Source organism: Mchenga conophoros, linkage group LG13 (genome assembly GCF_057382185.1).
Source record: "Mchenga conophoros isolate Kocher_MC1m ecotype Shallow Benthic linkage group LG13, M_conophoros_male_GT1.1, whole genome shotgun sequence".
In the NCBI taxonomy this organism is placed as follows: domain Eukaryota; kingdom Metazoa; phylum Chordata; class Actinopteri; order Cichliformes; family Cichlidae; genus Mchenga; species Mchenga conophoros.
Genome location: NC_140538.1, coordinates 6,127,040 through 6,269,695, shown reverse-complemented (window position 1 = coordinate 6,269,695; position 142,656 = coordinate 6,127,040). Strand labels below are relative to the sequence as shown.

Sequence of the window (142,656 nt, the reverse complement as noted above, 5' to 3'; positions counted from 1 at the left end):
AGTAACGTGATTTCTCAAGTATAAAGGTAAAAAGGTTTCCAAACCATTTTGGTTTAGCTTCAGTAGTTTTAAGATTCCACAACTAAATGAGAACATTTTTTCTCAAACACCCAGAGCAATCTGTGGAAAGAATAGTCCCATTCCTGCCATGCAGGGACCATTTATTGGCCCATGACCCATTTTGTTTACTGATCCATAGCATAAGAACCATTTTAGTAGAGAATAGAAAAAGCAGGGAGGACCTTGGACTGTGGGAACACAATGATGGCTTGAAACCAGGAGTGAAGGCTTCACTTGAAGTCACTTTAATCTACAATTTTTATTACTCAAGCTGTCTGCTGTGCTTATAAAAGGAGCCAGTACTCAGAGCCTTTCAGGTTTCTACAAGGCCTGCAGAACTTTATCCATTTGACTTTTATTTAAGTACAAAGAGATAGCATCTGCAAGTATAAATCCACCAGTAAAAGGGGGGAGAACTCAAACGTCTTGCAGGACAGAGGCAGACAGAAAATTGTCTTCAAGCAGAAGTGCATTAAAGAATCTATAATGGCTTTCTCTGAATGCTGACATTTTATCATAGAAAGTAGATAAAAATGAAAAAAGTTAAAGACACTTGTTCTCTTGAATCATTTATAAGGATGTGTTTGCTTGTTTTGAATTCCTGTGACATCAGTGCTTTAATTCACTTTCAACAACCATTTTTTAATGTATTTAATTTTTTAATGTGAGTGTTTAAATGGTGAAATGGAGTGTGTAATTAGTAAATAAAGTCAAAGTCAAAACCGTAAATGTGAATACAGTGTTAGACTTTAGAAGCAAAATGGGTACAAATAAATTCTTAGACAAAACTCTCCTTGAAAGCAGTTTGGAAATGTAAGTAAATCGATGATTTTTATATGACAAATGGAACTATTTCATGATAATAGATTTTTGTCAAATAGAAAAAAATACTTTTTTGTATTGGACAACAGAGGTAAACTCCACTAACTGCATAAAACATGGGAATGAAAGAAGGAAGAAGATTATATTAAAGTGTGAAAACATTACCTTACTTCTTACTTGATCAGTTACCTTGATCAGTTACCTTGATCAGTTATCTCAGTTTACTAGTGAGTTTATGGCTTCTACAACATTTACTAAATGTGTTTTAGGTCGTTGAGACCTGAACAATCTTTTTGGTGAGTCTATGTAGGGTCTGAAGTTTCATGATTCTGCTCATAAACTGAAATTTGATTTAAATTTAGCCACCAAGACCATGAATGTTTTATTTGCTGTCTTCGACAACTTTTACTATGAACCTCAGATTTGCATATAGATCAAGCACCAACTTCTAGCTTTTATTTCCAGGATTATCACTGTGCATAAAATCTGAGGCACTGGATAGGATCCAGAGACCAAACTAAGCCCAAAGGCTTGGATAAGGATAAGGAATAGCACTGAAAACCATACAATACAGTGTAAACATAGTGGCTCTGTCTTTGGGGACTGATAAACAAAAGATGCTCACCCATCCTTGGTCTCTAGATTTTGATCCCTGTGACTTTTTTTTTATCCTCATACAACCGTTGCAACAGCTTGGTCCGCATAGCCAGCAATAAATTGGACTTGTTCCCAGTGGGCGTTGGACTCTGCCAGGGCTGCCCTTTGTCACTGATTCTATTCATAATTTTTATGGACAGGATTTCTAGGCATAGCCAAGCTGCCGAAGGCTTCCACCTGGGCGATCTCAGAATCTCGTGTCTGCTTTTCACGGATGATGTGGTTCTGTTGGCTTTCTCATGCGGTGGCTTCCAACTAGCACTGGAGTGGTTTGCATCTGAGTGTGAAGCAGGAGAGGAATCAGCACCTCCAATACTGAAGCCATGATCCTCAGCCGGAAAAGGGTGGAGTGTCCCCTCCAGGTCAGGGACGAGTTACTTCCCCAAGTGGAGGAGTTTAAGTATCTTGGGTCTTGTTCACGAGTGAGGGGAGAGGGGATCGGGAGATCGACAGACGGATTGTTGCTGCAGTGATGTGGATGCTGTACCGGTCCGGTGTAGAGAAGAGAGAGCTGAGTGTAAAAGCGAAGCTCTCGATTTACCAGTCGATCTACGTCCTCACCCTTACATATGGTCACAAGCTTTGGGTATGACCAAAAGAACAAGATGACGGATACAAGTGGCAGAAATGAGCTTTCTCTGAAGGCTAGCTGGCCTCTCCCTTAGAGATTTGATGGCCATCGGGGAGGGTCTCAGAGTAGAGTCGCTGCTCCTCCACAACAAGGAGCCAGTTGAGGTGGTTTGGGCATCTGACAAGGATGCCTACTGGGCGTCTCCGGGTTCGATGTTCCAGACGTGTCCCACCGGGAGGCCCTGGGGCAGCCCCAGGACATGCTGGAGAGATTATTTCTTTCGACTGGTGTAGGAACGCCTCAGTGTCTGGTCTGGGCTTCTCTGCTTAGACTGTTGATGAGTGGAAGAAGATGGATATATATATATATATATATATATATATATATATATATATATATATATATATATATATATATATATAGCTGATGCAATTGCAGACATCATTTAACTCAAACAACACAGAGACATTGTGACTTTGTGTGAATATTGTAATGTGATAGTCATTAAAATTCTGATTTTACCACTAGGAGTCCAGAGAACAGTTTAATTGGCAGTCAAGTTTTATAGATGAGGTACCGGAGATGCTCCACACGAGGTAACCTTGCAGCAGGTTTCATCAGAAAAATCAGAAGCAGTGTCACCACCTTCACTTTATGTTTGAGGATTCAGATGTGCAGGAGGAAGGGGGTTCTTTTTAAAGTGCAGATATCATCAGGTGTTGCAGAACTCATTTAGCTGCATGTAAGCTTGTGGTTCATGAAGATTTACCATTAAAAATCTATACAGTCACTTCATACTTTACTGATTTCAGTCTGAGAGGTGGGATACAGGAAGATATGTGCAGCTGAACAAAAACAGTAACACTGATAAATATATCTTATCTTATGAAGTTATCTTTTGAAGTTTTTATACCTTTTTACCTTTGTTTCTTTTTTAAGCTAAATTTTAATTATTCCAATATCTACTATCCTGTAGGGCAGGGGTGCCCAATCCCGGTCCTCGAGAGCTACCGTCCTGCAGCTTTTAGATGCATCCCTACTCCAACACAGCTGAATCAAATGGTTTGATTACCTCTTCAGCATGCCATCGTGTTTGGCAAAGGCCTGATAACAAGCCATTCATTTGATTCAGCTGTGTTGGAGTAGGGATGCATCTAAAAGCTGCAGGACGGTAGCTCTCGAGGACCGGGATTGGGCAGCCCTGCTGTAGGGTATGTAACTTGTAAACTTTCTTGTGGTGTTGCTTGTTTTATTCCTGTTTAGTTTAACTTGCTTTCATGCTAACATAAACAGATAAATAAATGACTACATTTACAGAGGGGCAAAGCTGTGTGGCCTCGGAGAAGAGGAAATGCAAACACTCAGCTGCTTTTCTTAATGCGCATCCTGCAGCAAAGTTGACTGCTGTGTCCATTAAAAGCACATAACATGAATCCCTTTCTGTCATCCAATAAAAGGCTTTAAAGAGAAGAGCATTCCTTTATTCATTATGGAGAAAAGTTAGTCAGCATTGTGTATATAACAGAGGTTTCACCGACTATGTATACACTCATAGTCAAAGGTTTGGACACATCTCATTTAATGGTTTTTGTTTATTTTTACTACTTTCTACATTGTACATACAAACTGAAGACATCAAATATATGAAGCAAGATATATGGAATTATGTAGCAAAGAAAAAATGATAAATAACTCTAAATGTATCTTATATTTTAGATTCCTCAAAGTAGCCAACCTTTGCTTTGTTGACAGTGCTGTAAACCCTTGGCCTTCTCTCAATGAGCTTCATGATGTCATCACCTGAAATGGTTTGAGAGAGAGAGAGAGCGAGATAGATAGATAGATAGATAGATAGATAGAATGTGAGAGTGAATGAATAGTGCTATTGTAAAGCGTTTTGAGGGGTCACGAAAAGCGCTATATAAATGCAATCCATTATTATTATTATTAATAAGTCACAGACTAACAAATCCAAGAATTTCACTCCTGAAATACCAGCTTTCACTATATTACAATAATTCTGTTAAAATGCTCCCAAAGGTACCATAATGAAAATATAAGTATTCTAATTATTGACCACATAACATTTTCACTAGTACAATATTCACTTTATCTTCTAGCTATACTTTGATAAAACATCCAATGCATTTAATGATAATTGCATTTGATTGTTTTGGTTTACAGCAGTTTTACTGTGCTGTTTATAGCCCCAATGCTCTCATAAACCTTATTTCCAGCATCAGAAGAGCAATCAGTGATTTGTATAAGAAATAAAGAACCGCACAGAGTCAGGCATGTTTGATGGCCTTATTTGACCCAAGTACTTGAAACACAAGTACTTGGGTCAAACACATGTTTAGCAAAGCTTGCTGCTGTAACACAGCATAACAGAACACAGGTAGACAAGTAGTGTCGGTTAAGAAAAATCAAGACGCTGAATGTATGCATTTCATCCATACACCCCAGCAGGCGATTTCATGGTTTACTTCCTTTTGCAGGTGAATGTCCACTGATCAAGGGAACAAGCTGCTGTAGTTACCGATTTGAATAAAAACCAGTGTACTCCTGAATTCGGATGACATGTTGAATGCACATCCACAAATAAACCCACAAAAGCCCATTTTTGTAGAGAATGGTCTTCTTTTTATTATTTTTTTTCGGCCGAGCAGAAAAAGCTGACGATAACACAAGAGAACAAAGTGGTTGTATTTGAGCCCAGTAGCCTGTTCTGCTCTGTGATTCACTGCATGATTTGACAAATGTCCCATTATAGACACTAGTGAAACTGAGAGTGAGGATAGAGCAGGGTTTGCTGTCATCCTGGAATAAAAACAGAAGAGAGCAGAAAAGAGCAACTGAAAAAGGAGAAAATGCAACTTCCAGGAAAAAGCCCATCGCCATCCCAGGAAAGTCTGCCTGGAGCGCAGAAATGCAAAAGCCTGCAAATGCTGCCCTGCAGCGCAGCTCTCCAAATGCCAGCTAGTAGTGTGCCACCTGTTTAAAGCTTCGAATTCGACATCCACGGGCAGAGCGCTGTGCTTCTCTGCTCAAGCCAAAGCTTTCATCCACAGGAAAGCACTAGCTCACTGGAAAAAGACTGACCACCAAGGATGAGCTCTCATTTCTCATACTTCTCTTCCTCTCCTTCATCTTCCTGTGCCTGCTAACTGCCACTGTGTTTTTTTATTTTCTTTTTTTATTATTTTTTTTTAATTTTATTTTAGATCTGCTCTTTGATTACCAGCTGTGCACTGGCTTGTGCACAGCTGGTTTGTTGGGATTTAAGAAATTACCCATGTCACCTTGGCAGGTGGAGTCCAGCTTGCTGCGAGGAGAGAGCTGTTACATCTTCATCCCCATGTTTCAGTGTCTCTCTAAATCTCACTGTCAGTTTAACTTACATCATCTATCTCTGTTATCTCCAGAAATAACACTGTTTCTGTGTTTCGCTCCATCACACTCACAAAATGACAATAAAACACTCAATTCCCTTTAAACTGTTGCAGTTTTTCTGTTGTGCTCCCTTGTTGTCCTCTCCTCCCTCCCTTAGTTTTTTTTCTCTTCTTTATCTGTCAAATTCAATGGGCGTGATTGCGATATGACTGCAACAAATAAACAAACACTAATACAACATTGTAAAATATGACATGGAAATGCTATCAAAGGCATAACTGCTTCTTCTTTATTTTCCTCTTGCTCTAATCACTCTAATTTCACTCAACCTTTATCTCATCTTTTCTTCTTTCCCTTCCTCCTCTATTCTCAGCAAGATGACTATTGGCAAATCGAGTGAGGCAGAATTAATTGTAATTCAATGTCTATTACTGTCAGTGCTGCTTAGTTCAAGCCAGCACTGTAGGCGAGAAAGCGAAAGATAGAGGAATAGAGAGGGAAGCAAAAAGAATGAAGGAGACAGAGATTTAATATGAAAGTTAAAGATATAAGATGGAAGCGAGGAGAGGAAAGGAGAAAGAGGAAAATGAGAAGGGATATGACGGGTAGCAAAAACAGACTGCGCCCTGCTGTCAGCCAGAATGTCCAGACTGTCCATGCCCCTGACATTTCCCCCTTGTCTCAGCACAATCTCAGGCTTCCTGCTGAACAACACCTTCTGACCATCACAAGAACATGAAGGGAGTTATATGCCAGGGATGAAACATCCAAACAACCAAGACCTCTTCAGAGAGAAGTCATCATCTGCTTAAAACACCTAAACTGAACCATATGCATGTGTGTGTGAAGTAATTTAAAAAGCCAAAGAAATTGACAACAACTGCTCTGGTCAAGTTCTACATAGTTTGTTTTTGAGCTACGCATCTTTGAATAGAAGACATCAAGAGTGCTTGGCAAACTGCCAGTCAAGCCATGTTGCAGTAGGGAAACATGCAATAAGCCCTACCTGATACCTACTGTTTTTCTGCACTATCAGGTGCACTTAGAATCGTTTAATTTTCTCAAAAATCGACAGTGCGCCTTATAATCCGTTGCACCTTATGTATGAATTCGGGTTGTGCTTACTGACCTCGAACAGATTTTATGTGATACACAGCGCTCAAAAATGTGTCAAAAAATGTTTTAGTACGACTTTGGTAAGCTACAAAGCCGCACTGCTTGATAGATTGTTGGAACATTACGCTTACCGTAGTCAGGAGCCTCGCGGAGTAACCTGGGTACTCCGTCCACTTCAGGCCTCAAAGTCAAACGAACACTACAGCATCACTGAGAGTTAAAAACTGTCTAAATTCTTTCATCTAATAAAGTGATCAGCGTTGCTACTTTACCAAGCGTAACAATGAAGTGTAACATCCAGGCATCCATGAAAACAAAATTTATTAAATGTAACAGTTAGCAGGAAGTTAGCTCGCTAGTTTCCACCTAAACATGATATACCATGTTCTGACTGAGATTTCTGAAAAAATTAAAACGTACAGCTCAACTATCACTTCCAACATGAATGAAGACAGAAAACTAAACAGCAGTGATGTCTGTAGGGTTACTGAAGTTGGACTAGCTGGTATAAAACGATGTGCTACATGATCGCTAGCGACACAGATATGTTAGCTTAACATAAACAGTGAAGCTGGAAGATGAACGCTAACTTTTTTCCACTTGATAAAAGTTAATGTGAGGGTTCCCGATGGTTATGGACAAAAAAAATCGCATGGCAGGATGCTGCAAACGGACCAAACTTCAGTCAGGAGAACAACTGAGATAATCCATCCACAATATGAGGTTAGTCATTAATATACTGCAACAACACAGGAATAGAGCAGCTGCGAGAGAATTCAGCATTAATGAATCAATGGTATTGAAGTGGAGGAAGCAAGAAGAATGATTTGAGTAAAGTTTGACTTATCTGATTTTGTTTCACTTAATGCGCCTTATAATCCAGTGCTGTTTATAATATGGTACTGTTTTCTGCACAAAGAGCACATTGCAAACTTAGAGGCATCTCTAAGTAATAACCTGGCTCATTTTAAGTGTTTCCACTGAGAAGAGTTTAACATTGTGTGTTGCCAGCACTAATTTGAAGTCGCTAAATATCATTTACTTTCTTCTTAGCTCAAGTTGTTTCCCATGTGGGTGGAGCCATCACCAAGTTGTTGTTTTTTTGGAGCCAGAAGTGGCCACAGTGGAGCGGTAAGTTATCTGATAGTCAGTGTTAAGTAAGACACTAATAAGATTCAAACGTTTCACTCACCAAAACTAAAACACAAACTTTGATGGTGGTGTATAATGCACAGCAGGAGATTTTAGGTGTCAGATCATTGAATTTGACTACTTCTGAGTTTTTCTATCAAAAAAAGAGGTTTGGATAAAAGATAACAGGTTTGTCATCTAATTTCATTTTTAATTTGCATTTAGCTGGTATGATTCTGCAATGCTTCTACAATGGCAATGAGCAGTTGGCTGACAAGTTGACACCCTGCTACAACTCCAGAGCAGAGCCAGCTCTACAACCTGGGGTGGTTCAACAAATAGTTAAATCTTCCCAAGATGAAAGTAATTAAACAATCTACTGCAAAATTTAGGATTTTTTTAATATTCTACCATTCACTGGCCTTAAGTGATGAAATAGTACAAAATGTCAACAGTAGCCAAGTATTTTATGATGCACACTTATCCAGACATATATTAATTTCAACACTTCAACACTTTTTCCCTTGTTCCAGCAGGTGTGGCCGTCCCCCAGGTGCCCCAAATGGCTTGTCACCGCTCACTGTGATCACGAAAAGATTTGCTGGTTGTGGTGTCACCCAACGCTATCAGGAACAAAATGTTCGCAGCACAGAGCACTGCTGAGTAATGACTGGTACCCAAAGAGTCACCCCAACAATTGGATCCCTTTAAGATTAATGTGAACTTAAACTGCACCCAAAGCTATAAGAAAATGGGTAAAAAGTTGGAAATAAAACAAAAAGTCTGCAGGAGGGCATGCTGCACAATCTTCTACAGCCAGAAATATTTCAGAGAAGTTGGGAAATGCTACTGAAATTAAGGTTTTGATGGAAGAAAATGATTCCTCTTTACATCTCATGTTTTATGATTTTCTGTCATTTCTCTTCATTTGATAAGTGACATGGAAAGTGTATTGCTGACCAGATTGACCAGCTGATTCTGGCCACCTTTGTAACCTCTTGAGTGAGAAAAATGGATTCGAAAACAAACGACAGAAGCGCCTGAGGCTCATACTGCTGGCTGCATGTTAGCACCATGCAGCTTCAGTAAGAGAAAAAGCAGAGCTCACATGTCAAGAAAAAAAATAAATCAACAAATACAATGAAGAAAAAAAAAATATATATATATACATGCAGTTAGTTTTTGTTTTGTTTTTTTAATCTGTGAACTTTATATTTCATTTTTTTAAACTGGAAAAAGTGTTGTGGATTTTATATATATATATATATATATATATATATATATATATATATATATATATATATATATATATATATATATATATATATATATACACACATAAAACCCAATCTAGGGGCGGTTGGTGGAAGATGAATTGGAGACACAGGGGGAAAACAGTTTGTTCCTTTAAGGCAGTAGTTGTCAAACCTTTTCTCTCATGCACCTCTTCTGCTGCCAAGAAGCATTTAGTACCCAAGCCCAACAATTTGTACCAAGCATTAACAATAAAAAGTATCCAAGTTTAAAATTAGTGACAAAAAGGGTTAGCGTATTAGGATCAGCAAACTCTTGTTTGTATTTTATTCTTATTTTGCCCAAATAAATCATATTCATCCTATGAAGTGTGTTTTCACTCCATGTTTTCCACTGGTCATTCAGGCCAGCAGAATGAGAACCATAATATTGTACTATTACTATAAAATCATTATATTATATTGTTTTATACTAATGTTTTATTTTTAAAGCATCTTTTCTCTAATCAATATGTTTTTAATCCTTTATTGTGTTTTTCAGGAGTCTCTGTACCTGTCTGTTGTCGGTGTCTGTGTGTGTGTGTGTGTGTGTGTGTGTGTGTGTGTGTGTGTGTGTGTGTGTGTGCGCTTTTAACAAACAGAGACATTCATCCTGACTTCAGTGACTAAAAGAAAGAGAGATAATGATCAGCCAGGCCAACATGACCTGGCTGCCTTGAGAGTCAAACTGCGGCACCATTTAATTGTGCTTCCAGGTGAATGTTGGCACAGGACAGGGTTGCCAGGTCCACGGTTTTCATGTGAAATTGGGCCACAGTCTGTGGCTGGATGGGTTGACATTTTGTGCCCATGGGCTGGGTAGACCGACTTGACATGAAAATTAAATGAATATGTAAAAATAAAAATATTATTTTCATAAAAGTAATTTATTTTTACAAGAATCCTACTATAGTGAAGCCAAAGCACAGACTATATATAAAAGAGAAACCCCTTATTGTCAGGTTGCTAATTAGTCCTAAGTAATTAACAATAAAATACTCGCTTCACTCATCAAAAATGTCACAAAAACCTTTTGTCACACAGACTTCTTGTCTAGATTACACAGTAGGTCAGAGCTTTCATCAAGTAATCCAATTTAAAAGTAAATATAAATTACAAGCACTGTAATGAATTAGGAAAATGTCCATTTGCCCCAAACCTGGTTTTTATTCCATATTTTTTTAATGCTGTTAAAAATATGGAACATGGGAAACTATGGATGCCATCCTCAAAAGGCCACTCCAGGAACTGCAGGTTTTCAGTCATGCTGAAAAGCCATGAAGTAGGCTAGCCCTGGGTTAGGGTAAGTGTTGCATGTGCCAGACGTGTCAAAGAATGCAACATACACCTTATATTTGACACATAAAAGGTGGATCTGTAGCTGAATTGAGGCAGCCAGACTCCTCATGACTCAAGGCTCTCAATGAAGTCCAGATGTTGCCCATAGAAAAACTCAGAAATGGGCCAAACATTCAGTGGAATATGGGACAGCCACCCATGTACACACACAGCTTGTTGTAGTGCTGTACGTGATATTTAATGGTTAACATCTCCTGGTCATTGGGCCATTTTTATGGTGTTTGGATATCCTCTCTGTGTCTACATGGGTGCTCTGGTTTCCTTCCACAAAAAGTACAAAAACCATACCATACCATGATTTATTTATATAGCACTTTAAAAACAACACATGGCCGACCAAAGTGCTGTACAGCAGAAATATAAAAATACAATAAGAATAATAGATACAATAAATAAATAACAATAAAATAACACTTTCAGTTACGAATAAAAATCAGTTTTTAATCTGGATTTAAAAGCCACCACTGATGTAGATTGCCTAATGTGAAGAGGAAGATCATTCCAAAGCTTCGGGTCCACTTTAGAGAACGCTCGGTCTCCTCTAAGTTTCAGCCTTGATTTAGTGACTGAGAGCAACAGCTGCTCAGCTGACCAGAGTGAACTGGGGGGATGCAGGGCTTCAGTAAATTGGACAAATACACAGGTGCCAGAGCATTTAAGAATTTAAAAACCAGTAAAAGGATTTTAAAATAGATTCTAAATTCAATTAAAAGCCAGTGTAAGGAGGCCAGAACCAGAGTAATAGGTTCAAATGTTCTTTTTCCAGACATGCATATTCGGTAAATTGGTTATCTTAAATTGGCCATGTCTTACTGACCACCAGAGTGGTCAGTAAAGTTGTGTATATAAAGAGCTGCACCTTTGTTTTCAACTTGTGCATTCATATTAGTATCTATATATGACCACTAACAGAAAACTGGAGAACATAGGTTTCATTCCTCTCCAGATAACAGTTTCAAATTGAGTGAATCGACAGAGATGGAGTTACACAGGGGATGTGAAAAGAGAGACCAGAAAGAGATTAAGATCGAGGAGCAAAGGAAAGGAAAAAAAACACAGCAGGAGAAATCAAGAAACAAAGACAGAGTGAGAATACTAAGGAAAGGAGCACTGGGATGGAAACGATAGAAAAACGAGAGGCTGACAAATTTAAAGGCACTAAGAGGAAGAGGTGTGTGTGCTTGGGGAGGGGGAGGCGTGTGTGTAAAGGTATAGCGGGGGCATCGCAGGCACGGCTGCCCAGGTCTGCGGTTTGTTAAATAGCTTTTTGATGGAATTGGTAAAGCAGTGAAGCTTGTGACACTGTTAGCTGGCACACCAGAGAGGGAGGGAGAGAGAGCAATGCAGAGGTTAAAAGAAAGAAAGAAAGAAAGAAAGAAAGAAAGAAAGAAAGAAAGAAAGAAAGAAAGATGCCAGTTGAAGGCAGAGGGGTAAAAAAGAGAAGTGAGTTAGAAAGAGATTGAAATGTTGATTTTTCTCTTTTACTGTGGAGTTATTCTGCCCTCAAGAGGTCATAAATGTTGCAGCAGCTTAACCACAGTGTCTGCAAATGCCTGCTTATTGAGCTGACAAACATAAGCTGACTACCACAGGTTGTTAATGCTGCTGAGCATGTGGGATTGGGGATTTCTACACATTAGAAAGAGACATTTTCCACATTATACGCCGCAGCTTCTGTGGTATGTTGTTTTTTGTCACACAGGGAATTATGTGCATTATCTGTCACCAGTAGGTTCGAAATAAACTGAAGAACAAGCTTTCTGCATAGGGACCTAAGACCACTGTGGCTGAAGAGATGCTAGCAACATCTACATAAACAGTATGAAGAAAAACTTTTCAAACAGAAACAGTTTCTTTTGTGTGTGTGAGTGTACAAGTCTGCACAGAGAATACATTGCATGCACTGAAATGTGATGTAAAGTTTGACAGATGCAAAGATATTTTGCATCTGTCAATCATGTTTAAATCTACAGCACATGAATACATTTATTATGAGAAAACACTTTTAATTTCTTTTGCTGTTGGGTTAAACAGAGCAGCCTTGAACTTTAACTGTTCAGGAATTTGTTGCACAAGAAAAGGCACAACAAGACAAAACATACATCAGTGTTAATGTGCCAAAACTGGGCTAAACAGTATTAAATGTCCTTTCAGGCTGTTTCTAATGTCTCTAATATTTTGTTTACAGGTGACTGGATAAAATATTTCACAGCTTTTTTTTTTCCTTGATAGATTTTAAGCTTTGTGGAAGAACCCTGAATGCAGCACTGCTCCTGTAACTAATGGCTCCCTACTGCTGCTCACCCACCATGATACACACAGACACACACACACACACACACCAAGCCAACGTGACTCACTCATGCACACACACAGACTTAAAAATTCATACGTAAGCTTCTGCTTTTTTCTGCTCCGAAGGGTAAACTTTGATTCCACAATGCTCCCAACAAAATAACATATCACAGCATCAAAAGACTATAAAGAAAGTCTATTTTTGTGATTTTTCCCATTCCCCCTACTTCTCTGTTCCAGATCGATTTGTTTCTTTGAAGACGGATTGTGAGAAGAAAACAGAACGGCTCAATCCATCATTCTGTCTGCCTGAGGCCCTGTGCCATAAACAATACATTACTGGTGGTATCTGAAAGCGCCCATAGGAGACCGGCACAGTTCAAAGCTATAACCACAAACAAACAGAATGGAACCACACAACTTATTTCGGATAATTCATACTGCTATCCCCCCTCTGTTGCCAGTTCCTCTGCTTCGCACCACTTAGAATCACACTGAAGGAGCGTTTAGCGCATGCATTTATCAGACACTCTTAACGCAGAACAAGAAGAGACATAGTCAGCATTCATGATTCACTGCGCAACAGAAACAAGCTGCTGTGCCTGTGCTCCAGCACAAGAGGAGTGAGGGAATCCTGCAGAACAAAAGCCAGGAGAGATGAGGGGTGGAGGATTACAGCGCCGTGAATTTTAATGCTCTGATGTTAATACGGGGAAATGGGAATCCAAGTAGCGAGATGTCTGATGGCATTTTTCTGCTCACAGATGCTGCATGAAAATGAGTTTGAAATGTCTGCAGCTTCTTATTTATTGCACATATTTGTTTCAGTGATCAAAAATGTGGCTGCACAGTCTCTTACTGTCTTTTTTTGCTGTTGTTGTTTTGTTGATTTTGACTGGAAATAAACCAAATATCGATGTGAAGACACCTCGTCAGTGGAGTCACGGGATGAAACTGTTGATATTTGTTGTTTATACAAAAAGCCAATGGAAATGCTTGTGGCTATCAAAATAGCACCAGACAAAAGCAGAACAGAACAGATCTCCATTGTCCAACACAGTACCCTCCTCATAATTCCAAAGGACACGTTAAAACAGTTTATTTCGGTTGCTTAAATCTCATGAGAACTAGCCCACACATTCCTGCAGATTCAGTCATGCTTGCATTCTTTCTTGACTTGTGTGATGTCACTGAGTAAGAAGGCTCTAGCTAGGGATAGCCAGGAAATAAATGTAAACAGAAGTGGCGACTGCCATCTGTGACACTGGTTGGCAACTTCATTTCACACTTCTGTCTATAACTACACTGGCAACATTACTCCTCTTTTAATTTTGTTATGTTTACAGTAGTAGAGCAGTAGAAAAATCTGTAAACAGTTGGAGCAGCGCTCTTTTCTCACGTTGCTCTGCCTTACAGAAGTGGTAGAAGCAACATCGGAGCGTAAAAATAAATTCTAACATGTTATTCTTTCTGTTTGGACGTCATAAGAGCTCGTAGATGCAGTATTAATTTTATGACACCCAGTGCGGATAAGCCAATCAACTCTAGTGCAGACATCTATTTTCATTCCTGACCTGAAGCAAGGCTATACATTATCTGTGATGGGCCATAATCAGACATATCACGTAGTCTGAATGTGTCGTGAAATACATCAGCCATCGCCTCCCTAGAATCTGTTGAAACTCAGACTGGCAGTAGATAGATGTTGTCTGATTGGATTGGAAGGGTTTAATCAAGGAGTACCTGCCCATCCACTACCCTTACATTGCTGCATTTAATTTATTTTAATTGAGTGGAACATTTTAAAATATTTTATGAATCTACAGGTTTTTAGTTACATTTCCAGTTTTATTAATTATTTAAAAAAAACAAATGTTTTCCTGATATTTCACTCACTGAGTTTTGCTCTGTCACCATATAGCACCACCCAAATCCCAGCTGTCACGCAGAAATCACTCTTGGCATTTTAAAAACACAGCAGTGAGCTGGGAAAAAGGGGGGCTATAAAACAACTGATAAGACAAACAGAGCCGTGTCTTTAAGTGAGTGCTGTGATAAATATATTGATTGATTTTTTCTTTGTTTAAGGAAGTAACTGAGTCATTATCTACTAGACAAGGTTTTGTGTAGGGTTTAATTATGCAGAAACAACTGACAAATTGAGAGCTGTGGTTCTCTTTCATTAGCATAATCCAGATTTGATGAAGAGCATTATAAGTGTTGCTATTACTGCAGTAGATGTACAATTAACTTGTGCACTTTATCATCTACAAATATATCTGGCCACGACAGTGACCCAGTTAGTCACCCAGGGTGCATGTCTGAATCTTTTTTCATCATCAAAGATGATAAAAGAGCAAACTAGTTCAAGTTTTTATAATTAAAGCCAAAGGAGGTTGGCACTGGGTGAAAGCCAGACTCAAGGATAGAGGGAGTATAAACACAGAAATCAATACCAAATCTTTCCAACGCACAACAGAATTCAGAAAACAATGCATTTTGGAAATGTTTCAGCTCCTGGCCCTCGGCGATGTTTCTTCCAAACACAAAGGCCATGTCCTGATACAAATATTTATGTGACTCACTAGAAAAAAAAAAAAAAACATGTAAAGGAAATGTTTTTTAAGACCGTTGGCACAAACAGTCCTCGCCAGATAAAGAACTCAGCCTCACGACAGCAACACAAGGTCATCTCAAGTGTAAGTATTTAACGTGCTAGTATCGAGAGAAATAACATGAAATCATTTATATCTGAAGCTAAACGGTTTTGTATTAGTTGCAGTGCCTATTATTTTCCGACTTAAACTGAAAGTGAAAAGCACGCTTGCCCTCATTTTACCATCCACCATGAAACTTCACAACAGATGCATCAATTTATAGGATCATTGTCTCTTCACAGCATGTAACCAAACTAATGGCTTGTTGCTTTAAGTGAAATTTGCAGTAGAAGTGAAGTGAGCCACAGTGTCACTTTCCTCAACAGTTAGTATTGACGAAAACAAGGAAGTCTCTGGGTAAAGGCCGGGATCTGCGCCGGTCCACAGGCTCATTAACCAGCATCTATCCTGCCCTATTAGCTGTAATGGAAAGGGTCCCTTAAGGTGGCGGTCCTGTTACTTTCTAGTCCCAGAGACAAAAAGGCAACTATTTTCACACTTACACACATACTGATCCCTTGAGGGCTCCCTTTCCGGTTTAGCCTGCACAGATGGAGACTATTAGCCATTAGCGTTTTTAATGGAAACAGGTTATCAGAAACAGTCACAGAGTGTGACAATGCTCGTGCTTGCTGTTTCCCCAGACAAACAAACAAAGAAGATGTCTGCTTCTCTGTCACAAGGATAAAAAAAAAATACCCTGCTGTTTTCAAGACCCTGAGCAGAGAAATCTGCTATTTGTTCCTGGTACAAAACACCCACAATGTGTTTACATTCAAATAGAAGGCAGCATGGTTTCCAGAGGCAGGCATAGTTTGCAGTTGGTGTTTGTTTTAACAAAGGCTTTCATCGCAAAAGTGCAGAAGCTGACAAGTTTAACCCGTCAAGAGGGAGACAAGAGAGGGCCTCGAGAACAGAAACGCACTCACAGACAATGCATTCAGTGCTCGTTTAGACACGCAAACAGGTCCTTGGAAAGATGAGAGCTTTATCGGGACCTGTACAGCTTGTTTCTCTCACACGCTCAAAACAAAAACTATATGCACACAGTACACAGTTCATCACATGTCACCTGTGCACATTAAACTAACAGTCTATTGTAATGTTTTGGGCTCATGTGTGTGCAATGTATTACAGAGAGGGAAGCATAAACAAAACATAAATATGAAAACCATTCAAGACCATATGAAAATCATTCCTAAAGGATTTTTCTTAGAAAAGAAGATTATTTGGATATTTTGAGTCTTGCATCACCTGCAGAGGCACTGGGAGAAAAATCAGTCAGTGTGAAGTGGTGGTGGGTGTCAAAGAACAGTCTCCTGCTGTTCTCCCTAGAGCAGGACAGGGTATCAATTTAATGTACTTCTTTTTTTTCATGCTACTCCGTTATTGGCAAAAACATGTAAAATGATACTTCAGCGAAACACACACACACACACACACACACACACACACACACACACACACACACACACACACACACACACACACACACACACACAAAGGAGTACAGCTATGACATTTCTTTGATCCAAAGAAATAGCTGGATGCTCGCCTTAGTATCCCTGTAAGACTGTTAATGGAGAGAGTGGATTTGGATTTCAGGGAATGTGCCAGGTCGCTGTCAGTGAATGGATGACATTTGGCCTGGTGATGCAGCCTCAGAACCCTTAGATCAAGCAGTCATCTCCAAAAAAATGAAAATCAGAAATGAAACCAAAGTGTAAGTGACAAAAATTGAAATTCGAATGGTTACTTGAAGCTGCCTCCAAAAGTAAGTCAGTCCTCATAGAAGTCTGTGTGAGAATGCTCAGTTGTAAGTCAGTAGAAAAGTTTTTTTTATGGCTTCAACTTCATAGCATATATATATATATATATATATATATATATATATATATATATATATATATATATATATATATATAAAAAAAACACCCAGCACGCCCCTGCGGGCGGTTTATCCTTCAAGCTCGGGTCCTCTACCAGAGGCCTGGGAGCTTGAGGGTCCTGCGCAGTATCTTAGCTGTTCCCAGGACTGCGCTCTTCTGGACAGAGATCTCCGATGTTGTTCCCGGGATCTGCTGGAGCCACTCGCCTAGCTTGGGAGTCACCGCACCTAGTGCTCCGATTACCACAGGGACCACCGTTACCTTCACCCTCCACATCCTCTCGAGCTCTTCTCTGAGCCCTTGGTATTTCTCCAGCTTCTCGTGTTCCTTCTTCCTGATATTGCTGTCATTCGGAACCGCTACATCGATCACTACGGCCGTCTGCTTCTGTTTGTCTACCACCACTATGTCCGGTTGGTTAGCCACCACCATTTTGTCCGTCTGTATCTGGAAGTCCCACAGGATCTTAGCTCGGTCATTCTCCACCACCCTTGGGGGCATCTCCCATTTTGACCTCGGGACTTCCAGGTTATACTCGGCACAGATGTTCCTGTACACTATGCCGGCCACTTGGTTATGGCGTTCCATGTATGCCTTGCCTGCTAGCATCTTGCACCCTGCTGTTATGTGCTGGATTGTCTCTGGGGCATCTTTACACAGCCTGCACCTGGGGTCTTGCCTGGTGTGATAGACCCCAGCCTCTATGGATCTTGTGCTCAGAGCTTGTTCTTGTGCTGCCATGATTAGTGCCTCTGTGCTGTCTTTCAGTCCAGCTTTGTCCAGCCACTGGTAGGATTTCTGGATATCAGCCACCTATATATTTATTTATTTTTATTATTTTTTTAGTGCATGCAATTGAATGCTGTTAAGGCTAAAGTTAGTGTTGTGGTGATTTTGACAGATGTATGGACACAGAGAAGACTGCAAGCAAGAGAGGTGCTGTAGTAGAAAAACACTACATTTGTACAAAGGACAATACCTGTGAGGCAATATTCCCTCTAAGCTGCGCACGTGCGCAATTGCGCACTGCTGGCACGGTCTCTGCACACAGAAAATCTGCCTTGTGCACAGAAAAAATATCTAACCCTGAATTGAAATTAAAATGAAAACTTTAACAATTCTGTTTTGCAGTGTGAGTCAGTAAGTGACTGGCTGCTCCCGTATGGGATTAGAACGATGCCACCTTATCCCATATTCCAGCCAATAATGCAATTCACATTCATATATACGCAGCTAATCAACGTCGTTGACAGCGTTGACAGGCTATGACAGCGTCCTTACATGCCAACACCGGTGTTTTAGCGAGCAAAGCGGCGTGGCTGATGTGGAGCGAAGCCATGTTAATGACAATGTGTACAAAGTGTGGACTTTATACCAGTTTTTAAATTGTGTTGATAGGTCACGTAAAACCAGAGTTATGATAAAAAAATATATGCAATGTTTGTTTTTCTTCCTGAATACTGTCGTTGTTTATATTTACTGCAGGAAGAAACTGTAAAAACGGCCTTTTATAAGGAAAACGCTCGAAAGCGCTCTCCGCGTGTGAGCAAAAACAACACCAAAAAAAACCCCCCACCCTTTCCTATTGGTGGAAAAATGTACCATGTCGACCAATCAAAAAAATGATATGGCAACATGGCATTTAGTTGTTTAGGAAGGAGGGAAGTTTTAGGAGTGACAGCGGTGTTTTGAGAGCGCAAATCTTGTGTAGTTAGTGGGCAAAAATAATTTGTGTGGCATCAAATTTGATGCAGAACAGCTGATTGTTCTGTAAATAGTTTGAAATGTTTATTTAAAAAAACGCCTTGGCTGCATTTTTAGGTAAACAGCTGCAAAAAACTTTGCATAACTCAGTTAGTTACTTCTTCAAAAAAGTAACTATATAATTAATTGCCCAACATTGGTCATTATATACTGTATTTTGCAGACAGAGAGTTACAGGACTCTCTCCCAGACCACAGACTCACAATGCAAGTCAGAGCTTTATTACAAAAAAAAAAAGAAAGTTGTGTTTTCAAATTTGGAGTTCAAGTTATTTATACTTCCAATAGTGTTAACATACTACACAGGTCATGAACAAGATTTTTTAAATTTGCATTGTAAGTGGGCTAAAGCAGTTAATTAAAAGTAGTCTAACATAAATGTAAATGCTGTAATTTGATTATTTTAATAAACCATGTAACTTGGATGGATTCGATGCTGGCGTGACCACCGTTCACACGTTTGCTGTTGCTCACAGTGGTCCAAGGGACCGCTCAGGGAGTTTGTGTGTTCGCCCAGACACATGAAAAATTAGAGGGAACATTGGCTGCAAGGTTTCATGTTGGTGTCATTATACACATGACATCTCAGCTTTTTTCTCAGCATGGGCAATCAATGTAGGAAACCACACGCTGAACATCTTTGGTGAACAATAATTGTTTATTGACATGTTTTTTTCACATGTTGTGCAGTTTTTTCTGCAACCAATTAAAGTGTCTAAAGACATGGGAGATAAAAGAGGGCATTATATTTGGTTAGATATAAATGATAAATAATACCATTATCCCTTTTTGTATAATATCTATAATACATAGGGGTGTTTTTTTATTTATTCTTTATATTACTTTTAAATATATGTTGTGTCACTGACACAGTCAGAAATTTACTGTATAGATATTTCTGGCTGAGTCTGAAAAGATGATCGCTGTCACATACTGAGTGAAGAGACTCAACGGGTCATTTGGTAAAGAGTGAGAGGTTTGACTGATGGTCTGTACAGTGCAATGGACCCAGAGATTGGATGAACAGACAATTGACATTTTGTCCTCTTTAATTCACTTCTTTGGATCTATTTCTTCTACATTTTCACCATCGCTGCTGTTTGTTGCTTTAACACTGGAGCATAATTTCATTTATAATGTGAAGAAGTTCAAAAGTTTCAAATTGCCTCGGCTCAAAAATCCATCACAACAAACCTAATTTATTTTTTTAGCAAATTTCTTGGCAAATTCTCTCTTTTGTTCTTGTTTCTTTGTCCCAAACTGCACATTTTCATATCTATGTGTGGATTAATATGCAACACTTTGCTTAAAGTCAATCACTTGACACCCACAGGGAGAAATGAGAGGAAATAATCTCTCAAAATCATTCAAACCATGGCACATCCTCATCGCTCAGAGAGAAGGAGGGATGAGGATTTTCTTTTATTATTGAAAATAAGTATAAACTTGTTGGAACTATTGTGATTTTTCTTCACTCCTTACTAGCAGTTTTTTCATGTTTAGTACCTTTAAAGGTGTTTTCAGACAGTAAGTGGGTGCTATAGCCCATAACGTTCACAGTGCACGCACGACAGCTGTTGGCAGCTGATGTCTGAGGGAATCATGGAGAAACTTTTTTTGGATCTTAGAGACAAACAGAGAAAAAAATGAAAAGGCAGTACACACATCTCACTGATCATTAAGCAGGAGTTTCAAAGTTTTACTCTCAGTTAGGCTAATAAACAATATATATTGTTAAGGAACTTTCTTTGGGTGGTGTTTCAGAGGTCATTTGCACAATAAGTGCAGTCTCAATTTCAATTCAAGTGACCTCATTCACCGGTAGCTATGATTCATTGTCTGTCTCCAGCACCGAGGACACAGAGATACCTTAGACCTTCCCTGTAATGGCTTTGAGATAGAGGCTTTGCATATTCACCATGCTTCTGCTTCTACATGGACCAAGCAGCACTGTTTCCTTGTTTGAATATTCTTAGTTTGACATCCTTAGTTTGTTACCCTTGAAATAAAGACACTGAAACTTGAAGTTTTTGTCATAGTGATAATGTATTTAGGTTACAATAAGTGCTATTTTTTCACTATGTGATCATAAAAGTGATCAAAGATAGATGCAGCTTATGGGTTGGAAAAATTAAGCCAATACAGAAGTGCCTTAAACATGCTTTATATCTGAAGGCCACCAGAGGGCAATAACTTTGGTTGCAATAAGAAGTCTATGGGGAAACAGCTTTCTGACTTGATTGCGTGAAACACTTTCATGAGTGCGCAGTTACTCATTTTGTGTCATATTAAATAAAAATGCATATATAATTACTAAATAAAATATTATCTGCAGTATACTTATTGGTTAATGATTTATAAATGACAATTTAATTCGAATCAATTCAATTTTTATAGCACCATATCACAACAACAGCTATATAATGTAAGGTCAAACAGGTAAAACAGATGACCCCCCTATGAGCAAGCTGTTTGGTGACAGTGGGAAGGAAAAACCCTTTTAGTAGGAAGAAACCTCTGGCAGAGCGTGGGACAGGGAGGGGCAGCTGTCTATCCCCACCATTTGGGGACAAGGGGACGAAGACAGGACAAAGACACAATGTGGAAGAGAGCCAGAGATTTATAATAACTAATGATTAAATGCAGAGAGTTATATAACACCTAATGAGTGAAAAAGAAATACTTGACACATCATGAGAATCCCCCAGCAGCCTAGCTCTATTGCAGTGTAACTAAGAGAGGATTCAGGGTCCTTTTAGTTAGCATCAGTGCTAACTAAAAGGAAAGTTCTGAATCTAATCCTAAAAGTGGAGAGGGTGTCTGCCTCTGACACTGAATTCAAGTTGTTAGCCAATGAGCAGTGTGACATCAGTTTGGGTTTGTTTTGTTTTGTTTATTAAAATGGTGGATGTGAAAACACTAATCTCAAAGTTTCAACAAATTTTTCAATATAGTTGAGGCTAGTGCCTTGTGAAGGCCATACCAGAAGCTCTTAGCCTCCTTTATTTATTCCAAAACCAACTTTGATGTGTTTGGAACCCATCATTGCCCTGTTGCAATACCCAGTTGTGTCCAAGTTCCAACTATTTAGCTGTAGGTTTAAATTGAAAACTTTGGAAGCGGTCCTCCTTATTCATTAGTCCTTCCATTTTGTGCAATGTACCAGTATAAGGGCATGATGTTACCTGTATCATGTTGGAGAGCTGCTCGAGTGTTCTTTGAAAGAGACAAAGATTGAGGTATTTGGCTTTTTCTTGTTCTGGCCAAATACCTCAATCTTTGTCTCGTCAGAAAAAAATACCTCTCCAGAAAGCATTTGGTTTGTCCGCGTGGAAAGTTCCAAATTTCAGTTGAGCTTGAAAGTTTATATTTTAAAGCAGGGGCTTCTTTCTTACTTAGCATTAGTTGGTTGTTACTGGGTTGTTTCTCAGCAAAGTCCTTCTCATCTGAGGGTGACAGTCTGGGTTTTCTTTTGATGTGTACTTAACACACAATTGATTGTCTGTTTGTGATATTCCAATGCTAAATAATATTTAATATAGTGGGCTCTCCTGGATCACATATGCTTTTGTGACTGATGATACTAAATGTTTTAACTCATGTTAAAAAAAAAAAGTATGATCAACTGGAAGTGCTCTTGTTACATTTAGAAGCGACAGCAGCTCAGGCAGGAAATGCCAACATTCTCCTGACTCAGTAACTGCAGAGTTTCAAATCTCCTCTGGCATTAACATCAGCACAAAAACGATCTGCCAGGACTTTCATGACATGAGTTTCAATGGCAGTTCCTGTGTGTGATGTGTAGGGGCCCCAGTAAACTTATTCTTGCCTAACCACTTGGAGAAAAAGTGTCAGAGCCTTGTTATATTGTGTTTAAAAAAGCACCGTGCCAAGGCTTATGCAAACAAGAATACAAATACAATTCTTATGTTCTCTTCCTTGATCAAAAACCTTGCATTCCTGTAGTCTCATGACAGCGAATGTCTCTACAAAGCAAATAAGTCTCCTTAAACTAATGAGACACGTAAACCTTTGAACCGCAAATTGTATTTTTTCCATTACTGTTTGTACTTATTAAGCTCTTAATTAGTGACCATGAGAGGTAACGATTGGCATTGTTCAAACCTTGCAATGAAGTGAAATCATTACCAAATTTCAAACTTTTTAATAGACAACCATTACCATGAGTAACATGTTTACATTTCCCTATGAAATCAGTGCAGCGTAATGTTAATTGAACATTTAATTCCAGCTCCACAGTTGTAATCAGGGTCTTGTAAAGTGGCACTTTATTGTGAGCTAATTACTGTGTCTTGGGAAATGTAAAAATCTAATTGAATGAGATTAACAGAAGCAAGGTTCACGTATATAGTTAAATCCAATCCTCACTACTTGAAACTGATCATCTGAGAGAAACTCTCTTGCTAAGTTGGCACATGCAAACACACATCCTCTGAACCACCCACATATACGCACACTGCAACTGTATGCAGTTTATGTGTCTGCACTTCATAATAGTCCATTAGCCTCCACTAAAAACACAAATTAGTTGAGATGAAGAAACAGACCCAATGGGGTTTAGAGCTAATATGAAGCCATAAAACACACAGGCACACACAGTTTCACTGAGCTTGTCAATAAAGAGGTTTAACTGGAATATTACTGTCTTTTCATAGCCATGTTATGCATCCAATTGTCTTCAAAAGCGCTTCTTTTTCTGTTTATGCTTTTAGATGGGTGCCTTGTAGAGTATTTTATGCATGTGCATTGGTGTAAGCCTGCACATGCACAGTTTGTGTGTCTGAGAGTAATGAAATGGATGAATGGTAAAAGGAAAAATGCAAAGTAGGAGAGGCTGGAGAGAAGTGACATATATTCTTTGGCCTGTGAGAGACAAAAAGACAGACAGGAGTTGGAGCAAGGTCACTGAGGTCATTAATTGCTCTTTTTATTTTTTGCTCCTTAGAGTAAAAAGCAGCAATTATTATGTGCCTCTTTTTCAAACACAAGCATGGGAAGAAAAGTAGAGAGCAAAGAAGTGTCATCAGAGTAATTTTGTTTTCAAATTGCAGAGGTCTGTGGGGAAAGCAAAAAAAAAAAAAAAGCAGTTTGTGCAATCCTTGACATTCTCATCAGACCGAAGCTCAGAAAAGAGGTGTTGCTCTTTTCTCTGAAGAGACCTTGAGAGACAAATTTCATTTTCTGTGTTTCAGAGTCTCTGCTGGTGTCTTCATGAATATGTTACTCTCAGATAACAGCTGAAATGCCCGCCATCTGTAATTGTAGTCTGGTGGCCTGCAGAGAAGACAGAAGTGTCAGCAGGGCATGCCAGCAAATTGCCAGAGTGGCTTTTTCCAGACTTTTTGTGAGTGGGTTTCTGTTTTAGTGTGTGCTTGTGGATATGTGTTTGTTTGGTGGTTATTTGACATTTAATTGTAAATGTGTTTATTTTGGTGGCATGGAGTGATTTCTCTTCTTCTGTTTACTTGGGATAGCTCTTTGACTTGTCTTCAGTTTTGTTTTTGTGCAGTGTTCATGATGATTACCCATCATCCAAGTAACAGTTCAGAAAATTAATATTAGAACAGGAACGATTAAACTACTCACCAAGTTTAATTTTAAAAACAGAAAGAATATATGGAAAGGACACTCAACAACTTAAATGTGTCTTATTTACAAGTGTATTTTTTTCTATATGGATGCTAAAGCATAAATGAAAACTCGTGGAGCAGTAAAACATTTTCAGGTGCTGGACCACACCTTGAAAGACACCCCCCCACCCCCACCCCCTTTCTGGCTGCACATCTATGAATGGCTTCCTGCTGAACGTGTCAGATAATTGTCATCTCTGTGCCTCATCCTCCATCCCTATTTCTTAGTTCTCACCTCCTATTGGTAATACCAGAGGGCTCTGCCTGGCCCAGGAGTCATCGCTGATGCTCACAGTGCCCTATTAACACATTCAGCAAGCAGAGAGCAAGAAGAGTTTTTGCATAACTACCTGTATCTAGAAGTCTGCTTTTTGGGGGGCTTTTTATGCTCATAGCTGGCTCCTAATACAAGTAGGTTTTTTCTGTTTGCTAATCTTTTGTGCATATCATTTGGTGTGCTGGTATGGTCTGGTTTTTACCCCTTTTGTTCCATTTTGGAAACAACACTGATCAAATAAAACACTTAAGCTGTGGGCTGTAAAAACGCACTTAGACGAGAGGCTGCGGGAAACTGCAATAAGTGACAATTCTCTGTGGGTTCATCACTGCAAGGAAGCCCAGTAAACGCAGTCATTAAAATCTTGTGTATATGTCCTCACACTGCTCTGAACTCCAATTCTACTTTTGCACTGAGCTGATGTTACCTTGTCAGCTGGGTTTATGCTGCATTATAGACTTTGATTAGTGGGAATATACAGCCCTATGAAAAACCAAGTGCATCCCATCATAAACTTGTAGAAACAATTGTTTTGTATAAGACTTTAAAAGTCTCTCATACCTTTGTAGGGGAATTTTGACCCATCTTCTTTACAGCATTGCTGTAAGTCATTAAAATTTGTGTGTATTTGTTTATGCACAACACTCTTAAGGTCATCAGAGCATTTCAATCAGTTTCTTGATTCTGTTATAGATTTTCTAACATACCTGTCATGTTTGCCATGTGGAAGGCAAGAGATTGGATCCATATGCAGGACTTGCAGGACACAGGGGGAGGCACAGAGACATGACTGACAGGGAGACAGAAGGAACATGGAGAAAAGTTACTAGATGTGGAACATGTGGAAGACAAAGTAACAGAAACCTAAATTGTAGGAACTAAGAATATAACATAAGCAGAAAACAATAATGAGAATCAAAACCATGAATAACAATAATCAAGGAATATAAATTAATCCACAACCACAAAACACTGAGTCGCAGACCCAGTGCCATGACAGAACCTGGGATCATTGTCCTATTGCATGATCTAGTTTTGACAAACTTTAGCTTTCAGACTAATGTCCTTACAGTTGACTCTAATTAGTTTGCCATGCAGAGTTTATCATAAACTCAATAACTGCAACGTGCCCAGATCCCGTCGCTGCAAAAGAAGCTCAAAACATCACACCTCCACCACTTGGCAGCAGGTATGAGGTCTTTGTGCCATCAATATGATATGCATTATGAGAAACATCTCCACTTTGCTTTTGTTTTTTCAAAGTGCTTTTTTCCAGAAGTCTTGAGGTTTTATTCAGATTCAAATTTGCAAACCGAAGTCATGCTGCCATGTTCTTCTTAGAAAAAAGAATCTTTCTCCTGGAAACACTTTCACACAAGCCAATTTTGTTCAGTCTTTTTCCAGTTGTGCTGTCATGAGCTTTAGTGTTTAACATGCTAACTGAAGCCTGAGAGTGTGAGGTGTAGCTCTTGGGTATTTCCCTGAGCATTGCACGGTCTGACCTTGGGGTGAAATTGCTGGGACAGCCACAACTGGGAAGATTGTGACATTCGTTTAATACACAGCTGAATGCTCTAGACCAGTACACTCATAAAACTTCTGCATTTATTGATATGCTTGCATTTGCTCAATTTGCTCAATCAACCAAGTGAATGTGATTAGCAACACCTGGCTACTACTTACCCATTTTATTCCCATGGAAGCAGTAAGGGTGTGTTTAGGTTTTTCACTGGACTGCGTAGAGTCCTGTGAAAACTTTCTTTCTTTTCCACATGACTGTAATGCTTTCTCACTGTTTATGTGACAAATAGAAGTGTTAAAGTTTGGCTACCAAGACTAAAGCTCCAGCGTGGCACCGTGATAGGATGCTATCCAGTTGTGTAATTTCCTTGCTATTAAATAGAATAGAATAGAATAGAATAGAATAGAATTCAACTTTATTGTCATTGCACATGCACAGGTACAGGGCAACGAAATGCAGTTTGCATCCATCCAGAAGTGCTTTAGTGATATAGATATATTACAATATATATTAGCAATAATATAGATATGTGAGTATATTACAGAAATGGGTCTATTATGGTATGTTATAATGTACACGGTATGAAGTATGTTGTGAATATTCTATAACTATAAGTATGTACAGGCTGTAGTGAGTACAAGCTATGTACAGGATATGAACAGGATATAAATATGAAAAACTATACAGAATATGAAATAAATAACTTTACAAAATCTGGGATATACAGCTATACAGAAATGGGAACTATGCAAGTTGTAAACAGTTGTAGGATTAAAAATTATCGAATGTACAGAATGATTATTTACACAGAGCTATATTCCACAGTCAACTGTTAGTGGTATTATTAGTGGGTGCCCAGGGCCAAAGTGCACAGAGGTCATCAACTTTCTGCAGAATCAATCACTACAGACCTCCAAACTTCATGTGGCCTTCAGATTGGGTAAGATCTGAGCTTCATGGAATGGGTTTTCACAGTGGAGCAACCCCATCCAAGCCTTACATCACCAAGCACAATGCAAAGCATTGGATGCAGTGGTGTAAAGAATGCAGCCCTTGGACCCAAGAGCAGTGGATTCAGGTTCTCTGGAGTGATGAATCACAATTTTCTGTCTGGTGAGTTGGTTTGGAGGTTGCCAGGAGTAAGGTACTTATCTGACTGCTTTGTGCCAAGTGTAGTGGAGAGGGTGGAGAGGGGTGGAGGGGGTTGATATTCAGGAATTGGGCTCGGCTCCTTAGTTCCAGTGAAAAAAAACTCTTAATGCTCAAAGCTCAACCTGATAGAACACTTTGGGCTGAATTAGAACAGAGACTGCAAACCAGAATCTCTTGTCCAACATTAGTTTCTGACCTCCAAAATTCCCCAAAACACACTTAAACCTTGTGGAAAAGAGTTGATTCTGTACCTACAAGAGGTCATGGCTAAAGATGGGAGAAAATAAGGTCACTATATTTGCAAATATTTGCTGTGAGTTATAGGCTCAGACTTCAGACAGTGTTCTCAGCCTCAGGTTTTCATGCTCTTTGATATATCAATAAGAGCCACAGGAGTCCCATCAAACTTCGGTTCAAATCCTTTGATTATCGGTGGCATAATAATGTCCAATTAACATGCATACACTTTACTGACAGGGCCATGTAGACATTAAGAAAAACAAAAGTTGATGTGATTTACAGAGTAAAACTGTGTTGTGTAACGCATTAAGAAAATAATGAAGATGCTGTCAAACAAAAACATCCTACTCTGATCTTTGTTTTTGCCCAGTGCATGTGCTGCTCTCCTGCACTGTTGGCTAAACATATTTGGGGTACTTTTCCTCTGCAGGCTTCCACAACTCCTGCCAGTTCAAAGAAAGTTGCCTTTTACAAAGGTGGCCCTTAGAGAGCTGGAAGCTAATGCTGTCTATTTCAAGCAGGGGCTAAACTGAAGGGCTGTGGAGCTGATATAGTATGGCATGAATAAGGGTGATTTTTTAAAATCTTTTAATAATTTAATTTAAAGCCAAATTGAAGTCCTAATAAGCATAAAACTGGAAATAAGTCTGCTGTTTCAATGAAACCACTAACATCTCAGAATAATTTATGCCATGTGTGCCAGAGTTTTCAGGGTTTTTCTTTCGTTACTGCTCTGCTCTGCTAACTGCTAAGCTATATGCAAGTACTGAGGAATATTTCACAGGAACAGTAATGTTCTGTTTTCACTGCAGCACATCCTCATTTTAGAGCTAAAAGTTTAAGAACAAACTTTTCTTGGCTTTCACTATTTTAACAATACTACCGTTGTTTCACTAAAACCGTTACTTTTTTTTTTTATCAGTGTTAAACTATGTGCAACTGTCTTTTCTGTGAAACCTCCAACCATTTCTCCCAGTGAGTTTCTACACCCAGTACTTTCTGCAAAATAGGGAGCATGATGGTTTGACAGCCCAATTTTTCTTTGCAGCAAAAAGGTGATGGCCACCTGCCTGTACTCATTGAGTCATGCTGTTCTCCTAGAGCCACGATTGATCCGTGTGTAATACAGTCCTCGAGGGGAGCCATATTGCACCCACTGAACCTGGGATATTATACTTAGGAGAGTTTTCTCACCATAAAGTATGACTTATCGCCAAACATCAAAACGAGTGAAAGCCTTTTCTACTGTGAAAAAAAGCAGCAAAAACGAAAATTATATCATCTAAACATTTATAAGCAGCTAATATCAAGTGTCTTGTAAAGAAGACAAAGGAAAATGCATGTGTGATCCAAAAGGACAAAGCATCCAATGTTAACAAAGCATACATTTAATGTCTATTTCAATCTTTACACCTTTTTATTTGTCTTTCTCTGCTAGCTTGTGGCCACCAGAGATTAAGGTGCTTGTAAACCTGAACACTTTGGTGCTGATCTATTGCTGAGCTGATGGCTGCAGACGCAGCAAACAAGACATTTGGAACATAACAAAATTGTATATCTGATATAAATCATTGCCCTATATGTCAATGGGGACATTGTATTGGGGGGAAAAAATAAATTATGGTTACTCTGTGGGTTAGCACTGTGGCAAACTCAAACTCCAGGTGAGAAACGGATTGAATCATCGAGAGGAAGAGTCTGCAAATGGCTGAGCATAGCAGCAGAGCATCCAAATAGGGGATTGCTGCTGTGAAAATAACTCAGTTTGACTTTATGCCATCTTGTCCCGTCCCTAACACATCCATAAGTAATGAAATCTGTCTCTCCTGACACCCAGACTCATTTTAGACATAGGCTGTAGATATTGTTGTCATGTCACAACCCAGCGGGGGTGACTCATCGTCTACTTAACTCTAGAGTCTGGCTGAAAAACAAACTTTGCTGAAAAATGATTTCACCTTGTTTGCCAAATAGCTGTGAATTCGCACTGATTTGCTGTTGATTGATCAAGTAGAGATTAAATACCTTGCCGAGAGGCGCAGTCCACGCATTCATCTCTCTGAGGCGACTGCTGGTGGTTCAGCTCTCTCCCGGCACTTCAGTTTCTACATCTCTCTCCACAAAAGACCTGTTATCATCACAAAGGCACACACACGGAGGAAAAAGCCTTCTTTCATTTATCAGTGCCTTGAGGATAATGATAGGAGAGAATTAGAGGACATATCTCCCCCTCTGTCTTTATTTCTTTGTCTGCTTCCCTGACAAGAGTTGTTTCTGACCTTAGCAACAACCTGCAGCAACCTGTTTCACAATCTGTCTCCCTTTACTGTATGCGTGTGTGTTTGTGTGTGTGAGTGAGTGTGTGTCTCCATCCCTCTCAGCCCTCTGCTATTACCGCTAACTACTCCAGGCCACAGTACTTCAGGTATTGATTTTTCCCCTTGTTCATTCTATCTCTCTATCCCCTTAAAACCACTCCCTTGAGATGGTGTGTGTGTGTGAGAGAGAGAAAACGTGTGCTTTCAAACAGGTTTTGTTGTGTGGACCACTTTTAGTTTAAGAACACACTTTCTGGTCACTTTCTAAACTACATTTGGCTTCTTGTTTTTGGCCAAGCATCTGCCCCTCTTTTTGACATGGATGTTTGGATGGATGTGTATTTTTCTAGTTCAGCTGTGAAATCTCACTAATCTTGAATAAATTTGCATTCGCAGAGGTCCTCGCAGGTTTTGAAATGCAAATATGTGATTTTATGAAGGTACATGGAAAATCACATACATAAAAACATCTTTCTTTGGGTTAAATGGTACAATTATTCAAACCATCTGAGTTTGAATTTGCTGTGTATGTGTGAAGACACACTTAAAGCAAACATGTTTATTTTACTTTTGGTAAAAAAAAAATAAGTGTGCAAAAAGGCTTGAACCACTCTCATTTCTTTATATTTTTCTAGGAAAATAAGAGATGGATTCAGATGTTTACTGAAATATACAGCTGTAATCAGACATACAAATGCAGCATAAATGACAAAAACAAGCTTGGCAGTCAATATTTGGTATGTCCACCTTTATTCTTTAACACATTTGACACAGCCTGAACTCCTTTAAGCAAAGCTAATTTAAGTGGCTTCAGGAATAGTTCTCCAGACTTCGTGAAGGACATCACAAGGTTCTTCGGATGTTGGCTGATTTTTGTTGTCAGTTGTCAAGATGATTCCACACTGTTTTAATAATGTTGGCCAATCCATGACTGAGTGTTTTATTGTGTGTTTTTCTGTCCGAGTATGCTTGTAGTGCATTGGCAGTGTGTTTGGGATCATTGTAATGTTGAAAAACGTGGCCACTGGTAATCAGACACTTTCCAGATGGCATTGCATTGCGGATCAAAATCTGATGGTACTTTTCTGAACCACAACCATCAAAACCGAACCAAAAACCTGTTGCTGCTGATTTTCAGTTCAGTTCTTGTGTAATCCGGTATACTCTCTGGGGATCTTGCCCTTTGGCCGCGAGGGTTCTGACTGGGGCATCCCTCCTTCTTCTGGTGTGGGCACACAGTTGTCATTGAGATGTGTATCCTTGGGTCTTCAGTACTGTCTTGGGCTGCAGATGGCCTGAGCCCCCTGGGTCTTTCTCCATGTCTCTGGCTCCTGGTGGGCTTTGTTGCGCCTTCACACCCTTATTATCAAGTATTTCATCACAAACACACACACACAACACAGCAAGACTGTTGGTTAGTGCATGTATTTTTTTTTCACTTTTCAGGTGCTTTTCTTTTGATGTGTTTTCTTACAGGTCCTCTTGTTATTATATTTTTACCTATTTTACCCCTTTTTCCTTGCTATTTTTCTTCAACTCTGACATTGCCGTGTTACAAGTGCACTCATGTGAATAATAATAATAGAAATCAATAAAGAAAGAAAGAAAAGAAAAGGACAAACACAACAAGAGGAGCCTACAGAGAATCTATGGAGCTCATCTTTGAAGAGCAAATATGCTTAGCACAATGATGCATTCAAATCCTGATTCTGACTCTGCAAAATCTGCCGGTCTCGACCAATGACTGTACAGGTTACAAAAAGACTACAATATGTACAAGGAAGTCTGAATAAAAGGTGACTCAAGACTTTTTTTTCCAATTTTATAATAACTAGCTAAAATACGTATACATGGATTGTTTGTACAATAATGTTGAATTGAACTTGAAATGAGTTACTATTTCATGTAATGACATAAAATGTCCAGAAGATGGAGGCAGAGGGCTTTGTTTTGTGTTATGTGGTAGGCGTGAGTCATGGGTTGAAGGAGAGGGTGGGTTTACATCAAGGTTCTTATCTGCTCTCTTTTTTTTTTCATGGTGGTGATCGACAGGCTGAAAGTTGAGGTCAGGCAGGTCACAAACGACAATGTGATCTGTAATGAGAGTAGCGAGCAGGTTGAAGGGCCCTGGAGAGGTCGAGATGTGCTCAGGAGAGAAGGTGAATGAAAGCCAGTAGCAGCAACACAGAATACATGTGTATGAATGGTGAAAGGTAAAGCTACAAGTAGTAGAGACAATGAAGGTGGATGAGTTTAAAAACCTGGACTCAACCATCCAAAGCACCAGACAGTGCACCACAAGAAAGGTGAAGAAGAAGTGCAGGTGGAGTAGGTGGAGGTGAGTGTCAGGGCTCATTTGAGACAGAATGACTGCAAAAAAAGAGAAAGGGAAAGCCTGGAAGATGGTAGGGAGAGCTGCTAAGATGTATGGCTTGGATACAGCAGCATTAACCAAAATAAAAACAGGAAGCTAAGCTGGAGGTATCAAATCCCCAAAGCTGAAGATGTTTAGGTTTTCAGTGGAAATGAGCTCTATGGAAAAGATGAGAAATGAAAAATCTGGACATAGACCTCTGATGTTGGAGTCAGTCTTCCAGTTTTGAGGTTACAAGTTCTAATGCTTCTATTTATACTGAAATCAGTTTGCACTTTGCATCATCATTATCATCATCATCCTTACCTCGTAAATCTGCTCGTTTTAGCAGCAGGAAAGTGTCGGGGTAAAATCAAACATCTTTGGAGCAACTGACAGGGTTTGAATTCCTGCTCAGAGTATGCAGAGTATGGGGGCGGCAGGCGAATAAGAATTCTGTAGTAGTTTCTCTATCCTCTGGGGGGCAGTAAAGCGCTTTAAAGGCACATCTGACAAAATAACATTAAAAGAAGAAGCTTCTTCCTGGAGGGAATTTTTGTTTGGTAATATCAGTCTGCGTGAATTTTGAGACACCGAAACACGCAGTTTTGGTTTATGGAGTAATATATTGTGCACTTTCTTAAACTGTAAGATTTTTTACTCATTCTGTTCAAGAAAAGGCAGGCGGTGTGTTTTTACCTGTTGGCACTTTTTGAACGGAACATGTAGGGAAAAGTCGATGATTGTAGTTGTAAGTTGGCTAATAAGGATAACGTTACTAACTGTTGGAGAGAAAGAAATTAGACATGAAACATTAGCCCGCAGCTTTGTAACCTGAAATGTGTAGTTAGATCTGTAGGGATTTCACGGTTTTTAAAACGGAAGGGCAGTTAAGTTACCCAACAGTATTTTAAAATGTTAAAGTTGATCTTAAATCTGCAGTGTTGACTTGGAAAAGTAGAGCCAATCAACACAACATATATCAACATTTGCTGTAGTGCATATTTACAGTGTTTTGTGTTTCGTTAATACTGTCACTTATTTTTGTTCCTCCTTTCATTGTCTTAGGAAAGTAATGAGTGGACAGGATTCCAGGAGAGGCTCTTCTAGAGGAGGCAGGGGAGGATGGAGAGGAGGGAGTGGAAGTGGTGGTGGCGGCGGTGGATGGAGAGGAGGGAGTGGTGGCGGTGGATGGAGAGGAGGAGGTAGTGGTGGTGGTGGTGGTGGTGGATGGAGAGGACGAGGTAGTGGTGGAGGATGGAGAGGTAGACCATGGAGAGGAGGATCCGGAGGAGGTTGGAGAGGTGGAGCAGGAAACCATACCTACAGAGCGCAGAGAGGTGAGTTTCTGACAGTGTTTTTTTTTGTAAGAAACCATTAGTAGAACTATATTTTTCTTTTTCTATTGAAAAAAGACGAGGTGAATACATGCTACATATTAGAGTTACTGCTTTGTCTAAAAAAAAACCACACATTTGTGGTTGTGCAATGAATGAACAGCTGCAACAAAATAACCAACTGCTCAACTGTCTCTTCAGTCCTTTGTCAAACTACTCTTGATGCATTGTGTCCGTACAAAGGATGGACACTCTACTTCACAGATGGTATGTGTGCATTAATGGGTCCCTGTCACACTGTTACAATGGAAACTTTAGAAAGACGTCACATTTAATAGTCAGGATTATCTGTCTTTGTCTGTGCCCGTAATCTCCATGTCTTTTTATGTCCAGGATTTATAGAGAGTGGACCTAATGTGGAGAAAATCAAAGTGTTTGAGAAATATTTCACTTCCAGGATTCATCTGTTTGACAAGGTTCGTCAGATGAGCTCAGTGCACCACACACTGGCTCTTTAAGTTATCATTTGTCACAGCAATGGCACTACTTGGTGGCATCCTACTAAGAGACTTAATATGTTTTTGTTCCTTTAATTTCTCATCCATCTATATTATTTTCTTTGTCTGTTTCCATGTCACTTAAAGTGAACTTTGTTTTTGTGTACAGGATGAAATTGAGCGTCAGGGAAGTGTCCTGGTTGATTATGCTGACTTGATTGCAGACAAAACTGTGCGTCAGGCACTTCCTGACATAGTCACACAACTGAAACAACAACCAGAGGTGATGCTGAACTGTTTGGGACTGGCTATTCACCAGGTACACGCACAAAAGACCCTACCACACATTTTATGCTAGCGGGATGTTACAGTCTTAATGATGTTCATATTATAACAAATGCTCAAATTCTCAGTCTCTCTCAATCTAAAAACCCCAAACCCTGACTGAAAACTGTCTGCACATCATTCAGGTGTTGACTCTGGATTTGGAGAAGCAAGCTGCTGAGCTGCAAGAGGAAGAGTTTCCTGTTGCTACACCAGTCATCAATATTCCCCATATTAGTGCGAGGTATTTCATTCGGTGAAGAATGAGTTGTTTTCTTGACAGCCACTTTGAATGACAATAAATACGGATGACTGCATTTGTGTAAATTACCTGCAGGCTCTATAACTATGAGCCACTGACTCCACTGCGAATGTTACGTGCCAGTGTGTTTGGCCGGCTAGTTTGTGTGAAGGGAACAGTGGTGAGAGTGAGCAGTATTAGACCGCTATGCACCAGGTTGGCCTTCAGGTGTCGGACCTGCTCGACCACACTGTCTCTGGCTCTGCAGCATGGGAAATACACTACACCTACCAAAGTATGTACACGCACACTTATACGCTAACTTTTTTCTGCAACTTTCTTCCTGTACATAAAGGCTGTAAGTTAAATTGTATGCATGCATATGGCGTTCTTGTCAGCATTCACACATCTCTTGTTTGTGTTTTATCACCTAGTGCGGAAAGCCAGACTGTCGCAGTCATACCTTCATCCCCATCCGCAATTCTCCTCTTACACAGACTGTAGACTGGCAGATCATCAAGTGAGTATATCATGTACAGTGAAAAACTACAGTAAGACATAGCTAACAAAAATGGTTGTTGCAGTTGTTATTTGAGAGCGGGAAAGGATGCCATGTACTGATATCTACTGATATTTAACAAATTTCCCACCTGTGGGACTAATAAAGGTTATCTTATCTAAATGTACATGTAAAAATGCATGAAAGCTCCTCCAAAGAAAAGCCTTTCTGTTGCATGTATTTTTGAGGTATATACAGCATGTCCGTAAACTACTCTGTTGCCGGTCCATATTATAATCACCCTAACCCCAGGTCACTTACATTTAATTTTAAGTTGATTCATGAAGAATCTTTGTATGTAAGTTATCAGTCATTTATATTAAGGGACTTTACCTTTTGTTTTTTTGCTTGTATTATTTAGTGTGTACCATTTACTGTGCATATGTGTGTAGTTTTCATGTGTCACTCTGGACATTGTGCTTTATCAGCAGTTCACAGATATGAAGTATTGTCCTTAAAGGTCACATCTCGTGTAAATAACCTTTGTCATGAATCCCTGATCAATTGAATTTGAATTATTTTGTGCCACTTCAGGGTGCAGGAGTTGATAAGTGGAGAGCAGAGGGAGACTGGACGAATCCCACGGACAGTGGAGTGTCACCTGACCTCTGACCTCTGTGACAGCTGTGTACCTGGAGACACTGTTACTGTGACAGGGATAGTGAGAGTTAGCAATGATGGTACAAAAACACACATTCTGATCATTGTGAAAAGTTAAGCCAAAGAAATACCGGTGCAGTCTCTAATTCTAAATGTGTAGTGAATTATAAAAAATGTCTCAACTAAATCAAGCATTTATTCAACAAAAACTCTAAGCCTTTGAAGTTGGAGTTTGCTGGAAGAAGTGCCCTCCTACTTAGACATCAAACATAGTTTGACTGTGCTTTTTAGGTCCAGGCAGTTCTAGAGGAAATAAGGATCAGTGTATGTTCCTCCTCTACATTGAAGCTACTTCTGTCAGCAATACAAAAGGTATTCTCTTTGAGACCTTCACATTTATATTAATAGGCTTTAGTCTTAAGTATTTAATGAACTGGAACTTTTTCTAAATATTTAGGCAAGCAGTCCAAGATGGGAGGTCAAGGTTCAAGCGGGACAGTTGAAGATCGCTGTGGTGGGGAAGAGTTCAGTCTGAAGGAACTGTATGCTATTCAGGAGATCCAGTCACAGCCTGACTTGCTGCGACTTATAGTGCAGTAAGATGATTACTTACTGCATTTAATGCAGCTACCTAGTTTCATGTAGTATTGTTCTAAGAGTTATCGCAGCATCTATTTATTAAATTTTTGTCCAAACAATGGCGTTTGAATGGTATGGCGATGAGTCAATTTTAACAATTTAATCTCAAGTTATCTAGTTAGCTTGATTATTTATTTTATTTTTGTCAGGATTTAGAACTATAAAATTCTTCAGTCATCCAAAAATGTACTTTTTGATGATGATGGCATGCTACTACTGCACATCAACATATTTTAACTAATTGCGTCCACTTGTTTTTACAGCTCTTTGTGTCCTGTCATCTATGGCCATCTGGTGAGTTCCGCAAGACTGAGTACACTAACAAGCTTTTCATTAGAAATTACTACTTCTTTCCCGTCAGGGCTCACATCAGCGGATCGTCTAACTCCATCTCATCCTATCACTAATATCATCCTCTGTCATCCCATCTGTTTGTCCTCCTTTGCTATATTCATGATCTATCTCCATGATCTTCCTCCTTTGCTCCTGCCTGGCAGCTCCATATTCGGTATCCATCCAGTGTATCTACTCTCTCTTCCCTGTCCAAAAGATCTCAACCTTACCCCTCTAACTTTATCTCCAAAGTGTTTGACCTGAGATGTGTCACTGATATATTCATTTCTACTCCTGTCCATACTGATCACTCCCAATGAAAACCCAAACCCCTTTGGCTCTGCCTTTCTCTGTCATGGTCTCCAAACCATACATTATAGTTCAAAGTAGTTTTCACTACAACTTGTAAACCTTGCCTTTCACTCTTGCTGCTGTCCTTCTGTCACAAATCAGCCCTGACTCCATCCACTCCACCCTGCCTGCACTCTCTTCTTCACCTCTCTTGTACTCTGTCCATTGCTTCGGATAGTTGACCCGAGGTATTTAAACTCATCTGCTTTAACTACCTCTACTTTTATCAGTTTCACTGCTGCTAATGAGGTCTTACTTGCAATGCTAAAGTTTAGTCTAACATCTTATGTCTCGTGTAATTCTTGTGTCTTTGTGTATCTGCAGCTGGTGAAAGCTGCCCTTGCTTTGGTTTTGTTTGGAGGCAGACAGAAACAAACAGGCAAGAATAGCATTCCAGTGAGAGCAGACCCCCACATCCTAATAGTGGGAGACCCCGGACTGGGAAAGAGTCAGATGTTACAGGTAACTTAGAGGACTTTGCGTAGAGAAATGAATACTAATGTCATGTCAGCAGCGCTATGTTGATGACTCATAAGCTGAGACTGTGTATTGTGCTGTGTATTTCCTTTTTGAAACTTTGATATGTTCTTCTTCGACCTAGTACTATGCTCTACGTTTGTCTTTTACTCTGCATAGGCAGTGTGTAACGTGGCTCCCAGGGGTATCTATGTTTGTGGCAACAGTACCAGCACCACAGGTACAATGTGTTAAAGTAGAAAACTTCTTAACTAATTTGTTATACAGTAGTCATTAAGTATTTGGTTAAATATAGTCAAATTAGCAATGTGATCTTTACAGTTTTTCTGTTTTTCTTTAGGACTCACAGTAAGTTTATCTCGAGATGCAGGAACAGGGGATTATGCTCTGGAGGCCGGTGCTTTGGTTTTGGCAGACCAAGGTGGGAAATTTGTTTTTAAGCATATTTTAATGTGCTGTGAACATAAAACATTGCGACCTGTTCTAGTGGCTTTGAGGTAGTTGCACTTTGGTATCTAGCCATATTTCTTAAAAAAAACATGTATAAAGTATTATTTATATTTCTTTTAACTTCACAGCATCTTCCACAAAGTATTCCTCCACTGCTTTGACCACTTTCACTTAGTTTGCCAGGCTCAAATTATCAGACAAGCCTTTCAGCCTGCAGGGGAATCTTTTTGCTTCACATGTGTCACAGTTAGTTGCTTGCGTTTCTTTTTTACTTGTTTATTTAGGTCTTTGCTGCATTGATGAGTTTGACAAGATGGGCAACCAGCAGCAGGCTCTGCTAGAAGCAATGGAGCAACAATCTGTGAGTCTGGCGAAGGCTGGTATAGTTTCCTCTCTGCCTGCTAGAACCTCAGTTGTGGCTGCTGCAAACCCAGTTGGAGGACATTACAACAGAGGCAAAACAGTCTCTGAAAATCTGAAGTAAGTTAAAGATGGAGGATACAGCAGATTGTATAGTATGTGACTTGTATTTACATTTGTGTACTCTTTTTCTGTATAGAATGGGATCAGCTCTCCTCTCTCGTTTTGATGTTGTTTTCCTGCTCCTGGACATCCCAGACGAGTCACATGACCGCCAGCTGTCGGAGCATGTCATGGCGAATAGGTCCGGGAGAGGCAGAACCAGCAGTGCCACAGTTACCAGAAATAACACTGAATTACAGACCTCAATCCTATTAGAGCACTCTGACATGCCACTGTCCGAACGTTTGCAGGTAAAGATGCGCTGTCTGCTCTCAGCGCACACGGATCACAATGATATCACACAAAAGCAATTGTTTTCAGGCATTAAGTGTATATTTTTCTAGATCCCTGCAGGTGAAAGTATAGACCCCATTCCAACGTGCCTTTTAAGAAAGTACATCAGCTACGCTCGTCAGTATGTCCGTCCCAAACTCTCTCCTGAAGCAGCACAAATCCTTCAGGAGTTCTACCTGTCACTGAGAGCTCAGGCAAACCCTACTGATGCCACACCAATCACCACACGACAGCTGGAGTCATTAATTAGACTAACTGAGGTAGGTTTGGATAGCGGTGCATTCTCTCAACACACCTGGCAAAATGTGATGGATGAATACACAAAGTAAAAATACAGTTTTGGGGAACAGAAGGGATCAGTTTCCTGCTGGTGTCTCATGGTAGCTGTTTTTGTGTAGGCAAGAGTCAAGTTGGAGCTGAGAGAAACAGCCACTAAGAGTGATGCTGAGGATGTTGTTGAGATCATGAAACACAGGTAAGCCGAACAATCGATGCTCACAGCTTGTAGGCAATAGCATTTATAAATGTAGGAAAATGAAATGCGTTTTCTGTCCTTTCAGTTAGCTGCTGCCTTTGATGACACATTACCTCATTTGAAGTATTGATCAATTGCTCCAAGGTGCCAGGAGCAACACCATTATAGCGCAATAGTTGTGAGGGCTCTAAGCATAAAAGTAAAAATAAAAATCATTGCTCAACACTTGTACCTCTTATGTCGTGGTTTGTGCTTGTTAACTAGCTGATTAAAGCCAAGCCTTTCCACCATGTTACTGCATCAGTAATTTGCATCCACCATTTGCTTATTGTCATATGGACAATATTGGACTAATGTAACCCTCTCCATCCATAATAGTGTCATGTGGAGCGGAGCTAGCAATGCTCAGTTGAGTCATCTGTTTGCTCTTGAGTTCCACATCGCCAGCTGCTCCTCCTCCTTTGCAGTCTGGTTGTTCTCAATGGTGTTTTTGCCTCAAACACATTTGTTGTTTCCACCAGTTTTCTTGCATATTTTGCAAAGTACTGTGCTTTGTTGGAGGTTGTTGAAGTATCTCCCTTTCTAGGAACTAAATTGTAATAGAAGACTGAAACAGCTCTTACAGTCAGACATGCTTGGACTTGTTTCACTGGGGAACATAAATACATGGTGTTGCTATTGCAGGGATACGGTATACAACACTTTAATATCACAGAAAATACATACTAGTAATAATGTGCACAGTATGATAGGCCAAAGCCAACTCTAAGATGATAAGTGTTAATATTTTTGTTAAATAATATTCACAATATTAATACGTCTGAATTGCTCACACCTGCATGTAAATTTCTCTCTCCTTCGTTTTGTGGGTCTTGTTTTTCAGTCTGGCCAACACGTATTCAGATGGTCTCGGCAATCTGGACTTTGAGCGCTCTCAGCTCGGGTCTGGTATGAGTCAGCGCAGTGCTGCAAAACGACTGGTCAATGCACTGCACCAGCACGCTCAGAGGACCGGTCAGAAGCAGTTCGACGTACAGATGCTTCGATCCATTGCCGACAGAGTGAACGTTAAGGTGAAAGCACTGAAATATAAAATAATAAATAATAAAAATACTGTGTCTGATTTACAGTATAAAGCAAAGACACAAACATTAATAGTGTTCTCTCACCATTTGTGAGCAATTACTTTGGATGTCATCATGATACAAAAACTTTATTAAAGGAAAATAGGAAAAAGGTATCGACTTGTTTAAGCTCTTTGTGAATAAAAATGCAAAAACAAACATTAGAAAAGCATGTGGAAGATTTAAAGATATACAGACACTGCTTTAGCCAATATGTAGACCACATCAGCAAGGGTTAGAACTCTTGATTATCCCAAAATGAAATAAAACTCCAACTCTAAATGTTTTATCAAACACAGCACATCTTTAATGGTGCCTTACTGACTGAAATCGGTCAGATATTGTGTACAATACTTTTGATTTTTACACAAAGCTTTGTACCTAATATAGAGAAGATTTTCCAAAACCTTTATATTTTGCCTTTTGTAACTATACACAGGTTGGCTTCCCCCTCCTCACCACAAACCTTAGTGATTTCATACTTGAGCATATCGTTTTCATTCATGTTTAATTGCATTAAATGTATAATTCTTAATTATATTAAGTCAATCATTAATTCTTTCTAGGTGATGGATTTCGAAGGCCTCTTGAGTTCCCTGAATGAACAAGGTTTTCTGCTGAAGAAAGGGCCCAAGCTGTACCAACTGCAAACAATCTAACTTCTTACAGCTTTCACAGGCTCAAACCTGCAGACTTTATCAAAAGGTCGATCATTGGACCATGTTCTGTAAAAAGCAAAAGAAATGGAGACTGCAGTTTGACCATTAGAAGAGATAGAAAAAACCACGAACAACAAAAACAAGGCTGAAAAAAAAAAGGAAATACTGAAACTTGATCTTTACCGCTACCACAGCTTCTTGTAAAGACAATATCCCACTAACCAGAGAAATGTTAGACTTGAGATTGATATATTGTCTTAACATTTCATTCATAATCCAGATAAAGATAGATTTTCAGAACCGGGCAACCCTTAGTTTAAGCAAAGTTGCAAATTTTGCCTTTAAGTTACACAACTTTGTCTAAACTGAATATGAAAGAAAACTGATTACTTACCATTTTTTTCTACAAATACTTAAAGAATACTTCAGAAGAATGAACATAATATGTATATGATGTTTATGTAAGCTTGTCTGTGGTTATATTTTAGAGAAGGCACTAATATAACCCCGTCAACCCATAATAGTGTCATAATAAGCTGCCCTTGTATTATAAAATTTCTTATTTTTCTGAAAGATTGACTTCAGTATTGGGTGTCCTGTTGGATGTATAGTATTTGCTTTTCATTTTTGTCTTAAACATACGTTCATGGTTACGTTCTGTCTCTCTGCGGTGCACTTTATTAAATGATGTGGAACAATCAGCCTTTTGTTTGTTGTTGTTTTTTGTTTTGTTTTTACAAAAAGGGAGATAGTGAAAATGCTTTTAATTTGTAATTCAAAAGACTAATACGCTAAATATTTACTTATTATTTAAGAAATTGTTACAATTTATTAACGACAAGTCCGACTATTATCTGATTTTTCTATCTCTTGATACACCACTTATTTAAATAAGAGACTCTCTTTTTAAATTAAAAACGCTGAAGGAAAGTAAGTTTTACGACATCATGTACCGTATCGATTTACGGCAACATGGCAGCCTGCTGGCTCGATGAGGGTACCCGTCGGCTCTGACCATCAGGGTCTTTAACTTCACGATGAACTTGCGGGGAAACGGCACGAGGCCAGCAGGTCGGTAACGTAAGTCTCGTGAAGATGATGACGCTGTGTTTTCGGGGGATTTCTGCACCGCTGTGCCGCAACACAAACGTTCGTTGTCTGGTGTCCGCGCGGAGTGCGCCCGTGTGCCTACTGGAGCCCGTATCATGGCGGCTCAGATACACACCTGTCACGGAGTTCGCTAGGTTGAAACGACCTCAGGTGAGCGGCTCGTACCTCGCGAGACTCAAAGGGACAGACAGCCGTGTCGCGTGTTGGAGTGGGGTCCTCCAGCAGGGAAAGCAGACTCCATGGCACGTGCAAGGACCTATACCCATGACCCAGGGAGGTCACGAGCGGTATGCGGCCAGTTTCCGTTCTCTGCTGTCCCCGAGCGCTCGAGGACTGTGCAGTGGAAAGACCGACGAGAAGCCGGACAGTTCTACCGGAGAGGAGAGGGGTGACGCCGGCACGGTACCGGGACACGGACTGTTCAAGTTCAAAGAGCTGGTGAGTACAGAGGTGACAGGAGTATGAACTTCACAGAAGGGGGTAGGCACCGTAGATGCATGTTGTACAACAATTAATAAAGTGTAACTCATGTGTGTTCATCAGTTGCTGGCCAAAACGGTGCAATGGTTTATACTTTTAAAAGGAACAATGACCATAACATGACCAAAACATGAAGAAACACACAGTTGCTTAAGTAGAATTTACAATAGTGTAATCATTGGTCACACTAGAAGAGCTTTGTGGGTAATTTTCCACTGAAGAGGGAGCACTGGGCTTTGTTCCAGAAAAGAGAAACTGGATTTTTGTGTTTGTGAGCTATCCCAAACCCTGGGTCATTTACTGGCCCAATGGACTCTGTGAACCCAGAGGTTTAAATGTCAAGATTTTTTACAGTACGTTTCCTCGTAAAACAGCCTTATTAGGTTTAATGAATACAAGTCCACAAGTAAATAGTTTTTCCTGTACATAAAAATGGCATGTTTAAAATACCCATCAGTCCATTTTCTTCCACTTGTTGCGGTGGGCTGGAGCCCATGTCAGCGGTCATAGAGGTTTATGGTCACAAGATTGTTGCGGGGATAACACAAAAAGAATGTTAACCATTGATACTCACACCTAGAGCCAGTTTATAGAATCACCAATGAACAACGTTTTTGAAGCCAGAGTACCTGGAGAAATCCCATGCAGACAAACAACATGCAAACTCCACACATAAACTCTGCAGACTGGATTTAAACCCAGAACCTTCGTCCTATGACCCAGCTTAACATAAGCTTTTAATTACTAAATACCACTGTGACTTGAATGGTGTGGAAGGTTGTGGTGTAGGGATAAAAGGAGTTTTCAGTTATGAAGTAGATCTCCTGCAGTCTTAAATCGAGCTTTACTTGGTCACTATTGGGTTTTTTTGTCCTCTAGGAAAATTTAAGTTCTGTGACTGTAGAACAACAATATCACCAACTATTTTCTCCCCTACTGTTTTAGATGAATCGTAGTGATAAGTCACATTGGTACACGTTCATATTCCTTGGACCTGATAAAAAATGGAGTCTCTTATTTTTATTTAACTGTCACCATCTTGTATCCTGTTGTAGGTCCTCTACTCATAAGGGAAACAAATAAATCATTATTTAAAAAACTGTTTTAAAGCTAACTATTGCATTTGCCAACATAAAATTGATTTGAGTCATTAGAGAAAATATAAATTCCTGCCATTGGTAAATGTCATCTTATTTGTTTATAAGGCCAATGCAGAATCGATATATATTGCACACATTACTGAGAACAGCTGCTAGAAAAGATTTAGGCTGACTGATCTGAAGCAAGTTCTGTGATGATTTTTTTTTTTCTTAATAGCTCTAGCTGTAAACTCTGTCGTAATATTTACTTATTTTTTTTCTTCAGTATGAGAATCCATGGACAATCCCCAACCTGTTATGTGTGTGTCGGATTTTGCTGGCTCCATTCCTTGGTCATCTGATCATCCAGCAGAAATTTCACCTCAGTTTGGCTCTGTTTGCGCTGGCCGGAGCTACTGACCTGGTAATCTACACATAAACGGACATTTACACTAAAGCACTTCCTGCACAGGTGTGTGGTTCCAGTCTGGAGTTGCATACCTGTACAAGGAAATCTTGTAAACTCATTTTCAGCTTCTGAGGATTGCAAACAGTTTTGGACATTTAACACATGTCAATGATGCACCTGTAAAAATATTTTTAAAAACGTGGTAGTTGAAATATTTACTATTTGTGTATCAAGTCAAGATCAAGATGCATGAGATGCAAATAAAGTTAATTAGGCTTTTAAATTGGGACTCACTGCATTCTGATCTGCCCCGAACCTTTTAGTTGTCTTACTTAGCTCAGCTTAGAAACTTGTACCACAATGAATTTACATCTTTATTTATTCATTTTTCTGTCTCATTCTCTCTTACTCAGTTGGATGGTTACATTGCCAGAACGTGGCCCACTCAAAAGTCGGCACTGGGCAGTGCTCTCGACCCACTGGCTGACAAGATTCTCATCAGTATTTTATATGTCAGTCTCACCTATGCTGAACTTATACCAGGTATAATACTCAGTGTATTTCTGTGTTTTCTTCCTGTCTCAAACAAGGATATAAGATTTTTAACTGTGGACTTCTGTTTCAGCTCCACTGACAGCTCTAGTGATTTTCAGAGACATTGGTTTGATAGCTGCTGTCTTCTGGGTCAGATACAAGACGGTACCTCCACCGGTGAGACATATCATTCTAAAAAACTAAACTTTAACTGAGGATCTTCTATTTAAATGCCATGTAGACACTCAAATTTCAAGATATTTTCATGTGCACTGTACAGAAGTTTGCTGCAGCTAAACTGTGGGTGCAGCAGAGGGTGCTTGCAATGTAGTCCTCACTGCCAAAAATGGCACAGTTGATTTTAGTAATTATATTATTTATACCCATCCATCCCTGTATTTATAATGCATTTTAATTGAAAGGAAGCACTTCGAGAGTGCAACCCTCTGTCAAGGCAGCGCGCTTGCTGAGTATATTTACGTTCAAACAATAATATTTTATTTTGTATATATTTATTTTGGTTTCTTTGTTCTTTTTAAGCATACTTTAAGAGGTTTATAGTGCAGTAAACAGAGGTTTACTTTGATTACTCAGATATTATGTAAGAATAGAAAATATGTATTGATTTGTAAGTTGAAAAACATGAATAAATAAATCTATATAACAATTTATGTTGTCTTCTACCAAAAACGTGATGAATATTACTAAAGTAAATCTTAACTGCTCTTTACTATTTTGGGGCCACAGTGATTCTGGACTGCATTGTGAGTGTCTGTAATACTGAATCTACAGTTTCCTCCTCTTATTTCTGCAGGTGACCCTCACCAAGTTTTTTAACCCCTGCTATACTACTGCCCAGCTCAAGCCCACACTCATCAGCAAGGTGAGATGTACAACCATGCACTCTGCTCTTTACCGATTGGAAAAACTGTAGAAGACCTTTCACCATGAAGTGTTTGTAATGTAGTTTTACCTCTACACGTGTTAGGAGCACCGCTGATGTAGTTTTACAGAGTTTACTAATCTTTACACTCAATAAGCAAAAGTTACTAAACAATAAATGATTAATGCCTTTAGGCTACTCATCAGCACCTTTACACAGCCTGTTGTGCATCTTGCATCGGCACATTTCCTCATGCTTGGCGTCAAATTGGATGTCAGTTAAACTCTGTAAACATTGGATGTTTTTGAGGTAGACATTCAATGTGATGAGGATATGAACAAAGCTAGTTTGTGCCTGTTGTGTCCTCACCCTATCAACACCCAGATAATTAAAAAATTGTTTCATTTTTGTTTAAAAGACCTGTGCTTCAGTATTTCCCAATTTTGCACAGTTTATTTATCCAGGGTTTAATATTCATAACTTCAGCCAACATTCTCAAGTTATATGGTTTATTACTGCAGCCTATGTAAAATATGTAACTTCTCTTAAATACACCTGACACTGATTCATTCTATGTTTGAATCCACAAATAGCCTTTAAACAGTCTGAAATACTAGCATAATTTCATTTCAAATATGTGCAAAATTCTATCATGCCTTCATCTTTCTTTTCTGACTTTTATTTTATTCATGATTCATGTTCTTTTTCAATAGATTAACACGGCCATTCAGCTCTGTCTGGTTGCAGCTTCTTTGGCCGCTCCGGTCTTCCAGTATACAGACAGCATCCTGCTGCAGTGCTTATGGTAAACCACACGCTCCACATTATTTATGCAATTGCAGTTTCATCCACTTAGCTTTCATATCCAAAATGTCCTTTTCCTTTCAGTCTGGTGGTACAACCAAAAAAAAAAAATTGTACAATGGATGCAAATGGTCTCATCTCAGTCAAGCACATAAATGCTGTTTGTTGCAGCACGTTGTTCAGGTTAAGTGTACTGACTCATTTCAGTCCGCACCTCAGAGTGAGCTTGAGTAGAAATCAGACCAATGACAAACATGTTGTGCCATAGTAACCTACATTTTTACAAATCTACTTCAGTGGACTGTTGAACTGAGCATCGTAATTGATTTACAAGCCTTACAGTTTGGATTACTGATATGAAACTATGGGCTTTTATTTAGTTAGATTTTAGAGTTGTAAGACAAATCTTAAATGCTTTTGTTTGCTGTGGTTGATTAAACAGACTATATCGAATATCTAAAGATAGTATATACAGTTATAATAAATTTTTCCAATTAAATCGAGTTTTAAGTTAAACAACAGGTTAAGAAATGAATGAGGGTAAATTACAGTTAAAGCTCATCATACTCTTTCTTTAGCCAATGTGTCTTTCTTCATAAGACCACTGGGGGCAGCATAGTCACACTTTCAAATTCAACACATTTAATGTTTATAACAAACTGGAGATTAATTCATTCCTCACCACAATAAGATAACAAATTCTATTATTCTTTTAATATTAATATAAAAATGATTTACCTCTCCATCTTTTTTCTAACTTTGAAAGTATTTGGTCAAATTATTTTTAAGTGCAAAGTTTGGTGTGTATTACAGCACATGTCATTTATCATGTTGCAGGTATATTACAGCAGTGACTACAACTGCATCAGGTTATAGCTACTGGCACTACGGCCGCAAGACTGTTCAGGTGTTGAACACCAGATCACCGTCATAAACGCACCGAAAGCAGAACAAAAGCAGTCGCCCCAGAGACACTGAGCCCCAGTAAAAGGATGGACAGACGGATGGACGATCGCCAGGAGCTCTAAGACCAAGTGGATGTGACAACCATACACATGTCACCATGGAAATGACACATGGAAACCAACTGAGGCCGCAGATGGTTTACTGCAACACTACAGAAACGCCTAACAGCAGTGGAGCCTGCAGACAGCATTCAGAGACAGGATAAAAACAGCAAACGCAAATATAGACCGTCCACCCACAACACGAAACAAGAGCTTCTGTTTATTTTTTCTTAGGTTTTCAATCAAGGGGTTGCAATGTGAACCTAATTATTGTCACATGATTGTCATTTTTACACAACTGTGATTTATGATTAAAAAGGAAATCGCTTTCGTGTTTGTCCACGAGAATCTTTCGGATGCAGGGGATTTTTTTTTTCCTCAGGGAGGGGTAATCTTATGGGACACATGTGACAGCTGATCTATTTAAAACCAACAATCGGGGGATTAAAATTTGGGTGCGCGGTGAAATGACATCCTAGCTGGGCTCCACAGGCCCAGCAGATTCTCAGTCCTGATTCATTTAGTGCTGCTTTGAGCTTAAATTTGTCAAGGCCAATGCCAAGCTGCAGATTAGTATCCTTATTAAGGAATGTGGAGTCAATGATCCTATTATTACTTGAATAATTAATAAAAAGCATCAACTTTTAAATTGCTGCTATTAATCCAAACCTTCAAATTATCAGCTGTTGTGAGAACAAAACACCTCAGCTTTGGGAAAGGTGAGGATCCCATTTTATTATTTTCCTCATGTATTGTAGACAAGAAAATAAATAATAGGGACTGATTGCACACATTTCCTTTGCTTTTATGTATGTGTATCATTAAAAACCACAACAACTGCAGTGCTGTTTTCAAGTGCTTCCAGTCTTGGGATCAATATGCCTGATAAGCCAGAGGTTATGCAGAGGCCCGGGGAGAACGCGAGCCATTGCGGATGAACTCCTCAGGCGGTCGTATCTTACTCCACTGTGCATTTTTTTCCCTCAAGAAGAAAACTAGTGTGATGAGGGGAAACGAGAAAGCATAACCTTTTCATCTCCACCATTTATTTCCCAGCAATTTTCTGCACCACTTGGGTAATGCAGCTTCCTCGCCGAGCATGTGCTGATGACTGCCAGGCTTTTGCAAGTTGTTTTCATGGCCTTGAGTAGGATGTCTCCTCATTATATCTTCAGTGAATAAATTTAAACGATCCCATTTTAATATGAGACATCCGTCACCGAGAACAAATTGATACCTACGCTTATTAAAACACTGCTTAAAGAAGTTCTGCTGCTTTATATTTTTTTCCCCCAAAGTCTATATTTGATAAGACTAATTGAATGTGTACAGTATAATTTGGAAGTTGTTTGGTGCCCCACAGTCTTTTCATATAGTGTTTGGGAGAAGCTTTAATTAGTTATGCCTTTGAGATTAAAGATGGGGAAAACACACCTTCAAGCCCTCTGTGATGGACTTCAGTGAGATGCGTGTCATCGTGACTGACAGATATTGACAGCTGTTATTTACACGGTGATGGTTCTGTCAGTAAAGTGAGTCAGAATTTAGATTACAAAGAGCTAAAGATGAAAACTGTCTTCAGGATTTATTCTCAGTATAACAGCACCTCCGAGATGCCTTTAAAACATTTCTCAGGTTAAAAGGCAAAATCTTCCATCCAGCAATTATTTAGTGCTTTTACCCAAGGCTTGTCTGTCTGTCTTTCTTTCTTTCTCTTTTTCAAATATGATCTTCCCTTTGGAAATCCATCTCTTATCCCTTCAAATTCTTCCATCTCATTCATTCATGGTTACTGGAGTCTAAATGACTCCTGGTCTGTTGCAATTAATCTTCTTGTCTAGACACACTTACAAAGAAATCAGTGCTCTTGTCTCAGAAAATGACTTTCTCACTTATTAAAGTAGAATTCACGGATTTGTATTTTCTGGCTTTGAGTAAAGGATCTTCCATTTACATTTTATGCAAAAACAAGTTTTTAAATAAAGTGAAAATAATGAGATTATTTAAGAACTATCAGGAGGTCATCTTCTGCAAGAACACAAACCAAATTATATAAAGAAAACACACAGTGGGGATTATTTTTCTTTATATACAATGGCTGACACCACTAATAAACAAAACTTTAGTCTGGCTACTCAACTCATTCACCTTGAACGAGAATAGTTTAAGTAAGCCACTGTAAGGCCTTTCTCAGCCACTAGATGGAGAAATGGCAAAGAAACGCCGACGGTGATTTTACATTAGTGTCAGTAGAGGCCTTGTTTGTATCATTAATGTGCAGTCAATAAATATTTAAAGACCTCAGCAATCAACTGTACAGTGATGTGATTATTTGAACAGATAAGCATTTATAATTAAAGGATTTAAGATAAGGTTCAAAAATAAGTTGACAATTTAGGTGTTTATATGTTATATCTTTAACAATTCCTGTTTAAAGTCATATTCCTTAACTAGTGACTTTAAACAGGAATTGTTTAAAGTCACAGAAAGGATTTAAAAAATGGAAGGACAAAAAATAAACAATTTTTTTCTATAGCAAAAGTAGAAACTGGTGCACAGTTTGTTGCACTACAGCTATGAGCTCTAGTGTAACAGACAGACTTTTCCACTGTGAGACTCAAGAGAAAAGAGGGTCAGCTAAAAGTAGAAATATGTTAAATTATGTAAATTATGTTAGATTAACCAGATTACTCAGTTTTCTAAACAATAGAGCAGAACCTGACGGTGATTGCTAGTTAGGAATGGTGTGTTATTTTCTTTATTTTCTACCTGGTGCCACTCTCATTTTCTCCTTACTGCTCATCTTTTAGTTGATGCCAAAACAAACCTGTTCTTCAAAACTTAACAGGACACATTTGAGAAACTGTCACCTGGGACTATCCATGCTTAGTGAAGCCAGGTTCAAAACCTGCTGGAAAAACCAGTTAAAGAATCCCTCCAACACTCATACAGATGATTTAGTGATGGAGGCGAAAAAAGCCAAATGTGCCTTCACACTTCACAGCCCAGCTCTCCAAAACCCACAGACAGGCTGAATCACACTAACAAGGACAAACTTTGGATCTGTATGCTTGTGTCAGCACGGCCCTGCGGCTACCGCTCACTGTTTCAGTCAGCCCTGCATCAAGTGAGAAGTGAGAGGTATCCTCTGTCCTCCAGAGCTAAAGAAAGCTTTAGCTCTGCCCAACAACATCTCAACAGAGACTCCTTGTTTCCTGATGATTTTATTAGATTAGTTTCAAAACTGGTGAAATGGATGGATACATACATAAACCAAATCGTGCCGAGTCTAGGTATTTAAACCCAAGTGGAGGAGGGCCGGTGACCCACTATTAATCATCCCATCCCATGAGCCAAGCTGTGAAGAAAGGCATGAGTAATTACTACTAGAGGTTGTGGGTAAAACCACTGTGAGACTTTGCATGAGTTGAGTGGGGGTTGAGGTGCCTGCAAAGGGATCTCAGGACTGCTCTGTAGGTGGCTGACAGCTGCTGTCATAAGCCACCCTCTGTTCAATGACGGTCATTCACAGCCCCTCTTTTGCTGCTCTTTCAAACCATCTGTGCTCTCGATCCAAAATGTGAACACTGGCATCCTCAAAAGAGTGACCTTTATTTTTTTCAGTGTAAATGTAACATCTTTAGGAAATTTAAAGAAATCCAGTTGCTTTCTTTCCAAGCTCCTTAGACTACCATGACCTGGATGACTGAGAACTTATACAGACATATCCTATACAGACATGTCTTTGAAATCTTGTTTTGCCTGCTTTGCTTTTACATTTGTCTGTCAGGTAATGTTATAGTGGTGGATGCTCATATTAAACATGGCTAAAGTTTCACATGATCAGGTCAGTTTTTGTCCTCTGAGTCAAAAACATAGGATTCAGACTCCGCTAGATGCTGATTTTCTAGTATTTTTTCAACTATTGATATATGATATTAGCGAGAGAAAATATCCCTAATAGCTACATATTGGTCACACATCTGTGGTTGTGAGCATAGAAGCCCCAACCATTGCCTATCTGGTCATTTTGTTTTTAAGGTGAAGCCAATTAGAAACTAGTAGGCTTAAAGCACTGCTTTTCAAACTGTAGGACAGGGATGAAACTAGCTGAGTGAATAGGACTGTCAAAGAGAAAGCAAAGACAAGTTTATTGATGCTATCATGCTCACATTTATTAAAGTAAAATTCAACTTTAATCCTGTACTTGATTTTACTTAAAGAATTAAAATAATTTACACCATGCAAGGAAAAACTTGGGGGCATAAACAGAGGGCAGGGTGTTCCAGGGAGAGGAACTAAATAGCCTTGTTTTATTAAAGCAGCTCTAATAAAATCCAAGGACATGTGGTATGAAGATGTACTCTGAATTGAATAAGTCTCCTTTCAAATGGCTAACAGTAATTAAGTAGAAGATTGTATTTGACACCACTCCTCCCTGGTCACTGCTATTCCACTTCAGTGTTTTTTGACACAAGCCACCACCTGTGTGTACTATCTGGCCTTTGCTGTGTAGGTTATCAACAGCATCCTCTGAAGACTCTGACACCATGGTTGTTGCCATTCCTGAGCCTGTTTCTGTGCTTGTGTGAAATTTCATGCGAGTCCATGCAAAATCTGACAAGACATTTCAGTCTGGAGCAATGTGGTGGACTGAACTGCTGACATCACAGTCCGTCCCCGTAACCACTCTGCCAGCATGAACATATTTTCTCACGGTAGTCATATCGTTTCACTGGATCAGGTTCAGTTGAACTGCATTTAATTTGTGGCGCTCACGGCCATAAATAATTACAGTTACAAGACGGCAGCAATGTGTTTCCCGTTATTCTGTATAATCCACAGAACATGTTGCAGTCAGTTTTGCTGGCACTCTTTCTTAAGTACAAAGTTGTGAACAGACTCTTTTATAATCCTTTTTAGAGACTTGAGGCAATTTAGAGAGGATTTTCAGGGAGAAGACTGCAATTAAAAGGTTTTCAAAAGGCTCTTATCAGAGCTGCAAAGGCAAGGATGTGGCTGCCACAACATCCGGGTGCACTTGATTTGTCTGTGGCTACGACAAGTAAACAGGCATTTTCCAGTTGCACAGCTCCGTGGGAGTGCTGCCTTTCAAGTGTGTGTGTTCATGAAGCTCCGTGGTGTGACTGGACACGTCGTAGGCACAGAGACTTTGAGCTGTCAGAGGTTCTGAGCCAAACTTCACTTCAAACTTGACTGCTTATGAAACCCACTGAATCAGAGTCCTTATAGTGCTTACACCAGGCCTACACTCACAAAGCCGTACCAACACAAATCCATATGGGTACTATAGCTCCGCACACACACAAACACACATGCTCCTGCACACTTACATCTTTTCTGGTCCTGAAATAGCTCTCAGCCTCCCACTCTCCCTTATATAAGCTCCCAGCACGGAGATCTGCTGGTGAAGATTGGGGTGTGTGCAAATGTGTGTGTGTTAATGCATCTGTCTGTTGATGTGTGTGCACATGTGCACTTGTGTCTGTGTGAGTGCCAGTGTGTGGGCAGTAGGAGTGTCTTAAGTTGTGTGTTTTTGTACAGCGTTTATGATTTGAGATTCCTGTTGATAATGCGGTGCGCAGCAAAGTACAAGCAATTTCTTGAAGGAAAGAAATGTTCTTAAATTCATAATCGCTGCCTTTTTTCTGTAGTTTTTGGCCATCATTTGGTTATAAAAGATCTGGGCAAGGGCAAAGAACACATTTAGTAAGACAGCATAGTATACAAACTGTAGCATTTAGGATTCAAAAGGAAAGAATTTCAATACCGTAGCACTGTAATTGTCCTTCATAGTGGAAAATTTAATTTAAAAGTATTACTCTAAAATGTTATTTTAACAAAGGTTTTTATGTATACTTAATAATTTTTTAATAACCTGTGAGCCAGATACAGTAAAATGTGACTCAGTATTAGAAATCCAGACAACAACAAAAAAGTGTTTGCATCATTATTATCTGTTTGCTACTTTTGCTTCTGCAGAGGGATTCTGGTGCATAACAAGGAGTCCCATTACCAGAAACTCTGAGCAGTCTCTGTTTTGAAATGGCTTTGTATTCTGTAAGCAATGTTTCCTTCTATCTGGACACTGAGGCAGGACACATTTTGCACGAGTGGGTGACTGAGTGTAATACGCCGATCAGCCACGACATTATAACCATTGACAGGTGGCATGAGTAACATTGATTATCTTGTTACAAATAGCACCTAACAAATTTCCCACGTGTGGGACTAATAAAGGTTATCTTATCTTATCTTATCTTAAGGTTATCTTATGGCATGATGGACTGCATTTAGCACAGCAATTTGCTTCAGATTTGATGTGTTGGGATTAAGAAAAATGGGCAAAAGTAAGGCTGTGAGCAGCTGTGTTGTCTATTTTAGTGGCTTGGACATCTTCAGAATGTCAAGTCTTATCAGGTGTTCCTGGTATGCAGAAGTGATCCAATGAAGGGGGGGGGGGGCATGACTCACTGAAGCGCTTCTGCAGCACATATTACTGAAACTCTTGATGTTGCTTAAGATAAAAGTGTCACAACAAATTTGAACTGCAGCTTTCTGGAGCTGTAGCCATTGTAGATATACTATATAAGGTGGAGATATGAAAAGTAAAGAATCTAGAATAGAAATCTATGGGAAAATCAAGAGCCAGTCTGTGGCTAAAATGGGAACAACAGACTCACTGGCTACTTTGTTAACTGCTTGTTAACTAATTAGATATCAGCCATTCACATTGCAGCAGCTAAATAAATTATGTGGATGTGGTGAAGATGACCTGCTGAAATTCAGAGTAACAGAATGGGAAATTAAGTGATTTTGAACATGGTGTGATTTTTTGTGCTAGAGCATTTAGAAACTACTAATCTAAAGAAAATATCCAGTGAGTGGCAGCTTTTTGGGTGAAAAGACTTTGTTGATGTCAGAGGACAGAGGAGAATGGCCAGACTGCTTCAGCCTGATAGGCAACAGAAACTCAAATAACCACTTGCTACAGGTGTGCAGAACATGTCTGAATGCACAATACGTTGAACCTTGAACTGAAGGACTGACACTGAGACTAGTATTCACAAAGACTGGAAAAATGTTAGGGGAAAAATTCTATTGCAACATTCGAAAGTGTCAGAATTTGACTTAAATAACATCAAAGCATGGATCCATCCTATCAGTGGTTCAGGCAGGTGCTGGTACTGTAATATAATGGTGTATGGAATATTTTTATAGCCCACTTTGGTGTATAGGGTATATCAGAAAACTGCCCACATTCATTCTGATTTTCTTCTAGAAGGGCTTTGCTCCTGCTGATGCCTGTTCATCCCTGAAGGGGTCTACAGTAGGCACATGGTTTGGCAGAAGATGAACTGGGGGGACCTGGTTTAATGTATCTCCTTTTCTTTTATGTTGGCAGCAACATGTGCAATTACCTGGGAAGACGTGGCAGCAGGATACACTGTGAGAACAAGGCAAGCCTGTGGAGGTGGCGTGAAGCTCAGAGCAACGTTTTGCTGAGAAGCATTGAAGTAGGTGTTAGTTTCAAACATAACCCCCTACTTAAGCCTGGCAACGGTATTCCCTGATTGAAAGGGCCAATTTTCAACAGGAAAATACACCCTGCCACCCTCCAGAAATGGTTCAAGAACGGTTTGAGGGACAAAACGAAGATTTCAGCTTGATTTTGGACACCTCAGTTCCCATATCTGAATCTAATCAAGAATCTAATAAAGAAGGAATACATTGCTGCCAAAATCTTATTGTGACAAGACATCATCAGGGGTGTTGTAGAAGCCATTCGGGAACAAGTGTTTTGTAGCCATAAGAGGGAACTAAACAATATCAGAGAGTGGGTTTGATGTTCCTGCCTGTCATTGTAAATTCTAATAAAAACCTGTTTTAACAGACAAGTCTGTTTTTAACAGACATTTTTAAAACTGCCAAAAACTTCAGTTGATCATAATTTTATAATTTAAATGGGTCTTAGTTTTTTTATGTGTTTTTTTTTTTATCTAATCCTCAAAGACTTGCAACGTGTTTCATGTTGCTTGAATTATAAATGCAGAAAAGAAATTCACTGGAGAACTCTGCACCCCCAGAAATGCTACTAAAAGGCAGCACTTAGCTACCGATTACAGTCTGTGTTCGCTGCACTCGCTATATGAAAATTTAACAGGAAGATTCTGAACTGAAGCCATCCGTGACAAAAACTCAGAACCTGGCTGTGGGAGTTTCTCAGTTGCTCTGTGTCATCTCACCATAGTGCAAAACCTACCTGCTCTTTTGCACTTTTGACTTATTTCAATTTCTTTTCCTGCTGTTTTTTGTCACATCTCAGAGCTCAAGAAGCCAGAAGATTTTACTGCAAAGCTGCTAAAATATACAGATACATCCACATTATTTGTAAGTGTGTCTTTTATTTTAAACAACAAGCATATATTATTGCAGACATCAGAGCTAGTTTCCACAAAAAGGTTCAGAGAGGAAACTGGAGAGTCAAAATAATCATTTATGGCATCTTGACAAACATAGACACTCTCATCAGCTAATACTTGTTAAAAACATTGTCCCTGGGACATAAGTGAAAAGGTTATTTGATGAGCAATTGGCCATATTTATGTATCTATATCATCTGCTGTGCTCAAGTGTGAAAAGTTGCCTTAATATATGCAGATGTGCATAACTCTCTTCTTAGGCTGCAATTCTCTGCATGATTGTCCTGGTCAGTCTCCACTGTAAATTAACTTCAATCAGTATATAGAATTCTTGTCATGTTGATATAATTTTCTGCCTTTTAATGTCAACGCATTTAGATTATTTGGTTATTCTGAATCTCGAAGGAAGATTTTAACAAACTTTAACTTTGAGGTTAAATTTCGTAGGTAAAGCCACAAAGATAGATGCTTTAACCATTTCAGACATTTCTGCTGCTGGCTCAAATATAGTTACACAATGCCTCTTTAATCCTCATTTTCATCAGTGTTGGTTTTGATTTCATCTAAAAATCTGTCGGCTCTTAGAGCTCGGTGTCTGTGTGTTCAAAAATGCCTTGCTTAGATATTTGATGAGCGAGCACAGACTTCAGATGTGTTCTCTCACATCTTTTCTTTTCACTAAACAAGACTAAATGGCATTTTTGGTAAAAGTTAAATTCATGTTAAATTTATGTAGCTCATCGTTTCAATACAGTCATGTTTTTGTTTTTTCAGCCAAGCTTGTCAACAAAATGTTAATTTTGTATATTTACAGATAATTTTGGCTCTGGCGCTGACGAACAGTATCACACAGTATCATGGCAACATGAGTCTCTGCACGTGTCTTTTCATGCACTGAAGTGTGAGTGTGTAGGAGGCTGCATAGCTGGTAAAGTGGGCCCTGAAATAGTGCATATCATGAGTGTGTAAGACCCTGTGGAGGTTATGGGGTCACACTGCTGCATTGCAACAAGCTCTGTGTTTTTGTGACTTATGTAATGGCATATGGAAATAAATATTTTCATATATAAGTGTGCATAGGAGGTACATGTGTTAAGGTAAACAGAAATGGGTGGGCAGTGTTCCCTGTCTTGCTATCTTAAATCCACGTCATTAATGACACTTGAAAATACTACAACAATCTCAAAATATGAATGTCATTAAAATATGATGTCGTCAGCATCTTGTTGCTTTGAACATGGCTATTGCAAGTGAGGGGTAGATCTGACTGACAATCTAGGGCACAAAAAACGTTTAAGTGGAAGTGATTTACTCAGATCAGAAGGTCCACCTTATTTTATACTCCTTTCTTTTCTCTATTTGATCTGAAAAATACCTTAAAATACCTTAAAATGATCTGAAAAATACCTGAAGCTAGGGACTGAGATTATAAACCCATTAAGAAGTGTTTATCAAGGTTATAAAGTAAGGGAGAAATAGAGTCATTTTCCCACAGACTTGCATACATTCAGTCTCCTTCTTGCCACCAGAGTTGTTGCCCCCTGCTGGCAATTACAAATAATGCAGGTTTAAGTCACTTTATTGGGGTCACTTTTCTCTTTCCTTGGAGAAGAGAAAAGCAAAGCCAAAGCCTTAACTCTTTTATATACAGCTTACAGATACAACACACAAACTATTCTGAATGCTTTTAGTTTTGTTGCTCTATAGCTGTTTTGTAGTTACATATGACTGATTCACATTTCAAAACTAATAAAGCCATAGCCATCTTTTACATACAGTCTATGTGATCAATTCATCAAAATCTTATTTAGATACATGATATTTAACCATACGTACTGTGTTGTTTAGTTTTGGTTTTATTTACCCAGTTTCCATCTGGGAGATTCTTGGATCCATATTAATATGGTGGAAGTTAATTTATTTATTAATTCTGCAATAAAAACGACAGCCAAATCGCTCTGCCTAAAATAAGAATTGTAAGTTATAGAGCATCAGGGATAACATTCTTCTCCTTTTTATTATTTTTGTTTGTTTCTTACTGAAATGGGAAATCAATCCTCAGAGTAAGCACTGTACGCAGCTACTTATTGTAAAATGGTTCCAATAGCACACTGTGTGAATAATTATTTTTTTCATCCCTCCAAAGACACATAAATGTGTGAGCTCACCTTTTTGTGCCACCGCTTTCCCAGTGAAATCACCGGAGATGCATTTTTATGAGCATTTTATTGTATTTATGTATCTCTTTTGTGTCCCTCTCTGTAAGCACTTAGTGACATGTTTTACTGAGATTGCTTTTCAGAAAACAGAACTGGATTTAGATCTACCGCTTATTGTTAAACACAGCACGCAGGAGCAGATATTGCAGACATTCACAAGGTTATGTCCTTAAATGTCCTTATAGGCTTCTTGTTCCACTGAATGATTACACTCCCACTAACACTTTGGTAATTATTTTTTGACTGCATCAAACCTGCCAATTTCAGATTTTGCATTTAGAGGAAGGAACGCATTGTCGGTGATTTGTGCTTGTTTGTCTTCAATTGTTCTGTTTTTTCCTTCATATCATCCAATATTCAGTTATTCAACATTCACCATCTCGCCCACTCTCTTTCTTCCTCTGTTATAATTAGCTGTGTTTGTAAACATAAAAATCACAGCCATAAAAATACAAAGAAAGTAATGCTGTGTATTTTGTGTCTGTGGAAACTCCTACATTCTAGATACTTTTGCTGCTTAACTGTTTTGGCCACAATCCTATGGTCTCTGTTAAGGAAAACCTAAATTCTACAGCACACAGTGATATAATATAGCTTTTCCCAGCTTCGTGACAACAGCTTGGGGATTTCTGTTTCTGCTTTTACCTTCACCGTTCCCCTGAGCACAAAGCTGGCTTGTATTAAATGTATTAAATGTGTAAAATGTAATTTTTAAAATTCTATAAATCACATTGGAAATGTTTGTTTATACCGAAGACTACATTTAAAAGATATGCAATTTTTAAATGGGGTGATATGCTTGAACCCAGAATGCAGAGGGGGTGGGTGTATGTGTAGAAAACTGGTGTACACACTAAAATTATAAAGCTCATCTGCAACCCTGTTTTTATTAGATTTATTAAAGCAAAGTGGAAAAAAGTATTTAGACTTTTTACTTTTTCAGTTATGTACAAATTATAATTCTACTTAAGTAGCTAATAGTTCACTCAAAATTACACTTTTCAGAATCCTATTTATGATATTATTGGATTAAAATTAGCAGTTTATTGATGTGTGTATATATTTAATGTTACAGCTGTTGATGTTTTTAATTAGCTATGTATAGCACTATAGCTTTATCTAAAATGATCCAATGAATCTGAAAAATACCCAAGTAACTACAGCAATACTAATAAGTATGTGCAATTAGTAGCAAGTGCAATAAGTATATTAAGAATATAGTTGAATACATTCAGAAAGCAGCACAATACTAGTACAAGCACTGAAGTAAATGTACTCAGTTACATTCCCATTGGTACTGATCTGTGCTCTCATCCAATGTGGACTGTAAGATGAACAGTACTGTACTTCAATGTCTTTGGTGGGGTGGCGCTTGGGGGGAGGGGGGGGGGGATCATAGCTCGGGAGGGCTGATCCTACTCCTACTCTTTTCTGTTGTGTAAGCCTGAATAAAATTTAAGCAGTTGAGTAATCAAACTAACAAAAGAAACCAAAAATTTAAAGCTGGCTGTAAACAAGCTGACTCGTTACCAGCACGTCGCCAAATCTTCAACCAAACCTAAGTAAAAAGTCTAAGTAAAAGCCTCATGACACAGTATCAGCACCAAACCTGACTGATGTTCAAATCCCTGCACCGTAGCTTCACAGCATGATGACGAACCTACCCATACGAGCAGAGGCTGTTATAATAGATTTAATGCCTTTGGTATAGGAAGCACATAATATAGCTGTTAATATAGTGTGTATTCAAAACTGGCCTCATTTGACTATAATCCTGGTTTGGTTTGATTCACCCTCCACTAAAACGCCCACTCTCTTTTTCTTTTCTCCCTCTAGCTCTTTATTCTCTCTCTCCTCTTCTTTCTCCCTCCTTCCTCTTCTTCTCTCCTCATTTCTCTCCATCTCTCCCACTCTCTTTCTTTCTTTCTATCTCCCTCGCTCTCCCTGTCGCTCCGGCTCTCCCTCTCTTACCCCTCCCCCATCTGTGGGAAGCTGCCGTTGTGCGCATGTCGCCGATGAGTCAAATTGTGGAGGCAGTGCATGCACACACACATACACACACACACATATCCTGTCTCCCACGAAGGCATCTGTTTCAGTCTGTCTCTCTGTGAGATGCAGCACCAACAGAGAGAGGGGGAGACAAGAAGAGGGAGGGAGAAAGAAGAGAGGAGGGAAGAATAAGAAAAAAGAGGTGTGAGAACAGAGGCACAGAGCAGAAAGAAAGGAGAAAGAGAAGAAGGGCTCAAATAAAAAAAATTAAGAGTGAACAAAGATAAAGCAAAGACAAAATACAAAATACAAGACTCTTCTTCAGAAGAGGAGAGGATGCTGCTGCAGCTGAGCATCTATGCCTGACTTCTGAGGAGTTCTCAGCTCGGACATGACTGACATGCAGCATTCCTGCATCTGAGCATCTCTAGTCCGTGCATGTGTGTGAGAGAGAGAAAGTGAGGGTTAATGTGTGTGTGAAGCCATGGCGAGTGCTCAGCCGGGGGTCCACGCGTTGAAACTCCAACCTCCTTCCGTCTCTCACACGCTGAGGAACGGAAGCAACTTCATTAAATGGGATGAGGTAAGGACTGATTTTCCTCAAGCACAAGCAAATAGTTTTATTTAATTCTACTACTTGAAAAAAATAAGGAGGCTGAGGAAACAGTCAAAGAATTGAAACTAGCTGAATTAATGTGGAGCGTGAGAAATTGAGGAGGAAGAGGAGGAAATGTGCCATGTTGTCAGATGTGTTTACTATTCATTTGCTGATTGAGCTTTGGCAGTAAGTACCTGTGGATCTTACCAGTGAGGCAGATAGTGTGTGTGTGTATGTAGGTGTGTGTCTGAAATGTGTTTCTGATCAGTCTTCTATCCACCAGTATTCATGTACTGTGTGTGTATAAAGCCCACACATACTTACTCCTGTGCCCTTCATGAGCACAGTCAAACACAAGGTATTTGCAGAGCTGTGTGTGTTCCTCTGTGTGCATGTGTGTGTGTTGGTATGCTGAAGTACAGAGCGCTGACAATGAGGAGGAAAAAAAAATGCTGTCCGGTTGCCATGGTAACTGACATGGTTACCAGCACCTAAACAGATCAGGTGTGTGTGTGTGTGTGTTTATTATCACTGCCTTGAGCTTTATAATGTCATGGATCATACTTATGGAGAAGTACTTAAGAACTAATCCAATGCAGAGCTGAATCCATTCACAATAGCTTAAACTTGTGTGTGTGTGTGTGTGTGTGTGTGTGTGTGTGTGTGTGTGTGTGCGTGCGTGCGTGCGTGCGTGTGTGTGTGTGTTTTGATATTTGAATCTCTCAAACATGTAGAGCCGGGCTTTATGAAAAATAGAATCAGTTGCTATGGCAACAGGTGACAACCAGGGAGCTAGTTAACCAGCTTCTGAGCTTCTTCTTCTTCTGGTTTTTCTTCTTCCAAATGTAGGCTGTGTTAACACTTTCAAGAAAACAAAAATCCTGCAAAAGAATGTGAAGAACTTTATAAGTATGGACATCTAATGTTTAGAGGACTGAGCTCAAGCTGGTTCCTGTGCCTTCTGAGAAATAGGGATGGAGTAAAAAGTCCCTCCAAGGGTTAAATATATGCCCTTTTGAATAGCTATATTAATTATAGCACAGCAGGTAAGAGGTATAGCTTTGCCAGATTTTATTGACTAGCATTATGAAACAGTTTGTGTACGATCAGGAAAACAAAGAGAAAAAGAAGTACCATAGAAATATAGTGTTGCCGAGGTTAGCAATTGTGCCACATGAAAAGCAGATGCTGATGTGTGACAGACAAACCGTCTTAGTAAGAGCCTTAGTAAGAGTTTTAATGCTAGTCATTTTCCATGCATGCAAACAATTAATTATTTAAATTATTGTGTACCCCTGTATATAATTTTGCACCATTAAATTAAGGTGCAACATTCTGAGCTGGGACTAAAGACAAGTTATAATGATAGAACTGACGAGGATACCTTTCTTTTCTCCCTGTGACATCTGGAATAGTCCAGCTTAAATCTTAAATCAATAAATTCCATTATTCTCACTCACAATTCACAGCTTTTTACGTATGAGGAGAACATATGTTCTTTTCTAAAGATTCTGAAGAAATATGGGAAATTTTAGAATTCAGTGACTAATTTAGTGTTGTTCAGTTACTGTATTTAGTTACTGTGATAGGTGATAATAGTTGGTTTATTAGGTGGTATTCCTTCCTTGTGGTGGACTTTTGGCCACTAGTGGATATTCCAGGCTCTTTTTTGCATTTGTATCCCTAAAATATATTTCATACCTTTTCATATTATTTAATTTTTTTTGTCCATTATTCAGTGGTTAATAGACAGATTTTTTAAACCTGGTTCTGTTTTATTGTGATTTTTCTGTGCTTGTAAGTTTGTTCAGCAATGCACTTGTGATGTATTGACTGAATGACAATAAAGGAATCTGAATTGGTCATCAGTGCCCTTAGCTTCTGTTGGTATTGATTTCAGCTGCTTTCCTCAAAGAGGGGATTAGTTTATTTCAGTAGCCTATACCCTTTTACTTTGCTAACGGATATTTTGCCTGTCATGGCTACAAGCTGCCAAACTACATTAACCTTTCCAGTTGTCCCTGGGGCATCATTTCATGCGGGTGTATGGGTCGATTATACGCAAGTTAGCCCACATGTCAATAGTATGAGCTACTTTTTTCAAGTGGGTGTGTTTTACCTATACTCTTTTCCTAACCCTAACCATGTACTGGTTTTCTGGCAGTGTATAGTATAAAGCAGCAGCCCAATTAACCTATGTGCCAGGCATTTTTTATGGTTTTCATTTAACTAATACCTAAATAGATCTCTGTTCCTGTTAATAATTTTTACATATTAACAAAACAGTTTGAGCAGTTTTGTAGAAGTACAAAACTGATATCCATTCACAGTAACTGAGTCCAGAACCTTGTTAGGCTAAAGCCTTCACTACTGTGTGCAGCTGTGAAAGATGCAAAAGATTCATGCTGGAAGTGGGAAACTGTCACTGTTTCACACCTCCCTGCTCTTGTTCTGCACACAGATAATACAGCTGTTGGGTTTGAGCATCAAATCAATTAAGGTTTAGCTTATAAGAAGGTGGACAGCACTATATTAATTAGATGTAACATTAAATTGTATTGGAACATCTTATTCCTGTGCCTCAGACAAGATTGTTTTCAAGTCCGTGTCAAGGTACCAACAACAAAGCACACATTACGCATAGCATGGAGGCATCCAGTAAAATGTAGCATTACAAGCCCCGGGATGAGAAGGCACTGGCATGCCATAGTCTTTGTTTGTGTGTGCCCTTTTAGGAAGATTCAGTGTTCTAGGACAATGAGAACAAAAGATTTGAAAGTGGAGAGAAATCAGTCCAATCCGTGCTGGTATGGAATAGGAAGAAGCAAAGCCGGTGAGCTAGTTTAAGCAGATGAGTTGAGCTGCATGGTATCATGCTTCACTCTGCTCAGATCATACATTAATGACATGCAGTTTGGTGGTTTATTTAAGCAGCAAAGTTTCCCATCTCTCTCATTTCTGACATGTTGATATTTATAACTCGAGAGGTCGAAAGCAACCAATGTTACAACTATAATCTTTAACAGCATTAGTCAACTTAACAATATTATTATTATTTTATTATACAATAATCCTTTAGTAGCCTTCATTATTTCATTGAATCTCCTATTACTGAACCAGCAAAAATATTGGATTCAATTTAACATATACTGTCAATATGATATGATGTCTAAAACCTTTTGGTTGAATTGTCTTGTTGTAACTATAACTATAAGTCACAGCTCCCCGGTTACAAAAGCTGCAGGTTAATCAACTTTATAAAGAAGTCTTAAGTTTGCTTCACCAACTTTGCAAAAATGACAAATTTCAGCTTTAATTTTTGATGCTATGCTGTCTTCTTCTGGCGTCACTGGCATGTTTGTGTTGTTCGATATTTAGACTTTTTTGCTGTTATTATTGATTTTGTACAGCTTAAGTTGCTTTATTTTTGATTATTAACTTATTTTTGATCTGTCACATTAAATCTTTTGAACCTTTTTGTTTGATTCATGGCAACTGAAACTGTTAAAAGATTCCATCAGTACCTGTAATAAAGTCACTCCAACCCTATCTCTGTTTTGCAGAAAAGCAACTGAAACCACTCTGATTAAACTTTTACTAAACTGTATAGATTCAAAGCTTTACATAGTCACAAATCTTTGCACTCCCTTGAAGCATATTCAATTTGGCTGCAAGCTTCAAAACATCAGTTTATCAAATAATTTGGGGGATTCAAACTGCTTAACCCCATATAAAAAATACTTAGTAAGTATTATTTTTGTCCATTCAATACCAGATATTTACACCAGGCTTCAAGGTGCTTTTATTTTTAACCAGTAATTAGCCACAGAAACCGGTCCTCTGAGACACCTGCTGTGTATAAAATGCTATGACTTTTCAAACAGCAAAACATCAGAAGAGCTGCTCTGTCTGAATCCACCTGGAGCCAATTAGGAACTATCATGGTGGGTTAATATGGATAGATAGTTAGTGTTATGACAGCTGAAAAGAACTTCTGTAACATGAAAATGAAATCGCTTAGTGTTCCCTGGTTAAAAGAGGTCACGCTGTAGTGAGTAGTAAAATAAGATTCTGGACACTTACAGTATGAATCACTATCACTTCATGCCACCACAGACAAGTGTATTCTTACATAATTTTCTCGCCCTACCAAGTAGAAAGTAGAACATTTTTATGAGTGCATTAGCTACGTAAATGATTTTTCGCTTGAGTTTTTATGATGTTTTACGGTTATTTTCATTCTCTCCACCTGTCTCCCTAGGATTTGTCCACTGTCACTCCAGTGACTCTGCATGTGGATCCACATGGATTTTACCTCTACTGGACCGACCAAAACAAGGTTAAGCACAAAAATCAGCTGTCTTAGATATAATTCTCTTAGACTGGCTGTAGATATTAAATGATGAGGAACAAATTAAGCTTGAAACCTCAAAAAGTGACATTAATTGATTTGGTGACTCATCAATATTCAGTATTTCAGTCATTAAAACTGGAACTTTTTTCAGACTAGATTCTGAATCAAAGATGAATCATTAAATGTTTCATTACCTTCTTATTTTATGCACATTTGACTAAATTAATTTGCTAATGAAGATTGGTTTTTTAAATTAATTTTCCATTTTAAGTTTGATTAAATGTTGTCTGAATCATTTTTTGTGCACCTGTGAAGCAATTTTATTATTTTTTTATACACAAAAATATAACCAATACAGTCTAGCTGTTAGTCTGATCTGTTTTTGCTATGCTATGTTATGTTTTGCTATAAGATGCTAAATATCTTGCTTCCACATAATCTTGTCTGTGACCTTTATCTACTACAGAAACTGCATACATATTTACAACATTCAGGTTCACTGTGCTAACAATAACCAGTTATGTTTTTGGAATGCAGAGAAAAAGATATACTAAATGCTGCAGTTGGAGATCATAGCAGAGCCAAAATGATTCCCACCATGTGTAATGATTTTACAGTTTTCTTACCTTTGAAATGGTTGCTTTGAAGTTTGTGACCACTCACAGCCAGTTCCTGTCTTCAAATGATAGTTACACTGACTTGGTCAGATATCAGTCTGAGTTAGCTTACAGTTAAATAGCAACAGGTTGGTAATTACATGCAAACTTTTTGTGATAATATGATGATTTATTGTGATAAAGCAGTGAAAATAGCAACTCTGTTGCCATCTACATACAGAGAAATTTGCATTAAACAGAAAAGTACAGTAAATACTTACATTCAAAGTCAGTCAAATCAGAACCACATAGATTTGAAACAAATATTAATAAAGGCCTCCACAAATAATGAGGTAGTTGCTGCAAGATGGTGATTTAACTGCAGAATGGCATAAACACTCAGCATTCCAGCTTTTATTTCAGGATATAACCAAAATACAGCTAGTTTGTCAACCAGCTGAGTCGAGTCAGCTGCTGCAAAGACATGAACAGCAGACAAGTTGCACTCAGCAGCACAGACTGATTCAGATTGGTTGCAACACATTGGCAAACTGTCAGTGTTCATAAATTAGACATCAATTACTTGCAAAGCCTCCCCAACCTGTTTGAGAGTGAGTCAGTCTGAGTTGGACCGTGATTATTTGGAGACAGATTGCTTCCCATCAGGTGACTTGTGCAATCGCCTTGTGATCATAAGTGGCCACCCAGACGTTCAAAAACCCAGGGGTTAGCTTTGTCACCTGAAAGTATGAAAATACATGAGAAGCACAAACTGTGTGCTATTCAGGAATTAGCTGTTTTTATTTTTTTACACACAATTCCAAGAATGTTGAAATTTTTTTTTTTTTTTTTAGCTTTGTTAATCAAGAGGCTTGCCAATGTTAAGGTTATGTATTCATACACAAGAACTGTAGAGATACAATGTATAGTCAAAGGCTGGGTGGATACCTTTAAAAGGTATGAAAAAAACAAGCATATAAGACAGCATACCATTGCACACACATACATACATGCACACTTTCTTTCCAGGTCGGCTTAAATCCTTAACAGGAAACAGCAGGAGGCCTTTAGCTCCCAGATAACAGCTGACTGCGTGAGTGTGTGTGTGCTCTATGTGTGGGTGTGTTTTCATTAGGACACAGAGCTGTTGGACCTGACCCTGGTAAAAGATGTCAGAACAGGCAGAAGCACGAAAACACCCAAGGTACTGTCATCTCTCTGCTTATATTCACCTCTACTTGACTCTGCACGTGTGAAATGTATGCTGTGTCCTTCCTGCATTGCAATTTTCAATCCTCCTACTGCATCTCTGTAGCCAGTGACCTCTCACCTAACAGTTGCTCCTCTTATGCAGCAGAATGTGATGTTTTATTCATGAAATTTTTAATATTTGACTTAACGTTTGCATTACTTTTTGTAGCTGACATTACGGCATTCGTGCTTTAATAATAAGTTGATGTTTTTTATTGCCTCTTTTTTCTTTCTGTACTACCATGAAGTACTTTAGATTTTATTTCTGTTACCTACTATCGTTTATGTTATATTTATTGCTTTGCTTCCTACTTCAATAGAAGACTTGTGCTTTGCTTTCATAAATAGCAAAGCATCTGATGTATTTTGTTCGAGGGCAGCCATAATATTTGCCTCACTGGGTTTCTTAATGATTTTAATCCTTGATTGTTACTGTGACTGCCTCATAAGTCTCTAATAATCTCCTCCCTCTGGTCCTCCTCTACCCCTGCTTTTACTTTGTCATCCTGAAAATGATGTGCCACCATGTGAGGAGGGAATTTAACGGAATAATCACAAGATTGAACATTAAACCGAAGCAACAAAAGGAAAACGCAAAAACATTTAACAAACCGAACCCCTGGAAAACCTTTTTTTAAAAATCAGTGATTTCACATCTTTCCTCAATAAGTACGCAAAAGGAGACATGGCTGGTGTGCCATCACCTCGTGGCATACACACACTGGGCAGATCACCTGCCATCAGGGCTAAGAGACAGACAACCATTCACAATTACTTTGAAGCCTACAAGCAATGTTGATTCAGTTAACCTAAAATGCATGTAGTGGGGTGCCAGAATACCCAGAGAGAACCCACACAGGCACACAGAAAAGCACCAGTCTGGTTGATGGATTTGAACCCAGGACCTCTTTGCCATCAGGCAACAAACTTCTTTAAGGAAATGTGAATGATGTGCTGTAAATCACTGGTAGACATGTAAACTCAACTTTCCTGAAATCTACACATGCGGCAGCACTATTTAAGCATAACGTTTAACCCATCAGACCATGGTACTAACAGAATGCAAGACTATACTGATCTCCCAAACTGGCCTCTCATTTCTTACATTTTGCTTCCAAGGCACCAGACTTTTTAGTACTTTTTAAAATGGTCTTGAGCAATAATTCTCCAGCTATTGACTGGTGTACATAGTGTATCCGTAAAATATTTGAGGAAAGTGAACAAATGGAGGGCAAAAGAAAAAACGTCAGGTCAAAAAACTATTTACAACAGATAAACAGTATCTGAAAGTATTGTCCTTAAGAAATTAAAATAAAAATGTAGAAGACTTGACACCTGACAGTTGATTGGTTCCCCAAAGTCTCATAGAAATAGTATTAATTGAAGGGTGGCTGTCAAGAAAAAACCAAAGAAAGGAACCAGGAGAAAAGTCTGAGATGTGCCAAATTACACAAACCAAATTTGAAATGTCTGTGAAGGTTCTCAGTCACCCAGGTCATGGTAGTCTAAGGAGCTTGGAAAGAAAAGTGTCTGGACTTCTTTAAGTTTCCTTGAAGATGTTTCACCTCTCATCAGAGAAGCTTCTTCAGTTCTAAGAGTAACTGGTGGAGAGTCCCAGATTTTAAGCCCTATGGGAGTTTCCCCAAGAGGATCATGGAACCAGTGGAGAATCCATCATGTCCTGGGACTGCATTTCAGTCACAAACCAGACAGTAGCATCTAAAAAGCATCTGGCAGCAGTGTTCACAAACACACTTTCAGTCTTAGACAGAAAAACATACAACATAACACTATCAGTAAGATGGCATATAGTAGGAATGGCCTCTCCAGAGCCCGCACCTCAACATTATTGAAACACCGTGTATCATCTTGACTGGAACAAGAGGAATCTCCCTCAAGAAGCCCGGAGAACTATTCCTGAAGACTACTTGAAAGCTTGCCTAGGAGAATTCAGGCTGCGCTGAAGAATAGAGGTTGCTGTGTATACCCAGTGTTGGCTTTCAGCCTTGTTAGAATTGTACAGACTCTGATTTTCCCTTATATACTGTATTTCCATATACAGAGAGTGCAGAATTATAAGGCAAGTTGTATTTTTCAGGAATAATTTTATTATTGAACAACAACCATGTTCTCAATGAACCCAAAAAACTCATTAATATCAAAGCTGAATGTTTTTGGAAGTAGTTTTTAGTTTGTTTTTAGTTTTAGCTATTTTAGGGGGATATCTGTGTGTGCAGGTGACTATTACTGTGCATAATTATTAGGCAACAAAAAACAAATATATACCCATTTCAATTCTTTATTTTTACCAGTGACACCAATATAACATCTCCACATTCACAAATATACATTTCTGACATTCAAAAACAAAACAAAAACAAATCAGCGACCAATATAGCCACCTTTCTTTGCAAGGACACTCAAAAGCCTGCCATCCATGGATTCTGTCAGTGTTTTGATCTGTTCACCATCAACATTGCATGCAGCAACAACCACAGCCTCCCAGACACTGTTCAGAGAGGTGTACTGTTTTCCCTCCTTGTAAATCTCACATTTGATGATGGACCACAGGTTCTCAATGGGGTTCAGATCAGGTGAACAAGGTGGCCATGTCATTAGTTTTTCTTCTTTTATACCCTTTCTTGCCAGCCACGCTGTGGAGTACTTGGACGCGTGTGATGGAGCATTGTCCTGCATGAAAATCATGTTTTTCTTGAAGGATGCAGACTTCTTCCTGTACCACTGCTTGAAGAAGGTGTCTTCCAGAAACTGGCAGTAGGACTGGGAGTTGAGCTTGACTCCATCCTCAACCCGAAAAGGCCCCACAAGCTCATCTTTGATGATACCAGCCCAAACCAGTACTCCACCTCCACCTTGCTGGCGTCTGAGTCGGACTGGAGCTCTCTGCCCTTTACCAATCCAGCCACGGGCCCATCCATCTGGCCCATCAAGACTCACTCTCATTTCATCAGTCCATAAAACCTTAGAAAAACCAGTCTTGAGATATTTCTTGGCCCAGTCTTGACGTTTCAGCTTGTGGGTCTTGTTCAGTGGTGGTCGTCTTTCAGCCTTTCTTACCTTGGCCATGTCTCTGAGTATTGCACACCTTGTGCTTTTGGGCACTCCAGTGATGTTGCAGCTCTGAAATATGGCCAAACTGGTGGCAAGTGGCATCTTGGCAGCTGCACGCTTGACTTTTCTCAGTTCATGGGCAGTTATTTTGCGCCTTGGTTTTTCCACACGCTTCTTGCGACCCTGTTGACTATTTTGAATGAAACGCTTGATTGTTCGATGATCACACTTCAGAAGCTTTGCAATTTTGAGACTGCTGCATCCCTCTGCAAGATATCTCACTATTTTTGACTTTTCTGAGCCTGTCAAGTCCTTCTTTTGACCCATTTTGCCAAAGGAAAGGACGTTGCCTAATAATTATGCACACCTGATATAGGGTGTTGATGTCATTAGACCACACCCCTTCTCATTACAGAGATGCACATCACCTAATATGCTTAATTGGTAGTAGGCTTTCGAGCCTATAAAGCTTGGAGTAAGACAACATGCATGAAGAGGATGATGTGGACAAAATACTCATTTGCCTAATAATTCTGCACTCCCTGTATATTTGCACAAGTTTCAATGAGTCGCTGTGCCTATTTCCCATTTTACTAGAAAATAAAAAAATAAGTGGAAACTCAAGACTTGCATGAGCGATGATGAGACCCTCTTCAGTCAGAAAAACTGGAGAAAATGTGGAGCCCCTCTTGAGGAAGGTGACAAACATTAAATAATTTTTATTTCCTTACTTTCCACAAAAACATCTTTCTCTGTTTGATCGCCTGATTTACTATCAAGTTCAGCCTGCACTCTCTTTACACATATAACACACTGTATGTTGCAAACAACATGTCACACTGGGTAAAAATAGATGCAAATAAACTGCCTCAAATGGTCTCAGCCGTCCCCGCATCCCTCCAGGTCCCCTCACTTTCATCCGTCTCCTCTCTACAGTGCATGCCTCCCTCGTGGCTCTGATTCCACTGACAGCTTTCACTCTGTGTCATCCAATAGGAGGCTAAGCTGCGGGAGCTGCTCGATGTGGGAAACCTGGTTGGTAGGCTGGAGAACCGCATGGTTACCGTGGTTACGGCTTCAGACCTTGTAAACGTCAACCAGCTTAACTTCATCGCTTCGCAGGAGGACGAAGCCAAGGTGCTGAGCTCATTAAAGCGACCGTGACCATGACTAATTGTGATGATAATGATGATGCAGTGTGTGACTGTTTTTGTGTTTCGTTTTTTTGTAGGTGTGGTGTGAGGAACTGTTTTCTCTGTCTTCCAACCTGCTGAGCCACAATCTCAACCGAGACCAGAGTCTGCTGAAAGCGTGAGTACGCACACATTCATCACTGCACGCACTTGTTTGTTTTATTAAACAGTATATGGCTTAAAGGGAAGCACAGATGTGGATTTGTGGAGTTTGGAGGTTAATAAAAAAAATACTGAGTCTTTTGTGATAAACTTAATCATCCCTGCTGCTTCCTGACACCTTTTTGAAACCTATTTTCTGCACATCTTTTAATCTTAATGGTTTTACAAAATGCTTCATTCACACACACCATTGACCCATTTGCCCGACCACTTTTGCTACTTCACCCTTTGAAACTGACACCCTCTAATTTTTCTGCTTCAGGTACATCAAGTTAACTCTTCAGCCGAATGCAGAGGGGAGAATTCCTGTCAAGAAGTGAGTTCCCGATGATTATTAGGTCCCCAAGCCTCACTCAGTGGTTTTACCCAAGCATTTGCTTTGAGGCACATGTTACAGTATATGGTTGGGAACGTGAGGAATTAGCCTGAAGAAATCTTCAGAGACACGCACAAACTTTAACTTTGCTCTTTCCTGTCCCTTGCTTCCAAAAATAAACTTAATTCCATGTGCACTTGGGGAAGCAAAAACAGGGACAGGATTCATGAAGGTGCTTAATTCAGCACTGACCTGGTAATCAACCACTGCCAGAGCATGAGATGGATAATACAGTTATGACAGGAAGCTGTATTTTAGAAGCAAACTGAGAGCCGAATTAAGGTCAGCTGATATCTAAGAAGCCGAGGGAGTAGAGTTTTAAGAAAGCCCGCACGGTTTGACATTTTGCACAGTCGAAGCTTTGGGCTCAAGTGAAGAGGGTGAGATTTGCCAAAGTGAAATTGCGTACACGGGGAATAGTTGCATTTCAAGAACCGTTATGGAGGATTAGCACCGTAAATGTCGGCCCATTAGTTGGAGAGAAGAATATGTAGAGGTTCTTACGGAAAGTAAAAAAATGAGTTTTGGGTTGGTGGAATGATCATAATATTGTTGCACCACTGTCTGTTTCAGTATTGTTCGGCTGTTTTCATCGGACAGAAAAAGAGTCGAGAATGCCCTGGAGAGCTGCAAACTGCCCTATGGACGGGTAAATACTTCAGTTAGTTTGGATTATTATAGGTGGCAGGGAATGAAAGACACACATGAAAAGCTGTTCTCTTTTCATGGATAACTACATATTAGACTCACAAAGTATTTAGTTTTTTTCTCTCTTTTTCTCTTTATTCTTTCTTCTCAGTTTTCTGTTTTCTGTTGAAGCTTTTGTCTGTTGGTTTTGTCCAGAATGACTCATAGTGCATGGATGGGTGAAATAAGCTCAGATATCTGGGTCATCAAGTTTTCAAGCAGCCACTTCCAATTCAAAACAAAGTGGTGTTGATTTTACATGAATCACACATTGAATATTCCTGTGAGCACAGAAAGATTGTTTTTGAAGAAGACATGTTGGAGGAAAAGTTGCATTTTAAAAAGGGTTTTGAACTATATTTTGCAGTTGGCATTATCAATAATTAATGCCCATGTTCTTTGTATTTGACAGGGTGACAGCATCAAACTGGAAGACTTAACACTTGAAGTTTACCGGAACTTCTTGGATAGTCTGTGCCCTCGTCCTGAGCTTGGGAACATCTTCAAACTGCAGTAAGTAAACAGAAAATAACTTGAGCTGGAGCTCTTGCTGCAGCTACTGACCTCTACTCTGCTAAAAGATGTATTAAAGATGAAGAAGCTACTCTACAAAATGAAAAGTTGTTATTTGCTTCAGGCCAATTTTTTTGATATCAGAAAAATCGTGATTCATCGCCTGTCCCACTTGTACAGACAGACAGGGATTGAACAAACTGGTTGATCTTTAGCTTTGCAGCAGTAATCATATTCTTAAAACTAATCTATCCCCTCTTCCAACGATGTTATGCAACTGGACCAGTTTGTTAGAAGTAATTAGCTTTCTGAAGCCGATCTAAATCCTGATCCTGGAGTTTTTTTTAATGTAATTGTGTCCCTAGAACCAGAAAGGTGTCTAAATCTAAATCTATTTGTATTAATTACTTGAACAACAAGACAATACGTCACAATTTCTTTTTATTTCAAGTTGATATGCAGTTGGAAATATATGATGATTAAGACCTCATTAAGACCAGTCAACAACCCCCTGGCGACCACTGATCACTAGGAAAATAAATGTCTATTCTGCAAAATAGACATTCTACCTTTTTCTCTCTGAGCTACAGTGAAACTGCAAACATCTATGCAAACTACTTGTAGCCTAGTAATGACCACAGCAATCACAAGGAGCTTTTCAGTGCTTCATCATATACCTCTTTACTACCAGTTTGTTATGCACGAGACTGTCAGGAACCTCCAGCAACCACTCGCTTACTAGTCACAGAATACACACTTTTCCCGCATGACTGGTGGTTGCTAGATAAGTGCCAACAGGTCTCTAGGTCTGTGTGACTGAGACCTGAACCACTGTGAGATGGGCCCAATCTGAAATTTCACATCGTATCTTCACACTTAGAATGACAACTTGATATTTTTAAAAAAAGAAGCGTATCATCTAGTTGTTCTCAAATATTATCACAGGGCATTTCTGCATCGAAGAAACTGGAATCAATAAAGGATGATAATAATAAAATAATTTAAATGTTTAGCTATAATTTTTGTAGTACTTGTACTACACTTGTACTTGTAGTAGTAATTCTCTGTATCTGTTTTTTTTTTCTAGCATTGGAAAGCAGTAGATAAATCTGTACAATGTGAAAACTGGCAGATTTATGCAGCATACCACTTGTACATTTGTTCTAGTGGTTTCTCATCACACATAAAAACATGTTGACGTATTCCAGTTTCTACAAACGTTCTAAACCCTTGCAAATTGATTTAACTTAATTGATTTAATCAATTGATAAAACCAATACAATAGCTCTCTTCCCATTTTAAAAACTGTTTTTCAGGAGTATGAGGTTAAGCAGCACTCCAGCAGTGGTTCCACAAAAATACCCAAACAGCATACAAATTTCTGAGAAGGTTTATCCTCTAATGCTCTGACTTTCAACCTGACTCTTCTCTGCTCTGCAGAGGAGCCAATGATAGGATGCTGTCAGTCGATCAGATGACAGAGTTCATCAACAATAAGCAGAGAGACCCAAGGCTCAATGAAATCCTCTACCCACCTCTTCGTCCTGCACAGACGCACACTGCGATGGAGAGGTATCAACATGACCAGACACAACTAAAGCAAGGTACACACTTAGACAAGCAGATTTTGCTGGAGGTTTTATGTGTTTGTTTGTTGTTGTTTTTTTTTTTTACTTTAACCTCCTAGGACCTGGCGTCCACATATGTGGACATCACATTTTGGGTTATTTAGACCAAAATACTCAATTTTGCTCTACAAGAGCCTGATATCCACTTACGAGGACATTATACTGCTACTGTTCTATCAAAATTTTAAACAAATATCCTCATATGTGGCTCTTATTTTTCATAAAAACGAAAATAAGGTAAAAAAAAAATCTGGTAATTCTTTCTTTTTACATTCATCGGGCCCCAATATGCTCAAATATCAAAGAGAAATTAAAAATGCATGCTATGGAAGAGTTCGGGTCTTAGGAGGTTAAAAATAAAAACCCACACAAGTTGATCCAAAAATACCTTTCTAACCCACCTATATACTTACTCTGTAATTTGTGTAGATCCTACTAGAAGAAATTTAGGTGTCTACTTTGCATCAAACATAAACTACAGATTGTTTTTCACCCATAAGATAACAGTGCTGCTATCTAAGAAATAAAATGATTATGTTCGTATTATATTATATTTCCTTATCAGAAATTAAAAATTCATTATAGAGGAGGGTTGAGAAATTAAAAAGGAAAAACCTGAAGCTTTATTCTAGGATGGTGACAAGTCACTAAAGGGGTTTAATGAGTATGACAATGATGCTATGACGCTAACATTTAGCACACACACACACACACACACACACACACACACACATTCTTACAGAAGTTCACACATATACATACAATGCCTTGTCTTAGAACCATGTGGGCGTGGCTTTGTTCTGATGTTTTTTGTGTGAACTGTCTCTCAATAAAAAGGCAGCAAGGGAGGTCAGATGTGAGGCCACTTGATTACAGTAAACTCATTGTCTTGTTGGCGAAACCAGTTTGAGATGATTAGAGCTTTGTGAGCTATCAGAAGATGGACACATTGTGGTCATAAAGGGATGGACATGTTCAGCAACAAAACTCGTCTGGCATTTAAATGTTGATAACTTAGTAGTAACGGGATTAAAGTGTGCCAAGAAAATATCCCACACGCAATTACACCACCGACAGCAGCTGTTGATACAAAGCAGGATGATTCCATCTTTTAATGTTTTTTTTTTCCAAACCCAATCATCGGAATATTACAGTAGAAATTGAGACTTCCCAGACCTGGCAAAGTTTTTCCAATATTCTGTTGTCCACTTTTGGTGAGCCTGTATGAACTGTAGCATCCTTTCCTGTTTTTTTGATGTGGTGTGGTTTTCTGTTGCAGTAGCCAATGTGCTTCAAGGTTCAACATGTTGTGCATTCAGAGATGTACCGTAGTTGTATCGAGCTGTTATTTGAGTTCTGCTGTTTTCCTTTCAGCTCAAAGCAGTCTGGTCATTCTCCTTTGACCTCTGGCATGTACAAAGCATTTTTTTTTTCATAGAGGGCTGACGCTCACTGGCTATTTTCTCCTTTTCTGTCTGTAAATACTAGAGATGGTTGTGTGGGAAAAAAGAGTAGCAGCTTCTGAAATACCAGCCTGTGTGCCACCAAACTCTACGGCACTTTCAAATTCACTTTCGCAACTTCATTAGATTGTCTTGATCACGCCTAAATGAAGTAAGAGTCAAAGTGACCAGTTTTTATTGTCCTGAACTGATTTTTGTTGGAATAGGGTTCTCACTTTTTGTCTTTTGTGTTTGTGTGAACAATATTTTTAGGCAAGATCTCCCTCCAGGCGTTCTCCAGTTATCTGTCTAGTGATGAGAATGGAGTCATTCCACCAGAAAAGCTGGATCAGTCTGAAGACATGAGCTTCCCGATATCTCACTATTTCATCAACTCATCGCATAATACCTACCTGACAGGTACGCATGCACAAGTCCTAAAAGCTCAGCAATAAATCCATTACTTTCCATCACCGGTCTGATCCAAATACATTCTCTTTGATAGGCATTGGCAACTTCTTGGGAGAGAACAAATGAGTTGATTTAAATGTGTGAGCGTGAAGAAAATAAAATATTTGTCTGTTCAATTAACAACTGATGCAAACAGGAGAAAAGGTGAATTACCAAACTTTTTTATTAGTTGCGACTCAAATACGTCCAAAGTCTTCTTCAAGTTGACAGTTTAATTCTGCCAACAAAGCAGTGTATCGGGGGAACACACAGCTCTACTAAGAGAGCCATTATAGTTTTTCAGAGTGACACTGAGCTAAACAACATCCCAGAAAAATACCTCTGCTAAACAAAAAGTATGCATTTGCAGCAACAAAAGCACTTTAATGGCATGTAAATGAGCCAAATGCAGATCTCATCCAGATTTTTCCAAATAGGCTGAGCATTAATGAAGACATAAAGGATATGGGACACAAAACGACTTAACACGCACATAACATTTTTCAGTTTCATCAAAATTATGCACAGACCTGAGGCCTGTTGCACCTGAGTCTAAAACGAGATGGCCTAAAAAGAGAGCTTGGAATCGTGGCCTGGTGGGATTCAAGTGTCTCCTGCTTCTTCTGCTTCTATAAGCATGCAAACTCCCTGCTTGTCCAACAGTTAGAAAAAATATTTGACGGAACTGGTTATCTATTACACAAGGAGACAAGGTGTGACACTAATAATCCATGCATTCTTTCACATCTTGGCTTATGTGACTATTCATACGATAAATGGACGAACAACCTTCGGGATCACATCCTAAGGGGCAATCCTGCTATGTTTTAAATACCTGGGACTCTTCATGAGTTGTTTTAGAACCAAAGAAGACTCTTGGATGAGAGATGAAACATTCTAACAAAGCAAAAAGAAATAATTTCCTTCTTTTCAAGTCCTCAAGTCTACCATGACCTCAGTGACTGAGAGCCTACACAGACTTACTTCCAGGAAGTAGCTTTGTATTTAAATCTATAGCCTTGTTTTGCATCATTTGTTCTTGTCCTTGTGTTTCAGCGGGCCAGCTGGCCGGGAGCTCCTCAGTAGAAATGTACAGGCAAGTTCTGTTGGCCGGGTGCCGCTGTGTGGAATTGGATGTGTGGAAAGGACGGACTGCTGAGGAGGAACCTGTCATCACTCATGGATTCACCATGACTTCAGAAATCTCCTTTAAGGTGTGTCTAAGTGGGAATTAAATCATGCAAGTTAAGAGTGCACATTTAGGAAGCCATTTAAGCAAATGTTTGGTACAATTTTGTGTTTTCTCTCCAGAAGGTTCGTCTTAATCCTCTTGGTTGTTTGGTCTATATGCTCTTCTTTTCTCTCTTTGCTTCCCAGTCACCCAAAGCGGTCATAGCAGATGGCTGCCCCTCCCTCAAGCAGTTTCTGCTGGACATCTTCCTGTTTAAAGGATTTTTTTTTCTCCACACTCTCGCCAAGCATTTGCTCATAGGGCAGTTATTGGGGTTTTTTGTGTATAATGTTGTAACGTGTACAATAATTGTCTCGGTGCTGTTGAAATATAAATATAAATAGATTTGGATTAAACCTTCTGAATTTGATTGCTCACATTGTTTTTGTGGCTGAATGAAAATGCCAAGCCATCTGCAATGATTCTGGACTGTTTAAGAGCTAATTGCAACCTCTTAGTCATCTGGCTTAGATCTTCTGCTTGTTAAAGAGGCCAACTTGTGTTTGTTTTGAATGGTCCTGTTTGCTAGAATACATCAAATGTGTCAACCATTAACTTTTAAAAGCAGGCTAAAAACATTCATTTTCTCTGAGGGATTGTTGTACTATTGGTGTGCATGATTATCATGGCCCTAAGAATTCACAATAACTATAGCATTGCAGACACCCCATATTTTATTCACAATACTACATAGAAAACTTGTCAAATGAAACTGACAAAATGTACTATTGTAAGAAGAGGCAGAATCATGTCTCGATAAAGTGGTAATCTGCACGTCCAGACCGTTGCTGGACTTTTGTCTCACATAGGATTCTAGATGTTCAACAGTCCTGACTCTGTAATTTTTGTTTCATGATGTGCCAAATGATTTCAGCCGTTCACGGTCTGGACTGTGGGATGGCCAGTTTAACAGGGCTCTTCTACTACGAAGCCATGCTGTTGTAATAGATTCATCACACTATCTTACTTAAATATGTAAGGTCTTCCCTAAAAAACCTGCCTTGAGTTTCTGAATATCTGCAAGCCACTTTGCAATGTGTTTTTGTCTTTCATTTTCTAGGAGGTGATTGAAGCTATTGCAGAATGCGCCTTCAAGACCTCACCCTTCCCTGTGATCCTGTCTTTTGAAAACCACGTGGACTCGTGAGAATCTCATTATTTATGTTTTTTAATATCCTGATTGAATCATAAGATCTTTTTGTTTATATCTGTAATTTTCCATTTACCCATCTATCAGGTTGAAGCAGCAGGCTAAAATGGCTGAATACTGTCGATCCATTTTTGGAGAAGCTCTTCTGATTGACCCTCTGGACAAATACCCTGTAAGAAATACTGACACGTGAAAGTGTTCAAAGTGTCTATTTTGTGATCAGACTGCAGTTTAAATTAATTTCTCTCTTTTCTGTCTTTTTTTTCTCTTCTATTGTGTGTATTTGCAGCTGGAGCCAGGTGTCCCTCTGCCCAGTCCTCAGGAGCTGATGGGCAAAATTCTCATCAAGAACAAGAAATCCCACAAACCTTCCAATAACACAGACACAAAGAGACTGACGGACCAACCTGCCAATCAGAGCAATGAACCAGTGTCTCCTAGCAACAACACAGGAGGTAAGACACAAAGACAAAAGGACTTTTTTTCAGCCCAGAAATCCAAGTGAAATGTATTCAACTGCGACAGCCTTTGTATAAAAAAATACGACAGACAGTAAATTCTTCTGTGGTTTCAACAGCTGCACGGGGCTGGAGAAATGTTAAAAACACAGGCATATTTTGGCTGTAACTTAAGGGCATCAGATGTCCAAAAAACGCTTTCACTGTGTGTCTTTCAAAGTGTTTTCACATTCAGCAGGCGTATGTCCTCACAAACATGAGTCATCGGGTAATCAGCATCATTGGGAAAAGGCGCAGTGGCTGGAGCTTCAGCACTGTCCCTGAGAAATTTGTTTTAAAGACCCAGGAAAAATAATGTGATTACTGCCCCAAATCATTTTGTAGTGTTTAGTTTTCTGAAAGGTCACTATCAGAGGACAGCACATTTCTTTAAACCACAATTTCCATCATGACTTTTTGTAAAATCCTTTGGCCCAAAGTATTATCTACTCCACCTCATCAGGGATGCTTAATGAGCAGGACATCCCAGATGAGGTCTGAAGCTCTTTTCAGCAATTAAATAGCAGAGCAGAGGGAAATGAGGGAGCCTTATTGACATGTTTGACATGCAGATTCTGAAAACAGGACAGTAATTGAGAGCACAACCGTGAATGAAGATCAGACCAGCATCTTTACTGAAGTCCATGCTCATACAGTGGCCGTGACCCTTTAGACAACGACTGCCTGAGTGGGCTGAATAATCAGCACCAGAGAAGTTAAAGCACAGGGCTGTTTAAACTCCTTCCACTATCTGCTTGATTTATATTCTGCTCTTTGGTGCACAAATTTGCCATTGTCATGTGTTTCTCAGATGCTGTGCATGATTATCTATTATTAGTTTATTTGTGCACAGATTTTATTGTACAGCTCAGGAGAAAATCTGTTGTCCTTGCTCTCAGGCATATGCTAAATTGTTACCAAACAGTCATGTTAATGGATAATTCCTGGATGATTATATCAATCACACCTGATTAGCAGTTCACAGGCTAAGTTTCCTCCAGTGAATACTTTTATCAGTCTCTAGCTCTTTTCACCAGCTTTAGGACACATCTCATTAAACTGAAGTATTTATGTGAGGGTATTTTATTTGCATTCTGCTTGAAAAGCAGAATGCAAATCCTGTTCTTGTGTCAGCTGAATAACTGTGTTATTCTGGCCGTTTATATCTGAAAAAAAAAAGACAAAGAGATGAAGAGATGATGAAGACTTGTTTAATTTTAACAGAGATGGAAGCTGAGAGTGAGGAAGATGATGATGATGAAGATGATGATGGTAAAAAGGTCAGTGGTGACATCGAACAGAGCTGACAGAGGGTCACCCTCACTGCTGTCGCCATTCGTTAATGTTTACAAGTGCTGTTTATTTTCATGGTTTTGCTGTTTATTCTTTAAGCCATTGTCATTGTTAATCTTGTTCTGAACCCTGAATATTGTTGTTGTTGTGGGTTGTTGTGAACACTTGCTTTTTTTTTTTTCTTTTCTTTTTTTTTTGCTGTTGCTTGTGCTTTATTTTTTCTGTTGTCTCTCCAGTGGTTCTTGTGGTTTATTCCGTATCTGTACCATTCGTGCATTTTCCTCTGTTTTCACAGTTTTTGTTAATAAGGTGACTGCACTTATGTAGCATTACTTTACTATCATTTTATCTGACTGGGGGTTATACAGTGTGTCTGAAACCAGGATGTTGGTTTTGCTAGAGCATCATACTAATGTTGTTCCCACAAAATCACTGCAGTTGACCAGCCATTGTATTGCGATATCATAGTGCAACTGAAGTTGCTTCAGCCTGTCGACAATTTCTGCATATCTGCAAGCCCCTTTGCAACCCACTTTCATCCCAGACAGATTCATATCTGTTGCTGTTAATGCCCACTCTGTGATGAGTTCTTAGTGCTGCTCTCTCAGCCTTTATTCTTTCTGTGTATCTGCATTAAATTATAACAAAGTACAGCACAGAGGAAATAGATTTAGGAAAACATCCTGCTTTCCAGTAAAATAAACCATTTAACGGCATTAAATATGTATTTAAAAGCCTTTTTAATTGTGCTTTCTTCCAAGCTTTGGCATCACAAAAAAGTTTTGTTGCAGTAATTATTAATTTTTATAGAAGATGAGATCGTGCTGTGCACACACAGCACCTCACTGCAAAAGAAAACACAAAATCACCTGTTTGATATTGTTTTAGTACCCCTAATGTACCCTTTAGTACCATTAATGAGGAGCTTTGACACCTCTATATATGTTATAGATTATAACATATATCTAAATATATGCATCTAAATATACTTTGTTCTACCTCTATCTTTGCTACTGGGGAATTTATTGCACTGCATGTATCAAAAGCTAATGTAGCCTTGAGCAAAAGTGATCAGCTGGCTTCAAAGGTCTGGTAAGCTCCCTTCTTTCTAACTTTTAAACTCGCTGTCTTGAGTGAAATCACCTAAGGCCATTTATCAGATTTTATGCAACTCTGTTTAGAGCCACCAGAGGTTTTATATAACGTGCGTGTTTTTCACTTTGTTTTAAAGCACTCCCCAGGAGCTGTAAACAGTCTTTGATATGCATTTGATGTCAGAGTTCCCCTTTAAGTTTCAGATGATGCTGACTGTAAATGAATAAAAGTAGAAGAGACATAATGTGGCAAGAGATATCAAACAGACCAGACAAGTGTTTTAGGTATTGAGACAGAAAGACAGAATTCATTACACCGACGAAAGTGAAAGGTTGAAAAAAATAAATAAGCACAACAAAAAGTAGCAGGATAATAAACAAAAAATGAAATGAAAAGCAGGTCGGACATAGAGTGTGTGCACAAGTGTTTGTGTATTTGTGTTTAAAAAGTCGATGGATTTCATTTTGCTGTATATTTTTATTGTTGTGTTGGTATTAGTGTTTGCTGTCAGATTCTGTTGCTGCTGCCATTCTTTTTGTTACTAAGTGCTGTGCAGAGAAATGCAGGACTGCAAACAATGAAAATGTCTGCTTCAAATGACAGCTGCTGTTCCCTCCAGATGTTATGGAAAAAGATGTGTCTCATCTCATTGAAACTATGCTTTGGATGTGTGACGCTTATACTTTATTCCTTCTGTCGTTTATTGCAGGGCTCAGCTGAGCGGGAAGCAGTGGCAACAGAGGAAATGTCAACTCTGGTTAACTACGTCCAGCCTACCAAGTTCAACTCCTTCGAAGCCTCCAAGAGTAAGAAAAGCTCACTATAGATATGTTATTTTGTAGTGATATCCACTGTAACTCAATATAAATGATATAATGCATAAGTTTGGCCTTCACTGTGTTCACGAAATAGGGTGTGAAATTAACTAAGAGAGATTTTTTTTTTATTAAAATTGTTATCTAAAGTAAAGTCAGGTGACAAATGAAAGGATAACTCAACACAAAGTGACTTAATCAGTTTTAATAGATGATAATGTGTGAAGAGGGGATCAGGTCAATGTTTTACACACAGCAGGAGCTATTCAGGGCCAAATGTGTTTTGACTGCTGGAATTCAACCTAAGTAGAGCTTTCAATAGGCAGGTCACATGATCCCAGCCCATAGTTACCTGCACTATGCTCATGTTGTGAGTTTGGCATAGGGAGCTAGTAAATTGAAAACCCCTAAATATCTGATCCAACTGGGTTGTAGATCTGTGTTTTTACGTTCAAAAGACATGTCTAGAAAATTTCAGGGTTGGGATGAATCTTTCAAGTCTCTGAAACTCTACTGGAAGAATGGAACAACATAATTCCCAGAAGATAGATCTTCATTTGGTGTTTAGGCGATGGTGGTGAAGAGAGTTGTGTAAATCAGGATTCACTGTCCCATGTTGTTGTTTATGCGTGTGGGTCTGTGGCTGTGCAGAGAGAGTGATTGTGGGAATTTTTCCTTCTCTTCTCTTTGTCTGTCTCCTCTTTTCATTCTTTCTATTTTATCTATTCTCTTTTCTCGCCTCCCTGAGCTGGGTTCTGCCACAGGTTTCTTCCTGTTAAAAAGGACTTTTCCCCCCCCACTGTTGCCAGGTGCTTGCTCACAGGGGACCATCTAATTGTAGGCTTTTCTTTTAGATACTGATGTTTTTCTTTACAATATAAAATGTAACTGCTGTGTGAATAAAACTGAGCTACCAGTGCGTAGCTTGATGCCAGTAATAAAACACATGGATGAATCTGTTGAAAACAGTCCCTCAAAGGGAGAAAAACATTGCCATAATATAATATAAAAACTTTTTAAAAAATCAAACAAGACTTCTTTCTCTCAGTGAACTATAGCCAGCCAGTCATAAGCAAAAGTAGGCAATTTTTATGGTTGTACCACATATTTTGACACTGCCCTGTGGTTGCTACAGACCTGCAGCTCATATCTGCAAAGCTCTGCAATCGCATCTATACACAGTCATGTTGAACACTTAACACCTCAGTCCTCCCATAATTTATCAGTTTGGTTAAGATCTGGTGACTGTGAAGATCATAGCACAGGATTTACATCATATTAATTCTCATCAAACCATTCAGTGAACACTTTGTCCTCTTGGAAGAGGCACCTTTAATTGTAGGATAAAGGTAATTACTCAGACACTTACACTGACATGTCCCTCTAAAAGAGCAAAAACGTGTCAGTAAAGTGGCCCCCACAAAATAACTGAGCCACCCCACATAGAGACCAATGGGTTCATCCAATTCCTTCAATTTGTTAACTTTCTGTAGATGCAGGAAGTTTGAAACCAAACTAATTGCTCAGAAATGCGTGTGTTCTCATTTTTGTGTGTGTTTGTGTAGAGGCAGCCCGCTGTTACCACATGTCGTCTTTTGTGGAGACCAAAGCGTTGGAGCATCTCACAAAGTCACCAGTGGAGTTTGTAGAGTATCCTTGGCAACAGTTACCACAGTTACATCACACCAAGGCACCATCACTTTATTTTTCATTGACTTCTCACTTTTGCTTGCTTTTTTTCTGTTAACCTTCAGAAATCTTTGTAACTCAGTAAGTTCTGATTAAGTTTTCATTTCATCAGTTTCTATACCAGCAGTTTCAGTACAATACATTTTACATGAATCTATATGTTAGCACTAATGAAATAATGGTTCTTAACCTTCTGTTAACCAGATATAATAAATCTCAGCTGAGTCGAATCTACCCAAAGGGAACCAGAGTGGATTCATCAAATTTTATGCCTCAACTCTTCTGGAACGCAGGATGTCAACTGGTGGCTCTAAACTACCAAACTATTGGTAAACTATTTTTTCTTTTTCTTTTTTTTTTTGTAAAAGGTGCCTTCAAGGACCTTTAATAAAAGTCCTCCCACAAGCAAGTATCCTATCATGGAAAGCCCATTGGCCAATTCCAGGTTAAAAGACTAATCTGAATTAATGGAGCCACGAACATAACAGTTCATCTCTGACTCATCCCTACAGAGATCTTGAACAATTGCTGTGCTAATCCACATTAAACCAAGAAAAACATTTGACACAGTTGAAACTGTTCTGGACCTCAACTGGAAGATTGCGACTTTTATGTGCCACCGTTGACTGTCATGAAGAAATATCCTTATTGACATTTTAAAGGGAATGCCATTTTTGGAATTGCAGAATTCTCCCATTTAGGTTTCTTTTGAGTGCCATGTCTCTGCCTTATAATGCTTTTGCCTCGGTAAAAGAAAGCATTCAAGATTTCCCCCCCTTTTAAGTGCATTTTAAATTAAGGGAGATAGTCTTTCCAAGGCTATCTAGGCTTTGCATGTACTCATTTGTTAACCACTTACCCTTGTTTAGAGTCAGATCAGCTGAAAATGTACTTCAGAAGCCACTGATTCCCCAAAATAACACATTCCACTTTGCTGCTCTTTTGTGCAACAACCAGAGTGCAGCTGTACAGCTCAAACTCAAACTGGTGCTTTAAGCCTTTGTGATGCTAAACTTCAATTTTCTGTTGCAGATTTGTCCATGCAGCTGAATCTCTTTATGTTTGAGTACAACGGTCGGAGCGGCTACAGGTTGAAGCCTGAGTTCATGAGGCGCCCGGACAAACACTTTGACCCTTTTACGGAAAACACAGTAGATGGCATTGTAGCTAACACCCTCTCTGTGAAGGTATATTCACAGTGCTTTTTTTTTTTTTAAACAGTCTCTATTGGTATAACTCTTGTAGTATCTTCCTGTATGTGTTTAAACAAATGCAAGTGAATCCTCTGTGTTTCAGGTTATTTCAGGCCAGTTCCTGACTGAGCGGAGAGTGGGGGTGTATGTGGAGGTGGAGATGTTCGGACTCCCTGCAGACACTCGGCGGAAAGCTCTGAAGACCAAAACGTCTCAGAACAACAATGCCATCAATCCAGTGTGGGACGAAGAGCCGATTGTGTTCAAAAAGGTGCGTTACAGGGAGTCAGATGTCTTACCTGTGCATACTAATTAGCCTATTAACAGTGTGACTGTGACAAATCTTTTCACAGGTGATTCTTCCTACCCTGGCCTCACTAAGAATTGCTGCCTTTGAAGAAGGAGGGAAGTTTATTGGTCATCGAATTATTCCGGTGTCTGCCATTAGGCCAGGTATTCATTCATTTCAACCTTTGATTCTCACCCTGGTGTTAAATGTTAAAGTATTTATCTATCAGATACTGACCTTTTTGTATCTTTAGTGCTGACTGCTATTACTAACTACACCTCTTAGAGATTTCTTTGAGTGTGCTTGAGTTTCTATGGGTTCACTAGTTTGTATTGCAGTTTTTCTTCTCCATGTTTCTTATGGAGTTTATTGTGTTTTCCTTGTACAAAGACAGCAATATGTCATAAAGCTTAGCAGACAATAACTGTCCAAACTCCCAGGAAATGAACTGATGATAAAATAATAAAATAAAAAGTCACAGAGAATAAAAATCAGCATTTTTTATATGTGTAGATGTTTTATGGCACCTATCATGAAAGATTCATACATAAATATTTCTTTGGCTTTTCATGCTTGTGGAGACTGTACAGACGTTGATATTTGTGTCATTGACCATATTTTGGGGCTCTTGATTTTTCTACTTACCTTACCTCCCGGGAAGCATCCTGACTTTTATGTTCAGACTTTATGTCGTGTGATCAGGTTGCAGAGGCACAAACAATGTGAACTAAATAAGTTTTTTTCTGTGTAGTTTGACTTCACTCATGCTTGGTCTGAAAACACTTAGCATTTCTTACTGCCAACTAACTTTATTGCCGGGGTTTTGTGCATTGCATTAAATATTTATCTGTCTACATGAACCAGATGACTGTTGCATCTGTTACTCTGCAGGTTATCGTTACATCGGCTTGAGGAATGAGAAAAACCAGTCTCTGATTCTGCCAGCTGTGTTCGTCTACATTGAAGTCAAAGACTATGTCCCAGATACATTTGCTGGTACAAACTTCTGGACTGTTTAATGGCATCACAGAACCAAATATCTACACTGACTGATTTATTTCATGTTTTTTGTTTTCATAACAAAACCAAGCATCACATAAAAGAACATGGGGGAAAGGGCAGTGTCTTTATTTATGCAAGGTGGCTTACAGCGAAAGGTATCCACTGTTGTGACAGTTTTTCAACACATGTAGGATCCCAAGCTCTGTAGTGCCACCTACAGGACATATTGTGACCAATCATGGCCGAAGTGGGCTCCTGTTTTTGCGTCTATTTGGCTCATCCATTAGCAGAAACCCACTCCTTGCAGTAAATCTCTTGAACATATTCATTGGCTCAATAGAATAAAGGTTTTATCATTTTAATGTCTCACCCACATGATTGAGCACAAGTGTCTTAAACGGCTAAAATATTTTATTTGATCATCAGCTGAAGAGCTTTCAGAACATTGTTTATGCATTTAAAGTCCAGAGTGCAGTGGGGCACCTTTGTTTGTTTGTTTGTTTAATGAATGACCAAAACTGACAAAATCACAAATCACATCACATAAATACAAATCACATAAATAAACATTAGTACTGCTATTCTTCTGATACAGTAAAGAAAGAAAGGACCCCATTACATATGCTCTTCATCCACTTACTCATAATTTGCATAATTCGGCAAATGGAAAGAAATACAGTAACAAAAAATCAACATAAATCCATGTAAATTGCTAAAATTATTAAATAAAAATGGTGAAAAAAATGAAAATTACATAAAGATGTAAATAAATAGGGGAATTAATACAAAGTTAAATATTTTTATAAATTAATTCATGTTTGCGTGTATTTTTTTATCATAAACAATTTTTATTTATTTCATTTAAACTTCAATAACAGAACTTAAAGATAAATACATAAATAAATAATTTAAAAAACTAAACAAAACAAACAAAAAAATAACCCCAAAAAACACACCAATCCCCACACCACCACTCTGTCATTACTCCTCTGTTCTTCAAGTTACAGAAAACCATTTTGTAAAGGGGACCAAATACAATCATATTGATGCAATTTGTCTAATAAGCCATAAGTCACTTTTTTGTAAGATGCCAACTTAGCCATTGCCATTTTGCCACTCTTCATAGGGAGGGGGGGTTCTTTTTCCGCCAATGTCTTAGCAGGACCCATTTGGCCGTAGTAAGAGCCAGAATCATCCATCTTTTTGTATAACTGGAAAAATCTCCATCAGAAAGTTGTGTGGTTATACCAAGTATGGACAGTTTTGGTGAGATACCAAATCTCCTTTTCAAAACACTGAAAATGACCTCCATTATGTTTTCCTACCAATCCCAAAGTGCCGAACAGCTCCATAAGATATGTAAAATCAAAGCATTTTGACCATCACATCTCCAACATTTGTCCATAGAGACCACGTTCCATTTATACAATTGTTGCAGTGTTCGATGCCACTTATGGATTATCTTAAGTTGAATAAATCTACTGCCTGTTTCTTTATACATAGTATTAACATTTTGAAAACATGAATCCCATTCAACTGAAGATATGTCCAATGCCATGTCCTGGGCCAAGTAGCCCTTAATTTTAAGGAGAGGGTCAGCTGACCGTTCTTGCAATAAGTGATAAATCTTTGCGGTGATGCCTTTACCCAAGGATGATCTTGAGAGCAGGACTTCCACAGGGCTGTCCACAGGACAACTCAAAGGGGTTCCCAGCCACTTCGATAATGAACTATGTATTTGGACATATCTCCAGAATTGATTACGCTGCAACTTATATAATTCCACAATTTTATCAAAGCTTAAAAAACATTTAGTCCCACAGTCAAATAAATCTGATACATAAAGGATGCCTGCCTTACGCCACTGTAACCAGTCAACCGATGTCCCTCCAATTAAAATTAAAAATGTTTGCGTGTATTTTTAATATTTCTGGTGCATTCAGTGGAAAATGTATTTATTTATTTTGGTCTTGATTTTGGTCTTGATTTTGGTTTTAGCATTTCAATTTTTATCTTCATATGTGTACACAAAAACTATGACTTCTTCCTGTTTTAAATAATTGCTACATGTTAGTCAAACTGATATGGTCACATACACATAACCATATTCATGATGTCCACATAGTCCTCAATGCAATGCCATCAGCTCTGTATGTGTTTGTTCATATTTCTTCTAGATGTAATCGAGGCTCTATCGAACCCTATTCGCTATGTCAACCTTCTGGAGCAAAGATCTAAACAGCTGGCAGCCCTGACTCTGGAGGATGGCGAGGAGGACACGCAGACTGAGGTCAGACCTGCTTCGATTCTATTCATTCTTTGTCTCGTGAGCTAAAAGTTTGGCTGTAAAAGGTCTTGGTATTGATTTCCAGGAGGAGACTGAAAGCTGTGCAGAGCGTAAGACTGATCTGAAATCAGCTCCACTAGAAAACGGGCTTAGCCCGGTCTCTGGCCCACCGGGCCACACCCCCATCGCCACCACACCCAAAGCTTCTGCAGCCAATCAACAGGCAGCCACGACAGGTAGTTAGCAACTGCAAGTGAAGATGCACACACTAATACAAATATTAAATGACTGATAAAAGTGAACTGCAGATATTCTAATGGTAATATGTACAAATACTAAATTTACTTTTTTGGTATGGATTTTCTCTTTTCTACATTTTAGATGCAGCCAAACCAGCAGCCAAGACTGAAGACCTGGTTTTAAGTGTTTTGATAGGTCAGTATTTACATAATTACACATTAAGATTTCTTATTTTAATTCTCTGGATTGGTCTGAAAGTGTGATTCAATGATAGCAAATTTAAAAAATAATTAAGAGCAAAATTAGCACTGAGTGTATCTTAAATATATCGTGTATTATATATGTTTATATAAAGGTGAGTCTAGGACTAGGTCTGAAAAGTGAAGCCAATCCATGCATGTCTTAAACCTGTGATTTTTCTAAAGGCTTGCAGAAGAAGTCTGTTTTCATAGAAGCAGGGAAAATTAACTTTATTGATTTATGATCTCAGGAAATACATTCCTACTAAGTATATGATCACAGTCATTAACATGAATGGCATCATTTTTTATTTTGTTTATTTATTTATTCATTTTATTTATAAAGTGTGGTGTACTTTAAGGTGATTCCGGAGTTTTAACACAAACTAATACACTGTATGATCTGTGATCACATATGGTAACAGATGTCCCAGTGTGCACTTTGGAGAATCTGCAGCAGTCCAAAGTTTACCAGAAGGAGCAGAGACGCCAGTTTAAAGAGCTGAAGGAGTTAGTGAGGAGACACCAGAAGAAAACGTCAGAACTCCTCCGAGAGTTCAACAATAAGTACAAGAAGACAGCAAGACAATGCAGCAAGAACAGGTACGCACACCAACATTATTATAGTGAATGAAATAAAACTAACTAAAACTAAACTGAATTGAAAATTACAAAGTCAAAATGAAAAAAAAGAGAAAAATAATTATACTTTTTAAAGCTGTAATAACTCTGACGCACACAGACACGTTATGTTTGTGTTTTTTTAATTATAACATTTTTTTCTCTTATCATATTGAAATAACACCTGTTATTTTACTGTGAAAGAGAGGGGAAAGTGTTTCATTTTAAAATCTTCGATTTGCCCTTGTCAGGAGTTCGAACTCGGACAGTGAGAAGGACGACCGTCTGCAGCAGCTGAGAGAAGAGCAGCATCAGCAGCTTCTGGCTCTGAGGCAGGAACAGTACTATAGTCAGAAATATCTGCAGAGAGAACACATTAAAACGGTAAAATCTAACAAAACGAACTTTTAAAACAAAAAAAAGAGTTTCTTCACTTTTGATTGAAGTATTATTGACAAGGGAAACTCATAATAACATCTTCCCCAAAAGACAAATTGCTAATAAGTATCACGCTATGATTGGCATGACAGAAAGTCTCTCCCCGCCAGGTATAGCAATAAGAATGATGTTTGACAGGCTCTGTGTTAAGTTAGCGCCTTCAGTTTTGAGCATGTCTGTAAAATGTATTTGTGTGAAACATTGTCTTTGTTCCCTCCAGCTGACGGAGCGGCTGACCAGTCTGGCTGAGGAGAGTCACAACACCCAGATAAAGAAGCTCAAAGACATCTGTGACAAGTGAGATAAAAATCTGTGACTGAAGTCTCACGGGTCTTTAAGCTCAGAGGAATTCCACATGGTGTTAGAGTTATTTTCATAACAGCAGTAGCTTGCAGAGCATTCCCTCTGAGCTGCTTCAGGCAACAGCAGGTTGGATATTTGCAGGGCATGGTGCCATTCTTTATGGTCTTTATACCATAAAGACAAAATTTGACAACCTCCCCTTTACACTTAATGACAAGTTTGGATGTGTCGGTATTGTTACGTCCCTCTGCAGCCTCGAATCTGCTCAGTGTGTTCAGCTGGTGCTAATTGGCCACACCTAATCAGGTGTGGATAAAAGCATACCTGAGGCAAGCTTCCCAGGGAGCTCACTAGTCTTTGCCTTGGTGGCACCAGCAATTTTAGCCAACCTGATAGTCCATTTTAAGATAAACCTCTTTTTACCTACACTCTGGTATTCGTCTCCTTTTTTATGTTGCGGCTTTTGAGCCGGGTCGTAACAGTATATACGAATAAAGATGTGGTTTGACAACCACTAGAAACCGTCCTCCCTACTTCTGATGCAAACAACTCGGCTCAGAAAAGAGCTGCACGGATAACTACTAGTAGGCTTTCAGGGGGCTAAGAGTTAATTTTGAATTTGATCCTAGCAATACAACTAAAAAAAACAGGGTGTGTTTACTACTGTGTAGCATCCCCTCATTTTTTAACAATGGTCTGTTTTCTTATTTTTTAAAGCAAGGTCTGGACTGCAGTTCAGCTTCGGATTCTTCCAGTACAAAGCCAGGCTGTCACAATAGTTGCATTTGAATTATCTTGCTGAAATCAGCAAGGCTTTCCCTGAAAAACAGCATCATCTGAATGGGAATGTATATTGATACTGATGGTGCCCTTCCAGATGTGCAAACTGCCAAGTCCAGACTTCTAAATGAGTGCTGATAACAAGCCAGATGGTTCCACTCCTCTTTAGTCCAAAGGATGTAGTTTCCATGTTTTCCAAAAGAAAATATCAAATTGTTCTCAAACAGGTTTCCAGTTTGAGTTTTGGCAGCAACATTTCTGGATTATGTTCACATATGGATTCTCCGTTGTGTGATAGAGCTTTAACCTGCATTTGTGAATGGCACAGCAAATCCACAGTGTTCACAGACACTGATTTCTGGAAGTGTTCCTGTTTGGATGTATTTGCATATTCTAGTAAATAAAACATGTCATTTATTTATTTATCAGACACATTTTCACATAAGCATATTTTCTTTTTCAAATGAAATCATAATCACTGTTTTGACACCTAATTATGACAACATAATATATCTACTGCCAGCATTTTGAGAAATATTTATATTGTAGAACATGAAACTAATGATCTGCAATATTATTAATTTTTTATATTGAAAGTAATGTAGAGATTCTCCTAGTATTATCATATTAAATGGTGGAAGGAAAAACAGACAAAGCATGCATTTAACAGCTTAAAATTATAGGCAGTTACCTTGAAATGCTTAAATGGCTCCTAGAGCTAATTGAAGGTGATTTAATAATTCAGTTCAATTCAGTTTTATTTATACAGCACCAATTACAACAACAGTCGCCTCAAGGCACTTTAGATTATAAGTGGGAAGGAAAAACTCCCTTTTAACAGGAAGAAACCAGGCTCAGGGAGGGGCGGGGCCATCTGCTGCGACCGGTTGGGGTGAGAGAAGGAAGACAGGATAAAGACATGCTGTGGAAGAGAGACAGAGATTTATAAGAAGTATGATTCAATGCAGAGAGGTCTATTAACACACAGTGAGTGAGAAAGGTGACTGAAGAAGAAACACAATACAGCATAGGAATCCCTCAGCAGCCTACACCTATTGCAGCATTACAAAGGGGGGATTCAGGGTCTCCTGATCCAGCCCTAACTATGTGCTTTATCAAAAAAGAAAACCTAGCTAAGATTAGCTAAGGCTTAATCTTAGGTATTTATCTAGTTAAGATTAAGCCTAATCTTAAAAGTAGAGATAGTGTCTGTCTCCCAAATCCAAATTAGAAGCTGGTTCCACTGAGGAGGGAAAATGAAGGCTCTCCCTCCCATTCTACTTTTGAATACTCTGGGAGCAACAAGTAAGCCTGCAGTGTGAGGCATGAAAGCTCGTTTTGACCTCCGCATTTTCTATTGGCCCCAGAGGGAGCAACTCCACTGGAAGCAAAAATTAGATGTGAATTCCACAACAGAAGCCATGATGGTAAAACCATGGCTTCTGTTATATAAAAAATATAAATTAAAAAAAGCTTTTAGTTTGAATCAGATTCAAGTGGTAATTCTATGCTTTCAGTTTTTACATTGTAGTAACAATTAAAATAAGGTTAACAATAGAAAGGGACAGATTAGAGGGCATCATCTGGGCAATTCTTCAAATACCGGCCCAAATAATTGCCAGGAAGAGTTACCAAGATGGCTCTGGATTTTTAGCCTTGCTAAAGATGTCTTTTTAAAGTACGTGATACTTTATATGTACCCTATCTTATTTCAGCTGTTCTTCAAAAGATACTATGAGCCAGACTTTTACCCAGTGCACTTCTAAAAACTTGATACCATGTTTTTCACCAAGCATTTGCCCTAATCTTTCTTTCTGCTTCTATAGGGAGAAAAAAGAGCTGAAGAAGCAGATGGATCGAAGGAGAACAGAGAAGATCAACCAAGCAAAGACCAAAGAGAAACATCTGGCTGAGGAGTATGATCTATAAGCACACGCACACACATTTCACTATTTATCTAGCTGCTGTAGCTTGCTCATCTGCTTCATGCACTGATCCACTGATCTAGTCTCATTAGAAGAGAAAAATATTTATCTCAGATCCAATCAATGTCAATCCATTTGTCTCTATGTTCCCAGGGAGAAGATTGAGATCAATAAGTCCTACGTCAATGAAGTCGTCCAGAACATTAAAAGGGTGAGCAGCAGATGAGGTTAAAGGAATTTTTATGGGCCTTTCCATAAAGTGAATTCCAAAGAGACAATTATGAAAATGTTATGGCTGTAACACTCTCTCCATTTAGTGCAACTCTGTCTGTATGTCTGTTTGTTTATCCTCAGCTTGAGGAGACTCAGGCAAAGCGCCACGAGCAGCTGGTGGAGCAACATAATGATCTCCTGCAGGAGATACAAGACCAGAAGCCAAAGGTAAATACAAGTTTCTCTTTCTGTCCACAATTAAGTTCATTTATTTTTAGCCAAAGTCAGTGAAATCTGCCACCGACCACTTTGCAAGCTTCATGCTCAAATGCACTGCTTGGCAAGAACATTTCTTGTACACGAGGCTCCAAACTGGTGCTGCTGTCTGCCCACACCCACGCACTTTAGAGGCAGCGCTGACGTCAACGTGGGGCATTTAAAGGATGCAATGTGGCCTCTGGCAGCCATATTGGAGCTGTTCGAGTGTTGGCAGAAACGGCTGACAACAGCTGGTTGCGTTTCTGAATGTACAACCCATCTGTCTCAACTGTAGGAGATAACTAAACCAATTTGTGTGGTGTTTCTGACTGGGACCTGACTCATCATGGTTATATTTCGCTACATCTGCCGTTATGTAATCCCACCTTAGCCACAAAAAATCTTTAAAAGCAATCTATCCTCAGTGAGCAAGCGAATGTGTGTGGTGTTTTCCAGCTGCAGGGCTCTGTGGAGGCAGAGTTTCAAGAGAAGTTCCAGCGTTTGCCTGGAGAGATTCACGACTTCCTGCAGGACAGGAAGTTGGAGGTTCGAGGCCACAGCAAGTCACGACCTTCCACCCCACACGAAGCTCTTTCAGAGGAGGACTGAAGAGGGGAAAAAAGGATGAAGGAGCAAGGGGGAATGAGGAACGAGAACAATTGGATCAATGGAAGCAGCGTGGAGTAGATCAATGAAATGCAAAGCATGAGAATAAAAGATAACAAGAAGTATTGATGAAGAGGGCGCGAAAGAGTAAATAATCAAGTTTATATAGACTGTTACTTCTTTTTAATGGAAGAATGCTTTAACAATTTATTTTTTATTCCATTCTAGCATGAACTTTGTGTGTTTAATACAAGTGTTTAATCAGACCCCGTTTAGTCTTGCATTAAGTCTTCTATTCTGTCATCTGTTATTTTAGACCTCAACAGTTTGTACTGCATGACTGCATATCTATCTATCTATCTATCTATCTATCTATCTATCTATCTATCTATCTATCTATCTATCTATCTATCGATCGATCGATCGATCGATCGATCGATCGATCATTTGAAGATCACTGAACATACATCAGGCTCTGTCTTATTGGAGAGAAATCTTTACAAATATAGAGTTTTCAACAGAGTTTCAACAAATTCTAAGCAGCTGTTTGCCCTTTTTACTTGTCCAGTCTGCTATAACAATGTCAAAAAATTTAAAAAACTACAAAGCTAGAACAATTCCATCCTGGAGCACTCGGCGCCATGCTTTTACAAACACAATCAGCACACTTGGTCTGGTGCTGCCAAGAATAAAATGCACTGTAGCATTTGTTTGAGCTGAGAGTTTTTAAAACAGAACCACTAATGTCTGGGTTTTGTTAAATCTCTCAAGGACAGAAAAAGACATTTTGCAATTCACAATTCTCCCAAGTATCTCCACTCCAAGGCTGGCTGAACTCACAGTTGGAAGCTGTTGCTCACTAAATCTGGATGAAACTCTTTTATTCAGAAAGACAGAAAGATTAGAATTTAAGGGGTTAATACATGACAACAGTTAATGCTGTATTTTTTTATACATTTATTTATCACTGTTATTATAAATGCTTTCTTTTCTTTCTTTCTTTTTGGCTAGCATCACTGATATAGCCACAGGCTACATGCCTGACTTCTGAGCAGCTTTGCAGCTGGGATGTTGGTGATTTTGTCAGGGACACCTCAGTGGTGGAAATGCAAGAGAGGCAAATGTTTTCTTTTTTCTGCCTACATCCTGATAATAATGCATTCCGTTTCTTTTTTTGATTTTAAATAGGATTTTTTTTCCCCTGTTTACTGTCATACAGATGAGGTGTGATTTTTTTTAAAGGAGCTGACAATAACTCCATAATATAAAAAACCTTTACCTGCTGTAAGTTTGTCTGATCTCCCTTAAAAAGTCATCTTCTGGTGCACATCTGGACAATTTTTAATAGAGATGCTTTTTTTTTTTAGATCTCCCAGTGGAAGTCCCTCTTTGTCCTCTTGCACTTGTGCCTCTGTGACAGATGCTGGATCTCCTCTTATGTGTCACAACTGCGAACTTTCAATTTGATTTTCATTTCTATAATTGTTGCAGGGAGACAAATCTGGTGACTGGTCTAAAGCAGTATGCAAAGGTTGTTTTAGTGGCTTAAGTCCTGCATTTTCAGTTCTGTTCTGAATGTTCTCCTTTAAATATCCTTCCACTGACTCAAGTTGCTACAATTATATTCAGTCTTGACAGTCTCTCACTGAGAGGTGAATTTATAATTTAAAGCCATATGTAGTTTGAAAGAAAATGACAAGCATTCTCTCACTGCCACTTCTCGTCTGAAGAGATGCCTTTACAAGTGGAAACGGTGAAGTCTTCAACTGGAAAGAGACCCTGCTCACATTACAATTAATGACCATCCACACAAAACTCAGGTCAGTTTGAAGCAGAGGTTGATGTTTTCTCTCTGTACAAGCTTGGAGTGAGTAGGGAAATCACAGACCAAAGGTGCAAGGGGTCACAATGGGACTTCAGATAATTTTTTTGTACTCTTCGCTCCGTTTCAGGCAAGTCCCAACTGCTTTTCCATCCTTTGGTTAGGAAGGCCAGACAATCAGAAGGCTTAAAGCAAGAGAAGTCTTAAAGGATGATGAATGAATCAACAGTGCTTCAACAGTGCCCAGTATAAGATAAATAAGGCTTATTTTCACCTGTGAGTTGTGCAAAGCTACTTTAGCTTTGCCCAAGAACAAAAATATGAGCATAGTAGGTCCTCTGTCAGTAATTCTTATCCTAAACCTTTGCCTCATGCAGTTGCATAAACATCTAATTTCATATTTGTGGTTTCAGGATTCTGTTATATAAACATATTGTTATGTGTTATATTTCAAGAAGTTAATATCCAGCTCTTTGTATGTGTGTGGGTGTGTATCACTCATCCATATACTGCATTATCTGAACATTAATAAGGATTTTGACACAACTGTTTTAAGGATTTTTTAATGGCAGAACTCTGTGTTTTATTCTAGCAGAAATTATGCTAGTTCCCAGTAAGTGTGTATCATTATCTGCTTTGTGTATTTATTCATGAGATTTTGGAAGGAAATGTAAAACTGATATGTTTTTTCATTGTTTGTTTTTTTTTAAAGACTGTTAGTAGAAGACATGTTTATACGAGTGAGAAGGATTTGCACTGAAAGATAAAGTACAAAGGTTTTATTATCGGCCTATTTTGGATTTTTTCTGACTACTGTAGTTGCAGCAATCACCCCCTCGACTTGCCCCAGATGCTGCTGCAGAGCTGATTTGGTGGCCAGGCGTCTTTGTTAAATGTGAAAGTCTGCTGCCACTGCATGATTTATTTGTTCTAATGTGAAAGATGTACATAACGTAGTCCTCATTCTGATGACGTATGGATTTATCGGTTGCTATTTTCCTGATATTTAACAGCATAATTTGTAAAGTTTTACTTTGCTGTAAAAATGTAAAATGATTGGAGCTTGTTCCTCTTTGTATAGTGATCTTCCAGAACAATATTTGTTGGAACATTTTCCATGATGTTTTTTTTTTTTCCTCTAAGGCCTCAGCTGCTTTCAACAACTTTTTTTTTGCCGTGAACCTTTACTTCAAATTTAAGCCACACATGATTGAGCTGAACAATCTGGGGTCACTGTCTGTTCCTGACCTCATAAAGGTAGCTTACACTTGCAGTCTTCATGGCAATATAGAGACTCAGTCATTAACTTTTCACACTAACATCAGAGTGCCTCATCATTCACTAAATTGTCTATTAAGGATGTTCATGTTTGCAAAGTGGCTGAGGTTCTACTGCAAAAATGTGTTGTTGAACATGCCTCATGCTTTAGCACATATACTGAGCATGCTTTATCGTATTAGATTTCTCCACCAGTTGAATTGTTTCTTGGGTTAATTGAATGCTATTTTAAGACCAGACTATTAAATATTTGATCTAAAAAACAAAGTGTTCTTGGAATGTTTTTTCTACCATTACAGTTGAAGACTTACAGTGTTGCGAGAAGATGCACTGTTCAGGCACTGTGTGAGAGGAGGTAATTGCTGTTGTCAGCCTCGTCAAAGGCAAGCCCACTGAATCGTGCCTGTTCACAAAACTTTGCTGTTGCTGTAATTGCGTGCACAGCCGGGATAACGTGAGCTTTCGGGCGCCGTACTGAAGGTGTGGGGGAGGAAAGTGGAGGAGCTGAGCGGCAGTCTGTCACAGGAGATTAATGTGACTATGATGACCTTTCTGCTTCCTAAATAACAAAACATGTAGTGAACTGAATCAAGCCGTACATGAACTGCTAATTAAACACAACATATATTCCGAAAATATTTTTAATTATGTTTCCTTAATATACGCAACATATTTGTCAATAGAACTTTCCTCTTGTATGTTTTCATTTGCCCTGATGTCATTTGCGTTGTTTTTTAACCGTATAAGATGATTTTCTGACAGATGTTTTCTGCATGACTCTGCTGCCCTCTAGTGAGCAAGAACAATAACGCAGGTGTAATGATAAAATTTAAACTCAGACCAGAATTCAAATCTTTTTTTTGTTGTTGTTGCTGTTTGTGTCTTTATATTTGTTGTTGCACTGAATTTTGTGAGATCTGTAATAAGACATTTATCGCCAAATTTATCAGTTAACCAAATTTGCAACTTTTGAAATGCTATACCGAACACAAATATTTACAATAGTCTCTTAACTGGTGCCCTTAACTTGTTTTATTTTACATTACTGTCTTAAGTAAAAGTCATAATCTCCCTGTAGCAATCGAGCAACAGTTGTATCCTAAAATCATCCTTAAATTATTTAAGTTGAAATACTCAATGTGCAGAATGGAACATTTGTGAACATATTTTATTATTGGATCATAATTGCTGAATTTTTTAATCTCACAGCTCGATATGAATTTATTATTTAGCTTAAGCTTTGTCAGTAGTGATAAAGTATAGTATATGGCCATTTTATTGTGTACAGCTTGCTAATACTGTGTTGGACCCCTTTTTGCCTTAAGAACTGCCTTAATTCTTCATGTCGCAGATTAAAAAAGGTTCTGCGAGCATACTTCAGATATTTTTGGTCCATGTTAACAGGATGGCATGACATACTTGCTGGAGATTTGTCAGCTGCACATTCATGATGAGACACTCCTGCTCTACCAGATCCCAGAAGTGCTCTATCATTGAAATCTGGTAACTGTGGAGGCCATCTGAGCACAGTTAACTCATTGTCACGTTCAAGAAAACAGTATAAGATGATATGACACATTTCCCTGTAGGAAGCAGCCATCAGAAGATGGGTACTCTGGTCACAAAAGGATGGACATGGTCAGCAACAGTAGTCAAGTCAGCTGCGAAGCTTACATGATGCTAAATTGTCGAATTTCCCAGAGGAACCCACCCGAGGGATTAATAAAGTTCTATCTTATCTTAAATTGATACTAAGGTGTCCAAAGAGTGCCAAGAAAATATCCCCACACCATGACACTACCGCCGGCCTGAATAATGTTGTTTATACCACATTGTGACTATCTGAATGTTGCATCAGAATCAGTTTTACAATCTTGTCTTTTCCAGTTTTGATAAGCAGTAACTGTATCCTCCGTTTGTATTCTTAGCTGAGGAACGTAGCACACCGTGTGGTTTTCTTCTGATTCTTCTGCTTCAAGGTCCAACATGTTGTGCACTGAGTGGTGCTGTTCTACATAACTCAGTTGTGTTTATTTGAGTTACTGTTGCCTTCAGCTCCATGCAGTCTGGCTATTCTGCGCTGGCATGAACAAGACCTTTTCACGCAAAGCTCGCTGGATATTTTGTCTTTTTGTACCACTCTCTACAAACCTGAGGTAGTTGTGCAGGAAAATCCCAGCAAATCATCAGTCTCTAAACTAACACTATTCTGATTTTCACTTTGAAGGTCACCGGCAGGTTGTCTTTACAATCTTTCAAATCTAAATACACCAAGGTTCTGCCATTTACTGGATAATTAGATATTTGCATTGATGAGCAGTTTTCCAATGAAGTGGCAGTATAAGAAGGTTTATGTTTTAAAGTCCACAAAATAAAGAGTAAAGTTTTCAAATAAAACAGTATGGAGTACAAAGTACAATGCTGGCATAAAGAAATAACAGGTTAGAGGCAGATAAACACCTTCAGTAATTACTTGATTAACTCTAATAATTAATTGCTCAACAGGTGCTATTCATGCTCATCAAAGGTGTTGGGCACCATTAGATTACTAGGGGTCAACCCACACTTCTCCTAACTTTTTAGTTTTTAGTTTAGTTTCAACCTTGCGCCAGTTAGTTGCACTTCCGCTTCCTTCCAGCAGATGGTGCCATTGACTCACAACTAACGCTCCACTCTCGACGTCGAAGAAGAGCTGCAGCCTCTCAGCAACCAGCAGAGACGTCTCTCTCTCCTCTCTCCTCTCCTCTGCTCAGCTCTCCTCTTCTCCATCCACTGCGGAACATCGGCCTGTTTTCCTCCCGTCCCTCCTCCAGCGGCAGACACCCAGCTCGTCATGGACAACTCCGGGAAAGAGAAGGAGGCCATGCAGCTGATGGCTGAAGCCGACAAGAAGGTCAAAGCGTCCGGATCCTTCCTCGGAGGGATGTTCGGGTAAAGGATGCTCTGATTCTCTGCCTCTGTTTACCAGCTCGTCGTGGTGGTGGTGGGGAGGGGAGGGGGCTCTCTGCACACAGGGCCCATCTTCTCCACGGACAGGCCGCTTTATTATGTCTATATTAAGCCTGTGATATACAAATAACGCGCCTGACGCTCAGAAGCGAGCGGCACATGAGCCTGCATTGCACGCTTTTGTATTTTATCATCACCCTTTAATTTATTCCTTATAAATCCCACCGGGTGCGCCTAACTTTCACTATGACATTGTGTCCTTTTTTAAACGTTTATAAACGAATCATGGAGTCGGCTTCATGCCAGAAACACTGGCTGGCACCGCAGATTGTGCATCTTGGCAAATGTAAATGTGGCACATCTCTGGATGGTGCTGATGCTGAGGATGCTGGAGGTGAGCGAGTTTGGATGAAGCGTGAGACCGAGGCAAAGATGCAGGGAGGCGGGGAGAGCAGCGCAGGCAGGCCGGTGGTGATGCGGTGTTTGCGGGGGATGGTTTTCTTTTTGGTTTTTTATTTGCTCTGTGTGTGTGTGTGTGTGTGTGTGTGTGTGTGTGTGTGTGTGTGTGTGTGTGTGTGTGTGTGTGGGAATGGGAGTGAGTTAGCTTATTTCACGCGTGTGGGAGGGGCGGATGTTTAGCCATCATTTTTGATATGATGTAACCATTGATAACAAACAGCCGGTTTGCTTGAGGCAACTTATTAACTGAGGGCTCTTTGTGTAATAAAGAAAAAAAAATAGAAAAACATGTATTCTGTGCAAAGCAGGCCTCTCCAAATTCAAACTGACCCGATGGCCTCTGAGATTAGTCTCTCCAAATCTGACTGTTTACTATCTGAATCTGATCAATTTGGGTCAGATGATTGCAGCCAGCTTCAACTCAAACAGATATGTTTGAGGTTGGTATAAGGAAACACTGTGAACATGTGCATTTACCCTAATTATCTTTAAGGTTTAGATTCTAAAATCAATTAATCTGCATGTCCTGAGTATCTGTTAGAGTCATGTCGGTTTTATAAAGTTATACATAAAGTGTATTTTCAAGTGATTTTTAGGAATTTATCGTTATTTAAGAAATAAGAAAAGAAAAATAATGCTGGCTAATATAACTTAATATAACTAACTTAAAAGAGAAATCATCTGAGTTGTTTTGAACAGGATCAATGAAAAACCTTTCTTACTACACAACGGAGACGGATAATAATTTTATTTGTTTGGGTTTTTTTGTTTTTTCAACTAATGGACTACTCTGAATATTTCAATTTTTGGTCCATTCAACTGACAGCTTGCATATTTAGAGATATAACATGGGGTTTTAGGATTTTATGATTTATGATCAGCCATTTTTTAAGGAACATCTAATTAACTAAAATCAAACATAAGATTAAGCAAGTAATATGAACCTAGAAGCCAATAAAATAGATCACACAGAACAATAAGTGGGCTGTCCAACAAAGCAGAACTGGTTATTATTAAATAACCATGAAAGAATAAGGAGGAGTAGCCACGATCAGACACTAAATCCCATATAGTCTTTTATGGTTAATACCAGAGTACCAAGTCTGGCATACAGTATCAGAAAATACAGTTATATTATAGGTCCTAAATCTTTGTTTATATATGCATATTTATAAAAGAATGGATAGATAGATAGATAGATAGATAGATAGATAGATAGATAGATAGATAGATAGATAGATAGATAGATAGATAGATAGATAGATAGATAGATAGATAGATAGATAGATAGATAGATAGTGATTGTGACACAGTGTTAATAATTTTCCTTCTAACTCTACAACAGTTGTGTCCACACCTCATTGGACTATAAACTGAGACAAAGCTCTTCTAAAAGCAAATCATCCTGATAATGCATAAAAACACTTTTTCTGGCAAATATTTTGAAGCATTATCCTAATTAACTTTCATTTTATTGACCACTAGGACATTAAAAACTGCATGTCAGAGATCAAAGTTTTCTCATCTCTCCCAAAATAAGGTTTTAAAATGTGTGTTTTTTTCTGGCACCATCTTTACTTTTAAAAAAGTTTCCCATAGTTTCTGCTTCAGGATACTTTGAGTGTCATGTACCTCTCGAATAGTGTCTCTGATTGAGTTTGATTTGTCATGTAGTAACAGTTAAACCCATCAGTCCTTTTTGAACCTAATAGTTTTTGAGTCATTAAAATGAAGAAACCATATAAAAATTTGAGCAATTTCTAGATAGTTAATGCACTAACACTTCAGACACATACAGATTGCTTCATTTCAAATTCATTTTGGTATTGTACAGTGACAAAATGTCAAAAATTACATTGCTGACAAAAAACTGAGGACTTGACACAGAGCTACTTATTTGGTGTGCTAAAATTGAGAGCTAGGTCACTCAATAAGCTATACCATGATTATTTGATGAGTTTCTCCCCTGCGTTGAAAGATGAGACGAGTTAAGCTGTGGCTGTTTTGTGACCAGAGGTAGGTTGTAGATTTGTGATGCCATATCATATCATACATCTAATTAGTGTTGATGTATAATTTAAAAGCCGCATTTATTTTCCTACAGAAAGGTGCAGATGTTGTTGCTGAACAAAGCCCCTTCTTTTTTTTCATGATTTAGAGCTACTTGCCTTTTATTTGAAATCTTTTGTGAAAGATTTTCTTCAAGACTCTTGTATAAATATTGAGGGAAGTAGCAAAGCCACGAAATGTCAAATGCTGAACAAAATCTACAGTTTTTATTTATCATTGAGCTTGAGAAGGATCCTTGTTGGGTTTTAACTTTGTCTGTTTGTTGTGGTTTGCACGCAAAGAACACCGTGCGATATCGCTTTCATTTTTGCTCCCTAACACTGTTTTCCACATTTGTTTTTGCATTTTTTTACAGAAAATAAATCATTGAGTTGTTTTTTAAGATAAAAATGTTTGCAAAATTGAGGAAATGGTCCTTATTTAAATCACATTTAACAGATTACATTTCTCATTGCAAGAGAAATACGCATCTTTTATCCATATCTAATCAGCAAATTAGCAGCCTGCCTCTCTCGTTTTTATGGTTGCTTGGTTTATTGTCCTCCTTTTTTTCTAGATGCAAACCAGTCCTCTGTCCTGTGGAGTGTGACGTAAATACTTTGTGATCTAGTTCAGGCTTCATGTAGTAAACCAGAAAGAAATATGATGCACAGATGAGCACGGTTATCGAACAGGAACGAAAAATATAGTTTGAGTTGTGCAGCAAGTATCTGTGTGCACAGCAATACAATATGCAAGAGAAAAAGGATTTGATTTGAGACTTGAGAGTGTGTCAGCTGGAGGGGTTTCTGTCCTCTCAGCACGTATGTCCTTAAACTGGAAGAGCTGTAGTAATAACTTGTAGTGTTGAAGTAAATTTACATTAAAAAATAACATTTATGTCAGGTTCAAAAATGAGGTTGATGAAAACAGACAAAAGAAATTATACATTTTGTTTGACTTTGCTTTTTATGTGCATCCTTGTTGTGTGTTTTAGGGGGAACCATAAGGTGGAGGACGCCTGCGAAATGTACGCCAGAGCAGCCAATATGTTTAAGATGGCAAAGAACTGGAGTGGTGGGTGACACACACTTATCTACACACACACAAACACACTATCTACACACAAGTACATGCGTCACATTCATTAGACAGTAAAAAAAAAAATGCTTTACAAAAAAAAGATAAACTCCCACACAAACACCCACATGCAGACACGCACATGTATCTGAATGCTTTTACCCTCTGCATTTTAGTAACATATGAATGATTCAACAGCCTGTAGAAAACATCATGTTACCACATACAGCAATGAGATCTTTAAACATGGACTGATCAGTGAGATTTTGTCTGCAGGAGCCACCCTGTGCTCTACATATGCCAGATGTGCCAATAATAGCTCACGCTGTGCAGAATTTAGCTGTTTGGATGTGTGTTTTGATGCAGCCTGATGTGTGTCCGTCCACACAGTCAGTCGTGAGCATGGTCGTGTAATGCAGCAGGAGTAAAAAAATGAAACCTGGATGAAGTTTTTCCTCATTCAAGATGTGACACTGTGTGTGTGTGTGTGTGTGTGTGTGTGTGTGTGTGTGTATGTGTGTGTGTGTGTGTGTGTGGTTTGTGTGCGTGTGTGTGGTTTGTGTGCGTGTGTGTGTGTTTTTAGCTGCTGGGAACGCGTTCTGTCAGGCCGCTCGGCTCCACATGCAGCTTCAGAACAAACTGGATTCTGCCACCAGCTTCGTCGATGCAGGAAACGCCTACAAGAAGGCCGACCCACAGGGTGAGTGCTTCTGTCACACAGACACACACATCTGGCTGAGTGACCACTACAAACTTACATTTAGGCCGTGCATTATGTCCCCTTTAAGTGTTGCACCACAGATTTACACATTTGCCTAATAACAGGACGATGGTTGGTTGCTGAGAGGAGACACAGGTCTGTTTGGGGCTGTGTCGGAAAGGTCTGCTGACATAAAACATGACTTTTGTTATGTAAGAACAACATTGTGGTGCACCGATGTTTGGCTAGAAGCTGCTTGGTTGATACGCAGATAATTGCCTTGATTTTAATCAGACCAAACTCACTCCTCTGAGATGAGCCGAGTGAGATCCAATTTTAATAGGTGCTGTTGACGTTCAGGAGATAAAACCATCCATTTATGTCAGCCCGGAGATAAAATTGGTGTGTTGTTGTTTTTTTTGTTCAAGGACTCTTATCATTTACCTCCTGATCTGGCTTTATTCAGATTTCTGTACTTCAAACCTGTCGCTTTAACAAGTGGAGAAGGGAGGAGCAACAGAAAAGGCACTAGAATTAAACTGACCATCTAAACTGTCCCCCTCTAGCCACAATTATACCCAAATTTGTCAATTTTCTTGGATTTCTTCACCCTTTATTCACAAAGTGCAACATAAGTAAAATGTTTAATGAGAAGTATCCAAATGTGCCTCAAGGTGCTTTATGTTTGTGAGGTAAAGACCCTACAGTAGGGGTGCCCAATCCCGGTCCTCGAGAGCTACAGTCCTGCAGCTTTTAGATGCATCCTTGTTCCCACACACCCGAATCAAATGAATGGCTTGTTATCAGGCCTTTGCCAAACATGATGGCATGCTGAAGAGGTAATCAAACCATTTGATTCAGCTGTGTTGGAGTAGGGATGCATCTAAAAGCTGCAGGATAGTAGCTCTCGAGGACTGGGATTGGGCAGCCCTGCCCTACAGTAATACAGAGAAAACCCTAACAATCACATGACCCCCTATGAGCAAACACTTGGTGACAGTGGGGAGGAAAAACTCCCTTTTAGATGGAAGAAAGTTCCAGTAGAAGCAGGCTTAGGCAGACAGGACTGAATATGGGTGTGTCAGAACTTTAATCTACGTTCATTATGCTGATTTTCTTAAGCTGGTTGTAGAATATGTGGTAATCAGTCTTCGTAGCGTTTGTGCTGGAAACCAACATTTGATTAGATTAGAAAAGCATTATATGAATGCCGGTGCTCTGTTGTTGTGGCCCATGCAGAAAAAACTTTCCACATCCCGTCAGAGGAGTGAGTTTGGAGTTTTAGAGAAGGTTGAAAGTGCATCATTGTAATGGAAAGACATTGCAGTGACATTACAACAAGATATGCTTGTTTTTATAATCAGTGGAAGCCATAATGGTAATTAGATTAAGATTGGATTAGCTGAGCTGCCCTAACTGTTTACTGTCCTTCTTTATCCATTTTTTCTTACTTGTTTGTGGGTTTACATGTTTAAAGCTTCTCTGAACATTGGGCAGCAAATTCTGCTGTTTAAACATAGCACAGGGTCCATTTAAACCAGCCTGGCTCCATAAAAACATTCATTCAACACTTTTTAAAGTAGTAAAAAGAAGATTTTAAAGAATTTAAAGAAACAGGAAAAACAGGAGCCTCTGAACACTGTAGCTGAAAGGGCTCTACAATGGAGCTCAATGAGGCAGGATGCATAAAATGTCTTGACAATTTAACCAAAAGAATAGTGTTTGCTGTGTTTAGGTAAAGAAAAATACATGTAAAAACTGGTTAAACAGTTACTATTTGACAGCACTGGTTCATTTCTTTGCCTCTATGTAAGATGTTCAAAGCAGGAAAATCCTGTTTCTGGTGGTTGCTGCTTCCCATTCCCCCCAAAATGCAGTAACAGTTTTATCAAATTGCAACAGTTTTAACTGAGATATTAAAGAGGTTAAAGCTGACTCCACAGATGTGCTAAATAAATGTGCTGTGTTTACACTTCCTCAGTTTCCTCAGAACAACTACAAAAAAGTGTAAAGCTACACGGTGAAAGGGGAAGCCTCTGCATCACTGCATTTCTCCGACTGGTTCGGGCCCAGGGGTGGGATTGTTGGAAGATTAAAATGGGTCCCTGGTTTGCTCTAGGAAAATTAATATCTGGGTTGTGTTGTGACAGACTTCCTGCTTCCTGGTGATGAGCTTAATAAAATACAGCGGGTTATCAGGTTAACAGTCACATAGGGAGGAAACTGAAATTGGAGATTATTAATTTGACTTCGGGGCTTCAGCACACTTTCCATTTTCTTTGTATTTATAAAAGCCCTCCTTACCCTCTCATCTGTCTCTTTCCAGAGGCTATCAACTGTTTAAATCAGGCCATTGACATCTACACTGACATGGTAAGACCTCTGCCAGCCATTAAATCTCACTCTCTGACAATGATCTCAGTCTTTCCTTTGATTAATGTCCTGTACTGCCTCTTCTATCTATGTGTGTGTGTGTGCTGACTACAGGGTCGGTTTACCATTGCAGCCAAACATCACATCACTATAGCAGAGATTTATGAGTCAGAGCTGGTGGACATTGAGAAGGTAAAGTGGGGAGTAAAAGGACTTCCTCCCTTTCTTTGGGATGAAAAGATTTTGGATCTATGTGCGACGCTCTGAATGTCCTCGTCTGTGTGTGTGTTTTCAGGCCATTGCCCACTACGAGCAGGCAGCAGACTACTACAAGGGAGAAGAATCTAACAGGTAAATGAGCTGTTTAGCTAAAAGCTAAATAACTATATAGTACATACATAATGCTAAAACCGACATTTATTTATAGAGTCAGGTTTGTTTATTATTTTTGCAATCAAGCAGTGGGGCAATTTAAAAAACAGATATAAGAGCAAAACATTTACGATTATTGGATGTTGCTGAGCTGTGACTCAGCATTGAAAATGGCCACTAGAGATTTGTCTCACATCTTTCAATCTTAGACACATTTTTCATGAACTCAAGTCAATTTTAAACATATTTGAGAAACTAAACAATGCACAAAATATTTTTTTTGTTTTAAGTAAAATCAAGATGTGATTTAAAGCTGATGTGATCACAGTAAATGATCGAGGGAGTACACAGAAACAGCAGAAAGTCTCTGTGTGGGATTACACAAATCTTCTGACTTGGTAGATCACAATTACTGGAATTTTTGACATAATAATGGGTTAAAAACAACACATTACCATTTGCAGGTTGATAAATTAGAATATTAATAAAAAAAAACTGTTCTAATAAACAATTATTTCTATTACTAAAAGTAGAAAGACCATTTTTTTCAGGTTACTCAAATGGACTCAGGCGCAGACCAGGAATCCTTTGCAAAGCAGTGATTTTATTTACAGTAAACACCAACTGCAAATATGTACAACTTGCAGGGGTTGGGGGGGCGCGGGGACCAGGGCTCCAGGGTCCGTGGGAAAGGGAGAGATCCACACACACGCCACACTGTTCGGAATTCCACTCCACTCTCTTCTGTAGGCACTCGCGCTTCTAAGCACTTTGCCACTCAAACGCTCTCAGGTCCCTTGGGTTTACAGGGACGGGTCCAGGAAGATCTATTCACACAAAGGACTCGGTTAGAAACAGACTAAGATAAATACACAGGTTCAGATCAGAAATTGCCAGCCAGACTAACATAGAATACTCAACAACCCAGTGACAATCTTAAATAGTGCGTAGGATTGCAGGAGATGAGCAGCAGGTGTTGTGATTGGAGACAGGTGCGTGGGCCAGAGGCAGGAGCCTGTGATGAGCTCACCGCAGATAGAGGAGAGAGAGCGAAAGACAGAGCGCATAAAACAACAAAAAAACATGTTGCCTAACACAGAGCCAGCCAGGGAGACACGGGGACCATGACAGTTTCTGTCTTCTCTACCCCTGTTTGTTGTCTCCTGGAGGTGCTCTCTCTTAAACTAACTGTGGATGTTAATGCTATCTTTATACATTTTTTTGCAGACCTATTGTGTTCAACTACTAAATTTACCCCATATTCATCAGCATACTTATGAGACTAGTATATGTCATGGTCCTGGGTCGGTGACCCAGCGCTTTTAGTTTGTTATCATTTTCTAGATGCTGATTGTTTAGGTTCTGTGTTATATTCGGTCTGCCTCTGTGTCTGCGTCTGTATCTGTCTGTCTATGGTGTCACCCCATCTGTTTGTGAATCTGTCTGTTTAGTTCAATGTCTTGTCTGGTTCCATGTGTCTGAGTTTCCTGTTTTATTGTGAAGGTCCGTGTCGTATGTGAGTGTGATCAGTTTACGTTTCCCCTGTCCCGTCAGCCCAGATTCCTCCCAGCTGTGTTGCCCTCCTGTCTGTCATCCCCTGATTACTGGTGTGTGTATTTAAGCCCTGTGTGTTTTCCTGCCTGTTGCTGGTTTGTCTGTGTTACTCGGTGTCCGTCTGTGTTACTCGGTGTCCGTCTGTGTTACTCGGTGTCCGTCTGTGTTACTCGGTGTCCTGCTCGTCTCGCTGCCTCTCATCCCTTTTTGTATCTTCTCAGGTTTGTCATTTAGCTTTCCCAGTTCAGGTCTTTAGTTTTGTCTTCCCTCTTGCCTGTTTTGCCTTCTCACCACTGTGTAAATAAATCATCACCAGCGTTATCATCTACTGCCTGCGTTTTGGGTCCTTTTTCCCCTTCGATACCACACGGCTCGTCTCAGCAGCCGTGACAGTATATCATTTTGTGAAAACTTGGAAGGAACCAACCAGATTATGATTACAGACAACTGAACAAAGGAAAACATAAGAGTTTACACAGAGGGTTAATCTGGAAGTGGGGTTGCTGATTTTATTGCTTATTTGGTATTTTTGTGTTATGGACTCTCTTATTTCTTTTGATTTGGGGAAAGTTGTGTTTCTTGGAGTTTGATGGATCACTCTTTAGTCTGATTAGTGAGAAAAAACTGAGAACCTGATCTGTAATTAAAATATAAGCAGTGGTTCTAGCCCTTGTAGGGGAAAATGTATAACTATACATGTATAAATGTGACTGATATTGTTGACACTGGTGGAGTGTTTCATGATAAAGCTGCCACTCGTACAATATGATGAAGTGGTCATTGAGTGATGCTCACTCAGCCAAGCCTGATGGTCTTTACAGCTGGATAATACGCTTTGTATACAGTCTGTGGGTAAAAAACTGTCAGTCATCTGTAGGAAGATTCAGTATGAAAGAAACAGCAGATGTTAAAGTAAAATTTCTTGTTTGCGTCTTTTCAGCTCAGCTAACAAATGTCTTCTGAAGGTCGGACACTACAGCGCTCAGCTGGAACAGTACCAGAAAGCGATTGAAATCTATGAGCAGGTAACAACTGATTGTTATACCCATTTTGCTTTTATAAATGCAATAATGTTAAGTTTTTATTGTATTTGAAAAGAACCCTTTTTTATAATGTTTCATCCCATTTCAAAATTTATTGGTTTATAAGTGACCAAAAATGTAAAAATGTATCAAGTTAAAGAGAGGGTTTTAAAAACTGGTCGTTTATGACATTTGCCCACTTCGGTTAATGTTTGTGCCTCCATGTGTGTTTTAGGTTGCAATGAGCACCATGGACAATCCCCTACTCAAGTACAACGCAAAAGAGTATTTCTTTAAGGCATCGCTCTGTCATTTCATTGTGGATGAGCTCAATGCCAAGGTAACACAACAAACAACAACTATAGCCAGCCACTGAGTCCGCACAGACACATGCACACTGAATCTGATGTATTTGTGGGTCGGGTTTCATGCTTAATTGTTCATTGCAGAAATCAGTTTACACGTACCGTTAACACTAACGCCTGTGTGTTTCAGTTGGCCATCGAGAAGTATGAAGAGATGTTTCCAGCCTTCTCAGACTCCAGAGAGCTCAAACTGTTAAAGGTAAATTACCTTTTCTTGTTTTTTTCAACGTAACTTTCTAAGTTTGCATAAATATTTTATTAAAGGTTTTAACGGTTTATAAAATCTGTTACGCTGAAACAATAATTTTATGAAAAATAATATAAACACTCTTTACAACAAGCAGGCAGTGATATATGAAAGAAATTCCTGGAAAATTTAAATGTAATTTGTGTTTTTAACCTCTGCAAAGGTTTAGACTAAACTTTTCACCGAAAGTGAGGAGCTGTTTATTAGTGGATGCATTGAAATGTTTTCAAATGTTTGTTGTATATTTTTGTAGCTCTCCATCTTTGACTTACGTGATTAAATAACAATTGCATTGACTTAGTGCACCATCTTGTGGTTCAAACTGGCATTACACAAAGGTACAGCCCAGCCTTACCCCAACTTCAGTTGATATGTCTTCAGATATTGCACCTTTAGTTAAGTTTAGATACTGAAATCAAACATGTAGATTTCTTTCAATAGTATTTAATGTAAATAGTCATAAGAACATTATGATGTAAAGGAAAGCCCACAGAATATGATCATTAAAACACTGCTGCTACTAATCAGAGCTTAATTGTGCCATTTGTGTGTTTTTTTCCCATGAACATTTTTGCCTATTCGCCACTCCTCTGTGCAACAGAAACTGCTAGAAGCCCACGAGGAGCAGAACAGCGAGGCGTTCACGGAGGCCGTGAAGGAGTTTGATTCTGTGTCTCGCCTGGACCAGTGGCTGACCACGATGTTGCTACGCATCAAGAAAACCATCCAGGGGGACGCTGGGGACCTGAAATAGACACACTTAGAAGGGGGAGAGAACAAAGGGGGGGAATAGGGAAAGGGGCCATTGAAGAGAGAAGGAAGATGAGAGTGGAGGGGATTAAATGATGGGACAAGAGACAGGCATGTATCTTAATGGATGTGCAAAAGTAGAATAAAGTAAAGGCAGAAAGATGAAAGAGGGTGGGAGGTGAAGGAGTTTACAGTTGTACATATCAGTCTGCATGTGACCTGCCCCCCAATGAGCTAAGCATCACCTTTAAATCACCTTAAGATCACCCTGTGTCTCCCGGTCCTGCAGTATTGCTCTCGTAACACTGGACAGAATTGTACTTAAAAAGTAAGAGTGGAAAGAAAACGTGTGTGTGAGTGTGAAAGAGTGAGAGTGTGAGTGTGAAAGAGTGAGAGTGTGAGTGTGAAAGAGTGAGAGTGTGTGTGTGAAAGAGTGAGAGTGTGTGTGTGAAAGAGTGAGAGTGTGTGTGTGAAAGAGTGTGTGTCCACACCAGAAAGGTAAATGAAACTGTCTGATGGGAAAGTTTGCAGCTTACATGAGATTTAAGGAAATATGTTATTAAAAAAAATATTGAGAAATATTATTTATGAGATTTCTGATATTTATTGTCAATACTGAACATATGTATTGTTTATTAAGGTGCTCAGTGTTATGATTTGTCTTACTATTTTAGGTATTAGCCCCTCAGCTCTCTCTCCTTCTCCTTTCTCCTTTACTTCTTCTCTTCCTCCTCCTCTTTCTCACTGTCCTCTCCGCATCCCCACACCCTGTCAAATCAGAGAAATCACCCATTGTGATTGGTTGGCTCTTTGTGTTCAGGCCAGTGGTGGTTCGGCACAGTAAGCCACCAGTGGTGACTCCTGTCACTGCCTTGTTTTGTGCATGTCTACTGTCATGTTGTTGTAAGTGTTTTCCGTGTTGTGCTAATGTGTGAAGAACATACATGTAGCCTCGTATCATTTGTGTGAAATCGGTAAATATGTACTTCAGAGACCGAGTTGAATAAAAACATCAGCGCTCCAAGTATCTGGGTGTTTATTTAGAATATGGAAACAGACCACAGGCCAGAAGATGAGAACACTGAGAAAGTAGAATATCTCATGAAAAGAAATATAAATAAAGGAAAATAAATACACTACATTCACTTTAATAACATAACGTAGACGCATTCCTAAATAGAACTGGTGTCTCTGTGGTAGTTATTGCTGCAGTTACAGATTTTGGAAGCTAGGATCTGAAATGGATTTTAGTCATAGGTGAGAGTGAGTCAATCAGGTTTTTCCCAAAGGCAGGTGGATACACCAAGATGAATTCTGCAACACTCAACACAGCTCAGCAAGGAATGGTGAGGAGGTTCATATTTAGCTTTTGTGTTCAGAGAATATTTGTTTCATGTATATATACAGAACAGGAAAAGGAACTGCCATAGAAGACCAAGCTTTTACATGTGATGTGCTGTTGACTGATAGAGGAAATGCCTGAAGCCAAGAAGTGGCTTGAAAAGGCCTGCTTAAAGCACAGCACAGAAATTCTGATCATGGCAGCAGAAGAAGAGGCCATAAGTACTGCTTCCAAAGAGGCATGAGTCTACCATACATGACAGGACCCAAGTTGCAAACTGTGCAAAGTGTGCCCTGCAGACTATCAAACACATGTTGCCAGACTGTAAGATGCAAACTGAGACCGCATGCACTGAGAGGCACAACCAAGTGGTGAGGAACATCTGTGCCTTTGTGACTATGGGAGACACCACCACAGGTGACTGACAACAACAGAGGTAAAGTCCTGTGGGACTTTGAGTTCCAGACAGCAAGCAGCTCTGTATTTATTCATCCACTCACCTAGTCAGCAGGACACTGCATCAGACCTTGTGTCTCAGCTGTACTCTGCTGACCATCCTGCACATTTCTTTTGATTGCCTGATAACCTTGAATGACATAATGACAGATGCCATCTAGTGTTGGTGTTTTAAAGTTAAAATGGTTAAAACCCTTCCTTAATAGTAGATCATTATTTTTGGTTTAACAAACTTTATTTGTTTTTTTATTTCAAAATTTAGGAGGAATAGACTTTTTATTCTGATTTAATTCAGGAACTTACATATCAATGGTTCCTATCTAGCCCTGCGACAGACTAGCGACCTGTCCAGGGTGTACCCCGCCTCTCGCCCTATGACAGCTGGGATGGGCTCCAGCGCCCCCCGCGACCCTGAAAAGGATAAGCGGAAGCAAATGGATGGATGGATGGATGGATGGTTCCTATCTATTCGAAACTGGTTGAGAAACATATTTTCACGCTACATGTAACACCAATATGGAATAATAGATATGCTCTCATTATATGAAAATGTGTATACACAGAGGATGTGTTTTCCAACGGTGTTTTTTAAAATGAATTATTTTTTCCAACAAGTTATTTATCTTTAAATGTTCAGACGTGTCTCATGTTATTTTTTTTTAACATGTATTAATGCTATGGTGTGTGCTTTTCATAGACTTTGTCTGTTTAATCAAGTTCCGAATGAGGGGGGCGGGGTAGGAGGGGTAAAGGAAACTGTCATCGATTTTCGTCATTACTCATCGACGACATTACCCACAATTCAGTTGGTGGACCCGTTCTGAGTTTCCGGTATGGTGCATGTCGCCTTTTCCCTCGCAGCGCTTGTTCTGTAGTTGGATTTTTGTTTTGTTTGAATCTTAAGCTACAAAACACCACAACTGGATAAGAATCACTTATAGCATTTCACTGAAGGAGGAGATACAACGAAGCCGCCAAGATGCCGCGAATTATGATTAAAGGAGGCGTCTGGCGCAACACTGAGGTACGTGTTTACATGGCTAGCTTGGTTAGCATGATGCTAACCTCCGAAAGCAAACCTGTGGTCTCGAGTTAGCATAAAGCTAGCTACTCACTTAACAAATTTATCCCGTGTGACATTTTAAGTTCATTTAAATTATCACCAGCTGTGTTTAATACTTTATTTCGTGCTTGTGTTGAGTTGCATGAACGCAGCTTTTTAATTTGCACTTAAACATATATGTTTACAGTTAGCGAATATTTGGCAGTCTAGATGGCCAAAATAATAAACCACAAGACTTCATAAAAGTTTATAAGTGAGCAAAAGATAGGGGATAATATAATTGTAGTTCAGCACTGGGATGAAAATTAATCAGCCCTCTGCGGATTGAGGATAAAAGATTTTGACATGTTTAGTCTTTATAAATCATTTGTCATTCAGTACATCCATTTAATTTATGGACGTCTGTTCCTTTTTAAAAAAATTTTTTATTCAGGATGAGATCCTCAAGGCAGCTGTAATGAAATATGGGAAAAACCAGTGGTCCCGTATCGCCTCCCTGCTGCACCGAAAGTCTGCCAAACAGTGTAAAGCCCGATGGTGAGTTTTGAGTCAGAGATGTGTGATGTGTCAAAAACATGAGATTAATTAAACGTCTATATACATTGATGGTTGTTTCTTCTGTCTGTGATTTTTTTTTTAGCTTTCAAATCTCTCTTTATGAAGAGTGAAATAAAGACCTTCTCCTCTGGCTTTGTTTCTGTCTGTAGGTACGAGTGGTTGGACCCCAGTATCAAGAAAACAGAATGGTCCAGAGAAGAGGAGGAGAAGCTGCTTCACTTGGCCAAGCTGATGCCCACCCAGTGGAGGACCATTGCTCCTATCATAGGAAGGACTGCTGCTCAGTGTCTGGAACACTACGAATACCTGCTGTATGTTTATCTCTAAGGACACATTTATTCACTATGATTTGTAATTCTGTGGCTTTTCACCTTGTATGTTCAGGAGCATTCATTGTTGCTAATCACTGTCGATTTGTAATTGAGATGTATTTTGTGTTTTATTCAGGGACAAAGCAGCTCAAAGAGACAATGAGGAGGAAGTGGGAGATGACCCCAGAAAGTTGAAACCAGGAGAAATTGATCCCAATCCTGAAACAAAACCTGCCAGACCTGACCCTGTGGATATGGATGAAGGTACAAAAACACACTGTCAGATGCTGTCAGATTTATTTGAGCCAACAAAAGAATGTATCCTGATATTAAGAATGGATTTGCTTCCTAGTTATCTTGTACATTTTTATATTTAATTATTTAAAAAATTTCCTTTCTACTTTGTACTTTCAGTCGAGTCATGTGAGAGTTTAAAAATAAGTTTAATCATAACACAGTCACATGTGGTAACTAACCAATGTGTTGTGTGTGTGTGTCTGTCTCTCTTCATCGGTCTCTAGATGAGTTGGAGATGCTTTCAGAGGCCAGGGCTCGTTTGGCCAACACCCAGGGCAAGAAAGCCAAGAGGAAGGCCAGAGAGAAACAGCTGGAGGAAGCCAGGTTCAGCTAATAATGTTTTTACAATTGCTCTAAGACAAGCTGTCTTAGAGGTCCATAACTGGACCTCTTACAGAGCAGATGACATGTAATAATAAAATGATCATATTTGACTATTTTTTCCTGATGTCATACTGTAGACGGCTGGCTGCTCTGCAGAAACGCAGAGAGCTGAGAGCAGCAGGAATCGATGTTCAGAAGAAGAGAAAGAAGAAGAGAGGAGTAGACTATAATGCTGAAATCCCTTTTGAAAAGAAACCTGCACCGGTAACCACAGCTTTATGTGTTGTATCCTTAAAAATAACCCACAACATCAGCAGTGAGATTAACTTAATCTTACAGTACTAATTGTTGTCTTTTGTTTACTTTAAGGGTTTCTATGACACCAGCATGGAGCAGTATGATGCTCAGGAGCCTAATTTCAAGAGGCTCAGACAGCAGCATTTGGATGGAGAATTACGCAAGTTAGTATAACTTTAAACTTCTGGTGCTTTTCTGTATGCTAACAAGCTCCTTGTTTATGTCACTTGAATATTTTCCTTGGTTCTTGGCTTCTCCCAGCGAAGGCGTGAGATTGTCACGCTAATGTTATATAATATAAATAATAAGGATCAAAATGTGTTCGACATTTTTTTTTTGTCTTCATCCATTCATAAGCCCTATTGTGTGTTTTTTTTTTTTTTTTTTTTTTTTTTATAGTGAGACTGAAGAGAGGGAGAGGAAGAAAGATAAACAGAAGATAAAGAAGAAGAAGGAGAGTGACTTGCCATCTGCCATCCTGCAGACCAGCGGAGTAGCTGAGTTTACCAAAAAACGTTCCAAACTAGTGTTACCCGCACCACAGGTAACCACTTTGTTTTGTTTCTTTTGTTATTACTTCTTGATTTTATATATCAATATAATGTACTTGTTATATTGATAACAGGTAGTACATTCATTTTTTTAATTTGCCTTTCTTCACAGATCAGTGATGCTGAGTTGGAGGAAGTTGTCAAATTGGGTGTCGCCAGTGAGGTCGCCCGTCAAGCTGCCGAGGAGAGTGAAAGCGCTAACTCCGCCTCCTCCACCCTCCTCTCAGAATACAGTGTCACCAATACCATGGCAACAGGGCTACGGACCCCACGAACCCCTGCTGCTCAGGACAGAATCATGCAGGTAATAAAGACACTCAAAAGCAAAATGTCTCACATATGTTTTGTTTAATCTCATATGTGTGATTTCTGCATATCTGTGATATTTTATATTAATTGATCCATGTAATTACAGCGATGCTAAGCTAAATTGTCCCTCATGAATAAAGAATAAAGTCAATCAAAATTAGAGGGCCAATGTGAAATCACAGTCCTGTCTGCACATTTGAATGTCATACAAGTTACATCAGAAAAATACCTTATAGTCTGCTGTTTGATCAGTTATTGCCAATCCAGATAATAATAAACTTAAGTTAGTAGAGACAGGATAGTGCTTAAAAATGCATGTACATATTATGTGTTGATCACTTGGCCACCAATCTTTTTGCATCATTTATGTATTTGCATTTATGTATACATTAAGGAATATCGTTGTCAGTAAAAATGTAACTTTACAAAGTTGATACCAACTAAATTCAGATGAAAGAGGTAATTGTACTTGGCTCTAAAAATCTAGAAATATGGTGGGTAACTAGATTCTTACTCTGGATGGCATAACTTTGTCCTCCAGCAACACTGTGAGGAACCTTGAAGTCATTTTTGACCAGGAAATGTCCTTCAATGCACATATAACACAAATATGTAGGACTCCTTTCGTCCACTTCCCTAATGTCTTAATGTATTTAGAAATATCCTGTCTCAGAGTGACGCTGAATAACTAGGTAATGCATTTATTACTTCCAGGCTGGACTGCTGTGATTCATTATTATCAGGATGTCCTAAAAACTCCCTGAAAAGCCTTCAGTTAATCCCAAATGCTGCAGCAAAAGTACTGACTAGAAAGAGAGAGCATGTTTCTCCTATACTAATGTAAAATTAAATTAAATTGAAATTATACTAAATTCCTTTCTTTTTGTTTTTAGTATTTATCTGTAAATTAATTTTTACCATCTGTGTGTGTGTGTCTGTATTTTCAGGAAGCTCAGAACCTGATGGCTCTGACTAACATCGACACCCCTCTGAAGGGAGGCCTCAACACCCCGCTGCATGAGAGCGATTTCAGTGGAGTGACGCCTCAGCGCCAACAGATACAAACGCCCAACACTGTTCTCAGTACACCATTCAGGTAAGAAACCTTTAATCCGTCACATAGCATAAGGTTTACTCTCTGTCACGTAAATAGAGTTCTGAATTCTTTTTTTAAATTTACTCTCTGCATCAAGTTAAGATGTAATAAACACAAAAGTGGTCTTTGTCAAGGCTCTAACAAAAAACCAGATGCTATTATCCTTTTACATTTTGTAAACAGTGTGAACAAAGAATCTTAAAGAGACATGTGTTACCATTTAGTACTCAAGCCTCAAATGCTGTGTCAGATTTGTTGAGCTGCATTTGTTGAATGTGTGGTGCACTATTCCATGTCACAACTCAACCATTTTCACCAAAGAGAAAGGATTTCCTAGACTTGTTTCTATACTTGTTCCTATACAGTTTACTAATTCCAATAATTTTGTGTATTTCAACTACAACAGAACTCCTGGTCCAGGTCAGGGGTCAGATGGCATGACACCTCAAGTCGGAGGTGCGATGACTCCACGTGTGGGAGGGACTCCAGGTTTAACTCCCGGCCGTACACCACTGAGAGACAAACTGAATATTAACACAGAGGAACAACTAGCTGACCCTGCATATGCTAAACACACGGTAAAATAAAAAACACTAATACATATGTGAATGCACAACAAACAGATTTGTAATGATCGGTTAAGAATCTGTGTAACGTGCCACAAATCCTGAATGTTGCAGAAAAGTTCCAAGTTTTCTGTTTTTGTGTCTTGAATAAAAATTAAATACAATGAAAAAAATCACAACTTTAAACAATTAGTTTTATGTTTTGGCAGCAGATGCACAGTTTGTGTGTTAAGAAACAAACAACACACCACAGAATGAATTACCTGCTGTTCTTCTCTTCACAGCAAAGGGAAAGCTTGCAGCACCTGCGACAAGGTCTGATGTCACTTCCTGTTCCTAAGAACGACTTTGAGATCGTTCTTCCTGAAAACGCTGAGAAAGAACTCGAAGAAACCGAGGCTGAGACGGGATTCATAGAAGACTCTGCAGATGTAGAAGCACGCAAGCAGGTGCGTGTACACACACACACACACACGTAGTTTGAATAAGATATATCCAACAGGTTTACATTATGCCATTTTCCAGGCTCAACGAGACGCTGAAAGAGAGAAGGAGTTGAAATTGCGGCACACTCCTGTTCAGAGGAGTCTCCCCAGACCTACTGAGGTAAAATTACAACATTAAAATAATTTAAATAAAATGCAGGAAAATGTGTATTTGAATGTAATCACCAAATCTTTCAGAAATCAAAGCGAGCAAAGAAAAAACTAATTTCGTCTACTTTAGCTGGCATTAAAAGGATCCAGTTGTGCTTATGATCCTCCGTGTCTGCAGGTAAACGAGTCTGTTCTCCGTCCCGCCTCCATGGAGCCACTCTCTGACCTCCAGCAGGCCGAAGAGCTCATCAAACAGGAAATGATCACCATGCTGCATTTTGACTGCTTGCATCACCCTTCAGCCAATGCTGCCAATCAGCTGCAGCGCGGCAAAATCCGAGGCCCCACGTCTACGTCTAACAACGCGTCACATATTGCTTACCTGGAAAAAACCTCCTACAAGCCAATTAGCACAGAGGAGATGGAACAGGTAACCCGGCAGCACTGATGTCTCTGCTTTAAAAAAAGAAGTCCCTTACACTGTTTACACTCAGTAATTCTGTTTACCTGTGTGTCAACAAACAGGCAAAGTTAGTCCTGGCAGCAGAAATGGAGGTGGTGAAGGGAGGTATGGGCCACGGTGACCTCAGCATGGAGGCTTACAGCCAGGTGTGGGAGGAATGCTACGGACAGGTGAGCACCCATGGACCAAAAATGAGAAGTCAGAGAAGCATAAACAGGTGTAGAGATTTGTTACCACCTTTTGGTCAGTATATTTGTCATATTTCTAAATTAGAAGCTTCTAGTGTGTAGAAATACACATGGATGGAGTGTAGTGCAGTCTAACCCAACTAGTTATTACACACCCAGTCTGCCTTTGATGGCACACAGCTGAGGTGTTGACTCTCGATCATTCTCCCCGAAGCTTAAGTGTTTTGAAGTGAGTTTCCTGAGGTGTGCAAGTTCACTGTGATCTAAAACACTAGTCTGGGCCTTGTGTGATTCTGTATCTTCTGTTTTTCACCCCCCCACCTCCCCACTGGAATAATATGCGTTTCAGCAAATTGGGGTAATAACAATTTGTTTTCATGCTATACTTGAGCAGTCCAAGCTCTACTAAAGTAACACCCTCACCTAAACCAAAGGAAGAATATACAGCAGTGAGGATTAGGGCTGGGCCATATTATACCGTTCACGGTAATACCGGTATAATGTTAGGCAACGATAGGAAAATGAAATATCGCGATAGAATGGGAGTAAAACGCGCATGCGCAGTGCCTTTGTTTTCATACGCACATGGCCGATTGTTGAGTGAAACAGATGAACCAGAATTGGTTTGTAAAAATGGTGCAACTTCCGTGATGTGGAACTGGTTTGGTGTTTGTCCGTCAGATACACAACAAAGCACATTTTTTTGCAGAACATGCAAGCGGCCGTTATTGTCGTATTTGTCGGACTAAGATGCTCTTAAATCTGGGAGTAATCTGGGTCCTAAACTCCGTATACTTCAGGTCAAACAACACTGCAGCATCACTTAGAGTTAAAAACTGTCTAAATTCTTTCATCTTTAATAAAACGATCAGCATTGCTGCTTTACCAGGTGTAACTATAAAGTTTAACTTCCAGGCATCCATGAAAACAAAAGTTATTACATTTAACGGAGTTAGAAGTTAGCAGGAAGCTAGCGGAAGTTAGCTCGCTAGTTTCGCTAGTTACCTAAGCATGATATAGCATGTTCTGACTGAGAGATTTCTGAAAAAAATCAAACGTACAGCTCTGCTATCACTTCCAACATAAATGAAGACAGGAAACTAAACAGCAGTGACGTTTGTAGGGTTACTGAAGTTGGGCTAGCTGGTATATAATGATGTGCTACGTGATCGCTAGCGACACAGCTATGTTAGCATAACATAAACAGTGAAGCTGGAGGACGAACACTAACACTTTTCCACTTATAAAAGTTAACGTGAAGGTTCTTCATGGTTAGAAACAAATGCAATCGCATGGCAGGATGCTGTAAACGGACCAAACTTCAGTCAGGAGAACAACTGAGATAATCCATCCACAATACGAGGTTAGTCATTAATATACTGCAACAACATGGGAATAGAGCAGCTGCCAGAGAATTCAACATTAATGAATCAATGGTACAGAAGTGGAGGAAGCAAGAAGAATGAGTTTAATAAAGTTTGATTTATCTGACTGCTTTGTTTTGCTTAATGTGCCTTATAATCCCGTGCACCTTATGGTCCGAAAAATACGTACTGCACACTGCAGTTTAATGTTGCAAAGCACCTCTTTTTAACGTCAGTGGATATTATACATGGTTATGCTCAGGATATGTCAGCCCATTTCTACTGGAAATGCCTTTTGGTTAAACTTTCAGCAAGGAATTTGCATTTGCACTGTTACATTTTTATAAAGCTTTAATGTACATAAAAACCAGCTTCTTGTTTAAGTGAAAATAAATGGAAGGTTGTCTTTTTGCGCTAGTAATGTTGTGGAGTTGTATTTTGTCTCGCATCAATTATATCGTCGGTTATATCGTTATCGCAAATTTTCAAATATATATCGTGATAAATATTTTTGGCCATATCGCCCTGCTCTAGTGAGGATGCATCTAAAGCAGAGTAGGCTTGCTGTGTGCCACCTTTAACAATATGCATTACATACACTTCTTTACGGTATGTGGGGAAACTGTTGTACTCGTGATCTCACGATATTGGTACCAATTAAATTTTTGTCTGTTGTTGAAACTGTTCATATTATCTGCGTCTGCACAGGTGCTGTATCTGCCTACTCAGAACAGGTACACCAGAGCAAACCTGGCATCAAAGAAAGACCGTATTGAAAGCCTGGAGAAAAAGCTAGATGTGAGAATGCACACAAAAAAAAGCTCTCAAACTTGACTCTTTCATCTTTTTGAGCTCTGGTCTAAACACTGACATCTCTGTATTTGTGGACCCTATAGGTGAACCGTGGTCACATGACAGCAGAGGCCAGGAGAGCAGCTAAACTGGAGAAGAAACTGAAAATCCTGCTTGGAGGATTTCAGTCCAGAGCGCTGGGTCTCCTGAAGCAGCACAGCGAACTCTGGGAACAGGTACTGAACACATTTTCATTGGACTGACAGGTTGTGTTGTCACAGGCTGTAAATTATTATGGCGCCTGAAACAGTGTCCAAGTCAGTGTCATAGTTTCTATAACAATCATGTTATTCATAATGTGTCCACCAGGTGGAGCAGGCAGCCACAGAGCTCCAGACCTTCACTCAACTGAAGAAACAAGAAGACACAGCCATTCCCAGGCGCCAAGAGGTAAGACATTACACACACAAACCTGTGTATCACATTGCAAGGTGTCTCCTTGCTTTTGTTCCATTGGTCACACAAAGTTAGTAACTTTAACACTTTGAATGTTAGAAATTCAATCACAGACCACTTACAGCACTACACGCCCACCCAAATAAAAAGTGGGGTTAAAATTATCCAGTTTAAAAGCAGCGGTGTAACTGAGGTTATTAAAAAAAGCTAGTTAACACATCTCGCTGGTGTTTACAAGTGTTCAACTTGTGTTTCAGGCTCTGCGGGAGGACGTGGAGAGGCAGATGGAGAGAGAGAAAGAACTTCAGCAGAGATATGGAGAGCTGCTGATGGAGAGGGAGTCGCTGCTCAACAGTGCTCAGAAATACTGAGCAAACACATCACAGAGACATCGACGTCGGACTGACCGCTGCCGCGAGTGTTGAACCTTTTAATTTCCCGCAGCAAATCCTACAGATAAGCCCTCCATGTGCTCATGTTGTTAAGATGTCACAGGCTGAGTTTTCAACATGCTCAGTGGTCCTTTGTGTTTCTGTATTAGTGACCAATAAAGTTTCTTTTCAACATAACTTAGTATCACTGGGGTAGATTTTTATCAAGTGCAGCAAACAGTAAAGTTTAATGTATTTTAAGAAAACTACCTTGGGTCTGTAAAAATCAATAAACCATGAATCTGACACCGGCTTACTGAAAAGTTTTTATTACAATAGAAATTGAAAAAAAAATGTATAGAACAAAATCCAAGAATGTGCCTAAAATAATTGATGCGTCCTCAGCAGGTGAGGAAGGTCATCCCACTCCTGGAATAGGCACTCTGCCAGAGAGAGAAGATGGACGGCATGTTGTTCAGTAGGAAAAAACACATTTAAATTCCTGTCCAGAGTGTATTTCTGACACAAGGTACAGAGAGATTTGCTTCAAATAACTTTTTTTTTTTCTGGGGGGGTCTGGTAATAACTGGTTTGGTAGCAGAGTAATTGTTCTTTTCCTGCAACAAAACAGCGATTCACAGACGCTTTCTTGTGACAACCAAAATCACAAACATGACTAGTTACTCAGTACCAAAAAAGACCTAATGGTTTGTTTAAAATAATATAAAAATACCTCCCCACAACCCACATTTGTGCACAAAAAAACGACGGCTGTGGGAAAATCCTACCTTTGTTAACTTTTTTTAAATGTCACATTTGCATTCAACTGAACTTTGAATCCTATTTCACAAAAAGCAAGGAATGCTCGTTTTGACTCCGATCTGGATCGGTGAGCATGAAGGACAAATTAAAGTTATTGATTCAGCAATCACTAACTTTAATCTTACAGGTTAAGACATGTACAGAAAAAGTAAAACATCTAAACCAACACTTTAAATTAAGAGTATTTTATGCATTAGTTATACGACTTTTAACCCATGAATTTAAAAAAAAAAAAAAGAAAATAATCAGCTGTGGAAAAGTTGTGTAAGTTTCTCATTGTGTACATACTGTGTGTCTGTAGTTGTATCTTCTAATAGCCTCTCGGATGTGACAGGGCTGGATCGCTCCGCTGGGAGGCTCCACTGTAGCCGGACAGCTCTGAAGCACAATCATGAGTAATAAGTATTAACACAAATACAACAGAGGACGCAATGGAATGTTTTGGATGTTTCCTTTAGGAACGTGGAGTTTTCCATGAGCTGAAAATGGTCACCTTGTCTTGTGTGTTCAGAGACTTACATTTAGCAATTAGCAATAACATCAGTTATTATGTACATTAAGAAAATTAACAGAGGAGTTCATACTCTACATCTGCACAGAAGACTTTCTCCTAAAAAGACACATTAAAGTCTGACTCGTCAAAAATTAGTACAATCAAGAGATTAATACAGCAAAATGTTTGTTATTGTCAGAGCATTTATTCATTATTTATCATAAGTCCTTCTAAAAATATGATCAAGCAAATAAATGTACAATAAATCACAACAATTATTGGCTACTTTAGTTGTACCTGGGGTCCAAACTTTAGACCCATTTAACCCAGACACTCCTGCTTAGATTCAGGACTATTAACATGTGTTTTGATCTCTAGAGTTATACTGAATCTCAGTGCGTTTCATTTAAAATGAAAACCACTGGTTTGGAATCATACCTGCAGTGACTTCTCTGACAACATTCATCATACAAAACAAACATTTATGCACCAGATACTTAATAATAATTTACAAGTTAAAAAGGATGTTTTACAGGGTGTATTTGTGCAGCCAAAAGCCCCTTAATCCCCCTACTCTGCGGCATCCTTTATTCCACGGTCGTGTCGATGACGATCTTTTGTTAAGCACACTTTATATAGATCTCATGTAAGGTTGTGATTCCATTCTGTTGACAAAACCTATCCAGAGGCAGACAAACGCCTTTGCTGAAACCTGCCGCCATAATTAAACTGCCTTTGTAATTTCTCCTGTGCCTTCATGATACACACAGACATTAAACTCATAGGAAACTGCAGCTGGGACTCACCTTTTTACGTTTCCTCTGCCTCGCCCTGCCATCCACACTGCCGTTACCTTGTAGGACGGGCTTTGACGAGTGTGAGGACCCTGGGGTGGAGGGAGGGGTGGCTTCAGGTGAGTCTGGATCCTTCTTCACCTGCTGGGGAGGAAGACGAAAGACAGATGATATTTACTCAGTAATATTATGACGGTAGCTTTAGCGATTGATAGGTCTCAATGTGTGATGAAGTGTGTGTATGCACCTCAGCATGTGTGTTGTAGTGGATGTAGCTGGCAGAGATCACATGACTGACTGGATTAGTCTTTGCTGTCATTTCCTGCTTCACCAAGAGCGACAAATCCACGATCTGAATGAAGGAAAAGCATTTTAAAACAGGGGAAAGCTTTTAAATTACACGCACATATGTGAAGTAATGAGTTAGTTACCTGGGCAACAGTCTCATAAGCGAGGTATGACAGGATCTCCATGGCCATGCTGTTGGGTTTCAGCTCCAGGCTGCTGCAGTCGAGCCAGTCCCGAAACTTTGAAGCTTTCTTAGCTTGGAGTGAGCACAAGTAAGCACACACGACAAGAGGTCAGACGGGCTTAAAATGCTGAAACTGATCCTGAATCAGGTTTTTACCGTACGTACCTTACGTTTTTAAATTTAGAAGTGAAATAATCAGCTGATTATTCAATTGGTGAACTAACAGGATAAAAACACAGTCCACAGCTTTATTTGCTTATTTATAAGATGCCCATAAACCATGATTTAGAGCACAGGTAGAGTCCGCATTAAAAAAATATACGCAACATCAAACCGACATGAAAGCAAACATTAGCAATAAAATGTAATCCTTTACTCCTTTTGTACCTATGACAGAATCAACTTCCTGAGACAGATACTAAGTGGGCCGTTTAAAATCTTACCAAAGCTGAGCTGTCGACTCTCACAGAACTCGGCGTACTGAGCCGGGTCCATATTCCGAGTCTGACGCTCCAAACGCTGAAGATTCAAATACACATAAAAACACTTAAAGTTAAATCTATAATCCCAAAAAGTTTCTCCCACTGAAAACATCCAGATGAGCAGAATCAACTTTTTGGGAAATCTTTATCCGGATGATTGAGCATGCGTCAAGGCGTTTTAAATCTATAAGTTCATATATGTGTCATTTACTTTCAAAACAGCCCTACTAATCAATCATTTTCATGCAGACATCGATGGGCTCTGACCTCCATCCTCTCCTGTTTGATGGGGTCTATTTCCTGACGTTCTGCTAATGACAGGAGTTCACCGGTCTGATCCATCCACACCAGGAAGTCCTGGGCCAGTCGCTGCCTCCGCTGGTTAGCACCAGCAGGACCTACAGCACCCCATTTGTTCACAAAAGACAAAAAAAGAAAGAAACACTTAAGATGAAAACCAGAGCTCAGTATTCACTTGGGTTTTGACTGTAGCATTTGAAGCTTTTTTTTGTACAGTGGTTTCTGAAAACGTTTGGATGCTGTAAAAATATATATTTTTAAAGATCTGCAAATTATTTAAAACCTATATGTAATTTAAGGTATTGCAAAAACAACATATCAAATGTGGGAACTAAGGTGAATTTTGTATTGTGCAATGTGCAATATGATAATGTTAAATTTCGCCTCTGTCAGTGTGCCCCAGGGCGGCTGTGGCTACAATGTAGCTTGCCATCACCAGTGTGTGAATGTGTGTGTGAATGGGTGGATGACTGGTTGTGTAAAGCGCTTTGGGGTCCTTAGGGACTAGTAAAAGCGCTATACAAATACAGACCATTTACCATTTAAGCCAACAAGACGGGACAAGACCATGTTTTCCAGTGTGTTGCATCACTTTTTTAAACAGAAACGTTTGGGAGCTGACGAGACCCTTATGTCTGACACATAATTGAAGTTCTTCAACTTAAAATTGGCTTTTTTTTTTTGTTCCATAATGTGACACAAGTGTACACAAGCTTAACACCCGGACTTTTTAACTATAGTGCAATGCTGATACGATTTGACATCGCCTTGCAAATGTTAGTAGTAGCAAATGTTAAGCATCAATGGTGCCATTACAGATGTGAAGCCAAACCATCACATATATCACTCAGCCTGTGTAAGAGGAGAGCGACCACATTCATAATGAGCTTTAAATTTTAACCAATCAGGCCACAGCACAATTCTGCATCAGTCCATGTGAAAGAAGTGTGAGCCAAGGAAAAAAAACAAACAAGTTTTTTCTTATTTAAACTATTTAAATGCTCTTTTCAAGAGTTTTAAATTCTATTTGTGGATGCAACAACAAGCTGAATGACTCAGAAGTGCTCTTGAGCCCACGCATTGATTTCCACTCCAAAACAGGGTCACAGGGGTTTTATAATAACATTTAAAAGGTCACTGTGTGTGTGTGAGGCTCTGTGTATACCTGATTCTGCCTGTGTGTCTTCATCCTCAAGAGTCTTGAGTATTTTGGATTTATAATCTCTAAACTGGAGATATTTTAATAATCTCGCCAACTTCCTCTGGTCAGTAGATTTTGAGGCATGAAGATAAAGAACAGAAAAAGGGGAGAGGAATTAGTTATTTCAAACCTTAAAAAACAATAAAGGAAGAAAAGATTCATGGACATACAGTTTTGAATATTTAATGGGTTTTTTTTGTTCACGTGTGCATTTTGTACCTTGTCTCGCCTCATCAGGAATAAAATGTCCTCAGGTGAAATAACCCTCGAGCCACGCAGAGCCGCTCCCTCGCAGGCCTGATGCAGCTGAGAAATAAACCAATTACTTCAGTAAAGTCAGAAATGAATTGCACTTATGCTTTAATATAATTACATTTAGGTTTTTTTGCTATTCAGAGGCTCCGAAATGAGACAGAATCGTGGATTTTTACAGCCACATCAGTTATACATGTAAGGGTTTTATTTGTCTGATGTGCTTTACTATTGTTCAGCCTGTAATTACCTCTTCAGGTGGTTTAGGCTTTGATCTTGAAGTTTGAACAGATAACTGTTACAGCGTTATATTTGTTATGTTGTATGTTACCATAGTAATGAGTTGTGTGTGTACAATATCCTCCACCAGCGCTGCAGTCTCTTGCAAAGGCCTGCGAGCGTCTCCCAGAGCAAACCTGAAAATCAAACACAACTATAATCATAGTTGTGCAGAGCCTTGCAGAGCTTCCAGTGCGTCAGTCGAATCTAATTACACTGCCACGTGCTAAAGAGCTGCTAATTGTTAAAGTCTAAAGTCATAACTCATTAACGTTTCTTAAACATAGCGCCGGTTGTGCTAACAGCACTCATTTTAAACTGCTGCTCTGAAAGATCACTTCTAACGGGTTACTTCTATCATTTTCCATTAATGAAGCCTGCCTCTTACCACCTTCACAAAATTAAAATTACTGTATTTATACACTGTTATTTAAAAGGTAAATATATTACATAATTAATCATAATAAGTAACAAAAAAGCTAAATATATGGTATGGATTTTTTTAAAGAGTGGATTTCCTGCAGAGAAACATACTTATATATTCTAAGTATATATTTTGTACATTATAACAGCTATAAGAATAGTTTTACAGCAGTTATATTTATTCTATCATCCATCCCTTTTTAAAAACCATTTATTCACCAAAGGTTTCAGGGAGGCTGAAGCCTCTTCCAGTTGGACAAGAAGCAAAGTACTTTATTTACCAAACAAGAAAGAAATGCCTTATAAAAACACAGAAATTTACCCAAAATAAATAAATTATGAATAACACATCATTACTAACTATACAACAGCTAATACCTGTGAATGGTGAGATATTTTATTAGTAATTTAAAGAGGCATACAAAGATGCTCACATTCAACACTGTCATTACAGGACATTACCTTCATTTTTATTCTCACCATAAACCACTAACACTTGCAAATAATTAGAAACAGACTGGCTTGTTTGGAAGGGTTACCAGGAGAAAGCCCCTTCTCAAAAAAGAGAACATGGCAGTCAAACCACAAGACTGGAACAATCCCGTTTGGACAGACAAGACCAAAGTGAAGATGTTTGGCAATGACGCACAGCACCACGTTTGGAGAAAGCCAAACAAATCAAGTACGGGGGTACCTGGGCACCTTGCAGCCATTGAGTTGACTGTGAACTATTTCAAAGTATTCTGGGGTTAAGTGTAAGGTCATGTCAGATGGCTAAAACCCGACTGAAACTGGGTCATGCAACAGGACAATGATTCCAAGCACAGCAGCAAAACTACAGCACAATGGCTGAAAGAGACGAGAATCAAACTGCTGTAATGGATCAGACCTCAACTCAAGTGAAATGCTGTGAAGAATATGACAGACGGAGGAAGTCATACAGAAATCAATTAAATCAAGTTATTGCTGCTAAAAGTGGGGCGTACTTACTTTTTTACAGGTACTGTAAAACGCGCTGTCTCAGATGACTTTAGTCCTTTAAAGGATGCGTCTCACACATTACTTTAAATACCTTTAATTGCATCCAAATTAAATGTAGCTGGATATTAAAACTTGTTTTGGTACTAACTGAAACATAGCAGGAGAAAAATTAGCAGATACTTTAAGTTGGTAGTGAGATTCAGTTCAGCTCAGATTTGTTAAAAATCTGGTGTGACTGCTTGTTTATAAACATTTTACATAAGTAAAGGAATCTTCATAAGATGAAAAGCAGTTCTTAATCTGTACGGTATTAAAGTTTTAAAATTTTTAACTATTAACTGTTACTAAACTAAACAAAAACATGATTTATTGTCTAAAAACAAGGCAGAGCTGAAGTTTTGGTTACTTTCCAAATAAACATGCAGCTAGTAAATGTGTCCGTGTATGTCTCTGTTTCTCTCTTACATACACACACACACACACACACACACACACACACACACACACACACACACACACACACACACACACACTCTAAGGTCAACAGGCCACACATACACCTTGACCACAATTTGGTCAAAACCTCAATTTGCATCCAGAAAGCCACTTCCATGATGGCAGACTAACGTAAACCCACATCCTGGAGCGCTTTCCTTCTCTCATTTCTTCTCTTTCCCACTCTCTCCTTTTATTTCTCTATGAAATACAAACACCTGATCGCCACCCCCACCATTCCCCTTGCTTAATCTCTGCCCCCCGGCCCTTTAACCTGCTCCCTGATTGGTTGTTTGTTGCTCTGTCATACAGGTGAGAGAGGTTTTGGTTTGGGGTTGTGGGCAGGTTGGCCTCAGGTTCGGAGGTTGGCTTCAGACTTTAGGTTGATTTTAGGTTTTGGGGTTTAGTCTGGTTTTAGCCTCTCTGACCACCAGCATCACCTCTCTGCAGCCCACACAAGGTGAGTACAGCAAAAGACACACAACACAAAGGAGGCTGCAGCAGGCATGTGGCTTCTTTAGAAAAAAAATCCTTCAGTAAGAATTTAAATATGACAGTTTTACGTGTAGTACTTCTAAAAAACCTAAGCAGAAAAAGTGACTTCATATTAGAAACTAAGTCAAAAAGTAATTTGTTATGGTACCGGAGTTGTCCAGTTGTTTTTAACTTTAACTTTAACTAACAGTTTTAACTAACAGTTGCTTTTAACAGTTGTTTTTAACTACATTTTTATTTTTAAAGATCTTTTTCCACTTTCACTGATTTATCCACTAATTATTTCCTCGACAGGATGATTTCAGAAAATGGTGAAAAATGCCGATTATTTATTAATGCTGAACCTTCCTGATTATTTCTTCTTTTCTAACTAAAAGGTCCAAAATCTAAATATATGGAGTTTCTTGTCACTTAATACAAGAAAATGTGATTATTTTAACCTAAAAATAAACTAATAATGAAAGAGTTGCTAATAAAAACTGATAAAACATTACATTCTGTATATACTGACCTACTGTCACTTACTGTGAATTTGTAGGAATGTTAATTAGATTTCTTTTTTTTTTTCTTTTGTGCAGAGCAGTACTTTTTTCCATCAGTCATATTGACTGGTTGTGAATGTAAAGGTTAACTAAATGTCTAGAGACTTCAAGTCTGAACTGATTATCACTCGTGGCTCATGTCTCTGGATATGAGCCATTTAATTTCATACTTTTATGTTTTTGTTTTTCGTTTGTTTTGCTTGACATAAAACCAAATGTTACTTAAAGTTATACTTTAGCAATTAAAAAAATTAATTTCTTGAAATTCTTCTGAACTCTTTGTACAAATGTGTTATATAAAATATTGAAATGAAGGGCTATGTGCTGTTTTCAGGCATCTGTTTTGGATTTGCAAAGTGTCATTAACCACAATGCTAATATTGTGGCTCTCTCCTTTAAAAAACAGGTTTCCATGGCTTCAAACAGTCTGTTCAGCAGCCCCAGCCCAATGCTGTACTGGGGTGAGACTCCTTCTCTTTGTTTGTTTGCGTGTGTGTGTGTGTGTGCGTGTGTGTGTGTCTTACATCATGCTCTGTAGCTCTGGGATAAAATTGATCCTGGAAGCTGGACGGTCTTTAGAGCTGGAGGGGGCGGAGCCAGCCATGGGACTGCTCATAACCACACCCACCTGATGAGAAAACCAAGACAGAACCACATTAAACTAGAGAGCAAAATTAATTTACAATCTTTTGAGTGAAGAAAAGATCTAACAATATTTTAACTTTTGTTCTCTCTTTAAATATACTTTATTGACTATAAGGTATACTTTGACTATATATAGTCAAAATATACTATATCTTCTTATATCATCTATTGACTGTACAAGAAGAGAACACCCCCAATATAAATGTCTGTGTAGGTTCTCAGTCATCAATGTCATCATAAAAGGCAGCTGGACCTCTTTAGGATTTAAAAGCAGTTTCGCCTCTCAGCCTCCTGAATGATTTCTGATAGCAGTGTTGAATATTCTACTAAAATCAGAGCGTGTTATAGTTTTCTTCTTTTCCCCCCTCCTTAATAAGGAATGAAATAAGGAATCTCGGTTAATTCTGAAAGCCTGCTTTGGGTCATTACTGCAGACTGAAAAGTCATTCTGTAAGCTAGTGTTCTGGTGTATCCACAGGCATGCTAACATTCATGCAGCTCCAAACACTCTGTCTGTTAATGCCGGCCAAGTTAATGCCAATAAAGTCCCAAGCTGAACAAAGTAACATTCATCTCATCTGCTTGAAACTTCTGAAAAGTTTCATCTTCAAGTTTAGTGGCAACGACCATAACTTCATTCACGCATGTGGATGTTATGTGCCGTCCTTTTCACTGTCTGAATAGAGACAGAAACTCAGGTACCCTCAGTATAGAACAGCTAAAGCAGCTCCAATTAGAAATACTGCAGCTTTTTTAGCTTCTTTTTTTATCCTGATCGTTGCTGCATCTGAGATTGATCCTCCTGCATCATGTTTTTATCTATGTGAAGGAACCTGCTGGTTCATGTTACGGCTTTGTTGCACTTAGTCTCTACTTTGACAGATGTGTATGTGTGTCTTCTTTATACAGTGTGTGTGTGTGTGTGTGTGTGTGTGTGTGTGTGTGTGTTTCAAATGAAATAAATCACAATGCTGCACTTGTAGTTCACTTTCATGTGGTTTTAGTATTTTGGGATCACTTCATCTAAACAAATCAGAGCACAACAGAAGCCGCGCCAAGAGCCTAAAACAACAAAATAGCAGAACAGAGCTCGGGAGAATAAACACAACGTCCTAACACACGTTCACACACATACATAAATATAAAAACACACATACACACTCCTACAGTTGGACAGGTGGTGTGACCGCAGTAACTTCCCCTCCGGCAGTAAAATATGAATAATAATACAGCGCAGTTCCCTCATATTCAAACACTGCGGCGGCTGAAACACAATGCAGAAAAGAAACAAAGGAGGGAAAGAGGAGGGGAGGCGAAGAGGAGAACCAAAGACACATAGAAAAGCATAAAACAAGTAAAAACTCTCACCAGAGTCTGTCAGAGAGACGCTATTACTGTTAATGTTCTGGTTTTCTTCTGTTTTCGGCGCGATTTGATGACGCAAGGGACCGCGAGGGTGTGGTAGTTGTAGTTTTCTACATGTCCTGGTCGAAAGGCGCTACACTCCAGCTATGAGCTGTTAAATACAAGGTTAGCAGCTGAGATTACAGTTGAAGAAGATACACAGCTTAAGGGGGAAGTGTTTATACTCTAATCAGTACTCAGAATTTTAACATATCCACCATAGCGACACAGCTTTAACAAAATATGCTGTATATCTTTGAGCGCTCTCCTGCGGCAATCTCACTTGTATGGAGGACCAAACGGTCCAAAATTAAAAAGTAAATAAATGTATATAATTAGTAATGATTTTACAATACACATTTATGTATACAAATATAACTGGTGTTGGAGTGCTTTAGATTGAGGCAGTAGCTACAATAGCTAACCCTTTATTTAAATTGCCATCTAATATGACTCTTAATAAAGTCTGAATCTAAGACTGACTTCAGGAAATAAAAATATATTCAAGTCTAAAATGCATGTAATCTCAGAGAAAAGAACAAAAAATGAAAGACAAAATGGGATAAAAATGGACTTCTTTATTCCTATCGTTAAGATCCTGTGGTGAAGTGCCGCCTGTCACCATCAGCCAGCACTCGTCAACTGGATGAACAGGAGCTGAGGTGTCTCCACCAGTGCAGTACAGCTCCACCCAGAGGACTGGTCCCGACCGACAGCCCAAATTTCCTCTGCAGCAGCCTGCCTCAGCACTGGAGGTGTAATAAGACACTACCAAGAGCCTTTACTGTGAGTAATCTACATATACACTGGTGGTCTTTTTAAACCAAAATACAGTTTATTCATACTGAAAGAGTAAAAATCCTCTGTTCACAAAGATAAAAGACCTGTTACAATGTTTTTTCATTTCTCAGGTTGTTGCCCTGGGGAACGATGTGCCTGATGGCGTGGTTGTGACAGTGATGGCTGGCAATGATGAAAATGTTAGCGCCGAGCTACGTAATGCCACAGCCACCATGAAGCAAGGCTGTGCCCACTTCAACGACCTCCGCTTCATCGGCCGCAGCGGCAGAGGTATACAAACAGATACATGCAGCACTGTTACAAGTTATTCATACTTGTTTGTCAATAAACAAGAGGAAAGACTGCAGCCTGCCATCTTTACCACCTCTGTCTACACTGCTTACACTATTTGCAATTGCAGTGCCCTGCAATCACACAGTTAAAACATTTAGTTGTTGTTATATGTTTCTTTTAAATATTTGAATACCTGTAAAGTTAGATCAATAATCAAGCTATGGAGCCAGAATTAATTAACTCTAGTTAATTAATTAGTTTCTTAATCAATAACATCAGAGCAAAACTGAGTAAAAGAAAGCAAATCATGTGTAATCATGAGCACATTTAAATAAATTAAAAAGCCATAAGATTTAAAAGAAATAAAGAACACACTAAATACAATTAAGAGTGTTAAAAATAAATTTAAATATAATAGAAATAACGCTGGATAAAGTACATTAACAAGTGAAAAGTTTTGAGCAGTCAAAGCAAAACAGTGAATAAGACAAAAAAATTTGATTCAGTTAAGTAAATAAAAACAAAGTAGGCAAATGTATATAAAGTATACTCAACTAGTTTCATGTGTACATATGTTTTATTATCGTTTTAAAGGTAAGAGCTTCACCTTGACGATAAACGTGCTGACATCACCTCCTCAGATCGCCACCCTACACAGGGCCATCAAGATTACCGTGGACGGACCACGGCTGCCCAGACGTTAGTAAATACGAGTGAAAACAGTATGATTGGATCAATTCTGAGGTGATCCAGGCAGGTTTTAACATTATTTCTTCTGATCTCAGGTCAGAGGCAGAAGGAGATGAAGGCTGGAGTTTTTAGGCCCACCAGCAGCATCAGTAGCAGCACAGCTTCATCAGGTAAGACATAAAATGTCACAGCAAGAATGACACAGCAAGGCCACTGAAAATTAAAAACTATGTTGTTCATTTGTAATTTTAGTTTTTAGAAAGAAAACTTTCTCTTATGAAACAGTAGTGGGGCGTGGTCATGCTCATGTCACATGACAGCTGAGCAAACAACAAAAGAAGACAACGAGTTCTGGAGAAACACTGATGTTGATGCTTCTTGTCTCGCTTCAGAATGCAGATCCTTTCCTTCCACCTCTCTGTGGATGAATGAGTCCTTTCTGGGCCCAATGACCTCTTTGGCATCTTCATTCGCTCCTACTCCCAGAATGCACCACCTGCCTGCTCTCCCTTACTCTACCCAACCTCCTCCATACAGTTCCTATCTGTCTTCTCCTCCTCCTCCCCCCGCTCCGCTCAGCCACAGTGGTCCATTCCAGGCCGGCAGCTTCCACTACGGGCCCAACCAACCATTCCAAACCACAGGGGAGGACCGCAATGTTGTCACAGCACTGACCAATTACATTGAAGGGGCATGTCTTTCCATGAGAGGGGAGGAGCCTGTTTGGAGACCTTATTGATGATTGGATTTATTATTTTAGCATAATGTAAGCATTTAACCCATTTTAATGTTTTTCTATCTTTTTTCTTTCTTTTTTTCTCAGAATAAATCCTTAAACCTACATTCTTGATATTTTGTAAACTGTTATTTATTAAAACAACATTTGTATATATTGTGTTGAACAATGAATAATAAAAAAAAGAATTCGATAGTTGCTTCTCACGCTCATTTTTATTAGATAAAAAATGATACAAAAATAGCTTTCACTATCAAAACAGTTTAAGTAGTATCTCATTACAAACCTCAAGAAAACAAACAGCATTGGGGGCTGTTTGTTTGTTTCACTGATCATAAGAAATTAGATGTCATAAATACTTGTTCATTAATACAGAGGGAAATCAAAGTTTAGACAGAGTTATCAATCAAAAATTGAAAAAAACAAAAACGTGCTCATGTGTTCTTCAAAAGCCAGAAAATATAATTCCATTCTTTAAAAGTATAAAGCAATCAATAACAAATTAAAAACATTTTTTAAAAACTGGTTGTGAATTAGCAACCAACTTCAGTGCATTAAATTCAGGAAGTAAAATAAGAGGTAGAATAATGTTTAGAAGTGATTTAACAGTTCACACAAATAAAATGTGTTGAATCATTTATAAGAATAATAACAACAGCTATTTAAACTAAACCTGTTCCTCATGTTTGGAGCGGAAGGCCACTCAGTTGATAACTGGCTGTTGCGACCTCAGTTCTGCATGGTGACAGATGCCTGAAACAGGTAAAAGAGACGTTCATTGACCTGTAGGTAGTGTTTAAACTTATACCAATCATGTGTGCATCACATTGCTACAGAAGAATTTTGTAGTTGTACATTTAAATGACTTATTTAAGTGAATAGTTTTAATTAATAAAAAATATTGAATCAAAAATTATTGAAAACCTGGAAGTGGAACTCTTTCTGGTTGTGCCTTTCTGTTAAACTCCCTTACTCTGCAGTTTAATGCATTTATTTATTCAGAAGAAATAAATGTATTTTTGCCACTCTGGTCTAAATTTGAGTAACTTTTATGTTGAGATTAAACGTCTCTGTGAATAACAATTTAAAGGTTAATAATATTGTTTCAGGAGAGACTGTCGACCTGTAAAGCATTGAGTTCAGCCACCCTCCTGCTCCACTCTTCTTCGGTCATTTCTTCATCTTCTCCTCCTTCATCAGTATCTTCATCAGCCTGATGCTCTCCTGAAACACATGTTGCAAAGATAAACACAGCAGCGGGCAGAAACAGAACAAATGCAGCAGTCATACAATACGACTACTGTTTTTAAGTGAACTCGCACCATTGCAGGTCAGAGTGGTGCACACCCAGTTTCCACAGGCGCACACACACTTGTTGCACTCCATCTGAGTTTCAGCTCCATCCTCAAAGACCTCGTCTTCCAGAGCACACTCTACACACATAAAACACAATGTAATAAACACAAGAACAGCTAACTTTCTTGTCCTTAAAAATATAAAAAGTTTCAGTTTTCAGTTTTTAATAAAAATTCTTGTAAAAGGAACAGATGCTGTAAAATGTGTGAAAATACATTGAAATAGTCCAAAATATGTGCTCTTCTTCACATTATCCAAAACTTTGCTTGGCTGATCTAGCCCGTGAGTCTTGTGTTCGACACTCCTGATGTAGATCATACATTGAGTTAAACATACTTTGCCACTAAGTATGTGTTTGTGTAATTATATGTTCCTTTTTTGTTTGTTTATACATACATCCCCAAGTAGTAAACTCTTTGTTCTTGATTGTAAAGTGCAGTAAATAATAGTCTTCAAATGATAAACAGTGTTAGGATAAATCCAAAGCTGAATACAATGGAGAAAAGCAAATAGAAATCTTGTAAAAATGTCAATCACACAAACACAAAAAGTGTTTGTTCAGTTTCATACTCTTATTTTGCTGCTTGTGTGTATGCATGTTTACTTCTCTCAGTTGGGTGGTAGGTGGGCGTAAGACAGTTGATAAACTCAGTCAAACTCAGCTTCCAGTCAGCATTTTCATCCGACAGCTCTATCAAAGCATCGACACACAGAGATCTAAGAAAAAGAAAGAAGTAAGAGACAAATGACTGGAGAAGTCTGGATATGGAGTTTTAACAGCCATTTAATTTCTAAAATGATGTGCAAAATGTGTGCTGCAATATACAAACAAAACAACAAAACAAAACAAAACGCGAAACAATTAGAAGAACAAACTCTCAGCGATGAAAAAACGAATACCTCAGCAGCAGGTTAGTCTGCAGAGTGTCTGAGTATGTGATGTTGAGTGCCGTCTCATTGTGCTTCAGGAATCGCAGAAATTCATTCGAATCAAGCTGTGAATCCCCATCATCATACGCCTGTGACACAAAAACACCATCAACAACTGCATTCAAAATCTTTTACCTCTTATTCACAGATATTCTCATATATTACTCCTTCTCTAACTAGGAAGTGAATATATTAAGAATGACTATGCAAGCAGTCAGTGTCAGAATCCATGTAAGTTAATAAATGGTTACAATAATGGTATATCATAAGGCTGAAGCTATGCAAGATAATAAGCTAAAATGTATCATTTCTTCCTACAAGTGACTAACAGATACATTTGTAATTATTATACAGTGTATGAAGTATTCACACCTGAAAATATGTCTGAAGGATGTCACCGGCTGATGTGTTTGAGGCCAGATCTTCAGCTTCTTTCTGAATCCACTGGATCACTCTCTCTCTCATCCAGTCACGATCAGATAGGAAACACACGACTGCAAGCGTGAAGCATGAAAAAGAGACCGGCTTTAGACAGCCACTCAAATTTGCTGAATTGTGTAAAAATGTGAAATATTTCGTGACTTACTGGGGCTCACATTGGCCTTTGTTGGTTTCTCTGCAAATAGAAACACACACAAATCCTTCATGACTGCACAAGCTTCACTCAAAGCTTAAAGAGTTTGTGTTTGTGGAAACTGACCCAGACAGTGTCCTCTGTGCTCCACGTGTATCTTGGTCTGGGTGATGCAGGCGTCTCTGTGCAGTTCACAGTGATTCCTGTAGGATTTTCCGTTGCTGCCACACACCCAGTGCTCTGACATGTCACACTGCTGCAAAGGAAACAGGCTCGTCAATAGAAGATTACCAAAAAATGGTAGCTGCAGAAATATTACCTGCAGCCTTTCCCTAAACTAATACAGACGTACACATTTACAAGTACACATGTTTGCTAGTTATCAGTACCTTTACCTGTAAACAGCGACAGACTGGTTCTCCTCGGTCAGTCGATACACACTCTCTACCTGCACCGCAGAAAGTCCTGGCACACACCGACTCATCCTAACACAGAAGAACACGCAGGGACAAAGACATTGTCATCACAGTGAAGAGAATTGGGAAGAGTGGAGGAATAATTTGGGATGGGTGTGCTCCACATTCCAGATGGTGACCTTTGACCTTCGTCTGAAAGGCCACATGGCACGTTGAATGACCATGACTTTCTCCCTCTCTCGCACACACAAACACACACAGACAAAATGTATTGGAGCAGCTGCGAAGCGATGCATCTCATTTTAAATTCTGTCTTCTTCAGGACTTTTTCATTGTTTATAATTTAAAATTTAATTTCACCACCTCCATTTCTGACTGAGACAAAAACTGATTTATCAACAAATGTCCATTTAAACCCAGTTACATATTAAAGGAACTGAAAGAATTAAATGTGAATGTATAGAAAATAATATATTAAACACCAAATTAAGATGCAGTTGATAAGTAAAATGTTGTTATAACCAATGTAAATATGGGCAAAGCACTGTTATAATATATTGTAATATTATTAAATATTTATATAAATATTATATAAATATTATTTTAGGCAATTTTAATAAACTTATTCAAAAGCCAACATTTTGGAGGCAAATGAGAAATGCTGAACAAAAATGATTATAATGATAAAAACAATAAAAATAATAATGATTACCTGTGAAATATTTTGTTTTCTTTATTATATTCAGAGTCTTGTGTTGTATTTATTTCCATCCCTGTACTGATTACCTGACAGCAGGTAATCAGTGCAACATAAACTCACTAAAACAGCTGAAAAACAGACGAGATTCAGATGATAATTCTCAGTAAGTTCATCATGTTTATGATATGACAAGCCAAGATTTCCTTTTCAAAGTGTTCTTAAAGAGACAGTGAATTATATGAAGCAGCAATAAATACTCAATACACAGAAGAACAAAATTACACTCTGATTCCTGACATTCCTCTTTATTAACAGGATGGAAAACCTGAAAATGAAAAACATTTTTGAAATCATGTATTCCCAAAGCTCTACCATAAGGACATCTTAACTCAGGCTCCAGCAGTAATCTTCACTTTGATCTCAGGACAGTTTTTTAAATGACAGAGGACTGCACAAACTCGTCACTTTAAAGAAATGTTCTCACTTTAGTGAAATGTCTTCACTCCCAGATTGTTCTACACAAAGACACAGAAGGGTGCACACACACACACACACACACACACACACACACACACACACACACACACACACACACACACACACAATAGGTACATCTGTCGCCTGTGGCTGTCCAGCTGACACCTGCTGCACTGAAAACCTGCTGTTAGCAACCAGCTGACGGTACGGAACACACACACACACACACACACACACACACACACACACACACACTGCAGTAATGTTTTCGGTGTAATTATGAGTATATGTCTTATTTACTTTGTTTGGCTGCAAACCAAGTTTCTGGATTTGTTCTTTCGTTCTCTCGTTCTCTCTTTTATATTTTCTCTTCTCTTTCCTTCCCTTAGTCAACCTCATTATTCTCTTCTCTAACAATCCTGTGCTTCTTCTGCATGAACATTGTGTAGATTTTCAATTCTGCAGTAATCCATTTTTCCCTTAAAAGTCCTTTTGGATTCTGTTCTGTCTTTTTTGTAACATTTCTGATTTATTGTATTTTTTCATTTTTTATCCTGATGTATTTTTATTAATTGGCTGTTGTGTACGACATATACATTTAAAAAGACATGTTGGAGTTACTCTATTCACATTTTTCAAAAAGTGTTTTTATCTCATGATTGTTGAAACCTTTGAAGTAAAGTAAATTTTAATGTGTGTCACCATATGTTTTTAATCTTCTTTCAAAGGTAACTTAAAAAAAGTTTCCATTGAAACTTGTTTTGAAACAAGCTTACTCATAGCAGAGTGTGTTTTCACCAAAATTACAGGTGGAGGGAGTGCGAGACACACCTGAGGACCTGTTCTATATTTCTGTGGGTTTCTATGTTGCCTTAAAAACATTTGCACAAAACACATGCAGACACTTTCCTAAATCATGATTACCTCAACATATGCAAGCACACACCTGCCTGTAAACATCAGCTACTAACTAGTGAGTATTAGCAACAACAACAGTAACAACAAAAGCTTTTTTTAGTGTAATATTAAACATATTCTCATTAGTACTTAAACATAATAGAGCACTATAATTATTCCGCACACCTCTCAATTTCCATTTTATCAAAATAAAAACAAAACGACATATCTTCAGCAGTGAGTTTACCTTGGAAAGGGGAGAGGAGGACACAAGATGAAGGAAGAGGAGGAACTGCAGCAGGAGCACAGAGATGGTCAACATCTGAAGTGGACAGGAGTGGAACAATCATGATGCTGTCCAACAATGACAGAGGTAAAGCGGCACTCTAATCAGTAATGCTACTGTGAAAAATAAAATAGCAGTGAAGACTGAGTCTGATCATACTTTGTTCAGTAATTGCTGCAATCAGCCTGTAAGAACCAACTTGCCTGTACCCAAATTTCACTTTATAGCGAGTCTGTTCAAAGCTAAACACCCAAACTTCCAAAATATCCTCATGTACCTGCATAGATGATGAGTTTATATCCAGCAGTGATCGGTGAAGACTCCTGCTTTGTTCTGCTGAAAAATGACAGCATGGTATGAGGAGAGAGAGAGAGGGGGAGAAGAGGAGGAGGAGTGATGCAGGAACAGAAAGAAGACCAGCTGTCCAGAGTCACCCCCACCCTTCTACCCCCCCAAGCCTCAGAAACACATAAAAACCCACTTGTCTTCTGTGGTAGGAATGATGAGTTAAAGGCACGCAACATGTTCAGACAACTTTAAACAGTGACTGACAGATGCAGGAAAAAAAGAGTCACTGCTGACAAATTTCAGTAAAAAAAAAGTGCCACTGTTTTTTTCACAAATTATATTTATATGTATTTATGAATATAGATTTGTTTTATATAATCTAGTTTTAAATGTTTATTTATATTTATTATATTTTTATGTATTTATATTCTTTATTATATTTTATTTAGTTATTTATTATTAGATAATTAAACTATTTCTCTGGACTTAAGATACAAGGTCTTTGTGTACAATCTCGATTCTAATTATCCTAATTAATAAAGAAAATATTCTCCAGCTGTTAGTTTTTACTATCACTGACTTTTCTGCCCTGTTTGGCCTCTGTACCCTTCAGTTTCTCAGTGCTGTAGCACTGAGACCACCAAGTGAAGTAAAGCATTTGCATTTTTTAGTGCTTCTATATCTAAATGCCATCAATAACAACACAGGTACTGCATGCTGGCTTAGCTTTTCAAACCACTATCAGTAGTTACATTAGTAACACCTCTGCCCTCACTTTTACAACAGACAAAAATGTTTATAACACAACAGGAACACATAAAATGTAGCTTGTGCGTGATGAGGTAGTACCACATTGTGACCAGCAGAGGGCAGGCTGTGTGTCTT

At 39.0% G+C, this 142,656-nt stretch overlaps 8 protein-coding genes across 13 annotated transcripts; 6 read left to right on the top strand and 2 right to left on the bottom strand.

The window, feature by feature from the left end:
- The first annotated feature begins 33,033 nt into the window (after positions 1–33,033).
- mcm8 (minichromosome maintenance 8 homologous recombination repair factor) lies at positions 33,034–42,101 on the top strand. Of its 4 annotated transcripts, none has more exons than XM_085296192.1 (21): positions 33,034–33,165; positions 33,587–33,858; positions 34,057–34,122; positions 34,249–34,331; positions 34,522–34,671; positions 34,823–34,920; positions 35,014–35,212; positions 35,352–35,437; positions 36,011–36,156; positions 36,368–36,448; positions 36,534–36,672; positions 36,979–37,009; positions 37,724–37,861; positions 38,036–38,096; positions 38,217–38,297; positions 38,611–38,806; positions 38,886–39,099; positions 39,193–39,402; positions 39,541–39,617; positions 40,501–40,690; positions 41,308–42,101. In XM_085296192.1, the coding sequence occupies exons 2-21, from the start codon at positions 33,594–33,596 to the stop codon at positions 41,398–41,400; spliced, it is 2,604 nt and encodes an 867-aa protein (XP_085152318.1). In that variant the 5' UTR covers positions 33,034–33,165; positions 33,587–33,593; the 3' UTR covers positions 41,401–42,101. The 4 variants fall into 4 exon arrangements, with proteins under 4 accessions (XP_085152318.1, XP_085152319.1, XP_085152317.1 ...); XM_085296193.1 differs by having other exon boundaries at positions 33,082–33,205; XM_085296191.1 differs by having other exon boundaries at positions 33,087–33,269.
- Positions 42,102–42,361: 260 nt separating this feature from the next.
- On the top strand, positions 42,362–48,036 carry crls1 (cardiolipin synthase 1). The gene is made up of 7 exons (XM_085296189.1): positions 42,362–42,948; positions 44,356–44,493; positions 44,892–45,021; positions 45,104–45,189; positions 45,827–45,895; positions 46,609–46,700; positions 47,537–48,036. The coding sequence occupies exons 1-7, from the start codon at positions 42,496–42,498 to the stop codon at positions 47,631–47,633; spliced, it is 1,065 nt and encodes a 354-aa protein (XP_085152315.1). The 5' UTR covers positions 42,362–42,495; the 3' UTR covers positions 47,634–48,036.
- A 12,361-nt stretch (positions 48,037–60,397) lies between these two features.
- Positions 60,398–98,214, top strand: LOC146560756 (1-phosphatidylinositol 4,5-bisphosphate phosphodiesterase beta-1-like). Of its 2 annotated transcripts, XM_085296187.1 has the most exons (32): positions 60,398–60,944; positions 65,221–65,298; positions 67,045–67,113; positions 71,229–71,369; positions 71,464–71,543; positions 71,850–71,903; positions 72,537–72,612; positions 73,063–73,163; positions 74,604–74,767; positions 76,507–76,653; positions 77,740–77,897; positions 78,975–79,057; positions 79,152–79,236; positions 79,354–79,519; positions 80,786–80,841; positions 82,659–82,755; positions 84,330–84,414; positions 84,658–84,782; positions 85,486–85,640; positions 85,750–85,917; positions 86,000–86,099; positions 86,827–86,931; positions 89,115–89,227; positions 89,310–89,460; positions 89,606–89,659; positions 90,129–90,306; positions 90,576–90,708; positions 90,983–91,059; positions 93,672–93,761; positions 93,924–93,981; positions 94,125–94,211; positions 94,698–98,214. In XM_085296187.1, exons 1-32 carry the CDS (start codon positions 60,846–60,848, stop codon positions 94,848–94,850), a joined length of 3,486 nt encoding a protein of 1,161 aa, XP_085152313.1. In that variant the 5' UTR covers positions 60,398–60,845; the 3' UTR covers positions 94,851–98,214. The 2 variants fall into 2 exon arrangements, with proteins under 2 accessions (XP_085152313.1, XP_085152314.1); XM_085296188.1 differs by lacking the exons at positions 93,672–93,761; positions 93,924–93,981; positions 94,125–94,211; positions 94,698–98,214 and having other exon boundaries at positions 90,576–90,656.
- Positions 98,215–100,641: 2,427 nt separating this feature from the next.
- napba (N-ethylmaleimide-sensitive factor attachment protein, beta a) lies at positions 100,642–112,891 on the top strand. The gene is made up of 10 exons (XM_085296186.1): positions 100,642–100,878; positions 104,402–104,481; positions 105,068–105,184; positions 107,511–107,557; positions 107,672–107,749; positions 107,853–107,908; positions 110,424–110,508; positions 110,741–110,845; positions 111,001–111,069; positions 111,719–112,891. The coding sequence occupies exons 1-10, from the start codon at positions 100,781–100,783 to the stop codon at positions 111,869–111,871; spliced, it is 888 nt and encodes a 295-aa protein (XP_085152312.1). The 5' UTR covers positions 100,642–100,780; the 3' UTR covers positions 111,872–112,891.
- A 1,575-nt stretch (positions 112,892–114,466) lies between these two features.
- cdc5l (CDC5 cell division cycle 5-like (S. pombe)) lies at positions 114,467–123,573 on the top strand. The gene is made up of 19 exons (XM_085296181.1): positions 114,467–114,689; positions 115,162–115,265; positions 115,436–115,597; positions 115,734–115,861; positions 116,119–116,218; positions 116,356–116,482; positions 116,588–116,679; positions 116,915–117,059; positions 117,179–117,370; positions 118,323–118,471; positions 118,878–119,049; positions 119,322–119,486; positions 119,563–119,643; positions 119,812–120,063; positions 120,159–120,266; positions 122,357–122,446; positions 122,545–122,676; positions 122,810–122,890; positions 123,154–123,573. The coding sequence occupies exons 1-19, from the start codon at positions 114,645–114,647 to the stop codon at positions 123,265–123,267; spliced, it is 2,439 nt and encodes an 812-aa protein (XP_085152307.1). The 5' UTR covers positions 114,467–114,644; the 3' UTR covers positions 123,268–123,573.
- Positions 123,574–123,580: 7 nt separating this feature from the next.
- On the bottom strand, positions 123,581–133,398 carry supt3h (SPT3 homolog, SAGA and STAGA complex component). Of its 2 annotated transcripts, none has more exons than XM_085296183.1 (12): positions 133,312–133,398; positions 131,823–131,926; positions 128,415–128,499; positions 128,051–128,137; positions 127,796–127,892; positions 126,598–126,728; positions 126,292–126,367; positions 125,808–125,920; positions 125,624–125,728; positions 125,389–125,520; positions 124,378–124,467; positions 123,581–123,710 (listed from the first exon to the last, which is right to left on the bottom strand). In XM_085296183.1, the coding sequence occupies exons 2-12, from the start codon at positions 131,912–131,914 to the stop codon at positions 123,669–123,671; spliced, it is 1,050 nt and encodes a 349-aa protein (XP_085152309.1). In that variant the 5' UTR covers positions 131,915–131,926; positions 133,312–133,398; the 3' UTR covers positions 123,581–123,668. The 2 variants fall into 2 exon arrangements, with proteins under 2 accessions (XP_085152309.1, XP_085152310.1); XM_085296184.1 differs by having other exon boundaries at positions 125,389–125,517.
- Positions 131,618–136,012, top strand: runx2a (RUNX family transcription factor 2a). Its single transcript, XM_085296185.1, has 6 exons — positions 131,618–131,759; positions 133,943–134,133; positions 134,259–134,418; positions 135,016–135,120; positions 135,207–135,281; positions 135,504–136,012. The coding sequence occupies exons 1-6, from the start codon at positions 131,618–131,620 to the stop codon at positions 135,848–135,850; spliced, it is 1,020 nt and encodes a 339-aa protein (XP_085152311.1). The 3' UTR covers positions 135,851–136,012.
- Positions 136,013–136,045: 33 nt separating this feature from the next.
- On the bottom strand, positions 136,046–141,806 carry LOC146560751 (follistatin-related protein 1-like). The gene is made up of 11 exons (XM_085243146.1): positions 141,761–141,806; positions 141,445–141,519; positions 139,103–139,192; positions 138,834–138,963; positions 138,720–138,749; positions 138,506–138,627; positions 138,104–138,222; positions 137,808–137,920; positions 137,170–137,280; positions 136,971–137,071; positions 136,046–136,600 (listed from the first exon to the last, which is right to left on the bottom strand). Exons 1-11 carry the CDS (start codon positions 141,764–141,766, stop codon positions 136,577–136,579), a joined length of 921 nt encoding a protein of 306 aa, XP_085099272.1. The 5' UTR covers positions 141,767–141,806; the 3' UTR covers positions 136,046–136,576.
- Between the last annotated feature and the right edge of the window lie 850 nt (positions 141,807–142,656).

Coding starts and splice junctions, on each gene's coding strand:
- LOC146560751 (XM_085243146.1), bottom strand. Junction 138,223..138,505: donor TCCTTCAGACATATTTTCAG/GTGTGAATACTT, acceptor TTTGTGTCACAG/GCGTATGATGATGGGGATTC. Junction 137,072..137,169: donor CACCACTCTGACCTGCAATG/GTGCGAGTTCAC, acceptor CATGTGTTTCAG/GAGAGCATCAGGCTGATGAA.
- napba (XM_085296186.1), top strand. CDS start 100,781: ATGGACAACTCCGGGAAAGAGAAGGAGGCCATGCAGCTGATGGCTGAA. Junction 107,558..107,671: donor TTGACATCTACACTGACATG/GTAAGACCTCTG, acceptor TGCTGACTACAG/GGTCGGTTTACCATTGCAGC. Junction 111,070..111,718: donor GAGAGCTCAAACTGTTAAAG/GTAAATTACCTT, acceptor TCTGTGCAACAG/AAACTGCTAGAAGCCCACGA.
- mcm8 (XM_085296190.1), top strand. Junction 38,097..38,216: donor CAACAGTACCAGCACCACAG/GTACAATGTGTT, acceptor GTTTTTCTTTAG/GACTCACAGTAAGTTTATCT. Junction 38,298..38,610: donor TTTGGTTTTGGCAGACCAAG/GTGGGAAATTTG, acceptor TTGTTTATTTAG/GTCTTTGCTGCATTGATGAG.
- cdc5l (XM_085296181.1), top strand. CDS start 114,645: ATGCCGCGAATTATGATTAAAGGAGGCGTCTGGCGCAACACTGAG. Junction 115,862..116,118: donor CCCTGTGGATATGGATGAAG/GTACAAAAACAC, acceptor ATCGGTCTCTAG/ATGAGTTGGAGATGCTTTCA. Junction 116,483..116,587: donor TTGAAAAGAAACCTGCACCG/GTAACCACAGCT, acceptor GTTTACTTTAAG/GGTTTCTATGACACCAGCAT.
- LOC146560756 (XM_085296187.1), top strand. CDS start 60,846: ATGGCGAGTGCTCAGCCGGGGGTCCACGCGTTGAAACTCCAACCTCCT. Junction 73,164..74,603: donor GGGAACATCTTCAAACTGCA/GTAAGTAAACAG, acceptor TCTGCTCTGCAG/AGGAGCCAATGATAGGATGC. Junction 77,898..78,974: donor CTTCAGAAATCTCCTTTAAG/GTGTGTCTAAGT, acceptor TTCATTTTCTAG/GAGGTGATTGAAGCTATTGC.
- crls1 (XM_085296189.1), top strand. CDS start 42,496: ATGATGACGCTGTGTTTTCGGGGGATTTCTGCACCGCTGTGCCGCAAC. Junction 42,949..44,355: donor TGTTCAAGTTCAAAGAGCTG/GTGAGTACAGAG, acceptor TTTTTTCTTCAG/TATGAGAATCCATGGACAAT. Junction 46,701..47,536: donor ATCCTGCTGCAGTGCTTATG/GTAAACCACACG, acceptor ATCATGTTGCAG/GTATATTACAGCAGTGACTA.
- runx2a (XM_085296185.1), top strand. CDS start 131,618: ATGTGCTGTTTTCAGGCATCTGTTTTGGATTTGCAAAGTGTCATTAAC. Junction 134,419..135,015: donor CATCGGCCGCAGCGGCAGAG/GTATACAAACAG, acceptor ATCGTTTTAAAG/GTAAGAGCTTCACCTTGACG. Junction 135,121..135,206: donor CGGACCACGGCTGCCCAGAC/GTTAGTAAATAC, acceptor TTCTGATCTCAG/GTCAGAGGCAGAAGGAGATG.
- supt3h (XM_085296183.1), bottom strand. CDS start 131,914: ATGAGCAGTCCCATGGCTGGCTCCGCCCCCTCCAGCTCTAAAGACCGT. Junction 125,921..126,291: donor GAGTCGACAGCTCAGCTTTG/GTAAGATTTTAA, acceptor GCTCACTCCAAG/CTAAGAAAGCTTCAAAGTTT. Junction 125,729..125,807: donor CTTATGAGACTGTTGCCCAG/GTAACTAACTCA, acceptor TCCTTCATTCAG/ATCGTGGATTTGTCGCTCTT.